Source organism: Xyrauchen texanus, chromosome 39 (assembly GCF_025860055.1).
Source record: "Xyrauchen texanus isolate HMW12.3.18 chromosome 39, RBS_HiC_50CHRs, whole genome shotgun sequence".
Taxonomy (NCBI): Eukaryota; Metazoa; Chordata; class Actinopteri; order Cypriniformes; family Catostomidae; genus Xyrauchen; species Xyrauchen texanus.
Genome location: NC_068314.1, coordinates 17,807,648 through 17,951,826, shown reverse-complemented (window position 1 = coordinate 17,951,826; position 144,179 = coordinate 17,807,648). Strand labels below are relative to the sequence as shown.

Sequence of the window (144,179 nt, the reverse complement as noted above, 5' to 3'; positions counted from 1 at the left end):
TTCCTTTCACCAAGGATGCATTAAATTTATCATAAATACTGCCAAAAATTCAGATAATTGCAAATTATTATTACATCCATCCATCCATCTTCAACCGCTTATCCGAAGTCGGGTCGCGGGGGCAGCTGCTCCAGCAGGGGGCCCCAAACTTCCCTATCCCGAGCCACATTAACCAGCTCTGACTGGGGGACCCCGAGGCGTTCCCAGGCCAGTTTGGAGATGTAATCTCTCCACCTAATCCTGGGTCTTCCCCGAGGCCTCCTCCCAGCTGGACGTGCCTGAAACACCTCCCTAGGGAGGCAGCCAGGGGGCATCCTTACCAGATGCCCAAACCACCTCAACTGACTCCTTTCGACGCAAAGGAGCAGCGGCTCTACTCCGAGCTCCTCACGGATAACTGAGCTCCTCACCCTATCTCTAAGGGAGAAGCCCGCCACCCTTCTGAGGAAGCCCATTTCGGCCGCTTGTACTCGCGACCTAGTTCTTTCCGTCATGACCCAGCCTTCATGACCATAGGTGAGGGTAGGAACAAAAATTGACCGGTAGATCGAAAGCTTTGCCTTTCGGCTCAGCTCTCTTTTCATGACAACAGTGCGATAGAGCGAGTGCAATACCGCCCCCGCTGCCCGATTCTCTGGCCAACCTCCCGCTCCATTGTCCCCTCACTCGTGAACAAGACCCTGAGGTACTTGAACTCCTTCACTTGGGGCAATACCTCCTTCCCTACCTGGAGTACGCACTCCATCGGTTTCCTGCTGAGAACCATGGCCTCAGATTTAGAGGTGCTAATCCTCATCCCAGCTGCTTCACACTCTCGACTGCCAAGCGATCCAGTGAGAGCTGAAGGTCACGGACCGATGATGACATGAAGACAACATCATCTGCAAAAAGCAGCGATGAGATCCCCAGCCCACCGAACCGCACACCTTCCCCACCCCGACTACGCCTCGATATCCTGTCCATGAATATCACAAACAGGATTGGTTACAAAGCGCAGCCTTAGCGGAGACCAACCCCCACATGGAATGAACTCGACTTTGTGCCGAGGACCCGGACACAGCTCTCGCTTTGGACGTACAGGGATTGGATCGCCCTAAGAAGGGACCCCCCCACCCCGTACTCCCGCAGCACCTCCCACAGTCTCTCCCGGGGGACCCGGTCATACGCCTTCTCCAGATCCACAAAACACATGTAGATGGGCATACTCCCAGGCCCCCTTCAGGATCCTTGCGAGAGTAAAGATCTGGTCCGTTGTTCCACGGCCAGGACGAAAACCGCATTGTTCCTCTTCAATCCGAGGTTCGACAATCGGCCGAACCCTCCTCTCCAGCACCTTGGAGTAAACTTTACCAGGGAGGCTGAGAAGTGTGATACCCCTGAAGTTGGCACACACTCTCTGATCCCCCTTTTTGAAGAGGGGAACCACCACCCCGTTCTGCCACTCCTTAGGCACTGTCCCAGATTTCCACGCAATGTTGAAAAGGCACCCCCTCCACATCCAAAGCTTTCAGCATTTCTGGTCGGATCTCATCAATCCCCGGGGCTTTGCCACTGTGGAGTTGTTTGACTACCTCAGTGACCTCCCCCAGGGAAATAGAATCTGATCCCCCATCAGCCTCCAGCTCTGCCTCTAGCATAGAGGGCGTGTTGGGATTTAGGAGTTCTTCAAAGTGTTCCTTCCACCGCCCAATAACCTCCTCGGTTTGCTGTATACAGCTTGGATGGTTCCCCGTTTCCCCCTCCTAAGGTGGCGGACGGTTTTCCAGAAGCACTTTGGTGCGGACCAAAAGTCCTTCTCCATGGCTTCTCCGAACTTTTCCCACACCCACTGCTTTGCCTCCCTCACGGCCGAGGGCGCAGCTCTTCGGGCCTATCGGTACCTTGCAACTGCCTCCGGAGACCTCCGGGACAACAAATCCCGGAAGGCCTCTTTCTTCAGTCGGACAGCTTCCCTGACCACCAGTGTCCACCACGGTGTTCGAGGGTTACCACCCCTTGAGGCACCTAAAACCTTTAGGCCGCAGCTCTCCACCGTGGCTTCGGCAATGGAAGCTTTGAACATTGCCCACTCCGGTTCAATGTCCCCAACCTCCGCAGGGATGCCTGAAAAGCTCCGACACCGGAGGTGTGAGTTGAAGATCTCACGGACAGGGACCTCCTCCAAACGTTCCCAGTTCACCCGCACTACTCGCTTGGACTTCCCAGGTCTGTCCAGAGTCTTTCCCCACCCCCTGACCCAACTCACCACCAGATGGTGATCGGTTGACAGCTCTGCCCCTCTCTTCACCCGAGTGTCCAAAACATATGGCCTCAGATCCGACGACACGATTACAAAATCGATCATCGACCTTCGGCCTAGGGTGCTCTGGTACCACGTACACTTATGAGAATCCTTATGTTCGAACATGGTGTTTGTTATAGATAATCCATGAATAGCACAGAAATCTAATAACAAACATCCACTTGAGTTCAGATCGGGGAGGCCGTTCCTCCCAATCACGCCTTTCCAGGTGTCCCTGTCATTTCCCACGTGTGCGTTGAAGTCACCCAGCATCACTATGGAGTCCCCTACTGGGGCCCTATTCAGGACTCCATTCAGGGTCTCCAAGAAGGCTGAATACTCTGAACTGCGGTTAGGTGCATATGCACAGACAACAGTCAGAGTTTTCCCCTCCACAACCCGTAGGCGTAGGGAGGCTACCCTCTTGTCCACCGGGGTAAACTCCAACGTAGTGGCGCTCAGCCGGGGGCTCGTGAGTATCCCCACACACGCCCGTCGCCTCACACCCTGGGAAACTCCAGAGAAGAATAGAGTCCATCCCCTATCCAGTAGTACGGATCCAGAGCCAAAACTGTGCGTTGATGTAAGCCCCACCAGATCCAACTGGTAACGCTCCACCTCCCTCACCAGTTCCGGCTCCTTCCCCCCCCCCCAGTGAGGTGACATTCCACGTCCCCAGAGCTAGCCTTTGCTGCCCAGGTCTGGTCCGTCGAACCCCACGGCCTTCACTGCCACCATTCCTTGTAACATTCTAAATGTCCAGATTGTCTCTAAACTACATAATGTGGATTGTGACAGAAACACATTCCTATTTCAGGTTTATTCTAATTCACATATGTCCAAGTATTTTGGCTATTAAGTTAAAATACTGTACAAAACTAATATAATGCAATATCATAGAGGATGAAATGTATCCTCTATGATATTGCAGCAATGTATCCTCTATGATATTGCAGCAATTATCCAGATATGGAATGAGATTTTTAAGCAAACTGTTATCAACTCCTTCATGTCACGATTGCAGAGAATGACAGAGGTTCAGGACCCAAGTGCAGAGTTGCAAAATGGAATTTATAAAAAAAAAAACACAAACTACCCTGTAGGGGGAAAAAAAAGGTAATCCGGGCTGGGTCACTCTTACTATTCGGTGCCATTTCAGCTTGGTAAATTAAAAAAATTTCAACTTCCATGATTTAATCATTTTATCTTAAGAAGGGCTTGTTACACTACAAGAAAAATATATTGGTCCAGCTCAGGATATTATTCTTTAATAATTTTGACCAAATGTCCACCCTCTTACAGGACATTCACATCTCAATAAGTGTTTTGAATGCACAGTCATTGTAATATTTACATTTTCTAAGAGCTAAAATTTCCCTCACTTTACCCTGCAAATGTATTTAACAAAGTGTTCATAAACATGCATTATCTTGAAAAACGTTGTTGTATTTTAAGGCACGGTGTAATTTCAATAAATTTCTTTTGGAATAAAAAGATTATTTCAATGGAATTTTGGCCCTTCTTTAAATTATTTCATTTTGCCATTTAATACTCTACAAGTGACCACAAAGATATGAATAACATTTGTTGAATTTATTTTGTTAACATCAAAAAAAAAACAAAAAACACAGAGGTAACAGGGTGGACAAAGGGGAAATGGTGTGGACAGGACATAACAGGGTGGACATCACACCACTGAACAACAATATATGTCATGAAAGAAAATCAATGCCAAACAAAGCGATGCAATGCATTCTTACACTAAACGAAACCTGAGTGTACATCACGAGGCAAACACCACATGATGCACGCAACCGGTGACAAAAACAAGACAGGACACCTGTGTATGTTGGGAACTCCATGCCTAAACCAAGCAACCGACCGACCGAACACCTAACCGAACGTCTTGTGCTTTGAGCGTCTTACAGGGCAGGTGACCCACGCGACGACCTGGCGTGACATCAGTGTCTTGAAATTAGCTTGTTTTTAACTAGGTAAGGAGCCAAGCTGTTGTTTAAAGACTATAAATGGACAATACACGTACTAGATGTAGATATTTTATACCTAAAAATATACTCAACAATTTTTCCTGAATCCTGTTGTATTTCCCACAACAATCATTCAGAGGAAGGTGTTGATAGGCTAATCCAAGACATTATGAGGGATGAACTGATAGCTAAAGAAAAGCTACCACCTGTCACTCATGACTTTCTCTGATCATTTTGAAAGAAACTTGCCACATAACACATTCCATGACAGAAGGATCTTAAGTTCTATTTTCATTTTTCATTGCAACGTGTGTTTGTGAGTGTATGTGTGCTTGTGAATTAAAGATAAGTCTTAATTAATTTTCTTTCTTTTTTTATATTTTATTATTCATACATAGTTCGGCGAGTAAAGATGCTGACTACCACCCCTGGTGTCACGAGTTCAAATCTAGGGCATGCTGAGTGACTCCAGCCAGGTCTCCTAAGCAACCAAATTGGCCCGGTTGCTAGGGAGGGTAGTCACGTGGGGCAGGCATATTAGATGATTCACAAAAACATGTCTTAAGACTGGTATATTTATCTTTTGCTTTAGTGTGTCAGTAGGAAATATCAATTTGATTTTAACATCTTTAGCACATAGAATTGAATAGAAGAACAATACACCATACTATAAATTTGGGATTAGAGAATGAAGCAATCAAGACAACCTAAATACATAGAAGAACTGTGTCAAGTTGTTCATTAATCTTGGAACAGCCTACTTGCCAATACTGTTGAAAAACTTTGTGCAAGTGTACCTAGGAGAATTTGTGTGGTTTTAAAGGCAAAGGATGGTCACACCAAATATTGATTTAGCTTTTTTACATTTACTGCACTTTGTATGAATTTAATTGATAAATAAAAGCTATGTATTACATCATTTTTGAAAATACCACACTTTACAGCATTTTCTAGCAATGCCTAAAATGTACACAGTACTGTGTATTAAACTTTTCATAAACAGTTTAAAGCAGTTCAGAAACTTTTCAGGATTTATACCAAAGCGAATACATTGACACCATCTTCTGGACAATAAAGGCTCTACATTATACAATTGTACAATAATGTAATTCTTAATTACATTATATCAAACTTACAAGGTAAAATTGTAATATCCCTGCTAACACACGACGTACCAGTTACGTAATTTATTCATACTTTTTGGTAATTTCATGATTGTGGAGCGGGGCGTGGTTATTTGTGTGTCACTGAGGCGGTAAGTGCCATCACCTGGTGATTAATGATGCGTAACACTTGTGTGTTGTTACATTGACGATTGAGATGGATTTGATTTCTTGTGCTCCAACGTACTTCTCTGTCTGCTCGTATGAATGTAACACATCAGAAGAAAGTGTTTCACCACTGTTCAAATGAACTTTGGATCACATCACTTATATGTATAAATGTTGGACAACATAAACTCCTAAATATCGAACTACCCAGTCTAACAAACAGTCTACAGATTTTCAGCTTCACAGCAGGACATTTACTCTTCAGCTACAGAGAATGCCAGTGAGGGAGAGACAGTTTCAGTCACACAGACCTGACATTCTGTGAAGCTAAACGCTGCAAAGCTGCTGAACGTCGATATTTATGAGTTTATGTTGTCCCTTATGACTAAAGTTAAAGAAGATACATTGTTGTGAAGCTGAAGAGTAAATGTCCTGCTGTGAAGCTGAAAATCTGTAGACTGTTTGTTAGACTGGGTAGTTCGATATTTAGGAGTTTATGTTGTCCAACATTTATACATATAAATTATGTGATCCAAAGTTCATTTGAACAGTGGTGAAACACTTTCTTATGATGTGTTACATTCATACAAGCAGACAGAGAAGTACTTTTGAAGTAAGTTTGGAGCAGAAGAAATAGAAATAAACCTTGTGTAAATTGTCAGCGTTACATTAAGCTAAAATGCTATTTCTAGCCATTTTACATGCACATGTTACCGGGCACAATCATATTTGAAAATCAAGAAAATTCATGTTGGAACATATATATTTTTTCTAGTAAGACTTTTGATATTAGGGCAAAAATCCTATTCTTGATCATTTTTTGTATTGTTTTCCTGTAAAAATATCTCGTCTCATTAAGCTCGTCTGGGACTTGTTGGATCGGAGGGCTAGGGCTAGGGCCATTCCCCCCAGAAATGTCTGGGAACTTGCAAGTGCCTCGGTGGAAGAATGGGATAACATCTCACAGCAAGAACTGGCAAATCTGGTGCAGTCCATGAGTCCAGTACTTAATGCAGCTGGTGGCCACACCAGATACTGACTGTTACTTTTAATTTGGATATATGCTCTGTCATTCACGTGGGTGTTTGAGCCAGGATGTCCAGAGTGCTCGTTGCCGTGGTTTACTCATTCAGACCTCTTAAGCTTAGATGATAAAAACGTCCCGCCAGGACTTAATTTATGAGCAAATTAGCCATCAAAACAGTCCCATGGTTTGTTAATAAAGAAGCTGCAGCTGCAGTATTACACTTTTTATATAACTTCATTATCTACACATAAATTGCTAAATCAGCCACTATCAAACGTGGACTAGTTGGAGGATACAATTGAAGCATACAAAGTTAAATGAAGGTAAGAAAAACACAAACGTGTTTTGTGTATTTATATCCAGATGTTCCCAGATGTTCTATAAAGATGACGTAGATTGTCTTATTAAGAATGGCATTCCTAATTTCTTTCATTTATGAGCAAATATGGACATTATAACTGAAATATACCCAAATCATTTGGAATTTAATCAAGAGCGTGTGAATCATATCTGAATTTAATCATGATAATGTGATTCATCGTGTATATAGAATCTTAACATATGTATGGTGATGCGTGTCGTATCGTGAGGTGCCTGGCTAAACACAACCCTAATAAAGAGACTGAATGTATAAAGAATGATGGATTGATAGGCATCAATTTGAGATATATAATGATCAATACGAATACTGGTGTCTGTGCAAATAACAATAATCAACAATATATTCATTTGGAATGTTTTGTATGGAATGTGAACATTGTACAGTAGGCAGATCCTGCAATTTGAAAATCTTGAAAGGAATTAATATATGGATTCAGATGGGAAAAAAATTATTTGTATTTTACCCTGCAATTCGTTCACCCAACGCCTATGTATATAGCCTATAGACAGAGATGTGATGCCATGTACAGTATTCAATGATATGCTTAGAATATGAAAACATGAGAGGCAGTGAAAATGCATGTTAGATCTAGTGTACACAACACCCCTGTCTCTATTGATGATATCCATATATCAGATTTCTGTATGATATCCAAAACCAGTAAACATCAACAGCTTGCTCTATTAACTCACTCTCCTACCAGCCCAAAAGTAAGCAGGAGGAATACCGCAGTAGGTAGGACATGAAGTGATGGTGAGCAGAGTTTATTGAATAATCTTAATTGCATCTTTCTCAATGCTCAGTTTGACTTTGACTAGCATTAATTCAACAAGTGTTACTATACCATGCAAAGTCAATGGACAAATACTTCTTCACAACATTATCCCATGACATTGAAGACCTTGAAATTGAAAATCTTTATCTCTAACTTGTAAGACAATATAGCACACAAAATAAAATTAAAGAATGACAAATAACAATATGAAAAATGATTAAAAAAAATATATATAAAAGTGGTGTGAATAATAAAATAATATGAAATAAATTGAAAGAAATTAATTAATACTTTGTTTGTATCTAGGTATGCACAGTATGTTTGCTCTAAGTAACACACTCTCTCTCACACACACACACACACACACACAGACACACACACACACACACACACAGGTTGCCTTTGAAAAATTAAAACAGAACTTTAGATCCTTGTCATGGAATGTGGTAAGTTTCTTTCAAAATTATCAGAGAATTTCATGATAGACAGTTCATCACTCAGAATGACTTAGAATAGCCTACAACACATTTCTCTGAATGCTTATTGAGGCAAGTACAGCAGAATGCAGGAAAAATGGTTGAGTAATGTTTTAAGTATATCTCCATCTAGTGCCTGTATTTTCCATTTATAGTCTTTAAACAACAGCTTGGTAGTGATAGGTAGTTCATGAATGATTTGTTAATTTTGAACATATCATTTATGTGACTCAGAAAAACTAGTAGTCTCAGAGAGTGATTCGTTCATTTTGTGTTGGCCGCGCATGCACATTGCCCTGTTCGTTTGTTACGTGAAAACCGCATAGGCGCTGTACAGGAAACAGAAATTATTAGTTCACCTTTCAACTCTTTTGGTCCGAGTCGTTCGTTGTTTTGTCACGTGACAGCCGTATATGCTCTGCATTGATGTGAGAAATAGGCCTCAGATGGAACAATGTGACCTTGATGACTGCTTATCTGCTTTGTATGTTTTTGGCACTGTCTTGATCACAATATTTACTTGGCATTACTGTTAAAAGGGCCAGTCCTGTGGATGAAGTGTGGCTTATTCCATTAACAGTCATTAGGAGATTTGTTGCCACATTCACTCTTCGTGAAAGGAATGAACATTGTTGGAATCAGAAAATAAGAATGTCTCCATCAGCAACAACAAGAATGTCTCCATTTGAAATACTAATGGGTAGTCCTTTCCCGACGCTTGGGTTAAAGGCAGCGCATGGTCTTTGTCAACAGGTGATTTGGAGGTGGTAGTAACTGATAACATGGATTCCCTTGTTAAAACTTTGAATGGCATAAATGGTGATGTTTCTCTTTCTCTCCCTATGCCTACAGGAAAGCTGACTCACCCATTTGTTCCAAATCAGCAGGTCCTAGTGAAGTGTCTGAAACCAATGAAGCTTGGTGAGCCCAATTGTCTGGTTTCAACAACGGTTCTGGCGGTAACAAGGACAGGGGTACTGACAGATCTGCTACCACAGTGGATACACGCAAGCCACGTGAGGCCTGCACCTGGGGAGAGCTTGAGTATTTCGAAAGTGAAAGGTGGAAGTACTGGAGGAGCTGAAAATGCAGTGCCAGTGCCTAACCGAGAACTAGAGAATTAGAAGGGATGAAGAATGAAGTTCTTTATTATGTCGCTCTGTCTTACGACAGTATCCGAAGCCTGTATAACTTGCAGTAATGAGACATGGATAGATGATGGTGAGGTACCACATATGCTACCAATTTGTGTTGGAAACTAGCTAACTTCACAGCCAAAAATACAGGAAAGAAGAGTAGTTGTTATGTATGTACCCATATGCCGCATAGTGCATCTACACCAACGGTAAAGGTAACCCCAATAAAAGAACAGGAGCTGGTGTGCTTACTAGGAGTTGCAACACACCCGGGGACAAGTGTTGATCCAGAGAAAGCTTAGCTTGCCATTCAGGATGCCAGATCCAGTAGTAGGGGGTAAATGTGACCCTTATGGCCCATACCTGGCCATTCCACAACAAGTAGTAAAAATGATAGAATGGCCGACGCTGTCTGAAAAACCCATATACCCAATTTGTATATCAGGAGGGTATGGTAATAGGTCAATGGGATACTCACCAAAAAGTAAGGTGCATCCGAACCTACACATATTGCACAACATGGAACAAAACCAGGTGCTGGGCATGTCACAAGGATAAATCTTGTGCTTCAAAAATTGATCTAGCAAGAGCCTGCCAGTGGAATAAAATTGGAATAGAGAATGGGACTAGATGTAACCCCATAAAACCTACTTAATAAGGAACACGAGTGATAGGAGACAGATATTGTGGTCATAATTTGTCCACTGCTCTGCCGGAATTATGGACAGGTAGAATTAAGTGACCACAACATGGTTATCCGAGCTATTGAGAAAACAACAAACAGAAGAAGGAGAAATAGTCTAAATAGACCCAATAACACATTGAGAGAACACCGCTTATGGACAGGAACAGAGAAATTCTTTGGAGCACTGTTCCCATAAGTGGGTGTTGCAGTAATACAGCAAGAAGTTGAAATGACTAGAATTGATATCATTAATAAATTCGACAAAAACAATGATTGAAACTGTACGCCAAGAACTAAAAGCCTAAGATTAAGAGCGTTACAAAATAGACTGGTCCTTGACCAGTTAACAGCTGCCAGTGGAGGAGTATGTGTTATCTTGGGAATGAGTTGCTGTACTTTCCATCCAGAAAACAATGAAGATGGACATCCCATAGAAATGGGCCTAAAAAAACATGACGAAGATAGCAGCAGACTTGACAGCAAGAGAAATTGTAGATGAAGTCAATGACTTCTTGACATGGTTAAATGGTTGGGATTTTTTATGTTTTAATACCAATAGGGGTATTTTACTTGTTATAGCATTACTGGTTTGTTGTGTGATTCCATGTGCTAAGGCATTGGTCAATAGGAATATTGATAACGCTGAATTCTAATTATGCTCTGATAAACCTTGAAGATGCTGATAGAGATGGGTTTTGGACACATTGGGTTACATATGATGGTAATGAGTAAAAGATAGAATGTAAGGTAAACAAGATTTGATTTTTAAATAGCCATCTGAGGAACTTGACTCATCGATACAAAAGTGGGCAATGTGAGAAATAGGCCTCAGATGGAACAACTGATGCTTGCTTATATGCTTTGTATGTTTTCGGCACTGTCTTGTTCACAAAATTTACTTTGCAAGAATGTACTTATGTAAGCAAGAGGAAACAACCCCATATATGGAGGATTGAGAATGTTCATGGTAAAGGATTTAACCAGCCTTGTGTGACAAGAACCATTTAATCCCATGCTTGTTTTAATAAATCGAAGAACAGCTTGTGACGTGTATTTCTTCCCAGCTGGGTGGATTTATTTCTTGATCGAAGAGTGACTGTGAGGAAGACATAAAAGAGCATCAGAATCATATTAAACTAACAATTGCTCACACAGGAAACAAAAACGATTAGTTCACCTCCTATTAATCAAACAACATTAACAAGGAAACAAGAAAACCCCTCACTATTTTTGGCCGAATAACTTGAGTAGCTTTAAAAGTATAAATAAGTAGAATAAAACAGTGACATTTTTAATAATAATATTTTTACCTCTACCTCCTCTATGCAGGACATGACGTGCCAAGTGATCCTGCTTATTTATATATTTTTTGCATTACTTGCATTGTTTGAACATGTTTTATGCACAACAATTACGCTCTGTAGGCATTAAGGGAAATTTAGACTGACAATTTATAATGATTTTAATGTAATTGTTTCATACATTACGATTTAAAATTGTGATTAGTGTATTGAAAATAACTTTTTAATCTTTTCATTTCTGTTATCATGTCTCCCTTTCATTTTTAAGATTAATGTAGTGTTTATCATAGATAAGTGATGTATTTTAAAAGTTGGCATACAGTGTTCATTATAATAGGGCATAGGTTTTGCAACTCAGTACTCAATATTACTACTCATGAGTACTTTAAATGAGCTACTCTTTTACTCTTACTTGAATAGTTTTTAGGACAGCTACTTTTACTCTACTCGCACTACATTTTTAAACAGGACTTCTACTTGAGTATGATTTTTCAATACTCTTTCCACCCCTGCTGTTGACGCTGTTGAATAGCACTTCCAGCACATGTACGATTAGCACTGGTGCCCCCCCAGGGATGTGTGCTCTCCCCACTACTCTTCTCCCTGTATACCAATGACTGCACCATCAATCTTGACATCTGCAATCTCCTTGGCAATCATGATTTTGAGGTTGATTACACTTCCTAGCACCATAGCCCTTCTATCAAGGGGAGACTACTAGGTTAGCAAAGCGATGCATAACACGGCAGTCCCATAAGCACGTTCTATGGGCAGTATATTGGCGTGGAGATTTTTGAAAAACAGTGTGTATTTACCGTTTTGTGTATTGGACTAGTTTTCTTTTATTGTATGTGCCTTTTGGCATGCAATATTCTTTCTTTAGAAAAAGAGGGATGAGTCTAAATAATTTTCTGTGTTAATCAACATAATGCCACAAATGTCAATAGAACTTGTATTAAACTGGAAGCCCTCTATGGGCTGAAATATGTGCCACCAGAAACTGAATTTGAACCATTTATATTTGAATTTGAATGGCTAAACTTGAATAATTGCATTGAAAAACTGAATTTGAATCACATAATTTGAAATTGTATTGTTTAATTAAAATTGAATTTATTCAAAAACTGAATCTGAATTGTATCATTTGAAATTGAATTTATTCGTTTGGAACTGAAGTCCAATAAAATTTGATCCTCACTTAAAATTAAACTCTCTATATATCTTCACATTCACTTCTCACAATTCAGATTCAGTTCTCAAATTCAATTTCAAGTTACTGAGACAGACATCCGGGTAGTTGGAGGATGAAGGAAGAGCAATCGAGCGCAGATCGATAGATAGTGTTCATTGGCGCACAGGACTCCTCTTGGGCCAATCAGCACCAATGTTTTGGAGCACAGTACGTTACCCGCCATGAAACAAAGAAGAAGTGCTTGCCTGACTTGCGTGACCACCACCACCATGGATTCGGCTGGGACAAATACGGTAATGAATTTTTTTTTTACGATCTAACGATCTTTTGTTTAACTGTTGTTAATGTTATAGCTATTTTTTAGAAACAGGGAAATTAAATCTTTCTCCCGACGTTGCAAACAGTAGCTATAATCCCACGCTTTTATGGTAGCCTACTAGCTCTTGTAACAACATTTTTGCCTGGTGTTTATTATTTCTAAGCGTTTGCCTCTTCCTCCGGTGAAAATGTTGTTGCAAACGTAGCTAGTGTTAGCGCCGCCAAGTAGACTGGTCATGTCTTCAGTGTGATTTTTTTCCCGATAACTTCTCCTCGTCGTTGTCATTGTCAGAGTAACGTTACTGAGAGGGAGAGAGAGAGAGTAGTAAGCGTGTAAGTTATGTGTCGCTGTGTTTGGCAGGTGCTAGCATAATGTAAGGCCATAAACTTCAGGGCAATTACACCATAGCACTAGCCCTATTCATTTGAATTGAATGCATAAGTTAGTTAATTCCGTTTGACTAGAACACAAAAATAGCACATTTACACTTCGAAAGAAAGCGATACAGCTTCCTGCACAACAGAGCAGTGCAAGTGGCTGATGCCATCACATGTAAAAAGGTAAGGTGACACTGTATTTTTTGGACACTGTAACTGTAGGCTAAATTATGATGTTAAATTAATGTTTATATTGTGCCCCTTTGGTTACTTAATCAGGCAGATTGCTTGTCTTCATCTAGCCTACATTTCATCTTCTTTTAGGGATTTTCATTATATTCCATCATACCTAATGTTGGGGTTTTATTAAATTATTTCTATTCTATATTCTGCCTTAACATGTGTAGCTTGTGACAATGTGGTCAGTCACAATTTCCCTGTTGGACAAAGAGAAGCTAAGACAGCAAAGACCCACATAAACACAGTTTGGCATCTCAATCCTGTGATGATAGCCTTACCTGTTTTGCTCACAGCCATAGGATAAACGCCAGATTTATACTGCATATAGATATGTTATGGTTATGGACCACAGAAATGTGGACTTAATGATCTTCTTTGTGTTAACTTATTTTCAGATTCCTGCTGCTCCAGTAGCTCTGATCGACTTCTCTGCTAAAGCCAAAAAAAAAAAGCTTGACCGTTCTATTGATGGCAGGACAACTGAAAACCAGGTTGGGAAATCACTTTCATGCCCAAGAGTGAAGAGAGGGTCAGAAACATATGCTAGTTTTTTGAGACTTTAAGCAAAAACTGTCCAAGGAGTGCAGCACTGATGGCTAGGGAGCCTTACTACAAAGAATTCATCCCCAAATCTAGTATGCTTCCTAAAACTGTTCTTGAATACAGAACACCAGAGACTCTGCAGCTACCCCCCAAAGAGCTTGGAGAGCTATGCCAGGTATTCCAGCTAGAAGAGCTCATCATGTCCCAGGTCCAGGCTGTAGAAAGGGCAACTCGAAGTCAGAGTGCAAGCAGGATTTGGTTTAGGCAAAGAGCTGGACGCATAACTGCTTCCAAGCTGAAACAAGCTATTAAGACCAACCCCCAGCAACCATCCAAGAGCTTGATCAAGGCCATTTGCTACCCAGAAGCATATAGGTTCACCACAGCCGCTACAAGGTATTTAGGGTTTGAATTAGGGTAAGGCAGAGGTAAGGCCTCGTGTAAACAGTGTTTATGTCCAGAAAAGAAACACTGACAACAGAGGGTATAATTTGGATAAAAAGAAGCTTGTCTATTAAGTAAATGTATCTTACTGGTGGAATATTAAATGAAATGTATAGTAACACATTGCTTTGGTGCACGTTAGTTATTAGTTATAGGGTTATAAGACTATGGTTATGCAGGAGTAGAACTAAGTATAGGGGTTAGGGAAATGGCATTTAAATCACTGAACTGGCTCTACACATCCAATACTAAGTAATCATTTCCTTTTCATGTTTTGCATGTGTACTGTGTACAGTTATGGATGCAAACATGAAGCACAAGCCAGAGGAGTCTATGAGAAGCTGATGGGTCGGGAGCATGCAGGCTTCTCCTGTATGGACAGTGGTCTCTGGCTGAACCCCAAGTGGCCATACATGGGGTCCTCCCTGATGGGATTGTTGGTTGTGACTGTCACGGAACTGGCATCTGCAAGATTAAGGTAATATTACAGTCTCTGTTGTAGTAAAGTCCCTAAATCTCGAGACTGAGTCGTGTCTCAAGTCCTAAACTGAGCAAAAAGGCAGAAAATATATTTGTTAATCTATTGTTCACGTGTCCTTCTCTCTGTGATTTTAGTGTCCACACTCTCACCAAGATGAAGCCAATCTGCGCTTGTGTGCTGGGGAAAAGGGCTTCTGCCTCATCAATGATGGGGATAATGTCATGCTGGACCGGACTCATGACTACTACTACCAAGTTCAGGGACAGCTTCACATTGTAGACGCTGAGTACTGTGATTTTGTTGTGTGGAACCACAATGACATTTTTGTTGAAAGGATTTTGCCCGATCTTGAACTTTAGGATGATGTTAGGCTTTTTAGAAACGGTATACTTCCAGAAATACTGGGACAGCAAGTTACAAACTCACATGTGTAATGTAATGAAAGGATCCAGGCACTCTTGAAAGTGGGCTGTGTGATATTGCTGTTATATCAATACGGTTGTATGAGACAAGATTACATTTTGACTATTGTTATGAGTGTGGTCTTTGTGAGTTCTGGCTGTTGTATAATTTAAATGAAAAGATTAAATGCCATTGAGAAGACAGAATTATACATGGTGGTTTATTTACAAGATTAGATTTTTCAACAATTGTTATAATAACAAGAACATGGTGTGCAATAACAGATTAGAATCCATTTCATTACATATAATACATATAGCCAGTACAATTGGACTAGTGGATAAAAGTATTACACTTGTTGAAAACATATTAACAGACTGATATGTGTCGGGGCTCAGGTACTACTACTCCATGTCCTCTTACTTATCATCATCAGAGCCAAGAAGCAGGGATCAGGTATTGGACACTACGTGTGTGAGGGCTCAGGTACTGGACTGACTGATTATTATCCCTCTCCTCCTCCTTACTCCAATGGGACAATAGACTCCGAAAGATTAGACAAGCGCTAGGGCAACCTAAAAAGCCCCAATCAAGTCCATATTAGACTACCGGTAACTTAATAAGCATTACTAAGTAAATGAGCATTTAATGACAACCTAATGCTATATAAACACAGACACAAAAAACACGTTGGCTAGCTAACATACCTCCGACGAAGTGGTCGCTGCAGACACGGGCATTAACATACTCTGCTCCTCCCGACCGCAGACGTACGTTAAAAATCAACTTTTTACGGCGTTGTTCTGTGAGCTTTTTACATTTCTCACCTTTATGAGTGACAATCTTCGGTACTCTATAAAAACCCTTTCCCTTTTCTCGATTAGAACGATTGGAGCAGCCGTAAACTACACAAAACATTGGCATTTTGCCAGACGGCAGATCCTCAGCTATTTCACTTCCTGCCCTCCATCTGAATTGCGCGCTCTCGCGATGCAGCAGCGTGACGTCACGTGAAATCAACCTATGAACGCTATCTATCGATCTGCGCTCGATTGCTCTTCCTTCATCCTCCAACTACCCGGATGTCTGTCTCAGTAACTTGAAATTGAATTTGAGAACTGAACCTGAATTGTGAGAAGTGAATGTGAAGATATATAGAGAGTTTAATTTTCAGTGAGGATCAAATTTTATTGGACTTCAGTTCCAAACGAATAAATTCAATTTCAAATGATACAATTCAGATTCAGTTTTTGAATAAATTCAATTTTAATTAAACAATGCAATTTCAAATTATGTGATTCAAATTCAGTTTTTCAATGCAATTATTCAAGTTTAGCCATTCAAATTCAAATATAAATGGTTCAAATTCAGTTTCTGGTGGCACATATTTCAGCCCATAGCCCTCCTTGTAAGAATAAATGTCAATGAATTAATGTAAAGTCTCATAGCAGTGCTTGTTTTTATGGTTATGTCTGCACTGAGTGCTGTTCTCACTTAATTCTCAAAAGTTTAAATGAAACAGCCAAAGTTTGTTGTAGATTTGCAAACTGTTCTATTGTCTTCATTTTTCACATTTTGGTCCCATGATTGATACAACAAAGTGCCCAAAAATTTGTTTTCATCTCCACTCATAATGTGATACCCATCTCTGTTCAGTGTATGTTTTGGAAGTAGCTCTTGACCGGCCACCATAATTCATTGTTATACTTTCCTCTGCTTTGCCAGTGCGGGACGTGCCAGTTCTATGCTCAGAGGTACAGATTCTCCTCGTCAAGAATGTTAAAGAGAGCACACAGACAGGTGAAGAACAGAAAGGCTTCTACAGATGTTATCTTTTGATCACCAAAAAGAGCAGTGGGTTGTGGCCTATACTGGACCTGAGACTTTTGAATTGAACACTTAAGTGGTCTTTGTTGATGATGGTGATTCAGAGACAGATATTGTCTCATGTCCGCCCTCTGGACTTGTTTATATCAATTGAACTGAAAGATGCATACTTTCATGTGCAGATTACCCCTCATCACAGGCCATTCTTGAGATTGGCCTGCGAGGGGACTGCATACCAGTTCAAAGCCCTACCCTTTGGGTTGTCCCTGTCTCCACACACATTCATTAAATGAAAGCTGATCAGCATTTGTGTATTGAATTACCTCAATAATTGGCTGTTGCGAACTTAATTAGAGGCACAGGCATTCAAGCACAGGGATCTGATGCTCACTGATTTGGAGCAGGTGGGACTGAGGGTCAACTGGAAAAAAAAAGTCTGTTGGTGCCCAGTTAGAAAATGTCCTTCCTATGAATGAATCTTGACTCGGTAGCCATGTCGGGTCATTTGAGAAATGGCCCAAAAGATACTGCTTTCCCCATGGGAAATTCCTTTGAGCACAGATCTGCTCTCGCAGGCTCGGTGCACAATCTGATTTCCTCAGCCAGAGCTATGGAGACTGCATGTCTGGCCCCTGAACAGGGCTTGTCTGAACCAATAGGGTTGTCGTAACCGGTGTTAAACACTATTCTACAGGCCAGGGCCCCCTCAACAAGGCGACTTAATACTTTTAAGTGATGACTCTTTGCTGATTGGTGTCCCTACCTTGGTGAAGACCCAAATTATTGCCTTGTGTAGACAATACTCTCCTTTTTACATGAGCGTTTGGATGCAGGACTAACTCCATCCACTCCCACAGTGGCTAAACATGACTTGATTTAGGGCTTGTCATTAGGCAAACACCCTCTGGTCAGTGGATTCTTGCATGCTGTGAGATGTCTGAGACCTTCTTGCCCTGCTAATGTCCCGGTGTGGGACTTAGCGCTGGTATTAGAAGCGCTTATGGCTCACCCGTTTGATCCACTAGAGGCGGTAGGCTTATACATACTCTCACTGAAGACTGTATTGCAATTTTGGGATAAGTTAATCGTGTTGGGGACCTTCAGGCCCTTTCAGTCAGTAAATCCTACAGTTTGGACCAGGCTTGTCAAAGGCCATTTTCAAGCCCAAAAATGATTGTGCCCAAAGTACTGGTGACCCTCTTTAGGGTTTAGGTTGTTACCCTGCAAGCATTCTCTCCTCCTCACTTAAAGTGTGATGAGGCTGAGGCTGCATATGCTCTGCCCTTTGAGGGCATTGATTATGTACACTGACTGGAGGAGTCAACTCAGTGTAGTAGAACAGCTATCTGTTTGTTTTGGAGGCTATTCAAAGGGTTTCGTAGTCTTCAATCATAGACTTTCCCACTGGTTCGTGGATGCCATTGCACTTGCGTATAATTTGCAAGGCACATAGTGTCTCATGGGCATAAAATCTCAGGAGTATGGCCTCCTCCTAGGTATGGGCAAAGGGCATGTCACTAGAAGACATGTAGAGGTATGTCTGGCTGCAGGTTGGGCTTCCCCTAAAACTTTTTCCAGGTTTTACAACTTGCATGTATCTTCCCTCTCCTTCCACATATTCACAGAGGAAGAGGGTTGATCACTGCCTTCCCGCTAACCAGGAAAATGGGTTAAGTCATTTGCCCACATCACGACATGGCTAATGTCTCTGTCTTGCCATTGGTTTATTGTTCCTACTTTCCTTCCTATTACTCAATATGAAGGGGTGGCTACAGCAATGCTTTTGACTACCATTTAAATGCTAGTTGCATATCAGTGCTAAGGCGTTATGGTTTATGGCACCAATATCGTCACCTTTGCCGTTGCGTCAAAGTTACCTTCATGAAAGGGAACGTCACGGTTACTCCCATAACCTTGATTTTTTTGCTTTTATGGGAAGAGAGATACACTCTTATTACCTTCAGTCAGAAAATCCTGATGGTGTGGTGCTGGGCTCTGATGTATTTGCCAACAACCCCCCCCCCCACCCTTTCTTATAGTATTTAGTTTAATATTGAAGTAAGCGCTTACAAGTTTTGAACTATTATAAGTATCCAAATTACTTTGCTGCTGAGTTATACTGGCCATTTTATTTGACCCTTCCATCTTAAATAAAATTATGTTATGTACAAATATAACATGTGTTCATGTTTTGCTCTGAACTTTATTTGATATGTCTGTAAGCAGGGCAGTAGCTAGTGGGGTGAAATGTAGTAACGATTCTAAACTTTATTTTTTTAATAGGAAAGGGGCCCTGAGCAAAATACTGTCAGGGGGTCCAGAATTTCTTGCTACGGCCCTGTATGTAAGTAACTTCTATCGCAATCCTTTCTGAATGATGCACAACCTTTGGTTGTTGAGGGTGTATTCTCTTGTTTGTAGCTTAAATGCCATGTTGATATAAAAACAATACTGAAGTTTCATGATATTAATTGATTTTTGTATTTTTGTTCTCTAGGTCTGGACAGGCAAAGAACTGGAGAGCGTTCTTTAAGTCATTTGGACATCTGGCAAGCTTAATATTGAAGTTTTTGGATGGACTTTTATGCGTGTAGTCATAATTTACCTTTGAGTAACGTTTATGTGATATTTAAGTTATCATTGTGTAATAAATGCTCTGTTTGCAAAAAGGCTTCAATCGTTAAATTATTTTTTAACTTAGAAGTTAAAATAGAAGTTAGTTACTCTAACTCTGTAAGCTAAAACTGTATGGACATTGCAATTTAATATACAACATACAAACAATTACCATAATTCATTTGACTGTACAGCTAATATACTATATTTTAATTGTTCTAGGATGGGCATTTAAACCTGGAAATAAATAAATTGTTCCATGTCTAGTTCATGCTGTCATGCTAAAGCAGATACTACAAAATTCTGGAATTTATATACATGTTTCATTTCAATTTATCACTGAAATCATTATTCTGATAATATTTGTAATTTAATATTTTGTATTAAATTTAAAAAATGCAACAAAGAAGCATTTTCACTAGTGGTTTTCTGACATTTGGTCCCTAATGTAGATTCCACAACATTTGCTAAAACGGATCCTGTAACAGTATGTCTTTTTGAATCTTCATAACATTCATGTAAACCTTGACCCAATGCATCCTTTCATTGTCTGTCTCGTGTTCTGACACTTTTGGCTCCTGGCATGAAATGTCTGTTTGTGTGTGTGGCATCTTGATAATGGCTCTTTGATTGACAGTGAGGAGTGTGAGGAGGCTTACAGTGAGCTGCTGTGCCTGTATGAGACCAGAAAACTCATTCTCACGCACACGCACACGCGTTGTGTTTCCATGTTTTATGGGGACTTTCCATAAACACAATTGTTTTTATACTCTACAAACTATATATACTATCCCCTACCCCTAAACCTCACAGAAAACCTTCTGCATTTTTACATTTTCAAAAAACACAATTTAGTATGATTTATAAGCCGTTTTCCTCATGGGGACCGACAAAATGTCCCCACATGGTCAAAAATTTCAGGTTTTACAATCCTTATGGGGACATTTGGTCCCTACAAAGTGATAAATACACACACACACACACACACACACACACACACACACACACACAAATTCAGTACTTCTCTTTTACAGAGGCATTAAGTAGAAACCTCAGTCTGACCTCTCAAAGTTAACTGGTGAGAAGAACTTGGACAAGGGAGAGCCATCCTGCTGTACACTAGAGGGCATTACTAAGCGCAGACTAAACAGGTAGTTGCATCAAACATATCCTTCAACACAGTTTTCTTAACCAGGTGCAACAGGTTTCCACTGACAAATAATCTGTCTATTTACACTAAAATGCTGTGGGACACAATTGCAGCCAATCAGAACATAAACCTATGCAATGTTTATTATATGTGTTTAGTGCCTTGGGATTTAGGATATATAAGATTCCACTGTGGATGGGGCTACCCAGCACTGCACTTCAAAAATAGAAACTGCATGTAAGCAGTTTGCATTAGCATCAAGCTGAAGAAATTATTTTAAAATTCAATATTATTTTATGGTTCAAATTTAAAAAAAGTAAATTGCAGCTTCAGACTTACATTCCAAATTTCTGATAGATTTCTATATTCTAACTGTCATTCCTCCTCCAATATTAGCTGGAAAAGCATGCACAGATGCAAACATTGAAAATCTATTGGACAAAGTATATCTTCCAGGCACTTCTGGTATTCAATTTTCAGCATACTATGATATAGGCAGGGTTTGGAGGGTTACTTTTGAAATGCATTCCACTACAGATTACAGAATACATGCTGTAAAATGTAATTTGTAACATATCCATTAAATTACTCAAGGTCAGTAATGTATTCTAAATACTTTGGATTACTTCTTCAGCACTGGTAGATTTTTTCACTTGGTTTGACTATTAAAACTCTGCGAGTTCAGTAAGACAAAAAAAAATACATGTTAAAAAAAGTTATCTGAAAAACCTAAATGTCTTATGCAGTGTTGTTTCTAAAACAAGATACATCTAATTGATCTTTTTTGAAGGATTTTTAAATATGTTTACAGGAAAACAATACAAAAATATTATCAAGAATACAATTTTTGCCCTAATATCAAAGGTCTTACTAGAAAAAAAGAAAATACGATCCAACGTGAATTTTCTTGATGAATAAATATGATTGTGCCTGGTAACAAGTGCATGTAAAATGGCTAGAAATAGCATTTTAGCTTAATGTAACGCTGACAATTTACACAAGGTTTATTTCTATTTCTTGTGCTCCAAACTTACTTCAAAAGTACTTCTCTGTCTGCTCATATGAATGTAACACTTCATAAGAAAGTGTTTCACTGCTGTTCAAATGAACTTTGGATCGCATCATTTATATGTATAAATGTTTTTAATCTGAAAGGACTAAATTAAAAAGTGAATAAAAAGTAATCTCTTCAGTAATCAAAATACTTTTTGAATGTAACTGTATTCTAATTACCAATTATTTAAATTGTAACTGTAGTGGAATACAGTTACTTACATATTGTATTTTAAATACGTAATCCCGTTACATGTATTCCGTTACTCCCCAACACTGGATATAGGACACACTATTTGTCATACATACAAGTTTTTTTTTTTTGGTAACATAAACTTAAATTCCTTTCAAAACATAACAAAACAAATAGTATTTTTGAAAAATATGTTTAAAATTGAAGTACATTCGCATCACATATAAAAGCTGCTTTATTTTCATGGTGCTGGACGCACATTCATTAGTGCTGCCATGTTGAGATTGTACAAACAGACGAATAATAATAGTTTATCTCAATAATGGCATCACCATGGAGACTTTTTGCTTTTACATGATGCTGAATCTACACCGCTAGATGTCTGAGTGCAACATTACGGTTAGATAATATGCTAATTTGGATGCAGGTCTAGTCAGACGGGTATACAAGGCTGTATCCCAATTCAAATTCTGCCCATCCTATAGAATGCAAGATTAGAAATTGTGCATCCCAAATCACAGACTGCAATAATCCCAATTTAATTCTACTAAACACTAAATGTGATGGTGCATACAAAAGTACATACTTTTGAGTTAGACAGTACATTGAAAAATATGTTAATTTAAAAATTTGGTAATGTCTAAAACAACAGGTTTTATTCAACAACAAAAAAACAAAACAAAACTAATTTTAAGGGTTAGGTCAGCTCCTTAGAGTAACAATTGCAGGTTACGAATTTATACAGTAAGTATAAGGAGATATTATAGTACCACAACATGACATTATGGTGTTAAAAAAACAGACTCCATACTGTGCATTTTCATCTAGATAAATTCATAACCTTAAAATTCTTTGTTACTTTTAGATGAACTGCTGTGACAGCTTCTGCCTCACATTCCACACCATTCCCCATATTTCTTAAACAGAAAGACCTGAAAAAGAAACATCATAAAACCCGTCTACTTCCAAAGCACAAGGGAATATTAGCCCAAAAAACATGCATAGATACATATTTCGAAAATCCACCAGAAATGGATGCAATCTGTAACAAAAATTGGAATGCCGCCTAAATCTGAGTGCAAGTATCCTGACAAACCTTTGATCCAATTTTCAGTGGCAAATTAGATTAATTACGATGGCTTAACGTGTCATAACCTTCCCAAATTATTTAGTCCAATTATTTACTTGTGATAATAAAACAGACGTCATCTAGGATTTGAAAAGCCTCTCTCTGTCTCTCTCTCTCTTTATTCTCTAGCTTACTCCAGTTTGAGGACAAGGCAGGTGTTATTCTGCAGAGGATCTCTCAGCTGAAGCAGGACAGGGCGTCTCTGTGTATCCCACAGCAGGGCGAGACAGGTGAGGGTAAGATCAGTCCTGACACTGGCATGCTTGCAGGAGTCAGAGGTCGTGGTGGTTCACTTACCACAAACAGCTCTACTGTATGAGCTGGTGACAGTCAGGGTGGGCTAACATGACAGACTCACCTTAAAATTCAGAACCAATTTTAAACTTGTGGTACAGTAGATTTATCATATATAAATTACACTCACAGATGTAAATGACTTGAATAAATGAACTCCATTACTATACTTAAGAACCGTTTGGGGGAATTTACTTTTCTCGTGTACCACTGAAGCTGAACACTTTCATTAATTTACATTTCAAAAGAATATTTTTTACCCCTTAATCCTTATTTCATTTAGACCATCAAAGTGCACATTTCACTGGTCATTATGAAATAATTATATCCTTTTACTGAGTTAACAAGTCAAATCACCATTCATTTTCACTGTCATTCTTTTCCAGACAGAATTTTACATTTTTGGATGAACTATCCTTTTAAAAACTAATAAATGTGGACATTTTTAAAACTGTCCTCAAATATGTTTTTGGCTAGATGCTTTGACACATTATACACACTTTAAGTATAAATTCTGTCATTTCTACACCATTGATTTTACTATACAGTAGACTGTAGTTTATCATGCATCAAGATCTCATATCACACAGGAGGAGATGTCAGACTTGTGTGGGAACCTCAGACTCCTGGAGAAAGAGAGGCGGTACCTGGAGTTGGTGCTGATGGTCCAGAGTGCTCAGGATTCAGCTGGAACCCTAATCTTGGAGAGTCGGTGAGAAGAAGTGGGTGAGAGGATAGCCGCCCAGCAGGTACTCATTTCAGTTTAGCTTCTCTCTGTCTGATTTACTTGACGGCACGAGCTATGACATAGTCAATAACAATTTAATAGTTTGCCGATCTAAATGTCTTGACCATTTCTTCCATAAAGTATCTACGTCAATATGTAACACATTTTCATAATGCCAGCCTAAGGGCCACTTTGTTCCGCCCTCAAACAATCTTAGTTATAGTCGAGGCCAGGATGAGTTGGGTTAGTGTTTTCGCCATGTCAAGAAGATGCTGTTTTCTTCACTGCAGCTGTAGGCCTCTGCTAATCTGCTAGCTAATGTTATTGTGTTGTAATATTTTTGCTAATCAGCTGCGGGCCCACGTTACCTACAATTGTGTAGAATTATGCAGATTGTTTGTCGTTCTTACTATCATGAGTAGTGATCAAATGTGGAGATGGATTTATTTTTACAAACGGTCATTTTAAGTCTGCAATCCACAGTTGTGCTCGGCTAACTTGCTATGTAATGTTATTGTTTTGGTAAGGGTTTACTATTCAACTGTGGGCTGGCTTTTACCTAAAACTGTGTAACAAAATGGTCGATATCAAGAGTCATATTTAATTATATAATTACAAACTGTAATGTTTCGGTCACTATCGGTTGTCCATGGCTTACTTGCTCACTAACTCTCTAATACACATGATAATGTCCAACTGAGGGTAAGCCTCTGTTCTCTGTTCACATCTCGGGAGAAAAAAGTTCGGCTACACCCATTCCAGCAAAAGATGACTAACTTAGATGCACTACATGTCTTTTACTTGAATTTTTGTCAGGTTCACAATAATCAACAGTGTACTTGTAAGAAAGCTGCAAAATTAAAACTTACTACTGTGTAATGTCCTGCTCAAGTCATGCGTTCGAAGGTGGTTCGGCTCGATCAGCTTTTTCTTCCAAACATTAATTATTTAATTCATTTTCGTACTCGGGCTAGAGCTTGTATGGCAAAAACCAATGGCACTGTTACCATAGTTACAGTAGTGTTTACAGTTTCTCACAAAGACTCAGGAGCTGAAACTCGCTTATGGTAAGGGGCGTTACATTTCCGACACAAGCTCTGCACGGTTGACCAATTACAGAGGACTAGGCCAGCTGACCAATCAGAGCAGACTAGGCTTTACAGAAAGGGGGGCTTTAAAGTGACAGGAGGTAAATCAGAGTGTTTGAGCCAGAGGAAGAACAGAGGGGAAAGAAATGTACAGTATGAGAAAAATTATTCATTATCCATTCATACAGAAATGCTATTGGTTAAGCTTATGTAGAATAAAACAGCTTTTTCTGGGCCTATTATGTCTCGAGTCTTCATCATGTGTGAGTGTACTTGATATTAAGTATATTTTCCAAAAGCACTATTTCTTTCTGTAGTTGTAAAACATTGTTTTGGTGAAAAATTACTTGGTGCTCTTTTGAGTAAATGCTTTTTTGTTCAAACATTATGTTTTTCTAAATAATACTGTAAGTAAAAATAATTGGAATACAAAGAGTTTCAAAGTTCTACTTTTTATTGATGCAATTCAGAAGCTACTGTGAACTGGTAGATCACGTATAAAACTAGGTTACAACACAAACATTAGGTGCGTGCACAGAATGCCCCCCACACACCCAAAACTGCTCTAATTCTATGATCAAAGCAGCTGCATAATCATTTTCATTTAAAAGTATTTAAGAGTGGAAGAAAAACTGAGATCACAGAAAATGGGTCAGTGTGTGCTGGAGGTCGTGCGTCGTTCCCAGCACGGACCATATTCTTATGAAGATCTGGCCACTCCATTGCTCTCACAGTAGAAACGGGGGGAAGGGAGGAACGCACAATAGAGCGAGAGGTCAGTGGAGCCTGACTCACACATTTGTCTTCGCTTTTCACTGATCCACGTCTTTCATTGCTGCCCAGGCCAGCTGACTGCAGCTGTTTCAAAGGTTGAGTGTCACACCACCGAGGTTAAAGGATTTGCTCTCTTTTTCAGGAGCGGGTGAATAAAAGGGGTCAGGGGGTCACGTTAAACACAGACTCTATCCTGAACACCCCTGCTGGGACAGATCCGAGTTTTAGTGATCAGTGTGGATAAAGATAATGATTACGTCTCCAATCATCAATAGCTCTCCTGAATAAACCGGCACATAGATCTTGTTTATTTTGACAAATCTTTCTGAACAGTTTGATACTCTTTTTCTGAAAGAATCATTCTTGTCTTTCCCCAATCAAAAATAAATGACAGATTATTGCTAAGCATTACTATTATTATTGCTCATACTTAGGTCAAACCCTAAGGGCTCTATTTTTGTGACCATGCTAGGATATGAATATAACACATTACGCACAACGATACTGCGTGACGTCTTATGTCATTTCTGTGAGAGTGCTAATTCTAAGCAGAATATTTATGCACAAGCAGCCATGGGTGTGAGTGTTTGCACTATATGTAGGTGTATGCACACAAACTGTGTGTGTATTGTTTATTAATGAATTGGCACAATGTGCAATTATCTAGCTTCCTGTGAAAAAGGTAATTCCACTAAGATGTTTTAAAAGCATGTCTAACTCAGCACAAAATCAGTTTGTGCAGTTGCAGTTGAAGATTCCACCAGCAGGTGGTAATAAAATGTCCAAACTCTGACGATCACTGTTATAGCCATTTTATGAATCAAAACTTTATTAGATAGGTTGTGGATTGTTTTATATATATATATATATTTGTATTTTTTTATTTTTATTTATTTTATTTTTTTTGCGTTTGGTGTAATTTTATTTTAGAAATATTTGTGGTTTATTTTATTTTATTAAATGTTTTATGCAAAATTGACCATTAGAACTGAAGTGCTTGCAAAAATTCACAGCCTAACCTGAAAGGCTGATACAATCACTGTTAATACTTGGCATGATTTGTGTGTCAATTCATCAAAATTGTTAATAATACTTACATTCTCTATAATTGAATAGTCTACATACTGACGAGAAATGTAAGTGCAGCGTAGTTCTAGCGGGAAGACTAGCAGATGTACATCATCGCACCATTATCTAGGTAACTCCTAGCCAATCACATGCAAGCCATTGCTTATAAGTCTGATCACTTTGCTGTTTCAGTGTGCTAACACAGCAACCTCCACCACCCCACCACCAGTTGAGTCCTGTCCTGCATGGGGGCAGGCTCCTTGCCTCTGCCTCCCATCTCCGGCAGGAAATGACGGTTCCGAGTACAACAACTTCGGACCGCCAGACAGGGCGTACGCCAAAGAGAGACATTACTTTTCTGTTTTATATTCATGAAATAAATGTCATCTTATATTTCACTCAAGTCAGTGATTCTTCCTGATAGAACTACTTTTTCAATGTGCATAAAAGGAGTGTTTCCCTGTCATAGAAATATGACAGACAATCAACAAGAACACAGTTAATGAACAAAATAATATAAGTCCATATAATTTATTTGTCACGAACCCCGCTCCCTCGCTCCGCCCCCTCGAGCTTCCACGCTCGTTCCGCCCCCTCGAGCTCCCACGCTCGTTCCGCCCCCTCGAGCTCGCACGCGCTTTTTGCTCGCTCGAGCCCTCATGCCCACTTTGCTCCTACTCGCTCACATGCTCGTAGGCAATTTCCCTTCCTCGAGTTTCTCACGCGTTTCCAATCCCCCAGAACATTATGACCACCTGCACTCGCGTCATCTGCACTCCTGCACATTAGTTTCACCTGCACTCGTCTCATCACCTGTCATGGTTTACACCTGCACTCGCCCCTATATATATCACTACACTTTCGTCTCACGGTTGTTGGTTATTGTATTTAGTTTCCCGTGTCTTTGCCCCCCGCTAGTCTCGTCTAGTTCTGAAACTCCTCTCGTTTACCCCTTAGCTTGCCAGCTCCCCTTGTTCCCCTGTCTTTTGCTCCCTCTAGTCCCGTCTCGCTGATCCTGTTTACCCCGGCTTTGACCCTCGCTCCCCTCTACTACTCTCCCGGATTTTCCCCCTTTACTCTCTCCGATTCCCCGGCTTCGACCTCTCGCTCCCCTTGACTACTCTTCACTGGATTTGCCCCTTGATTGTACTTTTGCCTGCCTGCAATAAAACGCAGTTTGACTTACATTGTGACTGTCTCTTCTTGTGCAGGTTACAGAATAACCAACCGTTACCGAAGACAGTCACAATGCCCCGCGCTGAGGATTCGCGCAGCTCACTAGAGCGGAGGTGCACGTCACATTCGGCGCGAGGAGCTACAGTTTGGAGGCAGGACCGAGCGCTCGCGGCCCAGGGGCAGCAGGTATGTTCTTTGTCTGATTTGTCACCCTGTTTCACCTGTGTCTGCCCCTGAGCCCGTTGATGCTTTCCACGCATCCGCGAGCGTCGTATGCTCTCCATCCCCGGAGAGGTTTTATGGCTCATCGGACGCGAACCAAGGGTTTTCCGTGCAAGGCAGTGGTTATGTAACTCATAACCCCATCCTTGACATTATGGAGCCAGCGGCCCAACTCTTGGGTTTGCGCCAGGGGAGCCAACCCTTGGAGGCTTATATTATGGATTTTTGTGCCCTGGCATACCAGGTGAATTTTGATGAGGTGGCTCTGAAAGACATTTTTCAATTTGGACTGAATGAGCCAGCCTCATCATTCATGCCTGGTGGTCGCTGCTCTCTCAACCTGGCTCAGTTTATTGACCTCGCCCTACTGTACGCTGGTTCCTCGTTTACTGTGGGGGAGGCAGAAACTGAACCAGTGTTCCATACCACGGCCCCCGTCTTGAAGCCTGTCACGGCCCCCGTCCCGAAGCCTGTCGCGGCCCTAGTCCCGAAGCCTGTCGCGGCCCTAGCCCCGAAGCCTTACACGACCCTAGCCCTGAAGCCTGACACGGCCCTAGCCCCGAAGCCTTACACGGCCCTAGTCCTGAAGCCTGACACGGCCCCAGTCCCGAAGCCTGACACGGCCCTAGCCCCGAAGCCTGACACGGCCCCAGTCCCGAGGCCTGTCACGGCCCCAGTCCCGAAGCCTGTCACAGCCCCAGTCTCGAAGCCTGGCATGGCCAGCGAGTCAACGCCCATGCCTGCCACGGCCAGAGAGTCAGCGCCCATGCCCGCCACGGCCAACGAGCCAGCGCCCATGCCCGCCACGGCCAATGAGCCAGCGCCCATGCCCGCCACGGTCGGCGAGCCAGCGCCTGTAGCCTCGACCGTCCCCATGGCCACGTTCCCTGTTGGCCGAGGATGCAAGAGAAGGAAGAGGGCCCCTTCTCCCCAGTCTCGTCTTGTGCTCAAGACCGCAGAGGTTCCCTCAGAGTCTTCCACAGCTCTACCGACCTCTGCTCCGCCCTCAGAGTCTTCCACGGCTCTGCCGGGTTCTGCTCCGCCCCCAGAGTCTTCCACGGCTCTGCCGGGTTCTGCTCCGCCCCCAGAGTCTTCCACGGCTCTGCCGGGTTCTGCTCCGCCCCCAGAGTCTTCCACGGCTCTGCCAGCATCTGCTCGCCCCTCAGAGCCCTCGCGGCCTCCGCCTCTCGAGTCTCCCAAGGCTCCTCCTCCCAAGCCTCCCAGGGCTCCTCTCAAGCCTCCCAGGGCTCCTCCTCTCGAGCCTCCCAGAGCGCCGCCTCTCAGGGCTTCTCCTCCCGAGCCTTCCAAGGCTCCTCCCAAGCCTCCCAGGGCTCCTCTTCTCGAGCCTTCCAAGGCTCCTCCTCTCAAGCCTCCCAGGGCTCCCCCTCCCGAGCCTCTCAGGGCTTCTCCTCTCGAGTCTTTCAGGGCTCCCCCTCCCAAGCCTCTCAGGGCTCTACCCCCCTCGGGGACCTCCCACGGCGCCACCTCCATTGGCTCCACCTCCTGAGCCTTCCAGGCCTTCCCCCCTAAAGCCTCCGTCGGCTCCACCTCCAGAGCCTTTCAGGCCTTCGCCCCCAAAGCCTCCTTCGGCTCCACCTCCAGAGCCTTCCAGAACCCCACCTCCAGAGCCGCCTACAGTGCCGCCTCTGACGGCACCGCCTTTCACGGCTCAGCCCGGACTTCCTGACCCTCTCCCTGTCCTGTGGCCTCTTCCCTGGCCTCCGGACCCTATTCCTGTCCGGTGGTCACCTTCCAGACCCCCGGACCCAGTCCCTGTCCTCCAGTCGCCTTCCAGACCCCCTGACCCTGTCTCTGCCCTATGGCTGCCCCCTAGATCTCCCGACCACCCGCCTGTCCGCTATGTTCCCCCAGACCTTGCCTTGATACTGCCCATTGACCCCATGGACTGTCTCATTTCCCTCTGTGCCCCTTGGACTGCCCTCAATTTTGTTTGTGTGTTTTGTGGGTTGTCTGTTCAGGGTTTTTTGTTTGTTGGGTTCGTCCAGCACCACTTCCTCGCAACCGAGCGCGGCCGTCAGGAGCCGTCCGTTTTAGAGGGGGGAGTACTGTCACGAACCCCGCTACCTCGCTCCGCCCCCTCGAGCTTCCACGCTTGTTCCGCCCCCTCGAGCTCCCACGCTCGTTCCGCCCCCTCGAGCTCGCACGCTCTTTTTGCTCGCTCGAGCCCTCATGCCCACTTTGCTCCTACTCGCTCACATGCTCGTAGGCAATCTCCCTTCCTCGAGTTTCTCACGCGTTTCCAATCCCCCAGAACATTATGACCACCTGCACTCGCGTCATCTGCACTCCTGCACATTAGTTTCACCTGCACTCGTTTCATCACCTGTCATGGTTTACACCTGCACTCGCCCCTATATATATCACTACCCTTTCGTCTCACGGTTGTTGGTTATTGTATTTAGTTTCCCGTGTCTTTGCCCCCCGCTAGTCTCGTCTAGTTCTGAAACTCCTCTCGTTTACCCCTTAGCTTGCCAGCTCCCCTTGTTCCCCTGTCTTTTGCTCCCTCTAGTCCCGTCTCGCTGATCCTGTTTACCCCGGCTTTGACCCTCGCTCCCCTCTACTACTCTCCCGGATTTGCCCCCTTTACTCTCTCCGATTCCCCGGCTTTGACCTCTCGCTCCCCTTGACTACTCTTCACTGGATTTGCCCCTTGATTGTACTTTTGCCTGCCTGCAATAAAACGCAGTTTGACTTACAATGTGACTGTCTCTTCTTGTGCGGGTTACATTATTGCATACAGCCCATTTACACTTTCAACTTCTTATGAATGAGCAATCTTTGTTTATATCGCTGGTGCTTGACAGGGAATGGATTATATAATAGGACGCAGAGGAATAACCGGAGAAGAACCTCAGAATTAAATTGCACTTGACCCAGCCCATTAGCGCTTTGAGTGCAAAATTGTGCCAATCCCACTTCCGCCTATAGTGCATGCTTGTGTGAAAATACTAAAACTTCATGGCCATGCCCATGACTTTGCATGTATGACATATTGCATAGCGCTACTCTTAGCACTTGCACTCTTAAAATAGGGCCCCAAATATTCAAATTTGGCATGCCCTCCACCATCTGTACTACAGCTTGTTGCGTTGAGGTGTGCTATAACTTTTCTTAGTGAAATTTTCATCTGTTTGAGTATAAAATGGCTTGGAATCCACGACCTAGAACAACATCACAGAAATGTGTTTAAAACCACCCAAAAATCTGTCAAAATCATTGCGTCTTTGTCGGAGGCGAGTGGATATAGTGACACCTGGGATGGAGAGGTGTGGCTGTAAATGGGGTGGCCAATGGTGTGGCCAGGCTTCTGTCCAGGGGGGCTAAAGTTAGGGATGCTCAGATCCCTGGGAAAAAACTCACAAAATCAGGAGCTGTCAATCATAGCATGGGTTATGCTTCTAAAGCACACATGCACACACAGTGGGTTCTGACCCACGGGGTTAAGGTCAGCTCATTTAATTCAAACATCATGTCACATTTAAATACGCAACCCCCCGAAAAGTGTGAATGGATCGTGGCTGACCGATGCTCTTTTTTTTCTCACAGACGTCAATATACTCTATTTCTGTCTTCCTCTCTTGTTTCCTCTGTAAACCCCCCCCCCACCTTCACTCTTAACCTCTCACGCTTAGTACTTAGTAAAAAAACATGCTGCTATTCAGATATAAAAAGAATTTTGACCCTAATGAAACATAACCAACTCTGTCGCACACATTTAAAAGAATCATAAAGGGATAGTTGCCCACAATGACAAATTCTGTCAACATTTACTCATCTTCTTGTCATTCCAAACCTTCAATATATTACTTTCTTTAAAATGGAGAATGCAGAATGTCCAAACTATTCTGTTCCAATTAAATTTGATAGTGATTTACTGTCAAACTCCAAAATGAAAAGAAGAAAAAAGAAAAAAAAACACCACAAAACTATCAAAAAAGTAGTGCATATGACGTTTTAAGTTTTACATCATAAGTGCTTACGCATCTCGTGTCTGATTGCGATAGCGCCTTGCATGGCAGCTCTGCCGCCATTTGTGTATGAATGTGTGTGTGAATGGGTGAATGAGACAGTGTAAAGCGCTTTGGTAACCTCTAAGGTTAAAAAAGGCACTATATAAGTGCAGACCATTTACCATTTAAAATAATCTCAAGTGCAAAGAGATATAGTCCCATCAGCTATTCATAATATCAGCTATTCGTCATTCAAATGTATTACACACTCTCCAATATCACTGTCTTTACTACAATGTAAATTAAAAAATATTTAAAAAATGCTTATTATTGTATTTACTGTTATTATCCACATTATTTTCATGTTTAATTAAATGTATAGTATCCCCATCATTACTGAATCTTCATTCTTTGTGTTTTTAGTTTTACTATAGATCTACTACTGTATATTTGAACAGACTATTTTCTTTTCTTTTATATACTTTTAATTTTCCATATATATTCTACCTATGATATATAATGATGTAATAACCACACCTGTATTCATGTCATGTAATCCTTTACCTGTATTCATGTACCTACAGTACCTACACTTACTGTATGTATTCATTGTATTCATTCATATTATCAATGTACTCGATAATACTCAAGATGTATGCTGTAATATTAAGTAATTACGTAATTTTCTTTGTATGATATTGTATGAGAATTTGTGTAATCTCTATGATCTCCAGAGACCTCAGAGTCAGGGCGAGAGTCTTTAGTTTCTGGATTTATGCTTTGTTGTCTAAACTTTGTGCAATTGAGACAGACACAGGTTGTCTTGATTTCTTTTCTTTTCTTGCTGAGATCAGTAATTTACTATACTTAGCTAGCACAAATATGCAAGTGGGGCTGTTTTGGACCTTTAGACTTAACCACAATTTTCGCACCTCAATAGGTCAGAGTGACCAAATTTGACATCATAAGTTACCTTACAATTTATTTATTTCTTTAAGCTAGAACTGTCATCATACAGAACTTCCCTTAAGGAAGTGCTTTTTGCGTGCACACACATTAAAAATAAACCTAGACAAAGTTCTCAGGGGCAGACTTATCTCTTTGCTGCCAGCTCTCGTTCCACATCTACTGTGATCTCAGGTTCACTTCTCTATTTCCTGACTTCATCTATTAGACAAGACCAGTATTAGTTTTAGTTTAAGATTCAGTTGTTCGGGTATAACCATATGTACATATTTACTAAATTGATTTAACATTTATTCTTGCATTTATTCAATGTATTCATTTATTTGTATTTATTCAATTTATTTGAGTTTCACAAATTAAAGTTTAGTTATTCATTATACTATTGATTGTGTCCAAATCAATTTGTCTGCTAAATCATTTTGCATCATACTATTTTAACCTTACCAGAGTTTAATTGCATTGTTAGCTGAGGCTGAAAAATACATAAATAAATATAAAACAATAAAGGGCCTTCCACTTAACTCATATAAGCGAGTGTCATGTCTTAAATGCAGCCTACTATATGCAATCGTTTTGTGTATTTATTATATTGCTTACTTACTGCATGTTCAGTTATTATGCACTACAATACAAGTAATTGCACTTCAACTTTTTTTGTCATTTTTACAAATTACACAAGTACTCAAAAGTACTTGAGTCATTTTGGGCTGCAAAAATCATCAAACATGCCGCAAAATCCTAATGGGACTGAGCTATGAGAAAGTTATGTGGAGAAAAAGATTTTTGTTGAATAATGTCTTAAATTTTGTTCTGTTCCTTACACAGTGTCATTGTATATCTTCAGAAGACTCAGAGTTTAGTGCGAGTCATATAGAATATAGTACTTTTAGGACACTTTTATTGTGCTGTTTTTATAATATTTTTTTTTAAATAATGATGCCTTTTTGGATTTTGGTAGAATTAATCACCTTACACTTTTGTTTGGAATGGGTGTGGAACGAAATGAGTAAGTTCAATTTATGACAGAGTGTATCTCTTTTTTTTTATGAATTCACTATTCCTTTAAATAACACGGATAATGGATAACATGGGATGCTTTGGAGTCTCTGTGCGCAGTCCTGACCCAAAAAACAACAATCCTCTCTCTCTCTCTCTCTCTCTCTCTCTCTCTCTCTCTCTCTCTCTCTCTCTCTCTCTCTCTCTCTCTCTCTCTCTCTCTCTCTCTCTCTCTCTCACACACACGCTGGCCTTATGTAAAACCCCAACTCTTTTCCAATGATTGACGGATTAACGGAGTAAGAATCTTAAAGGTGAAAGCAGGCAGCATGGGGCTTGTGAAGGGAGCAGGCTTGTAATCTCTTTACATAATAAGATGTCTTCATTGAGCGTATTAGAGCCCCATGGATAACCCCAGGTGACCTTATTTTATGTTTGCCTCTCTCTCTCTCTCTCTCTCTCTCTCTCTTTCTCTGGCCCTTGTTTTCCCGTTTGCAAAACTGATGTGTTGTATTTTAAGTGGGAGGTAAGTACTTTCGATAGTTGACATGAAATTCTTCAGGAAGTTGACTTGTCCTGCAGTGTCACATCTAAATCCATCTAAGACTGCATGGAAATATTTAAATCATTTATCACACCTAAAGGCCCATTTAAAAAGAACTAGTGAAGCAAAAAGTTTTTTTTTAATATAGTGGGAAAACATAATGAAAACTCTTGTACATTCATGTAAATATATAACATAATTTATATATTAAAAACATTTTCAGGGTCACGCATCAACTACACATTTACCTGTTCAAATCACTAGGGCTACAGTTAGATATTAATATTGCAACAGCAAAATTATGGAGTCATATTCTGTAAAATTCAAATAAATATTTTTGCATTTAATTTATTCAATTAGCAGATGCTCTCATGCAAAGTGACCTACACATTTATCTAATACAATTTATGATAAATAAACTAACAATATTAGCAGTGGCACAATACAACATTTCAAGTTTACACCAGAATACAAAATCTGTGTAGAAGTAGAGAATTTATTTTATTTTATTATAATTATTTTATTTTAGTTTTATTTTAAATGGTGATAGGAATTACCTTGGATTGGTTAAGTGCATGTGGAAGATGTTTAGCTGATATTTGGAATTTATAAGAACATATTCAAGAATTATTTTAACAAGTCCACCTTTGTTAAGAGGTACACTTGACTAAATGTTTAGTTGGCGTGCGACATCTTTAAAAATCTCGTAATCAATACAGAGGTCAACTCATTTGAATAACAATTGCTCAAGTGTGACTTTCCCACCAAATGAGGGCAGTTTGCTGTGTTTTTCTCAGGCTAGAGGATGTTGATTTCTGGCTCTGCCGTGCTCCGCTATGGCCACAGCAGATGTTTGTGTACGGCCTGCTGCGTTGTGCTGGTCAGTGTCTGATGCTCAATCTCTTTGTGAAGGTCAAAGGTCCCACAACGTCAGGAGACAGACAACTCATATGGGTCAGAGAGCACAACAATGCTAATGGAACTGAGTTTGGTGCACGCTGCTCAAGCAAATGATTTTACACCAATGAAATGGTTAAAGTTTAAGCCCACCACATTCTTTATCACCTGAACCAATGCAGACACCAAATGGCTAAAGCCACCAAATACTTTTTACTGAAAATGAAAAAACAACAACATTTATCATATTTAAAATTCTTAAATATGGAGTCTATTAGGAAAAAATGCCAAAACAGAAAAATTTGTTGCAGATAACAAAATTAAAAGAATGAAAATCTTTAAAGGAGTAAAACAGTTCATGTCTCTCATATGTCTCTGCTGTCTCTTTCCTCTTACACAATAAAAACTTTCCAATAATATTTGGTAAGTAGACATGTACAGTCAAGCGACATTATTACAAATTCAGGTTTACAATGACTTTTTTTTTATAGGTTACAAACTGGTAATTAAATGTGTATTATGATATAATATGGTGGTGATGGTGTAGTGGGCTAAAGCACATAACTGTTAATCAGAAGGTCGCTGGTTCGATCCCCACAACCGCCACCATTGTGTCCTTGAGCAAGGCACTTAACTCCAGGTTGCACCGGGGGGATTGTCCCTATAATAAGTGCACTGTAAGTCGCTTTGGATAAAAGCATCTGCCAAATGCATAAATGTAAATATTAATATAAATGTATTTTATGAGGACTGTGGCAGGGTGGAGGGCAGGGCCGGGTTGTGATGCTACACACCCGGCCCGAAATCAGGCTAATTAGCATACGAGAGGGATAAAGGCCAACCGAAGATGGCAGTGCGACAGAGAGAGATTTACGGACAGCTGTCCGACACTTTGTGTGTTTGTCTTTTTGGTTACGTTTCTTATTAAACTATTATTTATATCATCATCAAAAACGTGGCGAGGAATTCAGTCCGTCAGGGGCCGGAGGTCTGCCTCTGATCCACCTGGCGAGGTGCGGCTGTCGTCCTTTAGTGTGTGTAGGAGTGGCCGAAGACCAAGCTATGGCGTATCAGAGAACCGCGAGTAAGTGTTTTTCTCTCTCTCTCTCTCTCTCTCCCTCTCAGTCTTGACCTTTCCCTCTCTTTTTTAAATGTTTTGTTAATTTGGCACGATCGCCGTTATGGCATGTAGGTGCCCAATTTTTTTTGTTTCCCTCCCCTTGTCTCCTCCCTCATCCAGGTAGACGGGAATGACCTGCCGGCAGACTGGGCGGAAGGCACGTCTCTCCCCAGGGAAGGGGGGATGTACGTCATGCTGGGGGCTACCCGGCCTGAGAGAACAAGGGAGGAATGTGGTGGGGCCAGGTCGTGATGCTACACACCCGGCCCCTAATCAGGCTAATTAGCCTTCGAGAGGGATGAAGGCTGACCGAAGATGGCAGTGCGACAGAGAGAGAGAGATTTACGGGCAGCTGTCCAACACCTGTGTGTGTTTGTCTTTTTGTTTAAGTTTCTTATTAAACTATTATTTATATCCACCTTTCCATTAATCTCTTTACAAGGACATTTCTAGGGTCCCCATAATTCAAATTGCATAAAAAACATGCTAAATGATGTTTTAATGAACATGTTAAAATGCAGAACATTTTTTTTGGAGGGTTAGGTTTAGGGGATAAAATATATCCCTGTACAGTATAAAAATCATTATGTCTATGGAGCGTCCTCATAAGGATAGCCTTAATTCAATGTAATTGTGTGAAAAGTGTAACCAGTCCAGTACATTCTTCAAAATATTTCCTTTTGTGTTCCATGGAATAAAGAAACTCAAAGATTTGAAAAAACATAATGGTAATTAAACAATGACAGATTTTAAATTTTTTTGTAAACTAAACTAGACCTTTCTTAGATGCATGCTATGTGGACCTATGGTCATCCCTTGAGGGGTTAACCGTGTGTGGTAACGCATTCCTGGTTGTTTGTGTTGAGCGACTACAGCCCACTCACTGCTCTTTGACTCTGTTACCCTTATAAGGCAGGCACCATGGCAACCAGAGGGCTTGAATAGCAGTGTCAAATCCCTAAACACACAGACACACGCTTGCTCACTCTCCACCAGTCAGAGAGAGAGTGTGAGAGAGAGAGAGAGAGAGAGAGAGAGAGAGAGAGAGAGAGGAACAGAGCCGGGCTTGTTGGCAAGTCACAGACGCTCTCAGGTCAGCTGTATCTCCTGACCGTCGGGTCTCATGATTTACTGATGAATGGAGAAAGGCAGGGGATTTGAAGTAGTGGACATCTAAAAGACCTTCAGGTCCATTCCTGGAAATGCTGAAGCCCCAGAGACCACACAGCTGGACAAACCAGCACTGAAGAATCAAGGTACGGAAGGACTTACTGAGATGTCCGTAAACATGCACTATTGGTGCTTCCTGCTTTACTGCTACTTTACCTAAGTGGAAATGTCAAGGTGTGAATATGTGTTGTTTACAACAAAAAAGAGGGAGAGAAACCAAGGAACTTCCTTTGAACTTTGATCCTTGAGTAGAAGGGTGGGGGCTGAGCTCTGTTTATCATTACCCAGTTTGTTCTCTGTGTATTTGGCTTTGTGGTTGTCTTCTGTTCAGAAAGCAGGGCTTTACTAGCAGTTTAAATGCAGTTTCTTTGGACTTCAACATATCTGCTTCAACATAAATTGTTGAGATCTCTCGCATGAACATTTTAGTGCTCATAGGTCACTCAGGGGACAAATATTAACTTTGTTTCAGATGTTTCTCTTAAATATCCTTAGGGGAAATGAAGACAAACAAATGAAACTATTTTGTTGAAACAATACTTTAAGAGTACAGTTGCAGAGCTCATGTTCATATTGAGATGTTTTGAGTTTTGATATCTTTGCAAATCTAGGCATTTCATTTTGTATATCTTGGGATCCTGAAAAACATGGTCACGATATATTACATTGTTGTTGTTTTTTTAATTTTTTTATACCTTTTCTCCCAATTTGGAATGCCCAATTCCGACTACTTAGTAGGCCTCATGGTGGCGCGGTTACCTCAATCAAGTCTCAGCTGCCTCCGCTTCTGAGACCATCAATCCATGCATTTTTTCACGTGGCTTGTTGTGCATGACACTGCGGAGACTCTGCATGTGGAGGCTCATGCTACTCTCCACGATCCACGCACAACTTACCACGCGCACCATTGAGAGTGAGAACCACTAATTGTAACCACAAGGAAATTACCCCATGTGACTCTACCCTCCCTAGCAACCGGGTAAATTTGGTTGCTGAAGAGACCGGGCTGGAGTCACAATATGTAACATTGTTGAGATCTCTACTGAAAGCCTAGAGGAGACACATATGAGATTACTGGATTCTTTGTCTAAGGAGAAAACTCATGAGAAGCAGGAGATGTAAACAAACATCTCCCTTTGCAGCCTATTTAATCTCATTGCTGTGTAGTAGAAACATATAAGGCATTAAAGTTAGACAATTGTTAACATATAGCATTAAAATAAATGTAGGTAGCATGACTCTCAACATCTACAATGTTGGGATATCTTCTGAAACTCAAAAGGAGACAAATGTGGAATTAACACATGGAGACTTTTTCCCAAGAGAAAATTCAAGAACTGCAGTAAAACTCTTGCACTCCATTTAATCTCATTGATGTCTAGGAGAAACAATCTTAAAGAGATTTTAAAGTGATCCAATTTAGGATTTAATAAAATGAAAACAAGTTAACAAGAAATACATTGGCAGTCTGAGTCTAATCGGTTTGATCTCTAATACCACCAACTTTTCTAAACTGATCCAGTTTGCACTTTAACACAACAGTGTGTTTCTCCACACAGAAAGAACTGGTTTGACTTGTTGCTTTCCCGCTGTAATGTCACATTTTCTAATGCCTGCATGACAGGGAGTTTTTAATCCATGTCTCGATGTTGTGCAGCATGTGGAGTTGCACATCTTTCCCCAAGTCTGGGTGTATTTATGTGTCATTTATTGTTTCCTCTGAAATGTGCAAGATGGGTGAATTACTTAATGCTGAACTCTGAACTTATTGCATTAAAGCGATCTTGAGATCTTTGGATGGTTTTTTTTGAATAAGAAGACAATCAAAAAGGGAAGAAAAATAAAAGGGAGGAGCACTTGGCTTCCTGAAGGGTTTTTAATATGACATTTGTCGGAAAACCACATCAATGTTGAAAGCCTTCCAGGCCTTCAGAGTACTGTTAAACTTGTTTGTCCTTGTTCGGCTTACTGTCTGCAGCTTAAACTGATTCACTCTGGGGTGGCTCTGAATTCTCTTCGCGGGAAGGTTTCTCACACAGCTCTTGCCGGTGTACACAGTGATGGCTATGGTGAGTGGGGGATGGGCCAACCCCAACGGCAGCACTAATGGACTCAGTGAGAAAGGTTACCTGCGGGGGGAGGAGGATGGCAGCTCGCCCCGGGCAGGGAACAGTGACGTGGAAGGTGGCGAGGAGGACAAGGCCTGTGTGGTTGACTGTGTTGTGTGTGGGGACAAATCTAGTGGGAAACACTATGGCGTTTTCACCTGCGAGGGGTGTAAGAGTTTCTTTAAAAGGAGCATCAGGCGTAATCTTAACTACACATGCAGGTGAGAAAACACACATTACACGAATCACTCCGTTATCAATTGTTTGCCGAACAGTAAGTCCTGCCCCTAAATCATATCATTAGCTAAGCAAGAAGAACATGTTGGACCACTCAAACAAACAGCAAGTTTTTATATCCACAATCACTAAGAATGTATTGCGGCCAGGAAAAGTGGCAGTTATTTACACATGTCTGCGCCAGTTTAACACATGATTCACTAAAAGATCAGGCAACTTGCTAAATCTGTGCTAAATGCAATATGCACGCACAATTCCAATCTTGTGGGCTGCTTCTAGGTGCTATATGACGAAGGATGCATCAGGCTACTGTGGTCTGACACACTCTGGTGGAACTGAACAGCATAAATCCACTACCTGTAGCATTGCTTTAACATGCCTAATTTACATAGAAAGGAGGCATGTTTGCATGGAATGTCATTGGCTTCATTTAAATACTCTAGATGCAGTGCTATTGTGCAATTGATGGAGGGTGATTAGTGAAAAATTTTTGTTTTTTGCTCTAAAATACAATGTGCAAAAGTACCGCAACCGTTTAGTGAATTTGCCCTATGGTGTTTACACTTCCAGAAGAGAACACATTTACTTTTGCACAGTGAAGATGTTGGTGGATGTACCGCTAAAATTATTTCCTCATCCATTCAGTTTACGTAGCACTGCCCACATAGATGTCTCAGCAATTTCCTATTGGTCAACACGTCAAATTTCACCAAATTTGTTTAGGGAAATTTCTTTACCAATGCCATTCCTGATTGCATGGAAATTCAGGTGAAATTCCTGATCGCGTGAAGTTGACTGCATTTTGCTCGTGTAATTTCTCCTTGCAAAGGTAAATGTGACTGAGCCTTTAAATAACCTCTTATCAGATACAGCACAGCAAAGGAATTTGGATGAACTTTCCATGAACTCTGTTAAACTTTTACTGACATTCAAATTAGAATGTATTTCACATAGTGAACATTTACATACTCTTGAGTCATAACCTATAATAGAGGAGATAACAGCAATATTAATCAATCCGATGTTCTTATAAATTACAAAAATATTTTATCATTATTCATTGCACTCATCAGTAATTTTTCCTCATTAAAAACGTATACTTATGAAATGTATTGTAATTTCGAAACATATGTATAAAATCATGACCACTCCCATGAGCTAAAGACTCCACTCATATCGGCAACCTTATAAAAGCTCTTTTATCCTACATTTAGAGGGTTCCCTCATGGGGCCGCCATGTTAGGATCACATTACCAGCAGAATATTAGTCGCTTAATCACTTAAAAGTAACCACTCTGCTATTGGACACTTTCAGTCATGAATTAAATGAATCATGGTTGACAATGAATGGTGAATTTCTACTATGGCATCAGTAACTGAAAACAATTGAATGATGCTGCATCCATGCCCCTAGGTGTCAGCGTAAGTCCAAGACGATATGCAAAAACATTACTGAGTGCACTTTTAAACTTTATAACACTGTGTCCACAAGGCGTGGCACAATAAAGTGACCTGCAATAAAAGCTTGTCACCACTGTGATCTCTTCTATGCAAATCTAACTTCTTTGTTTTCTTCTTGACCAGTCATGACAAGCAACAGAACATTTTGTCAGTCGCTTGGTTTTTCTGTAACTGTATATTAGACATCAGATATGATCTGACTGGTTCTGATTGTATTGTATTACAATGCATTTTAACTTACAGTGCTGACAGAAAAATTAAGACAGAAACATTTATAACACAAGTACACAGATATGAATGGCCAACACATTGCAAGCACATGATCCTATTGAACATACTTAAAGGGACAGTTCACCCAAAAATGAAAATTCTCTTATCATTTACTCACCCTCAAGCCATCCCAGATGTGTATGACTTTCTTTGTTCACAACAAAACACAAAGATTTTTAGAAGAATATTTCAACTCTGTAGTTTCTTACAATACAAGTAAATGGAGACCTTGGTTGGTTATGTAAGTGGAGATTAAGAGTTAAAAAATTGTCTGGTCTGCACTTACATAGCACTTTTTTAACCTTAAGAGGTTACCAAAGCGCTTTACACTGTGTCCCAATCACCCATTCACACACACATTCATACTCATGCTAGGCACTAGCCTGCCATTGGAAGCAACTTGGGGTTCAGTGTCTTGCCCAAGGACACTTCGGCATGACGAGTCATGTAGGCCAGGAATTGGCAACCCTGCGATTGGCAGCCGATCCGCTCTACCACCTGAGCCACAGCCGCCCATCAAATGGACTTGCTTTTTGATATGTTTCTCACCCACACCTATTATATGTCTTCTAAAGATAGGGATTTAACCACTAGAGTCTTATGGACTACTTCTGTTTCCTTTATGTGATTTTTGGAGCTTCAAATGTCTGATAATCATTCACTTGCATTGTATGGACCTACAAAGCTGAAATATTTTTCTAAATATCTCATTTATGTATCTCAAAATAACACACATCTGGGATGGCATGAGGGTGAGTAAGTGATGAAAGAATTTTCATTTTTGGGTGAACTATCCCTTCAATGTAAATTTTTGAACATTAAGTTGTATGACAGTTGAGCACATTTGGCTGTTGTTCACAGCCTTATTTAACCAAGTCAGGCCACTATGACTTGATTGTTTGATTAACTAATCAAACATCCTGTGTGCTGATAGAAATATCAAACATATCCATATTAATAGCAATGTGCATTTTCTTTTCCACTTCCATAAAGATATCTCAGCCAATACCGCTGATGTTGCACAAATGCACAAGGCTGTTAGAAATTTAGCATATTGTTTGTGTAATTGGCCTCTTACAGCAAATCTAACATTAGCCCTGCTACCTTGGGAACTTTAGGAATGAATGAACCGAATTATGCTCTTTTTGTTTGTGTCAAGGTTATGTGACTGATAATTTACCTGATTAATGTTGGAGAGCACTTAATGCATGACAGCTCACGAAGGACAGTCCTCACATAGAAATGAATTCATTGAGGATGATTCGTTCAGGTTTACTTATAGGATTCTAAAATGCAACAGAAATATTTTTATGATTAAACAACAGGGATGTTTCTTTTAGTGCATTAGTTCAGTTATTGTTGGAGTAACTGATGTCTTTTCAGCACAGTTATTAAATGACAACTCATCTCATACGTCACAATTTGTTTAACCATTTATTGCTTACTTTTGTTCACACAAATAGGTCAATTAATTTAAGTCATTATCTCAACAACCAATGTATTAAGTTTTACATATGTGATGCTCCAGTTCTACCCGCTCCATAAGGAACTCGAATCGGCATCTCTGCCATGAGACGGGTGCACTTACAAGGAGGCTAAAGGCTCCAGCCTCTAGCATTAGTCGCTAGTGCACATCTTGAGGTCAGGATAGTGAGGTTTAAACACATTGCACAGCTATCTATCAGTTGGCTCCCGTTACACATAGGTTTTATATATATATATATATATATATATATATATATATATATATATATATATATACACACACACTTGTCAGTTTACCAATGCAGTTTTGTTCTAGTTTTAGCAATTTTGAAGAATGCAGGTATGGAGCTTCATTGATAGCACTTTACAATAAGGTTCCAATTGTTAACATTAGTTAACAGCACTTGTTAACGTGAACAATAAAAACAATAAACAAAACTCTTACAGCAATTATTAATCTTGGTTAATGTTAATTTCAGCACATACTAATAAATGTTTAAAATAAAATGTTGTATTTGTTAACATTAGTTTATGCACTGTGAACCGACATGAACTAACAATTAACCATTGTATTTTTATTAACAATAAGTAAGATTTATAAATTAGGCAAAAAATATATAATTCATAGTTAGTTCATGATATCTTATGCAAAAGTGCTAGCTCACCAAAAAAAAAAAATGAAGTCTCTCATCATTTACTCTCAGACCATCTCAGGTCAATGGAAAACACTGATATAGTTCATAAGAACACCATTCATTGATTAAGAATGGTGCTTGTGTCTTTGATTAGTGGAAATTGAGTGACTAAATACCAGCATTTTTTGCAGTTTCTTACTCATTTGCATGGAATTTCTGTCTAAAGCACAATTACAAGATTATTACTGCCATTTATTTGTCAGAAGATGGATTTACTTCTACATGAATCATTTAGCAGATGCTTTTAAGTGAATTTAAATTAAAAGTCAATTAACATTATAGAACTTATGCCATTCATCATGCAAAATCCAACAATATCCACAGAATTACATTGACAAGTTCTAATTGTATCTGGAGTAGTACAGAAGTTAAAGCAGAAGAAAGAAACTGAAGGGAGATCGTTAATGGACATGTCCGTCATATGTGTAAGGGGATCAATGGAAAGGAGGAGGCGAGAACCGACTTGATAATATAAATAATAGTTTTAATGATAAACTTAAAACAAACACACACATGAAGGACATGTCCGTTAGCGATCTCTCTCTCCCGCACAATCCTCTGCAGTTGACCTTTATCCCTCTCTGAAGGCTTGATTAGCCTAATACAGGACCGGGTGTGTATGATCACGACCCTGCCCTCCGCCCTGCCACAGCTACCTATCAGGATGTGCTACCAATATAGCATTTAAATATGAGATGCACAAGGTCCTGGATTCTATTCAAAAATTCTATGAATAGAATCCACATGAGGTCAGTAAAAGAAGCTGTTTTAACCACTCAATGATGATTGAAAATATATAATATTTTCAATATTTAATGTAACGGTGGCAGCCCCTGTACTAAATTTAAATAACAATTTGGGTGCCAGACAGGTTTAGGCCTGTCAAAAATGGATATCTTGCCCCAGATAGCTCTAAAAGCCACCAATTACATGAAGTAAAACAATAAAAAAGTGTAACAAAGCATAATTGTATTTCAATAACAAATAAAACAGTAAACAAAAAGGCAAGGAGTCAAAGATTCAAACAAAATACCAGCAATAATACAATACATAAAACCCAACAGAACACATAATATAAATACAACCCCACAATAATTATTAAAGTGTGGCTGTGTGTGAAAATGTATGAGAGAGAGTTAAGGCAGGAGTTTGTGGATGGTGCACGCTTGTTTACGGAGAGTTTTGCATGTACCTGTTTGGTGACGGTGGGCAATGCTGCAGGACACAGAGCGAGAGTCCAACACAAGGGACTAAAGGCAAGTCAGAAGAAATCAAGGTATTTCCTGGCACTTCCACTATAGACCTTTATTTCACCGTCACACTATGAACGTGGAGCTCTTCGGCAGTTGCAGGTCCTACGAACCCATGCCACTCCACTCTCACTGAAGTGCTAACAACGGCTATGAAGAGAATCCAGGCCTCACTCTCTGGTGATAAGCACTGTTAGATTTCACCCCTCGTGGTTTCGGCCTTTCTTCTCCGATCGCATCCCTATTCCACATCACAGTACACAAAACAAACTTTCTCCTTCCTCAGCTTGGCACACCTTAACTTCCCATTAAACCAGTCTCATAATCTCTCTTTTTCTTTTTGGGCCTCAACAACCATCTTCCAGTTTACATTTATAGTTGCCTTATTGTTGTCACCTGGCACACTAACAAGCAGCCATTTTAGTTTGTGGTGGTGGTGGATCCTTAAAGGGGCAGTGTGATGTTCTGTTCTGCCACAAGTGGCCTAGATAGTGTGTAAGTTGTCATGTTTACCATTCCTCATTCTAGGACTAATGCTAATGCTAACGCTTAACGCTAGCACTTTATACATGGCTATAATAAATTGAAATGCTTATTATCCATCTTTATACTGAATTAGATATCTTTTATATTATATTATTATCAGGTTATCAGATAACTAAACTCTCTTCACAGATCAAACCGTGAGTGTCAGATCGACCAGCACCATCGTAACCAGTGTCAGTACTGTCGTCTGAAGAAGTGCTTCAGGGTCGGTATGAGGAAAGAAGGTCAGCGCAACAACAGGACTCATTTTCTAAATTCCATTGTCAACAGATCAATAGATTTACTAGAAAAATATAATAAAAAAATATCTGAAACCAGTAGTAGAATAAGAATCAGCAGAAATCTGTGTTTATATTAAACAATACATGCATAATGGGATACAAAAGTCTGAGGGGCAGATTCATCAAAGAGTCAGTTGCACCACTTTTGCACGTGGCATTTCAGAGTCTTATTCACTAACCACCTGCAATCAATTTTAGAAGGCACAATCAGCACTTTTCTTTTTTCTTTATTTACTACAAATTTATCAGCATAACACTTTAAGAGAAACATTAACATTTATAGCATGTGACTCTTAATATCTGGTATGTTCCCCTTTTGCTTTTATGTGACTTTCTTAGTATTTGGCATAGGTTCCACATTTGCTTTTATGCAATCAAAGTGAAGTGAGCTGTCTCGTGAAGATTTGGGAAAGTTTATTCAATAGATATAAAGTGAAATCTAAATTTGGGATCGATGTTAACATGGCCAGTGACACAAACTTCCTTATCTGATAGTGATCTAAAAATAGAGCAGAATCTTAATAGCGTTTTATATTGTACATTATAATGTTTTCAGTGTGGACTTAGACTTTTGAACCCCAGTGTTTTAATATAATATAATATAATATAATACAATATTTGTGTCAATACATTGATGTTTTCTCTTTCTCTGTTGTCTCCAGCAGTTCAACGTGGACGTATCCCTCCCTCCAATGCTGGCATCAGTCCTGCCTCCATGGTTGGAGCAGTTGGGGAGGGTGTTGGAGCTCCAGGCATAAGTGCTGATTTCTATAATGGTCAGCCTGTTTCTGAACTGATCTCTCAGCTCCTAAGAGCAGACCCCTACCCCAGTAGTCGCTATGGGGCCCAGTGTGGGCAGCAGTTCCAAGGGGCCAACAGCTCCGTCATGGGCATCGACAACATCTGTGAGCTTGCAGCCCGCCTGCTCTTCAGTACTATAGAGTGGGCCAGGAACATTCCGTACTTCCCTGACTTGCCTGTGTCGGAGCAGGTGGCCCTACTGAGACTCAGCTGGAGCGAACTGTTCATCCTGAATGCAGCTCAGTCTGCTCTGCCCCTCCATACCGCCCCCCTGTTAGCAGCTGCTGGCTTTCACTCCTCCCCCATGGCTGCTGATCGCGTTGTGTCCTTCATGGACCAGGTGCGGATGTTCCAGGACCAGGTGGACAAACTGACAAGACTGCAGGTGGATTCTGCCGAATACAGCTGTCTGAAAGCCATCGCCCTCTTCTCACCGGGTGAGTGATGAACCCTGCGTATGATGAAAATATATTCAAAAGTACAATCCTGTTGAATTCTCTCCAAATGATTATTTTGTCAAGATTATTAGTGGTGTTTGCTAAGGCAGGCATCACTTTAACTATTGCTCATAGTTAAGATTAGAGATGTACTCAAAATGATTTCCTCAGGGTGAAGGTTCCCCATGTCACTGGAGCCGATGTGATATCAGGATGTGCTACCAGTGTAGCATTTAAATATGAGATGCACAAGGTTCTGTCAATAGGCTATATGCAAGAAATTATATGAATATAATCCACATGAGATCAGTAAAAGAAGCTGTTTTAACCACTCATTGATTGAAAATATTATATATTTAGTGGCCTAGATAGTGTGTAAGTTGTCATGTTTACCATTCCTCATTCTTGGACTAATGCTAATGCTAGCACTCTATACATGGCTATAATATGCACTGATAAACATCTGAATGAATGATGACATTTACTGTATACCCTTTTTTTAAAGAAAGTCATTGATACTTCTGCAAAGATATCACTTTTCTACGTGATCAGATATAAGCATTTTCACCAGGCGGATGACAAAAAGGGTGAACGAAATTCCATTGATTTATATTGAAAGACCCAAGCCATATCTATCAACCAGAATATGATTGGGGGAGGGCTTTTTTGACTAAGCAACAACCCAGCAGCCACTCAGAACACCCTAACTGATTAGCAATGGACTAAAAACAACTCAGAACACCATATCAACTGCATGGCAACACCCTGGCAACCACCAACAACACCTTCAGTAAATGCAAAATTCTAGTATTTTTATTATTTAAGCAATGTTACAGCTCGATAATGCAGAAGTTTTCACAATTCAGTGCTCTTATAAAATTATAAGCTGCACAATTTTGACTTTAAACCCTAAAACAATTGGCCCCATTCACTTCCATTGTAAGTGCCTTAAGCCGGCACCACGGGAACCAATTTTTCCAATGATTTTCAGGTGGGAGCTTCATTAACATAAACGACGGCCAGGCGAAGGAAGACAAACCACACATTAGCATCTCTCAGGAGGAGAGAAACTTGACTGTTGGGACTCCCTGCTGGGTTTAATAGCTTCAAAAACTGAAAAGACACATCAAAATAGTTAGAAAAAATAATTCTGTAGCAATGGCGGGCTCTTGTATTCTACTCAAGTGACCAATGAGTTTCTTCTTTTACTTAAGAACTGACCAGATGTTTTCTGAACGTTTTCAATCATCTCAAACGTTGATTGTATTCCATAATGATCCTGTCACCAAGCTTTGTTCCTGCCCCCCCCCCCCACACTATGACATCAGAAAGAGTAGCCAGAAACAGTCTGTTTCTTTTTTTCATCTTAATGTATTTACTCACTGAAAACTACATTACATATGGCTATGGATGTTCTATGGCAAACCTTGAAGGGATAAATTCACAATCACGCACTAGGTAGGCACAAGGTAAAAATACTTCATGAATCACACACCTGGCTCGTTTGAAGCATTTGTTTCAGAACCTGGTGCGTTTTCTACCTTTGTTCGGTTTGTATAGGCGTATATGAACACTGACATCGCACTCGGATCTGCACCAAAACTATCAGTCAGAGACCACCAGGACATAAAAGAAATCTGTATATCAGCTCGTCACTGTAATTCATCATCTAAATGTGAAAATTGCCTTTTAGCAGCTATATCAGATATAGGTCAATCTTCACAATCACTTCTCTCTTTTGGAGTGGCAGAACAGACATAGATAAAAATGTGGCTTCACACTTTCAGTGTGTATGTGTGTTTGTGTGCGGAAGGAGAGAGAGAGAGCACCGTGACCATGAGACAGGTACTTTTCAATCCAGTAATAATTAAAAAGCAACTAATGATGGATAAAAATAACCATAATGGAAATTTTACAGTTTTACAATGGTCCATTTTAAAATATGACCTTGTGAGAGCAAACCGAACCATGCAGCAATTGCAACATTCTAACTATTTCTGGAGTGGTTAAAGCACAGGGCTGTTAATCAGAAGGTCAGAGGTTCTAACCCCACGGCCACCACCATTGTGTCCTTGAGCAAGGCACTTAACTCCAGGTTGTTCCAGGGGGATTGTCCCTGTCATAATTGCACTGTAAGTCGCTTTGGATAAAAGCGTCTGCCAAATGCATAAATGTAAATGTAAAAATTTCCATTCCTTTTTCAAAACAAGTCAAGCAAACTACAGGTCTAAAAATGCCCTTACCCACTTACAATTGTTTATGCTCCCGCAGAACTCCTGTTGCTGAATATCTGAAGAGAGCAAGATCTCAGGAAAACAGTCTGCATATGTGACACCCTTGGTCAAAATCTCTCGGTTTTACTGAGACCTTGATTTTTGATGGTCAAAAGTCGGAATTTTTTGTGGTAATCAACATTATGCCACAATTGATGTTGATTTGAGCTTATCTTTTTTGAACCTGGAATATTTCTTAAATAAGCATGTAAAGACTTTACACAGCAGCTTTCTTTTGTTGGGATAGAGTCTGTGACAGGTTGGAAGGCGGAGCCGGGTCGTGATTTTACATACCCGGTCCCTTATCAGGTTAATTAAGCCTCCGAGAGGGATATAGGTTGACTGCGGAAGGTGGTGCGATGAGAGAGAGAGAGATTGTTTACGCTCAGTTGACCGGCATGTGTGTTTGTGTCTTTTGTTTAAGTTTTCCATATCCATATTGTCAAGCCGCTTCTCGCCTCCTTTCTCATATATTCCTTTACAGGGTCATAAATGGCTAAAGCAAAAAACAGTCAACACCGGAAGATTTTTGCCTATTACCCTGATTTTGTGTTGCATGTAAAAACGTTACTGGGAAAGATCACCCAAAAATGAAAATTCTGTAATTATTTACCCACCCTCATGGTATACCTGGTGTGTATGACTTTCTTCAGCAGAACACATTTGAAGAAATATAGAAAAATATCTCAGTTCAAGGTCCTTAAAATGCAAGTGAATAGAGATTTCTCTTTTGAAGCTCCAAAAATCACAGACAGCATAAACGTCAGCGTTTAACATTTAACTTCAGCGGTTAAATAAATGTCTTCTAAAGTGATACAATCACTTTTGGTGTAAAAATATCAATATTTAAGTACTTTTTAACTATAATCCAACATCAAGGGTAAACTGCACAAGAGGGTGGAGTCCAAATGGTCTCTCTTGTGACGCACTTTGTTCGTTTTTTGTTATTTTCATGTTATAATCCAGTGAGATTCGATATACCCAAAAGGTAAATAGCTACATATTTGCTCTTTGAGGTAAACATGGCAAAGAAGTCAAACTCCTCAGACTCTGGAGACATTAAAAGACACTTACGTGCTCAAGATGAAACCTCTACCGACGTGCCTTCCAAATCGAGTCCCCGGTCTGCAGGCCTGTCAGAAGATATTCAGCTTCAACTGTCCAACATCTCGATAATGCTGAAGAAGGTTTTTGCTGACATGGAGGGTCTCGCTGTAATACGTCGATCTATTATGGCGATGGAGTTGGTCACAAGAGTGACAGATGTTGAGAAACGGATCGATTATCTGGAGCCATCAGAAAGGGAATTAACCACTAATCAGCCCTAGACTTGGAATTCATTTGGGAAAAACTGGATGATCTCGAAAATAGGAATCAAAGGAACAATATATGGATTGTTGGAATTCCTGAGCATGTAGAGGGCAGAGATATGGTGAAATTCCTGGACGAGCTCTTCCCGAGTTTGCTCGACATAACAGGCTATAAACTGGAAAGAGTTCCGGCTCTGAGATCTGCTGAGCGAGACAGGCCCCGCTCAATTCTGGCTAAATTTCTGTTATCATCTGATAAAGATCTTGTGTTACGTGAGGCGAGGAGCAAAGGAAAGGTTTCTTGGAAGAATCTCAATATATTCTTGTTCCCGGATTTTGTGAATTCGACAAGAGAGAAATGCGATCAGTTCAAGGAATATAAGAAACACTTACATCAACGGAAGATCGCTTTTGCATTGATGTTTCCAACCAAAATAAGACTAGAGACAAAGGATGGCAGCAAAGTACTTTTATGCCCCAAAAAGGCACTGGCCTTTAATGGAATCTATGCCTGAGTAAACCAATAGGCATTTCTTATGTGAGTGGACTGATTCATTGTTCAGTGTCTCGACTGTCTAAGGAAGCTGGGCGCCACTTTTTGTTTCTTTTTGCGTTTGCTCTGCCTAGTGCCTGGAGTTTATTTTGTGGCATGACACTTCTCCTTCAAGAAACTTTTGCATTGGCGGAAGATCACATTTACACTGAAGTTCACTGTCAGATTGAGAATGGACACTATGGATGACTGCAAAATATCTACAGTACATGCTCACACAAAGGATGTCTTTTATAAAGATGATGGACTGAGTAAGAAATGGTGTATTTTTTTATTTTTTTTTTATGCAGCCTCCGAGTGAATTTGACTCTTGATCATCCGAGGAACTGGGTTACCCATTTTGTTTCTTTTTGTGCTGTTCTGCCTAGCGGCTGGAGCTTGTTTTGTTGAATAATAATGCTTCGGTACAGTTGTGGAAGAATCTGTTTGTTCTTTCTGCTTATGCCTCCTGTTGGCTGGAGTTTGTTTTTGTGTAGTATTTTTAAGGGACATTAGAACAATTACATCATCTGCTGCACTCATAACAGCCAGCTCACTGAACAATTGTTTTTCTATCCGAGGAAACTGAACGGCTTTATATCAGCTGGAATTTGTTTTGTGGAGGAACACACCTTCAATACATTTCTGTGAATGAATGTTCTTTGTGTTTATTTTGTATGTAGTATGTAGTATTTTCTATTTTGCAATTTTGCCTCACAAAATTTGTGCAGAAGCACCAGACTTGATAGCTTCACAGGATGTATAAAAATCTTGGTCTTGTCAGTGAAATCTTCTGGGGTTAAAATTTTTACCTCGGCCATTGATATTAATAAGGCTTTTTAATAATTCTATATTTACATTTACATTTATGCATTTGGCAGATGCTTTTATCCAAAGCGACTTACAGTGCACTTATTACAGGGACAATGCCCCCGGTGCAACCTGGAGTTAAGTGCCTTGCTCAAGGACACAATGGTGGTGGCCGTGGGGATCGAACCAGCGACCTTCCGATTAACAGTTATGTGCTTTAGCCCACTACCACCACTCAAAATTCACTCAAAATATTGATCTTTATAGTTCCATGTCTTCATCTACTGATGAAGATATTAGAAACTTTGTTGAACCATTAGAACTCCCTAAACTGACGACTGCGCAAAATAATGATCTTGATTCTGAGATAACCTTGGAGGAGCTTGACGAGGTAATTAAGTCCTTACCTACAGGCAAGGCTCCCGGGCCAGACGGCTTTGCCTATGAATTTATTAGGTCTTATGTTACAGAATTGTCTCCACATTTGTTAGAAGTTTATACAGAATCATTAAAGCATGGAAAGCTTCCCCCAACCATGACACAAGCCCGGATCAGTTTGATTCTTAAAAATGACGAAGATCCAAATGAGTGTAAAAGTTACCATCCAATTTCCCTGATCCAGCTAGATGTAAACGTTTTGGCCAAAAATCTGGCTAACCGATGAAGTAAAGTTATGACATCTCTTATACATATAGATCAGGTGGGGTTTATTCGGAGCTGCAGCTCGTCTGATAACATCAAGCGTCTAATCAATCTCACGTGGTCAGTGGCGAATGATCAGACTCTGGTCGCTGCCATCTCACTTAACACCGAAAAGGCGTTTGATAGAATGGGATTATCTTTTCAAGATTTTGGAAATATACAGGTTCGGAAATTATTTTATTGGATGGACTAATTACTTTATAGACACTTTGTAGCGGCAGTACAGACAAATGGATTCATTTTAGCTTATTTTATTCTGGATAGGGGCACCCGGCAGGGTTGCCCTCTTTCCCCATTATGGTTCTGTCTTGCCCTGGAACCATTAGCAGCCGCGATAAGAAAGGAAGATGATTTTCCAGGGGTGATGGCGGGAGGTATGGCACATAAGCTTTTGCTTTACGCAGATTATATTTTAGTATTTAAATGTTGCCTCAAACATATGGCTGAACAATAAATTACAGATTAATAAATCCCCTTTCTGTTGGTCAGATTGGATTGTGAGGGGGGTTACTACACTCGGTGACCTATTTGAGAGTGGAGTACTGTGATCTTTTGATAATTTGGTTCATCATTTTAAGATTCCTAGATCCCAGTTCCCTTTATGTATTTACAGTTGCTCCACTTGCTCTGTACTATATTTGGAAGTAGTGTACACCCCCCTAAAGCAGCAGATACTCTGGAAATGGTGATTACTGCTTTTTGGAAAGGTCATGAAGCATCAGTGTATTACTCTCTGTTGGTTCAGAGTCTGGGGGATATCAGCTTTGTCTTCTCTCAAGAGATTATGGGAGAAGGATTTATATTTGGTATTGGAGGAATCAGTGTGGGCTAGGATCCTAAAAAGCATCAAGTTTGCATCTATAGATGTAAGCGTCTATCTGATGCAATTTAAGATTTTGCATCTGTTCTACTGGACCCCCTCTAGATTGTATAGGTTGGGTCTTAAAGACACACCCATCTGCTGGTGGTGCCAATCAGAAGACGGGGACACAATACATGTATTTTGGGGATGTGTAAAGATCCAAGAATTATGGTTGAGGGTTCAGAACTTTATGAGTCAGGTGTTGAACACTGAACTTTTATTTAGCCCCAGACTCTGTATCCTGGGAGATGGGATGACTCTGGACATTGGGGACAGTTATTTAAAAGTTGGGTCCTAACCGGAGTCATGATTGTTAAAAAAAAAATCATCCTCAGGGAATGGAAGTCAGCTGGGGCACCCTCATTTAGGGAATGGTGTGGGGAGATGGGCGAGGTGGCTGCTTTTGATTAAATTTTTTTATGTGGTGTTTGTATGTTTTATTTTTGGAATCAATAAAATTGTTAATAACGAAAACAAAAAACAGATCTAACCAAAACCAACCAAGCTACTGTACAGCATTCCTCCTCACTTGTAAACAGCGCTGCTTTACCAGCTTTGATGCACGTACGTCAGTTCTCACGTGTTTCAAATGCCATCGTGATCGCTCCTGACCAGAGCATGATTTAGAGCTAAAAAAGAACTTTGATAATTATATTTTCGAACCAAAAGCAATCGTGACGATTTAGAAGACATTAATTTAACCGCTGGTGTCGTACGGATGAAATTTATGCTGGCTGTCTGTGATTTTGAGAGCTTCAAAAGAGAAATCTCCATTCACTTGCATTTTAAGGACCTACTGAGCTGAGATATTTTTCTTCAAATGTGTTCTGGTGAAGAACGAAATTCATACACACCTGGGATATCATGAGTGTGAGTAAATGATGAGAGAATTGAATTTTTGGGTGAACTATCCATTTAACTGACACTTTTACCAGCTGATCCAATGTGTTATGCACATGCCTGCTTCTGTTTTGACGTCAAAAAGCAGAACTAGATTTTCATGTGTTGTCAGCATATTCATGCAAAATGTTTATTGTAGATTTATGCCTACAGTCTTAAACAGTAGTAGTAGTTGGAATGCAGTATATAATGTTCAGTATTCAGTAAGTAGTGAGCTAGTTATTAATTTCAAACTTAGCATTGCTTTTTTGAAGCCTGTCTTTTTAAAAGAGGAAAAATCTATCTCAATCATCTATTGCATTTGCTGTAATGATTATCTTTTCCAGCTATGTTGAAAACTCAATTGTATTTCTTGCAGATGCGTGTGGGCTGTCAGACCCGGCACACATTGAGAGCCTGCAGGAGAAAGCTCAGGTGGCCCTCACGGAGTATGAGCGCATGCAGTACCCGGGTCAGCCTCAGCGCTTCGGCCGACTCCTGCTCCGACTGCCCGCCCTGAGAGCTGTGCCTGCTAACCTCATCTCTCAGCTCTTCTTTATGCGGCTGGTTGGCAAGACGCCCATTGAGACGCTTATCCGAGACATGCAGCTCTCAGGAAGCTCCATCAGCTGGCCATATGTGCCCGGGCAGTAGATGAACAATCAGAGGACTGGTTCTTATGTCCCATCTCAGGCCTTTTCACATGATTCCATAACACATGTGTCAATAGATGTTGGTCTTGTGTTTTGGTACTTATTGATCATGTGTGTATATATATTGCTTAACTAAAAAGTTGATGCACGTCCCTATGCAGTTTATTTAAGCCACCCTGATACAGGATACCTCGAGTTTCAATAATTACTTAAGGACTCATGCAGAAGTTTGATGGCATATGTGGAACACTTTTGACATGAGGGATGATATACTAAAGACTGATTATTAAGGTGTAAGCAGGAATATCTCAGTGTGCTAATATGATACACTCAACCAAAGCTTTTAAGATGAGTTAATGAAACCTTCTTATTGAGAGAGCATAGTGAACTATTTTAAAAGTAGTGTAGATGTACATTAATAATTTTTTTATAAAGGAATGTAATTTTTAGTCCAAAACGTTGGGATATACCATATACTTGAAAGATCAATGGTGAACTGTATATGGCTATGTTCGGAATGGAATACTAGCATATTACTTATTGCGTACTGCACAGAATATATTGTTTTTCAAAGTGTGTGAAACTATACATGATGCAACCTTAATTTTTTCAGCCAGTTGTATGCTACATTGTTGTAACTTGACCTACAGTATGTAACGTGTTTAATTCTGCAGGTGGAGTCAAGTTATAATATATATATTTTTTAAAAACAGTTTTTCTGCAGTTTATAGGCTATTGAGGCTGCTATACTGGTTAATTCACACTGGAGATGGTAGGTCAGGTCGAGTGCATTGCATTGTGTAGATGCAAACATCAAAGGTAATCCAGGTAATATGTGCATTCTGTGCAAAGTATACATTATATATATTGCACATATAGTGCAAGTAGTATGGTATCATACTGTTCTGAACATAGCCCTTGTTTTGGATTGTGTTGTTTAAAGGGATAGTTCACCCAAGAATAAAAATTCTCTTATCATTTACTATCCCTCAGGCCATCCCAGATGTGTATGACTTTTTCTTCTGCAGAACATAAAAAAAAATTTCAGAAGAATATCTGCACTCTGTAGGTCCATACAATGCAAGTGAATGGTGACCAGAACTTTGAAGCTCCAAAAAGCACATAAAGGCAGCAAAAGTAATCCATACTAATCCAGTGGTTTAAACCATGCCTTCTAAAGTGATATAATAGATGTGGGTGAGAGATCAATATTTAAGTCTTTTTTTTACAATAAAAATCCACTTTCACCTCCACATTCTTCTTTTGTTTTTTGGGGATTTGCATTCTTCGTGCAGAGTGCACCCTCTTTTACTGGGGGAAACGAATGGTAGAGCGTTTCACATTACTGATTGTGGAAAGTATAAAATATTTTTGCATATTAAAATGAAAATTCAATGATAAAAAGGATTTTGTGTATGACTTTGTGGAGAAAAAAACCTTGCATTACAGTCAAATATACAAACTGCAAACAAGAGAAAAGTATTGTTCTAACTTTTCATAAGGATTCCCTAATAACTGTACTTCCATGATTCCCAAGTGCCCAAAGCTGTAGGCATATCTGTGCACTGTATTTTCTCAGTCACAGTATACTGCATGTTTGACAACAAGGGAGTAGATTTGGCTTGAATATTGGGGGGGCTTGCAGTGTGAAGCATCTACATGGGGTAATTGTTTTACTTGTTTTGATAAGAAACAAGTAAAAGTAAATCCCCCCTGGAAACTACGCACCTGTTTGATAAGAACTCACACTTTCAAATTACCAAGGTATTTATAAACACAGTATTAATCTGTTTAATTGTTTAATAAAATATATTTTTGAATCCGTTTAATTTTATTCTGTTTTAATTTGCATTATGGTCAATGACAAAATAAGAAAATGAAAAATGAAATCTTGATTAAAACATGCATCTGAACCATTAGTGTTATGAGGTATATTTTTTTGTGTGCATCCACCGCTTTCCTCACTACAGATGTAAGACGAGCTGTATACAAAATCTTAGATGGTACAGAATAAACAGTGCAAAAGGCAAGTGCCACTTACCCCACACACAACCGTTCTGCATGCATGATTATCATAGTAGAAGAAAGTCTTTAATAGGGGTCAAGCCCTGAAGGTCGAAAGACCCCTATTGTTTTTGTTAGTTTTCTTATTATTATTTTTCTTCTTCTTCTGCTCTTGAGTCTATGGTATCCCATAGAACCGCTTGCGGGAAAGTTATGAAATTTGGCACACAGATAGAGGACAGTCTGATCTGTTATCACTCCAAATTTGGCATCTCTTCCTCAAACCCTCTAGCGCCACCAACTGCCCAAATTTTGTTAAAATGTTAATACATTTTTAACTGTGAGTCCTAGAAACTGAATTATTTTCCTCTGATTCCTTGGCTCAAGGCGATTTGATTGCACCCTATGGCATAATTAAATTTTTCTGCCATTTAGAATTTTCTGAAAAACCTACTGTTTCTAACTCGTCCTAGGCCGTTTGTCTGATTTGCATGAAAATTGGCCTTTGCTATTTGCTCGGTACCATGCTCTGAAGGGACTCAAAAATTTTGGGACATCAAAAATTATATGCTATTTCTAAAAATGCCAATAGTTATTGACTCCTTTTGCCTACTGTCATGAGACTGGTCTTGATAGATTCCATGGTTCATGCCGAGAACAATGATACCAATAATTTCATGATTGAGCAAACTTCACGTCCGCCATTTTTAAATGTTTTGAAAACATACTTTTTCGAACTCCTCCAAGACTGTTTGTCCGGTTAGCATGAAAATTGGCTTGCATAATCTAGAGGCACTCACAACAAAAAGCTATTCACAGAATTTTGATAAATCAAACCGTTTTCGAATGGCACTTCAACGAATTCGATGAAGAGCACGCCAAAATGGACATCTCCGTAACACTTTCACGTATTCATACCAAATATATTATTTGTCATAGGCACCATGACTCGAGGGTGCATGCTCAGTTTCGGAACATTGTCACGAGATATGAAAAAAGCCAATTATGTCATGATTGAGCAAACTTCCTGTCCGCCATTTTTAATTGTTTTGAAAACCTACTTTTTCAAACTCCTCCTAGACTGTTTGTCCTATTTGCATGAAAATTGGCACGCATCATCTTGACAGAGGTGGGGGACTCTAGTCTGACTCTAGTCGCAAATGTAAGGACTTGTGACTTGCTTGACTACATGAAGAAAATGACTTGACTTGACTTTGACTTGAGAACCAGTGACTCGAGACTTGATTTGACTTGAACTGAATGACTCGACAATGACTTGAATGTTTTTTATCATTATTATTTTCAATAACTTATAATAAGTAGCCTAATGAAATGTGTTTAAAGTCCGCCAGCACCAATGATCTGCATCTGCGCAGTTAACGCTGCACTCACAACGCGCCAAAACGACAGATGATTGTAGAGTTCCCAAAATAATCTCCTTTGGATATAAAGATTTTGAATTGGACCATGTGAATAAAAAAAGTATGAAAATATGCAACGCAAAAATATCGGATACAACCAACACAACCTTGAATTTCATCAGACATTTCAAAAACCACAAGGAAAGTTAAATACATCATTTTGTTATCATTTCATTATACAGAAATAGTAATATGTAAAATTACTGTTCAAATGTTTGAGGTTGTCAGTAAATTAAAATGATTCACGATTAATCTCATGTTTTGTAGTGCGACAAGTTTGAAATTACCTGACAATTACCCTCTAAATGTGTGTGCGCCTTTTCTAAACCTTCTCAACAGTCAACAGTATATCATAACTATTTGATGGCAATATAAAAACATAACAGGCAGATCTGCAGTAACACTTTATTTAAAACGTGACAAGTATAAAATATATACAGTATATACTCATGACGAAATCCACGTGCTTTCATAGTGATTATGACTTCTGATGACTTTAACTAAATCCCTTGAATGCAATACTTTTATGACTGTTTTATATAAATGTATCTTTGAAGGGAACTGTCTGTCTTCAGAAAAGTTTCCTTTTCATTTCACGCAAAATTGAACTTAAGGTTGTAACTCCACAACGCTGGGATTGGGACATCGCCATTAGATCCCGAGGTTACCTGCAGCGTTTTGGCACACTGCCCCCTACTGGTCAGGAGCTAGACAACTTGCTGTATTGGCTTAAATAACTCTTGAACATTTTCCTGCATGATAACCATCATGCCCAGATACTGCCCGAGCAGTTTCAGAACAGTGCCACATACTGGACCAAAATTCTTATAAGTAGCTATTTTTAAAATAAATGTTTTTTTTATGATTGAAAGTTTACTTTTTCTAATTCCTTATACACCGTTGACCGGACTCTGATAGTGACAGTCAATGGTCACATTGCGTCCTCTGCTGGTAGGTGGTGCTGGTGCTTATCTAAATGTCAGTAAAATCACAGTGATCTTCTGTTAATTCGCACATATGTCCGTAAATGTGCCACCTTACCGTTGAAAAATTCTAAGTTGATATAATTGATTAAACGAATGAACAAATAGGCTGAATAATACGAATGTAGTGTAACAGAGACAGGGTGTGTTGCGCTGCCCAGCCCAAACATGACACCCTCACAAATGGGAGGACCTATTACACAATCACATAGTCGGTTACCTCTGAGGAGTGGGGAACAAAGCCTAGCCTGGACAAGGAATAAAACACTAACATTTGGTCCTGAAAATGTCCTATATACCCGGTCAGCCTATCACAGCTGTTGTGGTGAGTTTGTATCAGTCTCACAAAGTTTGTTAGCATGCGAAGCTCCACTAAAACGAGTTCAAGCAGCTTTGTGTTCAGTGTCACTTTTAACGCGGACAGTTTATATTTTTTCTAGTTTGAGTTACACATTGTCAATGTTTTTTTTTAAAGTTAAGCACAATTAATACTTTCAATACTAATTTATGAGATGACAGAACGGTTTCAATACGTTTGTCTGAGTTGAAGCTAACAATTGATGTAATGAAAGAGTTAGCACGCTAGGCTAACGTTAGCCTTGTTATTTTTCAGATATATTTATCAGTTCGTTTTTTGAGTGATATATAATTGATATGTGACACAGTATAGAGCAACCGAATGGTTAATAAACAAAATAGAGTACCAGATAAGTTGGTGTGTATATATAGGAACTATTAAAGCTTATCAGCAATTACTCTTCAGAGTTCAAACAATGTTATTTTGGGTGCAAAATAATGGCTAATGATGAATTTAATTGGGGTATGACTCCATATTATACTGTATTTAAACGAATCTAATGTCATTAAGGTGTGATTATAAGCAGGCGTGGCTTATGCGTGTTCTGCACAGGTAGAGCTGCCATATATGGTAATAAATAGCTGTGCCATAGGCTGTTTCGACTCCAGTAAGCTGCCTACCTAGACAATTTGTTTTGGCATGATGCCTAGCTATCTAGGTCTGTCTAGGTAGGGAGCTCATGAAGTTTTGAGATGGTGTACCTGCCTGACTGACATAGGAGATATAAGCTGCCTTTCCTCTGTATTACAGCAACGAATTGAAATTCAAAAACTACGGGATGGTGATAACTTAATATTAGGATTCAGCATTGGAGGGGGAATTGACCAAGATCCAAGCCAGAATCCATTCTCTGAAGACAAGTCAGACAAGGTAAACCCTTTAGATTTTCCCTCTTCATTCAATAGCATGAAAGATCTTGTTTAGTGAACTTTGTTTAAATTTAGAGCCAGACATTTTGCTGTTAATTATCACAACAAGCGGGGCATAACCTGCTGCTGAGGTCAGTGTCTTTTAGAGATGACCCTTCTAACTTTTATTTATGTCTCAGGGAATCTATGTCACACGTGTGTCTAAAGGTGGACCTGCAGAGGTGGCTGGTCTCAGAATGGGAGACCAAATCATGCAGGTGAGAGATTTATATATGTTGTTAAATGGTATAAAGTGTGATTGCTTGTAGTGATGGAGATTTGCGTCCAGGTTGTAAAACAAAGCAATTGATTGATTGAGCGTCCACTAGAAAGTGTTGTAACATCATAGTTTTGTTTTTTATTCTGCATTCTTGCTTCCAGTAATGTACTGGGTTCAATACATCTCCACAGCTCTGTATACAACATCTGTGATATTATTTCAACTCATCCCTCAGTTTCTAAAAACAAACAAAAATGAGTAACAGTAACACAATTCCAATGGAAGTCTGTGATTAAAATACACCTGTTTTGGAAGTACAGTCACAAGACTTCAGACATTATGTATGTTAACATGAGACTAGTGTGATAAAATCACTTAACAATCTATAGTCATACTGTACTGTAGATATCCAGCCTGTCAACTCCTGTCCTACAGCTGCTGTTAAACCTGGTAGCATTAGCATGTTGCATTGCAAGGAAACCAAAAAGTGATGCAACCCTCAAGTACCGTTTACATGGAGCAAACTCCACCATCAGGAATTGTGTTGGTAACACATAACCTTATTCATCCCCCAAGAACCATGCCTGACAACATTGAATTATGAAAAATAGAGAGATTGTTTTTAGGGTGTATTTTGGTACAAAAAAAACTTTATGACTGATACATAGTTGTATGCATACATTGTTGGATCTGTGTAATTTTGAACATCTTATTGAACCTTCTGTTCTTCAATATAATTGCACAATTTGTGGACTTTTTAGGCGGTCCTAAAAGGCAGTCCTTGATTTTAAATGAGAACACCCTTCGCAAATACCCACATATTTGCTCACCTTTATGCTGTCTCAAACTCATATGACCTATTTTCTTCTGCGGGACACAAACAAAGATATTTTGATGTATATATGAAGTCTATTTATCCATACAATGCAAGTCAATGGGGTCCTACATTTTCAAGATCCAAAAAGGCATGAAATCAGCAAAAATGTAATCCATATAATTCCAGTGGTTTAATCCATGTCTTTAGTGATGCAATCGGTTTTAGGTGAGAAACAGACCAAAATGTATCTCCTTTGTCACAAAAGATCTCGCACATGCGTCAAGCACTATGAAGCGTAATTGAGCTCCAAATCATGATTGTGCCAAGCAGACTGCAGATAGAAAGATTTATAGTGACAAAGGCCTTCCATTTTGTCCTGTTTCACATATCTCCATCAAAATATCTATGTTTGCATTCCACAGAAGAAAGAAAATCACGTGAGTTTGAAACGGCATATGAGTTCATAAGGGATCATTTTAGAGTGAACTTATATTTTAACATATCATGACTATGTCAAAAATTACATGGATTAATTATTCATTGACACAAGATGTCTTTGTATGTACATATAGATAATTGTATAATACCCGTTGGGTGATGTCAATGTTGATGACAGGTAAATGGCTGGGACATGACCATGGTGACACATGATCAGGCACGAAAAAGACTCACCAAGAAGAATGAAGACGTGGTCAGACTTCTCGTCACTAGAAAATCCCTGGAGGAAGTAGTTAGACAGTCCATGATGCAGCACTAATGTCGATCTAAAACACACTAATTGGAGCTCATTGCATGTTATTATTGGTTAATCACATGTTCAAAGCATGTTTTTAAACTAATTATAAACAACCAGCCTCCCTCAGCCAAAGAGTGATGCCAAGAAACCAGTCATTGTAGATTTACAAGGACTTCTTCATTAATCACCTGTGTTAAAGATCATTTTAATGTATTGAACTGACTAATGAATGAAAACACTTTAATAAGACAATGTAAAGATTGTTTTTTGCATTCCATAATTTGCAAAATTATTTTCATCTATGGTGTTTTAAGCATTGCTTTATAAACTGCAATTTAATTTAGTGACACTATATGCCAAATAAGAATACTTTTGAGCTATACAATATATAGCCTACTCCTTGGTGTACTGTAGACTGCGTAAACTTCATATCATTTAATTTACAGATCTCAATGGCTACAGTGAGAAATCTGTGTTCACCATATTTATAATTACCTATGTGTCAGTTCACTAACACCTAAACCAACATGTACACCTGTGTAACTGTTAAAAGTGTGATTAACAATATTAAGTAAAGCAGGAAACCTTATGACTGATATACACAGCTGTTCTTATATGACCACTAATTTTGCTATTTTGTGGGAATTTTTTTAGTAACTCTTCATTTTAAAATTGTTTGTTTTGTGTAAACAACATTAGCCTAATGATGCTAGCAAAACATTGCATGATCATCAGAATTTGAAAGATAAGTAGTCTCATCTGTATTTGGCTCCTGTATAAAACTGAAATTTTGTATTCAGATTTTTTTTACGATACAAACTTTTTTGGCATTTGATTGTATTATGGATTTTTTTAACGAATAAAGAATCTTCTACCACTTGATTTGTGAGTTTTAGTAGTAATAGTAGAGGTAAAAACTGCTTACTGTCTCAGGTCTGATGTCTCACTAAGCTTAAAGTAGTGAGATGACATTTCAAAGCATTAAATCTATGACCTTTTGCCTTTAGGTCAGGCAGTTTTGGACTAAGATCTTTAAAGGAATGTTCCGGTTTCAATACAAGTTAACCTCAATTGACAGCATTTGTGGCATAATGTTGATCACCACAAAGATTTATTTAGACTCGTCCCTCTTTATATATATATATATATATATATATATCTGGGTTACTGTGAAGCATTTACATTAGAAGTGAATGAGGCCAATTTTTGAACATTAAAATACACACTGTTTCAAAAGTATAGCCATAAGACAAATGATGTGTGTAAACATGATTTAGTGTGATAAAATAACTTACTAACTTTTTCTGTGTAAAATGTAAACTATCCAAAAATTGGCCCCCTTCACTTCCATTGTTTCTCACTGTAACCTCAATTATTGCATTTTTTTAAAGAAAAGGAGGAATGAGTCAATCTTATTTTTGTGGTAATCAACAATATGCCACAAATGCTTCCATTGAGCTTAACTTGTACTGAGCCTGGAACATTCCTTTAATGCTATCAGTCAAAGGTGAGCATACAAGCAAGTGGCTTCTAAAATGACAAAGTGCTCTAAAAGCTGCGTTCAAGTTTTTCTTAGTAAGGCAGCACTAGCTGCCCAGTCCCATAATTCTCAACTGCATAATTTGGGGGAAGTGGGAAGGGATAGAAAAAGCATTCTAATGAATTGGGCCTCTGTTAGTCCACTGTCATTTCCTCTACACTGATGAGATGAGAGCGTTAAACATTTGGGCATTTTAACATTAACAAATGACATTAAATTAATTGATTAATTAAACAGCAGAGAAGTTAAGCATTTTGGCAAAGGTAGAATAGTGTTGGGTTAAGCAGAACCAAGGTTGTGTTTTGGAGTGCATATGCATTCCTCAATTGCATTTAAATGCAGAAGGCGGCAGGATGTTTAAGCAAGCAATCTGAATGAGTAAAACTCTGTTTATACGTAGAGTTATTTTGTTACTTTCTTTGAGTTTAACATGTAATGTATAATCATTTATCTCTGTGTGTGTTTGTATAAAATAAAAGACGAGAATTACTTTACAATTTTTGCAGCAAGTCTGAGCTAACGGTTGATCCTCTTTTTATTGTTATGCATCTAAACAGCATCAAACTGAAGATAAAATATCAGTCACATTCCAAATATATACATGAATAAAACAATTGACCACAAATATTCTAAGGCCAGTACAAGTATTTACTATCAGGTTAGGATTTTAGTTTTTGAACAGAGTGAATGCATGACATGGTATTTGTCACAGCTAAGCAGATCATTTATGAAGTGAACACTTAGTGTATTTTACAGTAAGTATACCTTTTATAATTCCATCAATTGCAGTCTAATTCACTTATAGTTCATTGTGTTTCATGCCTGTTTCTCAGCAGCTGAAAGTGTAATGACAGTAGCTAAATGTAAAACATGTATGCAACATGCCACCCACACTCTGGCAGGCCATTGTGTTTCCATAGTGATGCAATCTGTTACTGACACCTTTCAAAAATGTGAAATGTGCTCTTTTATGTTAAAGCAATGTTTGTGCCATGTTTTTATGTTAAAGCCATTTTTGAATAAACCCCTGAAAACTGATATGCACACACATTTCACAAAAACACAATTGTTTTACATAGTTCTGTTATTTGCTGCTTCTCTCTGAAATCAACAGGCTTTTCTCTTTTAAAGGAATATTCCGGGTTCAATACAAGTTGAGCTCAATCAACAGCGTTTGTGGCATAATATTGATTACCACAAAAATGAATTTTGACTTGCCCCTTCTTTTCTTAAAAAAAAAAAAAAAAATGCTAAAATCTTGTTTCCAGTGAGGCACTTACAATAGAAGTGAATGGGGGCCAATTTTTGAATGTTAAAATACTCACTATTTCAAAAGTATAGCCACAAGACATAAACAATATAAATGTTTTAACATGATTTTAGTGTGATAAAATCACTTACTAACCGTTTCTGTGTAAAATTATTTTTACACCAATTTTACAGCATTGTTGCCATGACGATGTAATGTCAACAATCCCTAAACCCCAAAAATGACTGTAAAATTACAGTTTAAACAACTTAGCTCAAATAATGCATGAGTTTTAACAGAAGAATTAATTTGATTTTATAAAATTAAAAGCTTCACATTTCTGCCTTTTTAAACCTTCCAAAAATTGGTTGCATTCAATTAGTAAGTTTCTCAGCGTAACCCAGATTTTTGCTTTTTATGTTTGGTAATCAACATTATGCCACAAATGCTGTCGATTGAGCTTAAAGGGATAGTTCACTCAAAAATGAAAATTCTCTCATGATTTACTGTCCCTCCTGGCATCCCAGATATGTATGACTTTCTTTCTTCTGCAGAATATATTAAGATTTTTAAAAGAACATCTCTTCTCTGTAGGTCCTTACAATGCAAGTGAACCGGCTCCAAAATTCACACAAAGGGAGCATAAAAGTAATCCATATGACTCCTTAAATCCATGTGTTCTGGTATGACATGATAGGTGTGAGTGAGAAACAGATCAATATTTAAATATTTTTTATTTTTGTATAAATTCTCCTCCCTGTCCAGTAGAGGGCGATATGCACTTAGAATGTGAATCACCAAAAACAGAAGAAGGAGAAAGTGAAGGGAAAAGGACTAATTGATCTGTTTCTCACCCAGACCTATCGTATTGCTTCAGAAGAAATGGATTTATTGTCGTCTGGGGTACTTTTATGTTGCCCTTATGTGGATTTTGGAGCTTCAAAATTTTGGCACCCATTCACTTGCACTAAATGGACCTACAGAGCAGAGATAATCTTCTAAAAATCTTTTGTGTTATATTATATAATTATTACGTTGTTATGTGATGTTATGTTATGTTATATTATATAATCTATTTTCTTGTTAATTTTGTGTAAAATAGTAAAAATGCCTTTAATTGTCCACTAGGGGAACTGGAGGCATTAAAATGGCTGGTATACCACACACAGCAATGTTTTTCAATAAACACGTCCAACTTCTTGTAAATCATATTGTGTTGCTGTGCTTTGATTCAAAAGTAAATTGCTATCAGTTAAAAAATAAAATAAAATACATATCCTCATCTCATCGTGCATGTGAATTGTTCTTTGTTCTCACAATGATAACATGAATGTTGATATTCCTGAACAAATCTTGTTCCACATCATCATGAAAATCCATGAACTTAAAAACACAATGCATGGCCAAAGTTAAACCTTTAACCCCTGCATGGATTTACAGGTTCCTTAGAGATTCCAAGGGGAAAATTGCAATGAAAGAGTGAGAGGACTTTATACAGTACAACAGGCCTAAGACACTGTGTAGGTGGGCGAGTGGGTGGATCGGAGTAGAAAGTCATTATCCCCACATACTACAGAGCAAAAAGCTGGACCCCTAGTGCAAGCAGGCGCGTTGTCATGGCAATGAGATACGCAGGACGTTTGACTCTTGCAGTCTGGTGCAACAAAGCATGCACCATGCATGCCATTTTATTCATTATTTAAAGAAGATTATATAATATATTGGCTGTATAACATATATACATGCATATTTACATATCACATATAATAACTTCTAATACTGTTATTGAACAGGAATTAATGTATCAGTGTAAACGCAGAACGGGAGTTGTCGCTGCATCCACTCAGATTTAAACGCCTCCCCCAGTGATGAGACTTTATTCATGTGTTGAATCTTTGCGCTGTCGGACGTTAGGTCGCTTTTTCTTTAGGCCTACACAGGAATCATCCCTAATCTCTAACCTTTATATCCCACGCAAAAATCCGGCTCAAGTCGTTTCACGGGGGTTTTAATTTCTTTCTTTTATTTCGTCGTGAGCGCATATTTCGCGGAATCTCCGGCCATAACGATCCAGTCGCTCCGCAGCTGCGCGCACTGTTACCAAAACGCACAGGAGGGATTCACTACAACAACAGCTTTTACGAGTGAGTCTTATATTGTTGTTTTAAAAAAATGCAATCTCTCTCTCTCTCTCCTATACCTATACTCATTTTAATTTTACTCTGATTTTAAAACTTTTCATTCTATTATAATATTCATCTGTACCCTGATTAAGACATCAAATGGACAGTCACGTGGGCTTAATGTTAACCCACTACCTTAAAAGCTATAGTTAGAAAGCAACTTGATCAAATAAAAATATAATGTCATTTCTCCCAGTTTTTTCTCATGAGTGTGTGATGTTCAGGTGAGATCAGGTGCTGCTCTTTTTTGGGGATTTATTGACTTTTGGAGAGTGGAAAGAATGGGGGCGAGATTATGGTCTGTGTCAGCTTTGTAGTTTTCACCTGGGGTGTTAGTAGATGTTAGAGTATTTACGCTGCTTTGAGATCAGTCATGGGTTCGTCAAATAGGGATCAATGGAGGGGAGACTGGCCCTAGATCAGCCGGCAAGGACATTAGTGTTGCCCGGTATGTGGTCACCTGTTGGTGAGAGAAGGTATGAAGGTCAGGCCAGATGACAAACCGTTTCAAGTGTGTTTGGCATACGAGTTGAGCTTTACCTGCGACCAGATACGCAATCAGTGCAGGAGTGAAGAGTCCCACAGTCCTCCAATAAAAGAGACCAACCTTAGCGTTGTGTAAGCATGAGTGGTGAGTGAACTGAGACCTATAAGAAGGCTTTATTTAAACAATGTAAGTTATGTGCATAAAGATGTGGAATAGCTCTGTGGTAACGAGTTTATTTATTCAGAACAAAATAAGCCTGCACTGTGTTGTATGTGTATGTTATTCTTCATGGTACACATAAGTGTGTGTGTGTGTTTTTTAGATGTTTTCTGACATTGCAAAATGAGGAATATTAAGAGCATTTTTAGTGTTCTGCATACCTAACTTTTACTGGCCAGTTAATGATTTATGGTATATTTTTCATGGAATATTGGTAATGCATTTAATGCATTAATGCATTTTTGGCAGTATATCCAATAAAATATGCATTAGCCTATTATGCTAAATTAATTTTGAGATTTTCTGAAAAGTGAGTAGTGCTTGCTAGCATGTTAGTGTTTAGTTGACAGGATGTTGCTATGCAGTTGCTAAGGCATACTGTGTGGTTGGATGCCAGGCAAAATGTATACGTTTCTAAATTATAATTTAGAACAATTATATTACACCTGACCTTGTGTTCTCCAGTCAGCTGTGGTGTGTGAGCCCATGCTCTCAGCAAGGACACCACACTCACAGCTGTCTCCAGAACAGGCATGAGCTTACACACTTTTAATTCCATCCTGTTGTGCATCTGAAACAGAATTTACAATGACCGTCAGTGGACAGCTTATCTGAAAGTCACGTGATATTTGTTTGTTGTCTTAAGGATAAGCATCTCATTATGACACTTATTTTGCATTTAGAGTTTTCATAATAAATTAGAGTATGTCATAAAATTAGCTTGTTCTACTTTTGCCAGCATGTCATTAAAGGAGTTACACACTTATGATGCCGAAACAAAAGTGTATGTAACTAACAGGTCATCCATGCCCCCTACAGGAACAGTCCTGTATACTCTTAAAGGGATAGTTCACCCCAATAATTCAATTCTCTCATTATTTACTCATCCTCATGATCCTAGGTATGTATGACTTTTTTTCTTCACCAGAACACATTTGAAGAATTATAGAAAAATATCTTAGCTCAGTAGGTCCTTAAAATGCAAGTGAATGGTAATTTCTCATTTTAAGCTCCAAAAATTACAGACAGTCAGCATAAACGTCATTGATACAACTCCAGCGGCTAAGTTAATGTCTTCTAATACTTCTAAATAATTTTTGGTGTGAAAAAGATAAATATTTTAGTACTTAACTATAATCCAATGTGAGGGTAAGCTGCAGTAGAGGGTGGAGTCCAAGCGGTCTCTGTTGTGATGTATTTGTGTTGCCATGATACCGACGTAATCTCATGTTCTCCACTCATACATCCAGGATATGCACACAAATGCACCATTATGAGTAAAGAAACAAATAAATACAGATCTAAACCAAAATTAACCAAGCTACTGTGCAGCGTTCCTCCTTCTCCCTTGAGTAAATAATGAGAGAATTTAAATTTTTGGGTGAACTGTTCCTTTAATGCACAGTCAAATTAAGATTGACAGGATATAGTACAGAACTAACAAATAAATTAAGCTGTGTGGTGTTTTAAGAATTGGCTGGACTATACTAGCACTGCATTCTGCACACTTAATATTGGCTACTATTTGAAAAAATAGCATGAGAAACAGAATACATAATGCTGTGATGAACGTTTTAATTACTTGTAGAATGCTACCTTGTTGTCACGTGCTCAGTTGGATGTATAATTAAGCAAGTTTCTATTTTTATAATCTAAAAAAATAATAAAAGTACCAAGACAACCCAGAAATATAATGTTCTCAAAGCCACAAGTCTAAAGAAGTTACGTTTCAAATTTGAAGATGATCTAACAAAAAATTAGGTTCCAGCAAGCTTTTTTCTCTGTAAAATCGCTGTAAGGCTCTGCCTTTCAAGATGACTTTTATTATATTTATAGACGGTAAATTATATATTAAATGTAAGCAGAGTGACGTCACTACCGTGTGTGGGCGGTTGTGTATCAACAGGTTAAATAAAAAAATATTTAGCATTCGTAATCCAATTTTGCCTCAAACCAGAAACTTGTTCCTACATATAGTATCCTGCATGTTATTAAATATTAATATGATTAAAATAGCCAATACTACATTTATTCACATTTAAACTAGCCTAAAACTAGAGCTTCCACTCAAACTAGCAGCCTGAGGCCATGTCCAAACTAATACATTTTCAATTGAAAAGGTATTGATTTTGATATGTTTATGCCTCTCATTCCCACTGGAACAACAGTTTTCTCCACCTCTATAATTTTGAAAATGCTTTCTAATACTGCAAACTTTGGAAAGCGATTATGTTAGAAAACGGATTAGTGTGGATGTGACCTAAGAGATGTACAATCTGTTATTTTATAGAAGAATATGAAGGAAAATGTATTGTTGTGGAGAAGTCTAAGTAAAGAACAGTATACTGTATAAATGGACATACTGTATGATCAGTTACATAAGTGTCATCCACACAAATGGACATCATTTAAACATCTTATTAATTGTTAATTATTTTAACCTTTTGACAAAATATACTAATATATATATATTTTTTTATCTTAAAGATCCAAAAAATCTATATATATATTTTTAGTCCCTGAGGTACACATACACATGGTTGGGAATCACTGATATAATGCACATATTGGCAAATGTATTAGGTCATCTTGGTATTCCATGCATACAGAAAATTAACATACCTGTACTATGCAAAGTAAACTGCAGAAATAGCATGGCTATGTTTGTATGCTATCACCCTCACTTATAGTTTACAACCGGGGAGTGGTGGGTAGCAGTTAATAACAAGGGCCGGTACCTGAAACGCTGTGTGTTCAAACCCTGCAATGGCCGATAGTTCTGCTAACATTCTCCATTTTCTGCCTCAGTTTCCCATGAAACCCTGCTGGATCATGTATTAGAGCTGATTATGATTGAGAAGCCTCCTAACAGCACCAGCCTGATTCTGAGTGAAGACTCTGAGAAGCCACAGCGTGCTGAGGAGGGGCTCCATCGTCTCTGCAGAGCTCTACAGAAGCAGATGTCAGGAGGCAGGCAAAAGATGGGGGGCATCACGCGAGACAGTGTCAAGACCTTCCTTCGGAAAAACACATTTGTAATCTTCACTGTGGCTGCAGTGGCTTTAGGTAAAGCAATTTACCAGCCAGGAGGAATACACACAGTTGTAATGAGAAAGTTGTTTTAATGATCATGACAGAAGTAGGGAAGGTTATGGGAAGTTTAAAAACCAAACATGCCAATAAACTAGAAAACTAAATTTGCACTTTTAAATAATTGTATATCTTATTTATAATATAATACTGTCTAACATAATTTTATTTGTGCATTTGTAGCCATCTATTGATGTTGTTGTCCAAAAGCTTTACTGTATATTGGTTGTGGAAAACGTCCTTTTTGGATATATCTAGCACAGACAATGTTAGGGGATTTTATTACACTAGTCTCATGTTAACTTCGTTTGACTGCATTGTTCAGGGGTGCTGCTTGGTTTTGCTCTCAGGCCTCATAACCTGTCCATCAGGGAGGTGAAGTATTTTTCTTTCCCTGGAGAGCTGCTCATGAGAATGCTTCAGATGCTTGTTCTACCACTCATCGTCTCCAGTCTTGTCACAGGTATAAGCACCATAAAGGAGTAATTCACAAAAATAAAAATTCAGTTACCATTTATATTTACAACATAATTTGCTCATGTTCCTACTGGTATGATTGCCTTTTATCCAAGCAACTCATAAGGAAATGTTTTGAAGAATGTTCTTGCAGCTCTTTTCCATACAGTGTAAGCATATAGTGACTAGGGGCTGTCAAGCTCCAAAAACTGAAAAAGCACCATATATTTATATAAAAGTATTGGAATACAGCAAATTAGTTTTATAGACTAATTGTATGGTGCCTGTATGGTTCCATACAGTCTCTGGTTATTGGAACTTGCTTTCATTGTATGGAAAATAGCAGCCCAGGCATTCTTCAAAAAAGTCTTCTTTGTAAATGATGATAAGAATTTTAATTTCTGGGTTAACTATTGCTTTAAAGGGATTGTTCACCTAAACATTTTAATTCTCTCATCATTTACTCCCTCATACCACCCCAGATGTGTCTGACTTTCTTTCATCTGCTGAACAAAAGCATAGGTTTTTAGAAGAATTTTTCAGCTCTGTAGGTCCATACAATGGAAGTGCATGGGTGCCAAAATTCGGATAATCCAAATAAGGGCAAATACTCCACATTACTGGTCTTTAAATCCATATCTTCTGAAGCGATATGATAGATGTGGGTGACAAACATCAATATTTAAGTCCTTTTTTACTACAAATTCGTCTCCTTGCTCAGTCAATCTCTACCTTAGTTTCACAATCTTCTTCTTGTGTTGTTGTTTCACATTATTCATGCATATTGCCCCCTACTGGGCAGGGAGGATAATTTATGATTAAAAAGAAAAAAAAAGAAACCACACACCTATCATGTCTGAACACATGGATTTAACCACTGGAGTCATATGGATTTCTTTTATGCTCCCTTAATGTGGATTTTAGAGCTTCAGCATTTTGGCACCCACCCATTCAAATGCATTGTGATGACCTACAGAGCTGAGATATTCTTCTAAAAAACGTAATTTGTGTTATGCAGAAGAAAGAAGTCAATTGCATCCGGGATGCCTGAATGGTGAGTAAATCATGAGAAAATTTTCATTTTTGGGTGAACTATCTCTTTAACTTCAATAAGAATGTCCAATCATAGACGTTTGCTCTAGGTGCAAGACTTTACTGCTTGTCTTTGCAGGAATCTCATCCTTAGACAGCAAGGCATCTGGGAAGATGGGAATTCGGGCCATCATCTACTACATGGTGACAACGTTTATAGCTGTTTTCATCGGTATTGTCATGGTGATTCTTATCAGGCCAGGGAAAGGGAGCAGGGACAGTCTGATGGCCTCTAGTGGCAGCATTGAGGCAGTGCAGGCTGCTGATGCCTTTCTGGACCTGATAAGGTGGGGGGAAAGTTTAGATCCCTTTCGATTCAGTTCACTCAACATTGCTGCAAGCACTATGGGAAGTATCCTTCTACACGACCTTGTTGAAACCCTTATACAATCGTGTCTAAGCCCCGCCCCTGTAGGCACTCAGTCGGCCTATATAAGCAGCTCAAAGTCACCATTTCTTCAGAATTTACTTCCTTCAAGACTAAGAACTTCGTCTTTGTCTTGGAACCCTTTCTGCTTTGTTGCTGATATACACTTACAGTGGACAGAACTTATCAGCAAGATGTGAACAGGATGACTTGTTGCCTGTGCTCAGCGCCTGCATTTAGAGGCTTTCCGCTCCCCTGTGTGTTCCGGTGAAGAGTTCTCCACATTGCCGTGGAAGACGCTCTCGGTGAACGGGTTCAGACGCTCGCCATTGATCAACACTGAATCGAAAGGGAACGTCTCCGGTTACACATGTAACCTCGGTACGCTGAGATGAAAGGAATGATATATTACGAAAGCTGGCAACACTAATAATTCAGAGTTTCATAATACGAGTGACTTACTCTTTGTCAAAATTCTGAAGAAATGGTGACTGAGTGCCTGCTTATATAGGCAGACTGCGAGCCTACAGGGGCGGGGCTTAGACAGCATTGCCAATCAGAGGACTGGTGTTATTGTATAAGGGTTTCAACAAAGTTGTGTAGAAGGCAATGTCTCGTTCCCTTCATCTCAGGGCACTGAGGTTACATGTGTAACCTGAGACGTTTGCTCGTACAATCAGTATTTATATTTGAGATGTTTTGGGGTCTGACTTTTCTCATTGTTCTTACAGAAATATGTTTCCACCAAATTTAGTTGAGGCCTGTTTCAAACAGGTTTGTATATCCTATCCAACAGCCAGATTTATCTAAATAATGCACCACAATCTCTCATCAAGGATAAGTAACAGAAATAACCATTCATCCATCTTTTCTTTCAGTATAAAACACTATACAAGAAGACTGTACTGATCGAAAATGTCAGCATTGTGGTCAATGTGTCAGACAGCATCAACTCTACAGATATTGGCCAGGTGTCTAACTTCAGCACAATCTTGCAGACCGTCCAGGAGACACTGGAAGAGGTTGTACCAGTTTCAGGTTCTTCTAATGGGGTGAATGCCCTGGGGCTGGTGGTCTTTTCCATGTGCTTTGGTTTAGTGATTGGAAACATGAAACAGCAGGGCCAGGCTCTGCGGGACTTCTTTGACTGTCTGAATGAGGCCATAATGCGCTTGGTGGCTATTATTATCTGGTTAGTGTTTGATTATGTTATTCTGATAATAACCCTCCTGATGTTTAAAAAATCCCAAATACAGATGCACAAATTCCTGACTTTCAATGATGCTAAGCTTATGTTCAAATATAAAATCAATACATTAAATGCTCTATGTTAAAATTCACTGTTGTCCCAATGCCTCAAATTTCATTATGGCAGCATCTTTTCTGTAAAATATCTTCCTCTTGTCACATCTCTACCTTGTTGGGCAGGTATGCTCCGGTGGGCATCCTCTTCCTGATTGCAGGGAAGATTGTGGAGATGAAGGATCTTGCGCAGGTGGGAGGACAGTTAGGGATGTACACGGTGTCTGTTATTGTCGGGTTGCTCATCCACGGCCTGTTTGTTCTACCTCTGCTCTTCTTTGTGGTGACCAAGAAGAATCCGTACACCTTCATTGCTGGGCTGCTGCAGGCTCTGATCACTGCTTTCGGCACCTCATCCAGGTAACCACAGTGGGTGCAGTACAGAGCCCCCAGTGGACACTCACCATAACAACTTTAAGATTACTTTACTTTTATGTTATGGAAAACTGTTTCTTATCAAAGCAAAAAAAAAAATTGTGTATAGTTTGCTGGTATGACAGTTAACTGAGCAGGTTACTCATTAAACAAAGAGGACAGTTGGCACAAGAATATTGAATGTATATAATGTGCTATTTGCTAGCTAATGCTAGCGCCACACTAGACGATTTTTCCAGTGATTTTCAGTTGTGAGCTTCCGAGATCGTCCGTCGGGACTCCCCACTGATTTAAAAAAAAAAAGTTTCCCCTTTTCTCCCAGTTTGGAATGCACAATACCTAATGTGCTTTTAAGTCTTGGCCACGTAGTGATTCGCCTCAATCTGGGTGGTGGAGGACGAATCCCAGCTGCCTCTGCGTCTGAGATTATCAACCCGCGCATCTTATCACGTGAGCGCGTTGCCACAGAGACAACTTGAGGCTTCATGCCATCCACGGTGGCATCCACACTCAACTCACCACGTGCCCCACCGATAACGAACCACATTATTGCGACCACGAGGAGGTTACTCCATGTGACTCTACCCTCCCTAGCAACCGGTCCAATTTGGTTGCTTAGGAGACCTGGCTGGAGTCACTCAGCATGCCCTGGGATTCAAACTAATGAACTAGCGAAATCCAGGGGTGATAGTCAGCGTCCACTGAGTTACCCACTCGCCACTGATTTAATGGTTCCAGCAATGGAAAAAAAAAAGTTATCCAACACGACAGAAACAAATATTCTGTTGCAGTGGTGTTCTATTCAAGTGACCAATGAGCTTCTTCTTTTACTATGACATACACGTACTATGGCAAGCCTCGAGGGGATAAATACACAATTTCACACTTTCACAAGGTAAAGTTATTCCTTGAATCGCATCCTAAATCACTCTATTACAATTGTTTATGCGGTACTCCTGTTGTTATTTCGGTGAGCTACATGTGACAGGGAATCAGAGAGAGAGAGAGAGTTGTGGTGAGTCGGTATGTTTGTTACCCCACCACCATTCTTAATCGGCATGTGTGTCATACCTTCGACCAAAGAGAGCAAGATCTCAGAAAAACAGTCTGCAAGTGTGACACCCTTGGCAAAAATCGAGCAGTTTTGTGTCTGCTAGTGTGTCACCGGCATAAGGCTGTTACATTTTTGCACTGATCTTCAACCCCATAACATAAAACGACTCGGTTACTAACGTAACCTCGGTTCCCTGAGAGGAGGGAACGAGTATTGCGTAAGTAGCTTACGCTATGGGAAAACTCAGTTTCTCGAGAAATATTGAAGTCTTTATGTAAAACGCATTGCAGCTGCACAGCAGACAGCAATGAGCGAGGCAGCTCGGTCATTGGCTGTGCTGCAGCAACTTGCTCGAACCAATGACGGGGCGACTCTGAATGCGCGACCAATGGGCGCGCGCTTCGCGGTCGCGCGCTCAGAGCCCGCCAAGATAGGCGTGGCTTAGGGCTATATATTAGGCGCCCCTTCATGAGAGTTCTTTAGGTTCAATCGACTGAAGCGAACTGACCAAGCACTAGCACGGCAGCTTACGCAATACTCGTTCCCTCCTCTCAGGGAACCAAGGTTAAGTTAGTAACCGAGTCGTTCCCTATCGAGAGGTCTCTCCTATTGCGTAAGTAGCTTATGCTATGGGAACACCATGTAAAACGCCGTGCATGCTGACTTCGCTCTATAAAGCCGGAGGCAGATGCCTGAGCCTTAAAGCAAAGTGATTATTCCACGAGCCGGCCAACAGCGAGCTACATAATGGGATAGTATAGAGCGCCCTTCCAAGGTGGTCCATGGTGGGGCACTCATAGTACAAAGACAAGCACATATCTTATGTACTGAGTTTTCTATGTACTGATATGCATAAAAAATCCTTTAAGTCGGTCAGAGACGGACCTTGTAAGGGAGTAGATAATGCTCAGCGTATACATACTCCAGTCCATTCTACAGTCAGGCTGATAGAATGTTGGAATGCAATGAGGGGACCTGTAGGTTATAAAACCTGATAAATGTCGAAGGCGAGGCCCAGCCCGTCGCCGCACAAATATCTTCAATGGGTATCCCACTCGACCAAGCCCACGAGGAGGCCATGCTCCTCGTAGAGTGAGCTCTGACGCCTAAGGGGCAATGAAGGCCCTTGGCTTCATAAGCTAGCGCTATAGCATCCACTATCCAGCGCGATATTCTTTGCTTTGAGACTGCGAGACCTTTAGTGCGGCCGCCAAAGCATACAAATTATTGTTCCGTCTGTCTGAACAGGGCAGAACGTTCCAAATATACTCTGAGCGCCCTGACCGGGCAGAGTAAATTAGCGTTGCTTTTGTCTGCTGGGGACGATAGCGCTGCCAGAGATATCACCTGTGCTCTGAAGGGTGCGGAGAGCACTTTAGGAATATACCCGTGCTTTGGCCTAAGGACAACTCTGCAGTCGTTAGCTCCAAATTCCAGGCAAGCAGTGCTTGATGACAGCGCGTGCAGGTCGCCCACTCTCTTGACTGAGGCGAGCGCCAGCAAGAACACAGTTTTGAGTGAGAGCTGTTTAAGGTGCACGGTTCGGAGAGGTTCGAACGGGGCACTCTTGAGTGCGTCCAGGACCGTGGCCAGGTCCCAGATCGGCACCGAGGGGGGGCGAGGAGGGTTCATCCTCCTAGCACCTCTTAGGAAACGAATGATTAGGTCGTTTTTCCCTAATGAACGTCCTTTATCAGGATTGTGTGACGCCGCTATGGCAGCCACATAGACTTTGAGCGTGGAGGGTGTGCGGCCCGCCTCCAGCAGCTCTTGCAAAAAGGCGAGTACACTTGGTATCTCGCACGATTTGGAGTTCAAGCTCTTGGTATCACACCAGTCACTGAACACTTTCCACTTTTGGGCAAGCGCCTCGTAGAGGGTGCTCGCGCCTCAGTGATGGTTCTCAAAACTCCACTGGGGAGGTTCTCGGGAACCCGTTGAGGGGCCATGCATGGAGGGCCCACAGATCGGGGCGGGGATGAAGAATCATCCCGTTGGCCTGCCTGAGGAGGTCTAGCCTCAACGGAATCGGCCATGGGGCAGATTGCATCATCTGCATCAGTTCTGGAAACCACGTTTGGTTGTTTCAGAGTGGGGCTACCAGGAGCACTGCACATCTCACTTCCCTGATCCGACTGATGACCTGAGGTAGCATCGTGATCGGGGGAAAAGCATACAAGGGGCGGCTCGGCCAGACTTGGGCGAGCGCGTCCGTGCTCTTTGAGAAGAAAAGGGGGATTGCGCGTTTTCCCTGGAGGCGAAGAGGTTGACCTCTGCCTCGCCAAAGTTTTGCCATAACCACTGAACCGTCAGGGGGTGGAGAGACCATTCTCCTGGGAGAACCTTGTCTCTGGACAGCATGTCTGCTCCCTGGTTCAGGGCGCCTGGCACATGCGCTGCTCTCAGCGAGCCCAGGTGGTGTTGTGACCATAAGATGAGCTCCCTGGCCATAGAGTGCAGGGAGCTCGACTTGAGTCCACCCTGGCGATTTATATACGAAACTACCATCATGTTGTCCGTTCGGACCAGGACGTGTTCTTTTTTTCAGGTACGGAAGCAGGGCTCTGAGAGCCAAGGCAACCGCTTTCATTTCCAGACAGTTTATATGTAGGCGCTTTTCCGTGTTTGACCAAAAGCCGGATACAGGCCTGCCCTCGTAAAGGGCCCCCCATCCTATTTTGGAGGCATCTGTCGTGATCATTTTCTCCGCGTATTTACGCCCAGAGTCACGCCGGTTTGATACCAGTTGACGGCTTTCCAGGGCGTCAGGGCTTTTATACAGCCGTGATTCGCTCTGATCAAAAAGCGGCCCGAGCGCCACGCGTGAGTGGGGACACGGCTCTTGAGCCAGCGCTGGAGAGGACGCATGTGCAACAATCCTAGCTGGAGTACCGCTGATGCCGAGGCCATGAGACCGAGCATTCTTTGAAATCGTTTGACGGGGGCGTGTGCGCCCGTTCTGAATGATGTTGCAAGGCGTCGAATAGAGAGCGCGCTCTGATGAGAGGCGTGCTGTCATCTGCACTGAGTCTAGCACTATTCCCAGAAAAGAGATATTCTGGCTGGGGGATAGCACGCTCTTTGCAAAATTGATTCTCAGACCCAGGCATTCTAGATGGCTGATAATCCAAGATCTGTGCGTCGTTAACTGACCCTCTGATTGTGCTATGATTAGACAGTCGTCGAGGTAATTCAGTATTCGCACTCCCCGCTGTCTCAGGGGGGAAAGTGCCGCGTCCATACATTTCGTGAATGTACGGGGGGCCAATGATAGGCCGAATGGTAGTACTGTGTACTGGTATGACTGTCCCTTGAAAGCAAATCTCAGAAAAGGCCTGTGATGAGGCGCTATCGGAATGTGAAAGTAAGCGTCTTTCAAATCCACTGATAGAAACCAATCCCCGGGGCGAACTTGCGTGAGGATATGTTTGGTTGTTAACATTCTGAACGAGCGAATCATTAAAGCTTTGTTCAGATGTCTGAGATCTAGGATGGGGCGGAGGCCACCGTCCTTTTTCGGGACGAGAAAATAGCGGCTGTAAAAACCCGCCTGGCTCATAGAGGGAGGAACAGTTTCTATAGCGCCCTTCTCTATCAGTTTGAGCACCTCGGTGCGTAGAACGTGACACATCTTTCCTCACTTTTGTCTCGACCACCGCTGAAAAGCGGGGTGGTCTGCGAGCGAATTGAAGTGAGTAACCGTGTTTTATTATGTTCAAAACCCATTTCGGCATGTCGGGGATTTTTTCCCAGGCTTTTGCTCGCACAGATATGGGCTGAATGCTGGCTGGGGGCATGTCGCTGTGACGTATGGGCCCCACCGGCAAATTGCCTTGTGCTAACACTGAGTTTACAGCTCTCAGAGGCGCAGCTGAGCTGCCGTATTGAGTGCCGAGTGCAGAGGTGCGTGTGAGAGTACAGGCACGCGCGCTATCTCGAAATGCTTGCAGCATGAGTTGGAGAAATGCTTGAAACTGTATGAACAGAGTTTTCGGGTGGGGGTGCATACATCGTAATAGGCACGCGCGCCACATTCATAAAGCTTCCCGCTTTTAGCGGGGCGTCTCTTGGCTCGCGCATCGCATCTGTGATGTTTGCGGCATGAGACAGAGAACTGTTTGAAACTGTATGGGCAGCACTTATGGGTGGGGGTGCATATACTGTAGTAGGCACTCGCACCACTTTCATAAAATCTTCCGCTCGCGGCGGGGATTTTTTTGGCTATGCATACAGTGTTTGTGTGTAGGGGTGCATGCAGGACAGCAGGCACACGCGCTACCTTTATAGTATTTCCCGCTTTTACTGGGGAAGTGTTTATAACTGTGGGAACAGTGCTTGTGTGTAGTGGTGCATACATGACAATAGGCACACGATCTACATTTATTGGACGTCCAGCCTGAGCTGGGGAAATATTTGGCACTGTTTGGACAGTATTGGTATGTGGGAATGCGCACTTTAGTGTGGACATGTGAACCCTTAGTGACACAGGCAGAAAATGACTCTTTTCGTGATTTCTGTGTGTCGCCGTTAAAACGGCGTTTGATTGCAGGTGAGCGAGTTCTGTGACTGGCCCATTGACTGCTGTACAGACATTTCCAACCGCCTGTAAGGGGACTGGGTAATGTTTTTCATGTTTTAGAGAGAGTGGTCCGACCTTTGCGAGACACGTACTCTCTCTTTTTCTTCCTATTGCTAGGAAGACTTACGAGGCTCCGGGTTCAGCACGATCTTGGGCCGAGGACCTCGTTGCTCAGGCGGCTTTCTTCGGCCAGCGGAACGCGAGCGGCGTCGAGCGTCCGTTTCAGGTCTGCTCTTCGGCTTTTGGGAGAAGGGAGGGGCCGCCCTGGCTCGCTGCTGCTGCTGAGGCGGTCTCTGGTGAGACGAGCTGGAGCGCTTGGGCAGGAAGTGACGCATAGCTTGCAAATCCTTCCGGGCCTCAGTGAAGCGTTTAGCGAATTCTTTTACCGCTGATCCGAACAGGCCGCTTGGAGGAATGGCGCCTTATCTGCGTCCTTCATCTCCGTTAGCGTCAGCCACAGATGGCGCTCAAGGACAGTCAAATTAGCCATGGCCCGGCCGATGGATTGGGCGGTGGCCTTCGTGGCTCGCAGGGCTACGTCAGTGGTGCTGCGCAGGTCCTTGAAAGCTTCAGGTTCAGGTCCAGACTCGTCCATGGTGCGGAGAAGTTTGGCCTGGTAAATTGTAAAACCACCATTGAATGAAGCGCTGATGCAGCTTGGCCGGCGGCGGCGTATGTGCGACCGGCGAGAGCTGAGGTGGATCTGCAGGGCTTCGAGGGATGAGAAGCTTTGGCTTTCCATCCGGCGGTGGAGGGTGGGCACAGATGGTTGGCCACAGCCTCCTCGAGGGGCGGAGTTCCCTCGTAGCCTCTTTCTCTTGCGCCGTCCACTGAGGAGAGCGAGGAAGAAAAAGAAGGCTTCAGGCGAGCAGAGTGCGGGGCTTTCCACGACTTTGTGAGTTCGTCGTGCACTTCGGGGAAGAAAGGAGAGGGTCTCTGTCGAGGGGCCTGCCGGCGCCCCTGCAGGAACCACTCGTCCAGCCGGCTGCGGGCAGGTTCTTCCGGAGAAGACCAGTCGAGCCCGAGGTCTTCTACGGCTTTGGACAGGATGCGGACGATCTCAGAGTCCATGCTGGTGCCCGTGCTCGTGTCCGCTGATGTCGATGGCACGGGGTCGAAACTCGAGCCCGGCCAGTCGTCGGATGCAGCATCAATAGAGAGGCTGTCATCCATTTCATCGTCGTCCCCTGATGCGCCGAACGAGACGAGACCCACCGCTCTGCTGGAGGGGTGCTGGTCCGTCTTCATAAAATGGACTGGCGGCGGGGAGATCTCAGGCAGCGGTGAAGTACGCGGGGACTGGGCTGGCGTGACGTCACCGAAGTCTACGTGCTCTGGCAGCCTCTGTGAGCGGCGCTTTTTCTTGCGCGGCTCGAACGGAGGGGGCGGCAGCACGGTGGAAGCAGGCTCGATTGCGGCGAAAGCGGCAAAGCGAGCGCGCAGCTCGGCGAGGCCCAGGGAGTCACATTCGGGGCATCCGCCCTGAATGAGAGCAGCTTCTGCGTGGTCCGGTCCCAGGCAGCGAGTGCAAATGATGTGACGATCCCCATCAGGAAGAGGGCCTCTACACGAGGCGCAGGCTGAAGGCATTTGCAACAACGCCTTGAAAAAATTGCTCTTTTACTAATCAAAAGCGTCGCAGGGGCGAGCGCTTGCAGTAAAGGATACAGCATTGCGCGCCGGATGGCGTAGCAGAAGGCTTCGAAGGCGGCTGAAGATGCCGGCGTCCTCTTAGCGGTCCTGCTGTAGGCTTTTCGACGGCGGGCGAAAGACTCCAACAATCCGGAGAATCCAGCGAAGAGAAGGTCTTTGCTGAAGGAGATTAAATCTTAAGAACTCTCATGAAGGGGCGCCTAATATATAGCCCATTGGTCGCGCGTTCAGAGTCACCCCGTCATTGGTTCGAGCAAGTTGCTGCAGCACAGCCAATGACCAAGCTGCCTCGCTCATTGCTGTCTGCTGTGCAGCTGCAATGCGTTTTACATAAAGACTTCAATATTTCTCGAGAAACGGAGTTTTCCCATAGCGTAAGCTACTTACGCAATAGGAGAGACCTCTCGATAGGGAACCCCAAAAGAGAAGGATTACCCTTTTCATATTGGGAATTGTTTGACCAATTTTCTGAATATTGGGAAGAACCAAGGTACTACAGGTCAATAAACATTTCCTAAAACATTTTGTTTCCAATAATGATGTGCAGCACCCCTGGAGCAATTTGTAGTCTAGTATGGAGCCCTTTGAAGGACAGGGCAGGAATTAGTTTTAGGAATAAAGTACTTTTGCATGTCCTTTTGCAATAGATTACTGTCCTTTGCAATTGTTATGTATTCCCTTGCAATACAGTTATCATGGTTTAACTATAGTAATAATGTAATAACCATGTTTTTTGTTGCAAATCATGGCATTACTATAGTAATTCTATAGTAACCATGATTGTAGTTACAATGTGACAGAAACCATGGTTTAACTATGGTAATTCTGTAGGCTTTTGTAACCAAAGTCTTTGGTTGAAATCATGGTTTTACTACAGTAATATTGTAGTAATCATAACTGTAGTAGTATTCAACAGTTTATTATTGGCAAAAAACATCCTTTTATCATAATAATATTGTAACAACCATGAAAAGTAACCATGTTTTTTTTTTTTTTTTTTTTTTGACAGAAACCATGTTTTTAATACAGTATATTGTATTCTTATAGTAACCATGGTTAATCTTGTGCTTACTATGGTTTTACTACAAATATTTGTGTTAAAAACATGGTAACCACAAAATTATGATTTTTATTTCAATAGTTTTTGTTTTCCTGTATTATTTGTATGGTTTCACCACAAATATCATGATTAAAGTATGGCTACTGTAGTAAAACCTTGGTAAATGTATATTGAGGGGCCACAAAACTATTGTGAGCGCATGCAAAGCCCTGTCCATTCTCAATGGCATAGAAAAATTTGAACAGCTTCAGATCTTTTCCACCAACTCTACTCTGTGTTTCTACAGCACTGTATTGCTTTGACTCACTCAAGTATTTCGCTCCTCAGTTCTGCTACCCTGCCCATCACCTTTCGTTGTCTCGAGGAAAACAACCACGTGGACAAAAGAGTGACGCGATTTGTGCTGCCAGTCGGAGCTACAATTAACATGGATGGAACAGCTCTGTACGAGGCAGTGGCAGCCATTTTTATTGCCCAAGTCAATGACATGGACCTAAACTTTGGGCAAATCCTCACCATCAGGTTGGTTATGATAAACGCAAGTAGGGTAAGATGGGGGTTTCCCCCCATCTTCCACTACAATACAAGTATTAATCTCTTAGGACATTTTCTCAAAAAATGTTCAAAACATTATTTCACACTTATCCCCTTGTTATAAATCATATCCCAATGGGCAGAGTTGGGTAGGTAACTTGAAATGTGGTCTGGTACTCATTACAAATTACACAAAAATTTTATTCAGTTACACAATCTTTTAGATTACAGTTTTTAAGAATCAAATCTAAATAAATTTAGATTTATTAATTCATGTTTTGATGAAAATGTAATTTTAAGTGTATTCATTTTTACGTGTATTACATAATGTGGATTACATATATTCCATTACTACCCTACACTGCCAATGGGCTATTTTGCATTAAACTCAGTGTTTAACCAAGTTTTTCACTCTAGCATCACGGCGACTGCAGCCAGCATTGGAGCAGCAGGCATCCCTCAGGCTGGGCTTGTTACCATGGTGATAGTATTGACATCGGTGGGACTGCCCACAGAGGACATTACACTGATCATTGCAGTTGACTGGTTCCTGTGAGTCTCTCTCAAATGTCACGTTGAAGCATGCAGCTCCAGTAGAGAGTACTCTCTCAAAGGTTATTGATACATAATGCAGTCTGCTATCTGAAGCTCTCTTGGCACTGTTAACACATTGTGCTTCCATAATACCAACCTTTGAATAAAAAACATAGAATACTCCTTGAGTTGCTGGCTCAAGGTTGTGTGCCATAACTTTTTTCAAACAGATTATGTGAAACATTATTCTGCCACACTTGTACTGTATATTTTCAACCTTTGCAAAAGAATATTGCTCTTTAAGGCTTCATTTGTAGTCGATATTTGTAATAAGTGGTGCTGGCTAAGGCAAGCATCACTATTATAAGTGCTCATACTTAAAGGTATAGTTCACCCAAAATTTAAAATTCTCTCATCATTTACTCACCCTCATGCCATCCCAGATGTGTATAATGTTCTTTCTTCTGCTGAACACAAATTAAGATTTTTAGAAAGATATCTCAGCTCTGTAGGTCCATACAATGCAAGTGAATGGTGACAAAAATTTGGAAGGTCAAATAAGCATATAATATATTAATATTTAAGTACTTTTTTACTATATATTCTCCTTCCTGTCCAGTCGGTGACGATATGCACAAAGAATGTGAATCACCAAAAACAAAAGTAGAAGAATATGGAAGTAAATGTGGACATTTATAGTAAAAAAGGACTTAAATATTGATCCGTTTCTCACCCACACCTGTGATATTACCTCTGAAGACAAGGATGTAACCATGGAGTCTTATGGATTACTTTTATGCTGCCTTAATGTGCTTTTTTGAGTTTCAAAGTTCTGACCAGCATTCACATGCATTGAATGGACCAACAGAGCTGAAATATTTTTCTAAAAAGCTTAATTTATGTTCAGCAGAAGAAAGAAAGTCATACACATCTGGGATGGCATAAGGGTGAGTAAATAGTATTATTGAGTTTACAGAATTTTCATTTTTGGGTGACCTTTTCCTTTAAGGAACTAAAGTATTAACTGCAGCACATAAGTTGTAACACATCATGTGTGCTGCAGACATGAACGATATCAAAATTTCTCAACTTGCCGAAGAAAGATTTTACCTTTCTAGGTGATTTTCACCTGCTAGACAATAAAGCAGGCAAAAATCCCACTTACATTGAAAGGAGGGACCTGAACAATATCTAGGGACCAGAATATCATAGACTTGGAGGTAGGCTCTTTTGGCTTGAGCCAGTTAAGCAACCCTCAGCAACCACATAGCGACATGCTAAAGAAACGTGGACAATGGACAACCTTGCTTGAAAAATATATTGTATATGCCAATCCAAGAAGAAGATTTAGCTGAATAATATTGCATTTTATGACATTTTTGCTGGATATGTGGAATCATTGTGATTTTGTTTGATTTTATCTGTGTAATTCTTCAGGGACCGAATTAGGACCACCACCAATGTTTTGGGAGATTCGTTTGGCGCTGGAATTGTTGAGCATCTTTCACGTCAGGAACTTCAGAATCAAGATGTAGAAATAATCAACTCTGTTATCGAGGAGAATGAAAAGCAGTACCAGCTGATCTGTCAGGATAATGATTCTTTCAATCTCCGCAGCAGTGAAACCACAATGTAACAGCCATGGTATTAAACAAACCTGGTAATATAGTGTACATTAACCACTGTTCAATAGAACATAAAAAAATCTAAATGTGCTCAATAGAATGTTGCAAAGAGAATAGACATGCAAATGAGTAAAAATCCATAATTTACAGTGCCAGTGCCTAACCTTTTGTAGAGCTGTTACTTTGAGTCTTTTCTCTTAGGAAAAAGTTAATTTTAATGTAAGCAAGTTTAAGCTGATAACACTTTTACATCGGAAATAATGTTATGTGGTTTGTTGATTTTATTAAATATTTTATTTGATAAGTATTACAATAAAAATATTCAAAGCAAATGTGTCTTATAACCACTTCATAATATCTTATAGATGTTTAAAAGAATACTTACTGTAGTTTTTATAACTTTATTTAAAGCCGACAAAGACCATTTGTAAATTATTATGACCACATTATGAATCCTTTTGGATGTTTACAAGAATTTCCATTTGTCATTTGATTAAAAATGGTAAAAGACCACTCATAAGTTGTAGGAAGATATTGTGCTGGTTTTGATCTTAAATAAACAATGACAAATTATAAAACTTATAATATAACTATGAGAAAATAATGCATTATAACTTAAAATAAAAGTGGATAAAACGTGGTGTTGGTTGTGTGCTATAATGCAGTATACTCTTACTAGAGTATTATATCATATTAGAACTGTTGTTACAATTATTTAATTACAATTATTTAATTATTTAAAGATAAACAAGTTTAAAGAGTGTTTTGAAATTCATTTTATTACCAGCATAATTAATTACACAATGTCGTTCTGATGTTTGACCTCTTAACTCAAACACGCAAAACCAAACTCATTGATGACATCACATGTCCACAAAGGGGACCTTTTTCCAGTTCAGATTATGTTCTGGTTTTTGTTTGCCGTCATCAACGTGTTTTAATTATTTAACTTAAGATGTAAAGATGTCACTTTTTTAGATGTTTATTTGATGTTGAATTATATTCTTTGACCTTTGCTTTTACCTTCACTGTACTGTGCTTTTACTTTTTAAGTACTTTTTAAGTATGCTAAAGTATAATTCCTCCCCTAAAAATAGCATTTAGTGAAATGATTTGCTCTGGTTGGTTCTTGATAATACATAATGTATCAGCAGGATGAAATGTAGAATGGCGTCAGTAAAGACAGTTTTAATAGCTAGAAGTTTGTGAAGTGATTCATTTTTTAATGAAGAATCAGTTTAATTTTGTGATGGAATCTAGAAATGATTACACTGGTTATCTGGTTCTGCTTCGCCAGCCAATTTGTGTAAAGCTACATTGTTTGTTGTGTTATTGTTCATAAGACTAATCTATCAGCCAGCTATGTTTGTGCTGCCCATCTAGCCAGTGTGCCTGGGTAAAGCACCCGACCCCAGTCTTTGACTGTCCCAAACCAGTAAAGTCTCCTGTCAGTGCTGGTATAAATTGACGATATTCTAGAAAGTGTATAAAACACATGGAGATTGTTACTTTTAAATGAAAACTATGTGGAAATTCCATTATACTATTTACTATTTAAAAGCATTTATGTTAGATTTTAGTTGCATTGTACTTATTGATTTTTCTTTAAGGTATTGTGAGCATATTTTTTGGCTCAAGTAACTTGGTATTTTAAAGTCTGGAAAGTGTAAAGATGAATAAATGTCTCAGGAATTAAACTTATTTTCCAATGTTTCTTTTGTCCAAACAAACCACAACTTACAACTCACAGTACACTATCATTGAGCAACAACATATCACAAAAAACTGCTTTCTCTAGTGATGAGTAATGGTATAAGAATAACTCAGTTATTTTGACCACCAGTCTGAATATTGAGAGACATGCTGTCATGACATGGGAAATGTGTTTTCTATAAGTTCACCAGTATCCTTGGAATGAAAAATACTGTAAAATTCATTTATAGATAAATCGAATCACACTTCACTTGCCAATGAAGTGTAATTCAATCTCATCTATTCTATTGGAAATTCTTCTGCTAAGTGTCATGCACTGAGAGATGAGGGGAGAGTCTTTAACTGTTGCAATAAAAACAAGAGAATTTGGAAAAAAATTATGTATTTTTATATATCAAAATCAGTTTTGGTTTAACATACACAAGAATCTGTAATTGCACTATAAATGGGCTGAGAACAGTCATACCAGCTTACTTAACTCTATAGAAGAGCTTGCATGAGTTATAGAGACTATACATAGCTGCAGCGATTATAAACAACCTTTAACAAGTCTCAGAGAATACTTTGGCATATAGATTAACAGTCATTTGAGAGGACATCTAAATAACACAATATATCTGGATAACATACTGTTTGGTAGTGAATGTTATGAGTCTACGTACATTTTCTTATACATATAAGAAAACAGTGACACACACAAGAAGGCTGGAGTTTCATCGATCAACTTTCCTCTCTCACCTTTCACTTGGTCTAAAAGGGGGGGGGAGAAGAGTGGGATAACTTCAGTGTATGCAGAAATGAACAAAACTTAAGGTCTAAAGATCTTTAGAGTGTTGACTGATAAAAATAAAAAGTGTAATACCAAAAGAGAGTGCAACGGCCTCTGGCCACTTGTTTTAGGTACCTAGCTTTCTTACGTTTTCCCCATTCATTTTCTCTACATGAATTTAAAGTAATGGTAACACTTTATAATAAGTTACATTTGTTAGCATTAGTTAATGACATTAGTTAACAAATTAACAATATATTTAACACAAACTACAATGAACATTAGTTAATGCACTATGAACTATGATTAACTAACATTGAAAATGTTTCTTTTTCTTAAATAACATTAACAAAGATTAACAAATGCTGTCAAACATACTGTATATTGTTCATTGTTAGTTCATGATAACTAATGTATTAACTAATGTTAACAAATGGAACCTTATTGTAGTGTTACACACATAATATTTTAATAAACAAATCGAAGCCTGGAACCAAACCATCAAGCCCTAAAATGAATTACAACATTTTATTTGAAACAACCAAATTTGTATTTGAAAATGTATTAAAGTAATTTAATTTATTAGGGAGCTAAAGGGGTCATGAAATGAAAAATCAAGTTTTCCTTGATATTTAGACAGAGTATAAGAGGTAACTGTACTATTAAAACTTAACATACTGTAAATTTCAGAACTCAAAACTTCCTCCCCAGCCTAAAAAGAGCATTTACAATTCTCACCAGTTTGAAAAGTCTTGTTTTGTAAACTGTGTGTTAGTGACGTCACGAGACATGGCTCAGTTGTATTTACATGCCCCATATATAACATGCTTCATCACACCCTTGGCCCCGCCCATTGCTGTTCAGTTCGTATTGTAAACAGAGGGGTAGAGAGACAGGCCTAGTGTGACCAACTATTTTTGAACACCGAAAGGGGACCCATCAAGTTTTTTTGTGCATATAACATGCATTGGATAGACGTCTTTGACCATTGTCATGTTTATGGCTCCACTTTTAAAGGACGCGGTGTCAAGTTACAACTCAGAAAAGGAGACTCTGTCCGGCTCCATTCAGTTGCTCTGCATCTTGTTGTTTTTGTGCCCATCTGCGCTATTTTTGATTGTTGGTGTATGAAAACAAGCACTAGCTGGATGTCTGTGACTGTTTGGATGTGTTTCTGGCGATCTGCGCCTCCGTGCACCTATGTATGTGCGTCATGTTTCATCATGCTATGAACGGTGTATGTGTGGATTGCTTGTGAAACAGTCATAATATGATTCAAGCTTTGCAAAGGAACTGTTATTGAATAATGGGGCAGTTAAAAATTCCTGGACTTTACAGCAAAATCACGAGTAAACAGTTTCATACATAATATTTCAATATGTCATGACTGTTTGATAGGTGCTGATGTGCTTGAGTAAAATATTTGGATGCAATGTGTTGAATGTGCATTGTGTGTAAACCCTGAAATGTAGTTTTATAATGTTGTGGAGAGCTTGTCTATTCTCTTCCAATTGAGTTTCAAATATGGCTGAATTTGAGGGGCTGCACGATGTTAGCCAATCAGAAAACTGGCCGTTTACATTGAAGTTTAAAGGAGATGCTGAGGCCAAAACCGAGTAGTTCAAAAGAGATGCTGAGGCTCAAACGAGCATTTCAGTCAGAGGATCATTTATTACTAAACTATGACAGTGCAAAAAAACTTAACTGACATTATCAGTGGACTTAAGGGAAGATAATAAAATGATTAAAAAAATTCTCAAACCATGAAGCTTTGCAAATGACGTAATCAGATTCAACAGTGTAATATAAAATTGCACTGTTGACAACTAGTCATTGATTGTTAGTATAAAATAGAATATACTTAATATTGAAATATACACAATAATGTGTAAACAATGTGGTTTATAATTGTAGTGATACAGACTTGATTACATCATTCAAAATGCTTTTTGGTAGTGGGCAGTCACTTCTGAGCTTTTTTTCCATGTTTGCATTTTCATGTTAACTTCAATAATTGGTGGATATCCCTTCAGATTTTAGAGTAGTGTAGTACTTCACTGGGAAATTTGGCAAAAACACTTAAAAGAAGAAAAAAAGTGATAACTGACTTGTGGCTTCTACAGGAGCATATACCATCACTTAATATCTGAGCTCATGGTACTGTATGTCTGTCTTGAAAGGTTCATACATTATCGCTATAAAATATATTTCTCCATAGAGAAAATGAATGGGACTTCTGTTGAGCACTATTAAAAAGGCATAATTCAAATCGTATTTACCTTGTTCATCTTTTGGGAATTAACAACAGCGACCTGTCAAAGAGAAAATAAAACTTCAAGACATCCAAGTCTGGACCACAGGGTCAAAAAGTTTATTAGGACACCAAAACAACATCCATGAATATGTGGGTATCTTACCTCCGACATCACAGGCAGATTCATATGTGGAGGTTGCCACAAGTCTTTGACTCGCTGCCTTTGGGTCAGTTTCCGAAGTAGCCTCTTAACCTTCCTGTCTCTTGGATCGGCACACTTCACCACATTTTTGGTGTACAATCTGCCATGATTCAAACAGGCAAGAACATCAGTGCCAAACTCCCTTCAAAAACTCATTGTTTTTACATTCAGCAAATACCAGATCTTTTAATTGCTGTGCTTCAAGTCAGTGCAGGCCAAATTAGTCTCAGTGAATAAACAGTTTGGGCATTGTCAACACAGACTTCTTTTGCTCTACTTGCCTGACAATTACCACTCTCAGTAATACAAATATGACCTGCTTAGGCAGCAATGTCTGTGAGCTTTTACAGGGTATCTTTTGTCTGTGATTGCTTTTAGGATGCCTGGAATACTTGCATGATGGCTCTTATGCTGCAGTCTGGCCCCTCCTTCTGCACCTCAAACCTCAGGACATCTTTGGTCCGGACTTTGCCATGAGAGTATTGCATGCAACACTGGACATCTCGCTGCATTTGCACACCCTTCCCTGTTGGGAAAAGATCACAATCCAGCACCAGAATTCAACACAGATTCTCACTTGGCCCCCAAATCCTGTTAAAACCTCTAAGTTAAGCATCGCAACTTATGAAATTATACATTTGGTTTGCAAGTTCAACAGTTTGCGGAGGCAATCAGGTACCATAATCAGATTTTCTTCTTTTTATCCTATTTAGGAATTTCAATGTTGTAGTTACTTCGTAGAGTCTCCCATCTAGCTGTAAAATACCTCTATCCTCAAACATACATGAAAACTCCAGCATGCAAGCTTCTAAACCAGTCTGGCTATCATAGGATTTTCTCCATCCTTCCCACTGAGATCTTGATCCTGCCGCCTCATTCTAACATCATAATCAGACGTAGGGGAGAGTTTCATCTTACCTTCCAGGCAGCAGAAGAGCAAGGCAGAAAGGACGAGGATGGAGACCGTTTGCAGGAACATGGTGGAACCTCAGAGGGATTTTATCCTCTGTGCTGCCTGCGGTCCTCTTGTGCTGTTTTTATTTCTCTCCTCTCTCCCTCCCTTCCCCTATACAGTTCACTTTCTTTTTCTCTCTCACACTAACACACCCACATTCTCCCTAGCTCCCACCCTTGTGTGCTGTTTTCACAGTCGTAGCATCTCCCCTCTCTGTTGAGAAACGCAGAAGTCTCCCCAATTAGCACATCAAGATATGCAACTGATGGTGCGATGCATGGCACGATTACTGCAGTTTAGTGAACATCACTGTGGTATGCAAGCAAATTTACAACTGCAATAAATTAATAATACTAATACAATTAATCCATGGAAAATTTCTGCAAATATTTAAAAAATGACAACTAACAACAGTAGTCTTAAATGAAATATGGGCCTGAAGTTGAAAGGCAACACCTTACATTACAAAATTTTGGGGAAACTTGTGATTTATATTTCAGTGCAAAAATGTTGGAATGGGATTAAATGCAGTCCTGAGGTCTGTTATGCAAAGGGAGGAGTGTGAGAAAAATATTTGAACCAACGCACATCAGGAATCAATATGGGTACTTATGTGCAGACATTTAGAGCCCATCCTAATGTCAAGTTCTTGAGTCATGTGGAGGGACTGTTGGGACTTTTAAGGTTTTGGCATACCTGAGATCATTAGATCGAAAATATGCCATCTGCATGTCCCAGGGCGTGTGTGAAAGGCATGCAAAGGTTCAGCTGCGAAAACATACCCTCCCATGACCTCACCATGTGCACAAGCCAGTGGTATTTCCAGCATATTTCTTTGGCTCTTTGGCACCGCACAGCATGCCGAACAAAACTTGCCAACTGCTGTTCAAAGAAACAGCCGTTCATTTTGTGAATGAAGAACAGCTTCATGGGCTATTGTCAATTATACATTATTTACAAAATTACAAATTATTTACAAAAACGTACAAACACGTCAAGAGGCTTGATTGGGGTTTGTTTTTTTGCTTAAGAGCTCCTAGATTATTAGCACTACATGGAGACATGTATGCAGATATTCACTAGAATTGAATTGGCCAAGAGGTTTAAGATCTGAGCTCATAACTGAACGATTTCAACCATTTATGGGGCAATCCAGAACTACCATGACTGTACCCTTGAGCAAGGCACTTAACCCTGGCTGTCTTTAACGGATTGTCCCTGTAACATTGTGGCATTCTATGGAACATGAAATTGGTGGAAACAAATCCAACTGGCACTGCTTGTGTTGCCAGCATAGTGCTTGGCAGAAGCTGGGTGGTTACTTACAGACCAAAGTCAAAAGAGCCCAATGCAAGACAGAGTGGTATTTGGGTCCCTGTAGATATGGCTTGGGTCTCTCTTAGCTCTCCTCAACAAGCTGCATGATTTGGTGCAGGAAAAGTTGTGCCCCAAAGTTGAATAATTAGGGGTTCCCTAATCATAAATATAAGCAGGATACAAAAGCCCATCCATGCAAAGGAATTTTCAGCATGACATATTAGAGTTATTTATCGTGATCTTAAATTGCCCATGCAATGACTGACATACTTGCTTGGCTTAATCTAGAATTAATGAATTTTATGTCCAGGATCAGGACATAAAACCAAAATAACGAACACTAAATATTGGCTTAAATTTTTTGGCAATGCTTTTATTTCTGCTGGCTCGACAGCATCTCTCATACTGAGAGACCACCAGGACTGTCCATTCAGAGAAGACTGATTTCCCTGGGGACACACTTTAGTTAAATCTCAGGAAAGACAAAAGCTATGCTGTTATGGAATTTATGCTGAATTCTTTGTGGCCTGTTGATTCACAGAAATCCATGGATAGTATTGCATGTTATATTTTGTCTTTATGTCCCCAGCCTGAAGACAAAGTCCTCAATATTTAGTAGTAAACAGTGAGGAAATGCCTACTTCCATGGACGAAGACCGGTAGACAGGTTTTCATCAGCTCAGCGGTAAACAAAAATTGTGTTTAAAAGACCCCAAGTTTGCCAGGTTCCTGGATTCGGCTCTCTCACACATATTCAGTAAACTAGATCTAGCAGAACTGTATAATTTTACTTTGTTTTCTGTATTGAAATAATCAGTACTTGTTACTTTTAAATGAACAGATATTCTACATAAAGTCTACACGCTTTTCTGTAGAATCATTCACACAAGACTGGGTTGCTATTATTTTAATAGGTTTCTTTTTCCACAAAGACTATTATAATATGATGGGTATTAGATTTACCCAATGGCATGTTAAACAAACTTTATTAGTCACTTTACAAGTCAGTCAGATGGTGTCTTTATGTCTAGATGAGTGGTTCTTAGTCAAAATAAGCTACAAATATGCAGATGGTAAAAAGTTTGGCTCAGCAAGACAAATGAAAATATAATTGAGGAAAGTATACAAGAGCCTCACTTTATTTAAACATTACACAGTTATATGAATCTTATAATATTGAAAAAATACAATTGGCACTTTGCAACTATAACAACCACACAACTTCCAAACAGACTAACATCACAATGAAACCAACATGTGTGTCTGTTTGTTGTTTTCCACAAGCAGACTGATGAGGAAAATAATGGACCTTCAGAACTTGCTGACAGTCTTTATCGGAGCTTGTCTGTTCAATCCAGAGTACCTATATGAGAGTGACAAAGAGCAAACAAGCAGATACATTTAAAGCTGAAGTGTTTAATTTCTGTACAATCAGTACCAAATAATAATAATGTTTTCAAAAAGGCTTTCCTTAAAGGGTTATTTCACCAAAAAATGAAAATGACCTTAAGCATCCCATTTCCTTCTTCAGTAGAACCAAATTGAAGATTTTTACATGAAGATTTCAGCTCAGTTTCTCCATAAAATGTTAATAAACGGATGCCATCAGGCTAGTGGCTGTTTGATGGTCCAATAGGCATATCGATAGGTTTGTGTAAAAAATAAAATCAATAATTAAAACGTAAAAAAATAAATCGCTTCCTGTCAGAAGGCGATGCATCGGTAATGTAAGCGCAATGGCATGTTCATGCTAAAGCGTTCGCTTTGTACACAACAGAGGAACAAACATCACGCAGGAGTTAGTTCATTTCAAACAGCACCCAAGCGCTGACTGGAAGCAACAATTTAAAGTTCAAAATGTTAATGATCTATTTGTTTCTTACACCAACCTATCGGTTTTCTACAGAGGACATTAATTGATCGATTGGAGTTGTATGGATAACTTTTATGCTGCCTAAATATGTCAAACAGCCAGCAGTCGGATGGCACCTGTTTACTTGAATTATATGGACAAAAAAAGCAGAAATCTGCTCATAAAAATCTTCACTTTGGTCCTGCTGAAGAAGGAAAGTCATACACATCTGGGATTGCTTAAAAGGTAATTAAATCATGAGAGAACTTCCTTTTTGGGTGAACTAACCCTTTAACATGCCCTGTCTGACATTGGCTGCTACACACAGACAGTCCTGCCCCAATGTCACACTATTGGTGAAGACAATGTTGCTTTGTTGGGATGCTCAGGATGCCAAAATAAACAAAGCAATGTTTTGAAAACAACACAGATCCAAATTGTTTAGACATTTTAGGGAAATCTACAAATGGTTTACTAAAAGTCGTCGGATAGGTCACCCAAAAATGAAAATTCTATAATAATTTACTTACTTACATTAATGCTGTTCCAAATCATTAAAATGTTCTTCCATTAAACCATTGGTTCTCAAAGTGTGGGGGCACGCCCAAGAGGTATTGTAAGGGGGGCACGGACACTGCCCCATTCTCAAATCTAGTTCACTTTTTCACACAATTAACAAAAAGTGACAAGAGCCAGTGGATGCTATTTCTTTTCCTCTGCCTTTTCTCCTGCCTTGTTTAAGCTTTCGCCTGTCATCTCACCACGTCCTGCACACGCAGCTCTCAACAGCCCAATGAGTGCATGTGTTGTCAGGTTTATATACACAAAGACATTCTCATTCATGGCATTTTCAGCTAAAAATGTGAATTAACACATACATTTCTGTCTGTTCTTCACACAACACTCTTATATGGCTTTGAAAGGATTGAAATATAAGGCATGAGTGTTATGGACAACTTTTATAGTGCTTTTGGAGCTTTGACGGCCAAAATCACAATCCTCTCATTCTCAATCTTGTGTTTCACCGATGAAAGTCATACAGGTTGAACGAAGAGGGTCAATAAATGATCGCAGAAATTTTAATTGTTAGGTGAGCTAATATAAATTAATATTGCTCCTAAACAGGACCCGATTAAACATATAGGCCACGCAACAGTCATTTTTAAATGGTCTTAAATCCTTTTTTCTTTTTTTTTGTGGTTATGCTTTTCAGTATCATTCATCAAGTGCAAATTATCGTCCAAAGTTCCGGACCGCTCCCTAAACAGTTCATAGACGACGCTGTCATGTGGTACTGATTACTTTTCTCAGCGAAGGCCAAGATGGGCCATTAACAGTCATTATTTTTTACAAAAAATGCTTTTATTTATCCTGCTGAGGCGGATTTCCATTCACAGGTTTGAATCTTTGCCGATATCAGTTTTTATTTATTCTTTTTTTTTATGTTTTAGGCTTAATTATGGTGATATATATATTTATGTAACACAGAAACTATAAACAAAATAACAGAACAATGTATTCATAGTGACAGTTTTCATTGTTTAAAAAAAAAAAAGACAAAAAAATGTCCCTGTGACATGAGGATGAACGAAAATTCAGTTAATCTTTTTGATTGAGTAATGGAGTTGTGTGCAAAAGTTTCTCGTTTCAAAGGGGGCCGTGACCAAAAATTGTAGAACCACTGCATTAAACAGAACAGATTTTAAGTAGAATGACAGCCTCACTTTTGAGTTTTATAGTATGGAAAAAGGTTGCTGACAATGCCGAACATCTTCTTTAATGTTCCACAGATGAAACAATGTCATGCGAATTTGGAATAACATGAGTGTGACTAAATGATGAAAGAATTTGCATTTATGGGGTAAACTATCCCTATAAGTTGGGAAAGGATAAAGTACTGTATTTAACTTGGAAAAATGAGAACAAAATAAAATTCCCATTGGATGTTAGATGGATGTTTGCTATTCTATGAAGGATAATTTCTGGGCATGTTTTTACCAACTGTTAGTCTTGGTGCAGTTTGCTTCCAGAGAGAAAATACTTTCTGGGAAATATGATGTCTGAGCTTGTAAATGTCCTGTTGGTTGTATTCAAAATTAAATATATTTGATGAAGTAACAAAATATAAAGTAAAGGTCAGGGTGTTCATATAAAATGACACTATGGCAGGAGTCAAGATGAGGTTAGAATAGAAACAAAGGAAAGAAATGAAGGCAATCAGAAAGATCGATAAAACTCCCCCCCTCTCCTTTACACTATTGCCAGAAGGAAATACCATTAAATTATGTCTCGCTTACCTTCCAAAAACGCAAATTCATCTATTGCTTCAATAGCATTGTCTGCCAAAGAGAAAAATAACAAATCATTACTGCATCAATTCCACTGATGTTTCTAGTTAAAATTCTATTTGAACTATTTTCGAAATTCACATTTCATCTCACCCAAGTCTTTTCGTTGAAGGGTTTTTCTCTTTCCTTGTTGTGCATAAACAAGAGCATCCTTTGCAATCATTTCTACAAAAAGCTCCTGCGGGCAGAAAATGAATGAATGATGTCTTGTGAACTGAGATATAGTGAAACATTACATCAGGTTCTCCAAAGCATAACTTCTTAAACACTCATATAGAAAATACAGAAATTCACAAATCAAAACATTCTTTAACATAATTATGCATGCAAATATATATATCCTTTAACATTATAAAAAGGACTGGAGTTGAGATATAAATCTATTCATCAGACAGAATGACAATTATAGTTAGATAGACACAGGGCCGTAACCACAATATACATTGAGTGGGACACCCCAATAATCAGATATGGCCAAATTGTCCCCCGCAATTATTGATATTCTTGTTGGTGTTCGGCTGTAGCCCATTATGCACTGCTGTCTAACTGTCATTAAGTTGTTGCAGGAATAACAACGGTTTAAAAAAAGTAGAATTTTTAGCATGCTCAGTAGTCCAACCCCGCTTGTCAGTGCAATTTGTGATAGCCAATCAAATAGAGGAGTCTCTGTTCTCAAGTTGAAGAAGCCAAGCGGGAACCTTGTGGATTATTCCAGCGCCACACATCAGCAAGCAGTTCATTTTAAAGGTGCATTCCATTCCAAATGGCTCATCCCTATCTCCCATTCACTTCAGAGGGTTTACCCTCCAGAGTAAGAGCTTCAGAGAGTTGAAGGATGTAGGGCTCAAAACTAGCAGTCATTTGGACCGCACTTCAGCATCACCCTTTGAAGTGCCCTTCGGAGGCGGATTCATCCCATTTGGAATGCAGGTTAAGAGTGTTAGTGTCATGTAAGATGTATCTAACAAAACATGCAATATTTGACCACTGTATTCTGATTGAAATGTTGTACTGACTGACAGTAATTTATTCTCAATTTGGTAAAATTGAAATTATGTCATGTACAGTAGGCTACATGATTTGTTTGTCATTCATAATCAGGGCTGGACTGGTAATCTGGCATACGGGGCATTTTCCCTGTGGGCCGACGCACGCAATTTAATGAATGTGGCTATCTGGCAAGCTTTTGAAATAGCTTTTTCAACACTCTCACAGCGAAATCGTAAGGAAAACTTTTCTAAATTTGGCTAATTCGTATGATATCGTACGACTTTCACTACAGCCAATGACATCGCTGGACATCGTTTCCATCAAATACGTGACAATTACTTCTGTCATACACAACAGCTTCCTGTCATGGTTACACATTCTACTTGATCGGTTAGGTTTATATATAAGGGATTTGGGTAAGGGCATAATATTAATAAGCATGTCCTTAATGCCTCATGTGCAGAACTCACGCTTACATCTATATTACACATGCAGGCATTTACACGTGATGAAATCGTACAAAATCATATGAAATAGCCAACTCAAGTTTCATGAGATTGGGTTGGCTTTTTAAAAAATTCACTTGACCTTGTCTAAGAAAATGATCCATAAAACACAAATTAGAGCATTATCACACTCCGATTAGAACCAGAGCATACACCTGTGATTTGTGGCTTCAAATTTGTTTTAATTGTGGCAAGGACAATGTAATATATTTTTTAAATACAAATATTAGGTATAATAATTTACAATACATTTTTGATGTACTAAATAATTTCTTTATGTCTTTATGTAAACAGACAGAGAGAGAGAGAAAGACAGATAAAACATCACTTCAGACAAATAGATATGCAACGGCCATTAGTTATTCAGTCAGATAGATAGTTGAAGACTAAATATGAGAGAGAGAGAGAGAGAGAGAGAGAGAGAGAGAGAGAGAGACTACGCAGTGTAGTTGTAACTGAATTCAGCATTTGCGTGTCACCTCACCGTGGCTTTGGCTATTATGAAAACGGACTCCTGACTCGCCAGACTCACATCCGGATCAGCTTTCATCAGGGCCTTAATGCGGGACAGCGGTAACTTGGCGAGTCGGTGCTGTTGCGCGCCCGCTGGGGGCCCAGCCTGAGCATTCCCTCCCTCCTCGTCCGGCTCGGTACCTTTTGGCTCGTCTTCAGCTCCGCTTCGGTCCGGAACAGATTCCACGGGAGCTGCAGGCACGACCGCCGCCATTGACGCAGGCGAGTGCTGCTGTATGCACGGCTCTCTGAGTAGAGTAGCTCGCACTGTAAACCGAAAGCAGCTCGTCAAGTCTTCTCCCGCCAAATATGACCGTAAACACAACCTCGAGTTGGGGGACGGCGGAATAGACGTCACAGTGTGACGTCATATAAGGGACACCAGATTAAAGCGCGGTAGTGACAGAATAAACACGCTGCTGCTTTATTTTAAATGGAAACAGACTACATGCTACTTGAGAGTTGTAGGCGCGAGCGCACACACACACACACACACAGAGAGAGAGAGAGAGAGAGCCTTGAAGTCCTTTATTTATACAATAAAACATATCATTACAACCAATTATGGGTCTAGGCCCTCTCCCCTTACTTCCGTTTTTTTTCCTAGTACACCAAATTGCTAGTTTATTCATACCATACAGAACATTTTAAATAACCACTTTGTGTTTTTATTATCTGAATACTTAGACCATAAATAAACAACTTGTGATGAAAATGACCTATTAGATTCAAACTCCAACATTTTACCAACTCCAAAATATTTCTTAGACGAGAACATTGCATAAATACATTAAAAATAGTCTCAATTTCACCACAGAAAGGGCATCCCTCCCTTACCATATGATCTAGCCTAGATATCTGCCTGTTTGTAGCTAATATCTCATGAACAATTCTCCACTGGAGAGCTCCTACTCATCTCTCAATGGGTCTTTTGTACAGGGACCACCAGCTTCCTTTTGGGAGCCTGACCCCAACACTAAAGTCCATTTACTTTCTTTCAAATCCTTAAGACATTGATAACTGACATTTTTTACTCATATTCTGTAAAGGACCTTCTTGGTTAAAGCACTGAAAAAAACCAACTCTGGAATATTCATTGGCAGCAAATTCCCAGAAACTTCCTCCCAATCATCTTTCTTTAAACAAATAAGCTCCACTGACATGCGGTCTGGGTAGGCAAACTAGGCACTGCCTACCCTGCCAAAATTCAAAAATAAAATGTTTATTAAATAATAAACTTGTATTTGTATTTTTACTTTTTATTCTTGTGATTTATATATGCAATATGTGTGTTATTCCAGTTGTTTAGACGTTATGATGACAAATGTAGCAGTTACGCATAATCAACTAAAAACAAATGGTAGCATAAGCAGTGCTTTTACGGTCCATTCATTGCAGACGACAAGCGGAAAACCCATGTTGCGCATGCGCACTTCGATCCTGTATTCTTTAACATGTACGTCAAAAAGCACAAATCTGCTGTGCCTTTTGACGTAAATATGTTATGCCCGTAATCATCTCCGTTACGTATCAGACATGGACCAATTAAAATCGAGATATTCCTGGACATTTGCGTAGCTAACGTCATTACACCACAGCTAGCGTACATGCCTAATCCCCGCCAAATTCAAAATCAAAATGACAGCACCGGCCGTAATCACGGAATTAAGAAATTTTTCCAGGCTCGATTTTAATTCCAAATATGAGTTAATTGCAAGAGGGAGGTCTACGCCAGCCTTAGATGGACTAGTACAGCAAAAGGGCCCAAAAAGTATCCGATCATTTCAAACTGATTGGTATGTAAGAAAAGATTGGCTATGTGGCTGTGCTAACAATCAGCGGCTGTACTGCTATCCCTGTCTGCTTTTTTTCAACCAGTCAGACTGTTTGGACTTCAGCGGGATATTGCCGATGATATGCCGCGCTTGTGCGTAACGTTCACTGTTTACGTTTGTGTGTGTGTGTGTGTGTGTGTGAGAGAGAGAGAGAGAGAGAGTACACGATAAACATCCTGATTTGTACATTTCTTGATATGCCGCGCTTGTGCGTAACGTTCCCTGTTATTACGTATTATTAGCTTAAACAATAAATCAGGTAATCTGGCTTTCATAACTCAGTGCCTAGCCTCTTTAAGACGTCACCGCACGTCACTGATAAGCTCAGCGAAAGAATATAAGTCTGTTCAGGGTTTAACAGTAGAAGCATTTAGGAAGTCTCTCACAGATACTGGGAGTGCAACCTCTAAGCCTTCTAGCAATCATTGAGCTATATGCACAGACCTGAAGCCCACTCTCTCCGACAATTCTTTTGCTTCTAGCCATCTACACCCTCTTCTAAGATTACATATTCTAGATACTCCAGAAAAACCAGAGCAGATCTGATGGTGCCAGAGCATATAGACTCAGTGAAAAAAAGATAATAAAAAAATAAGGGTTCTTCAAAAGTCCACATATCAGGACTGTCCCACTCTCTAAAGAGAGAAAAAAATTGCCATATTTATAAAATTCCAATGTAGAATGGTGCAAGACCTCCCAGTAATGTTCCTTTCATTTTCATTGCAAACAATTGCCAATACAGGCCCATTCTTCCAGCCTTGCACAGAAGAGCACATGCAACATCCATCCAGACATGATGTTGATGATAAAGGAGGCACTGAGCAGCCAGTAAACGAAAAGCTGCCAAACTAGATCTTATATCAATGAGTCCTTGTTCACCTTCCTGCACAGGCAAACAGAGGACAGATGGCCTTAGCCAGTGCTGTCCTGATAAAAAACACTAATGTCTTTTGAATTACTCCAATCAAATGTATTGGTGGATCAAGAACCATAAATTGATGCCAGAGTTTTGAAGCAATTCAATTGTTTGTAATCAGTGCTCTTGCCCTATTTGACAACTGGGGTATCAACCATTTCCATCTAGACAACTTAGCATGTTCTGTCCCCACAAACCTCTCCCAATTTTTCTTTTTAAAATCATCTCGACCTATATGTATCCATAAAGCCTATTCTGTTCCCCTGCACATTCATAGGAAGTTTAGGCAAAGATTTAGTACCATTATTCATCTTAGATCCATACCATAATGCTGCTGTATTCCCCAGTTAAGTTTAGCTGAAGAAGCCTTTTCATTCACACTTCCAGCTATAACTATACCCTTCAATTTTTTTGCAGGAAACAAAATAATGGTTAAATTGCCAAACTATAAAGTCGTCCTGACATTGGGCAATCTTGCCTAATTCCTTTTCCCATTTTTACTGGGACACTCAACCCACCTCCCACTTTAATAAAACATGAAGCAGCTTGATAAAACATTTTTATCCATTATCCAACATTTCTAAAACCAAAACACTTATGAACATGAAACAGATATTGATGATCAATATGATCAAAAGCTTTCTTTTGATCTAGAGAAAAAAAGGCCAAAATCAACACTGAACACTTCTGAATAGTTTGAAATATCTCTCTTTAAAAACAAGTTGTCATAATAGATCTTTTGGGTATACAGTAAGATTGAAGATCTTCAAACATTAAGTTCTCTAAAAGATTTTTAAGCCTATTACAGTGCACTTATAGTCAGAGTTAAGAACAGCCACAGGCCTCCAGTTTTAACCATACATAAATCTCCTTTATTTGGAATAAGAGAAAGAACAGCTTGCTGCCAGCTTTTCGGGAGTATCTTCAATTTATAACTTCCTTTTAAAACGCTGAGAAAATCTTGTCTAATTACTCCCCAAAAAGCTTTATAAACTCTGCTGGTAGATCATCAATGCCTGGTGCTCTTCTTAAGCAAGGCTGATTTATTGCTCCAGTCACTTCTTCAAGCGAAAGATCGGATTCTAAAGATTGCTCATCTCACTTGTCCAGCAACAAAAGGTCAACAAAAATGTCATTATCATTTGAAAGACAAGACCCAGTGTCCTCTTTTGCAAATAGATTAGAATAAAAATCGACCGCAAGTCTTCTCATCTCTTGAGGGTCTGAGGTAATTGTCCCATCAAATTTCTGAAGACAATGGATAAAATTAGTACATTTCTTCAAGAAAAATATTGTGGGAGCATCCATATCTTACACAGACAAAAATTGTGTTCTTACTAAAGCAGCTATTAACCTTTTCTTGTAGCATTTCACTTGATTCTTGTTTTCAGTAATCAGTTTTTCTTGTAAGCAAGAATCATTTTGATTCACCAAATGATTTTGTATTTCACAAATTTCTTGTTCTAAAACAGATAAAGCATGCTTAAATTCACTTTGTGTGTGCATTAAAAACTGTTGACAAGAATGTTTAATCTGAGCTTTCCCCAATTCCCACCACTGAAGATGATTTTCATTGTCACATTTCTGATCAGTCCAATAGTTCCACAATTTTTAAAATGATCATATAAACCATGATCTTGAAGGAGCTTGGTGTTAAGCCTCCAAAAATAAAAGGTGATGATCTGAAATAGCATTTAATATTTTTTGTGTACTAACTACCCAATAACACATTATTTTCTACAGATCAAATCTGTCTAAGCATGCAGCACTAATCCTGTTCTCTGTCCAAGTACACTGCTCACTCCTTCATTCTTCTCCCTCAAAATATCAATAAGTTCAGACTGTGTTAAACCAGCTTTTAAGGAAACTATATGTATACTAAAATGTATAGTGCAGTTCCAATTCCCTCCTACATTTAAAAAATCATCATGAGCACAAGTGCAAATAAAATCTTTATCTTAGCTCTTTATACCAGGAGATGTCCTTTTTCTACTTCACATTTAAATAAAATATCAATTTTAGTCTTCGATGAGAAAAGTATTGCCACCTTTGCACTTAAATTAGTGCCATTGCTTTGAATGAATCCCCATTCCAATCTTAGGACATCCACAAAAAAATAAATAAAGTGAGAGATTAAACAAAACCAGTGTTGTTAAAAGAAACACAAGTTAGACACCCATGTGCTCTTATTTAGATTTGCCTCTTGTAGTCCGACCTTTAGTCCGAACAGTTTTTGAGCCTTGCTTGATTGCCGTTATATATTTCTTTAACTTAAATCCCTTCTGCTGAAACAGCAATTCAATACTACACTCTCTAAGTATTTTCATCACTGATTCTATACATTTATTCAGATCCGTTAAGTTAAACATTCCTTCCTTTTGTTTCATCTAAGAAAGCATTGATCTGCTCAACTATACAGCTCACCTTCACAGGCCTTACCTACATCACCATCAGTACACGATTCATCATCTCCTATACTACCCACAGTAACCTATGACATTCTGTCCATTTCATCATCACTACTCATCGTCACCATCAATATTCTGATGAAAACATCCAACACCTCTCCCACTAGGCTTTTCATTATCATTAACAACAGGAACATTTTGTATTACATTAGTGTTGATATCGTTCTGAATCATCGCCACATCAGGTTCTTCCACAGAATGGACCATCACTATTTGCGAATTATCCTCCGGCTCTGTATGACTCTCCACAACCACTAACGAGCCTTGATTCTCAGTAACGTGCTCTTTGTGGGGACAGGTAAAACGTTTATGTCCAATGTCTCCACATTCAAAACAACACAAACGTTCCATGATTGCATACACAATATATGTGCTCTCTCCATGAAACACATGAATCAAGCATCTTGTCGGGAGATGTCAAAAACATGTAAACTTGTCTTCTATAAGACATCACATGTTTGAGTGAGGCGTTTTTACATCCAAGCGGAATCGTTTTCACCCCACTCGCAATTTTACAGAATCTAGTCAGCTCTTTTATAATTACATCATTACCAATGAATGGTGGTATATTTGAGATGGTAGCTTTTGTAGATGAGTGTGTTTCCTTGACCCAAATTCCTCTTTCAATCAGTGTCTTTACTAGATTTAAAAATTGTAAGAACACCACAACTGCCTTATTCATTCTAGAGGCAGAATTTATGTTTTCGTGACCAACCTGCTCCACAACTGTGAGGAGCACATCCTCAATTGTCATGCCTAACTCCGGCACGGACTTGAAACCATTTCAGAGGGAGAGAGGCGATGCTCCCCCCAAAGGGGTAGACGCCACAAACACATGTTATATAAAAACCAATAAACAACTATCCTCAAGTCCTCAGCTAAAAAAGACCTTATAAGTGCTCACAGATAAAGAGGAAATGTAGATAAAACAAAACAAAACAAAGAATAAAAAATATATATCTTGAAAAACAGCTCAACAAACACTCTCCCACACACAGATCTCATGCATCACGCTCATTCCCAGCATGGGAGAGAGAGAGGGAGAGAGATTATTTGTAAGAGATTAACTTCATCACAGAGGCAGTCCATGAGTCACCTGACCTGTAGTTTAGAACTTTGTATATTCATCTCTGTTCATGTTAGTAAAAGGAGGATTTGATGAGGGGGTTTATAAACTAATTAGTATCTTGTATCACTGACGAAACACTGAAATCTATTTCCATGCCATGCCCTTCACTTCACTGATCCTTCATCACTGTGCTTCATTTGTTAGCAGACTCAACACAGAGAAACTGCATCTCCACTAGCAAAAACTAGCATGGCAATGCCATGGATTTTAGACTTGTACCATGTTAATACCATTGTATTCTATTAAGTACCATGGAATACCATTTAAATAACACGTTATACAGAAACGGTTATCATTCAGTACCATGGTATAGTGGAGACTGGGCCTATGTCACACTTACTACTTCAGTGAAAGATTCTCAGAGTTAGTTTACTTTTGAAAGTCAATTTCTGTATAGACACACACCTTAAAGCTATGGAACATTTCTGAAATGGCTACCATAATTGCAAAGGAAGAAAGAAAAACAAACGTTGACCCAAAAACAGGGCATGTTGTCACACCATACGGGCTAAGCTGTCACAATGGGATCCTGCTATTTCACAGCCTATTAGGTTTTTAAGCAAAATGTATGCGAAAACAATTTCTTTAAAATGTTAAATTCACCATTGTCCCACCACAGTACTTTTTTGAATGGGACGATTCGGTTTACACAGCATTTCAACAGATTTTGTGGTGTGTCACAGTTTGAATATTATTAGATGCTGCTAATTGGATTAGGTGTTGGTGAAAGGTACAGATTTAAAGACTGTAAAGCGAGAGGCTTTCCGTCTGTTCAGTCAGCACTCATTCATACAGACACCAGCATGAAGGATCCTCAGCTACCAGGTAAAGCTTACTTTACATAGTAAACTAACACCACAGTTCACAAGGGAATCCACACTCTTTTAAACATCAAGGGAATGCAAATATGGGATCTTATACGTGAACTGAGCTTTTTAAATGTTCTTTTTGAAAGTCTAACATTGTTCAGTGATATTGTTATAATACTCTGCATTCACATGTGTGGATTTGGTATCTTTTATGTATAGTAGCGTACCTCTCAGTTTGCAGAGAATACAGTGTACATTTTTAACAACTGACAAAAGATACTGAAAGATTTCTGAAACAAGAGAAATGTATGTGGTTAGCTTGAAGTTAAAGTTCTAGTTGATCAATGTTCCAGTGATCTGTAACAAAGTGTGAAATCTTTCATTTGAATTTGTAATGTTTGCTCTTATGCCAATATTACATACAGACATTGTTTTCTTTTTTCTTTTTTGAAGATCACTTTTCATTTCAAAACAAAGTGAGTACAAGTGAATGTATACGTGAGTACAATAATGCAATATTGCATTTGGTAGAAAACGCTTACGGAATCAGGGAAAGGAAATTGTGTTTGTAGTGTTATAAGTGTCATTTATAACACTAATGTTATGTTATTTGTTATTACTGTGAACTATTTATGTGTTAAACACAGCAATTGCCCTGCAATAAAGAAAAAAAAAAGAAAAAAATTATTCAGTCAGTATGTATTCATTCGAGACTGAGACCATTAACGTTTTTGTTACTGATATTCAAAGAAGTACATTGGGTATCCTGTGATGTATTTTTAGAAGTGTGATGAGTCTGCAACCTGTGATGCATGGTCTTAAAGATGCTTCTAATCCAACCTGCTTAAAGCCTTTGCTATTTAGATTTACAAGACTGATTTTGCCTTCAATCCAAGACACTGTACATTTAGACTAAAATAGTAAGGTTGTACTGTCATGGCTCAGTGTAAGTATAAAAAAAATAAAAAAATAAAATCTAAAACACTGACTACCGCACCGGGAGTCACAAGTTCAAATTCAGGGTGTGCTGAGTGTCTCCAGTCAGGTCTCCTAAGCAACCAATTGGCCTGGTTGCTAGGATGAGTACAGTCATGTTGGGTTAACCTCCACGTGGTCGCTATAATGTGGTTCTCGCTCTAAGTGGGGCAGCACACGCTAGGTCTCCGCGGTAATGCGCTCAACAAGCCACGTGATAAGATGCACAGATTGACTGTCTCAGATGTGGAGGCAACTGAGGTTGGTCCTCCACCACCCTGATTGAGGCAAATCACTACACCACTACAGGGATTAGAGCGCATTGGGAATTGGGCATTCCAAATTGGGGAGAAAATGGGAGAAAATCAAATAAAAATCAATCAAAACAATTTCTCTGCAAAGATAACATTTCTTTTCTGTGATATTCCCAAAGGCTATTCTACACAACCTAAAACTCAGAAATGATTTAATAATGCTGGTGCCAATAGATTAAGGGATATATATGTGTATATACTGTATAGATAAGTGTGTGTATGGGCTATAACATTTTTTTTACATATAAAATTAGACTTTAATTTAAAATAAATTGGTATTGTCAAAGAATTAGTAAGGAATAGACTGAGACTGGGAATTGTGCAGCTAATAAGAAATTCATATTTTCGGATGACACAGAATAGCTGTGTCATACTGTCCTCAATGTTCGATTCTCCAGACTATTACATCATGATCCCTGTACACCCAGTCTTTTCAAGGTTAAGCCCTTGTTAACCTCTCCTTTAGCAAAGAAGGTCAACGACAGGAAGTGTTCTCTGGGCATTGACACAAACATTGCTTATATATTCTTCATATTTAGACCTCACAAATGCATAATAATAGAATTCTGATTGTGATGATGTCGATGGTGATATTTAAGCTTATATTGGCCCCAAAAAGTATCTGGACAATAAAGACACAATTTCAATTTCATGACAATGCATTAGGTAGCACAGTATCAAACCAAATGGATGATGCTAGAAATTTTCTGAGCTATTTTTGACTTTTTGACATGACTTTTAAAACATAACATTGGTGCATTATTGCATCTTCACTTTAAATACTAGAGAACCCCCAAAATATTCAGAAGCACCCTCTGAGATTTTAATCTGGAAATGGGCCTGATTGAAATTATAATTAATTAATCTTGCTTGAGTGTGCAAATACTTTCATGAGTCACTGAATGTGATTGTTTGATACCGTATATTGGTTGGCACATTGGTTACACTTTGGCCTTAATTGAATTACCTCTTAGGAGTTCAGACTTTGGTATAGAGAGATCAGCGCAGCACAATGTGATTACAGTGTGGAGGTGAAGATCTGCCTTTAAATCAAATTAAGTCTTGTAGATCTTGTTGCAGTTAATGACTTTATGGTCAGGGTCAGATTTACTTCATTCGAATTGATGATGGATGACCCTAAAGAATATTCTCCACTTTTATCATAGAGCGTAAATGTTCACAAGGTTTGCATCTGAGGATGTTTTTATCCTCCAATATTATTTTTAGTATAATTCCAACTGGAATTTTCAGCCTCTCTCTCATTTCTCTCATTTCTCATCATTTTTCTTCTTTTTTGTCCCTTCTAAGGTACCAAAACACTAAATGGCTGGACAAAACGACAAGGAACGAAAAAAGAAAAGAATGAGCCAGCGCTCCAACCTGCCCAGACAGAACAACAAACACGGAAAGTGCCAGCATTAACACCTGAACAATGGGCGAAGCAGACTGCCTTTGAGAGGGTAGTCTATGACATGTCCCACAATGACAACGTCATTAATGACATAATGCTGGGTCGCAGGATTGCATTCTATGAACTCAGAGGAGAAATAGGGACTGGAAATTTCTCCCAGGTTAAACTTGCTGTTCACGCATTGACTAAAGGTGAGACAATTCCAACCAGATCTTATTAAATGAAATAGGTTGCACAATTCAGTCAACAATTTAAGTCAGTTAATTAGGTATAAGAAGACATTGAAGTACAGATCAGATCTCACAGAAGAGGCAAATTATGATTTATAATTCATAAAACTTTCCCTTTCTTGGATAGTTCACCACGCTGATCATTTACTCACCTTTATTCCATCCCAGATGTGTATGACTTTCTATCTTCTGCAAATCACAAACCAAGATCTTTAAAAGAATATATCAGCTCTGTTGGTCCTTACAATACCAGTGACCAGAACTTTGAAAGTCCAAATGGGGCATAAAATACATCAGTGATTAAATCCATGTCTTCGGAAGCAATATGATAGGTGTGGGTGATAAACAGATCAATATTTAAGTCTTATTTTTTACTGAAACTACACTCACATTCAGCTTTCTACTGGTTGGGGCTGGTCAAAGGTGGAGATTGATTGTAAAAAAGGACTAAATATTGATCTATTTCTCACCCACACCTATTATATCACTTCAAAAGATTTGTATTTAAACACTGGGGTTATCTGGATTACTTTTATGCTGCCTTTATGTCCTTTTTGGACCTTCTAAGTTCTGGTCACCATTCACTTGCAATGTATGGACCTGAGATATTCTTCTAAAAACATTTGTTTGTGTTCTGCAGAAAATAGAAATCATAGACATCTGGGATGGTAAATGATGAGAGAATATTCATTTTGGGGTGAACTCTCCCTTAAATAAACAACAATGCACAATGTTGCCACAAGGACAAAACACCATCAGGGTAACACACATGACTGTAAAATATTGCAATAAATAGTAACAAAATAAAATGTAGCATAAAATACCATAATGCACATAACTATAATGGAAAATGACAGAAAAAGCATAACTGTTTACATAAAATATGTTCCACACAGGGACTTCAAAGAATTTCCTTTTATTGTTTTTAACTGTAAAATATAAAATAATTTATACGTTTTACTTAAAAACAAAAAACAAACAAACATTACAATATTTTATGTTTATGGTATGGTAACTTACAGTTCATACCATGTTGTTAACATTATTTGAAGTAATTTGGAGCACCATATAAATACCATGGTATATGACTATGGAAATCATTCAATGCTATGGTATATATCAAAGTACCATGATCTAACCATCTGGGTGTCCAAATGTAAAACAGTTTGAGTCTGCATACATTTAAAGTTCTGTGGATTGCTGTGCTACACAGACAGAATTTGCATTACACAGTCCCTGACAGCAGGCGGCACAGTTTAACAGTAGCTGTACATGTCATTGAGGTTAACAGCACCCTCCTCTGTGAACCTGAGTAATAGTTTTAGTGGTGTGGTTGAGATGCCACTAGAAAAACCGCAGAACAGAAAGTTCTCTCATGCATTTTGGAACATTTGTTTTAACCCATGTGCGTCAATAAAAAAATTAGTCAGAGGTCATTTGAGGACAAAAATGTCCACATCAAATGATTTTGATGCATTATTATTTTTTTTGTGCAGTGTCAGATAAAAACAAAAAAACAAAACTCACATTCAGGACCTTAGAGGACAAAAATGTCTGCGTCAAAAAACTGTCATAATTATATATCAGTATTATTTTCCACTTTCACTGATTTTAACCCTGTAAATGGCAGTTTATTTACATAATGCCACTGTTGTTTTTTACACACACACACACACACACACACACACACACACACACACACACACACACACACACACACACACACACACACACACATGTTGTGTTTCCATGTTTTATGGGGACTTTCCATAGACATAATGGTTTTTATACTGTACAAACTTTATATTCTATCCCCTAAACCTAACCCTACCCCTAAACCTAACCCTCACAGAAAACTTTCTGCATTTTTACATTTTCAAAAAACATAATTTAGTATGATTTATAAGCTGTTTTCCTCATGGGGACCGACAAAATGTCCCCACAAGGTCAAAAATTTCGGGTTTTACTATCTTTATGGGGACATTTGGTCCCCACAAAGTGATAAATACACGCTCACACATACACACACACACACACACACACACACACACACACACACACACACACACACACACACACACACACACACACACACACACTTCTCAATACACATACAAAATGGACACTGACATCCATACCAACACACTCACACAATTCTAACTGGATCATTTATTCTATTGGCCTTCAGTGCTCTATAATAGAGCTAACAGAATATATGAAAAAAGCATGTATTTGCTCCATAGGCTAAACATGTTAAAAATGGTGCCATATGGTGCCAAATATTTGAAAATGTAAATATTTTAAGCCAGGGCTCTAGAATGGTCACAGAATTCACGATTTTAAGCTTTAATGGCACTGGGATCAAATATTGCAGTTTTAATGGGTTTCAATGGGGACATTTTTGTCCAGAAGGTCCTGACTGTAACTATCTTGTGTACACAGTGTATTATAGATGTATTATAGGAAATAAGGTTGAATTCCCCCAAAACTACACACCTTTAGCTAAATTTATGCTGTTGGCATTAACACCAAAATTATCGATAAAACAAAAATGAAAAGACAAAAATGTCCTGAAGGTCGCACAAGGGTTAAGCCATTTAATTAGATAAAAGGGCCGCACACCAAGTTTGAATAGCATGTTTTCTTTTTTTTTTTTTTTTGATAACTCATGCTTAATTTCTCTCTACAGAGCGTGTTGCTGTTAAGATACTTAATAAAATGCGTCTCGACAAGAAGTCACAGACTTTATTTGCCTCAGAGATCGCCTGTATGGAAAGACTCTCCCATCCAAACATTGTACGTCTGTATGAGGTGCTTGAGACCAGTAAGCATTTGTACCTTGCTATGGAGTATGGCAGTGGAGGAGATCTGTTCTCACACATCACTACCAGAGGGCGCCTGTCAGACCAGGAAAGCAAGCTCATCTTTGCCCAAATTATCTCAGCTGTCAAACACATGGTGAGAAATATAGGGACTACAGTATACCTCACTGCTGGCATGAAAGCGCTTCTGTTTTATTAATGGTCTTTGCAACAGCGAGCATCATTTTTACTATTCACTATCATTATTACTGATTGTCACATGCAATCACAGGTCTGCTGATATTCAGACCAACAGTACAATTGTGTGTATGATATTAGCTTTGCCTTTGTCCCAAATGATGCACTACACACAGTGTATGGACTTTCATATTATCACCCCAAATCGAAAACTTAAAAGAGTAGTTCATCCAAAAATGAAAATTCTCTCAACATTTACTCACCCTCATGCCATCCCAGATGTGTATGATGTTCTTTCAAAAGCAGAACACGAACGAAGATTTTTGGAAGAATATTTCTGTTCTGTAGGTCAATACACTGCAAGTGAATGGGTGCCAAAATTTTGAAGATCCAAATAGCACATATACCCATCATAAAAGTAATCCATACAACTCAAGTGGATTAATTCATGTCTTCTTGTGTGTACGAAATAGATTCATATTAAAAACTTTTTTTTTCTAGCTTCTGGCCAGCTGTGATATGCTTTTTACTACATGGAAGAGTTTGCCGTTTAACAGCTGACAGAAGTGACGCTTCAAACGCATTCGATGTGTTACTGCTAGTTTAGCATGTTAGCCAACCTCAGTTCAACTCTTGTATCTCAAACTACATACATATTCACACAGCGTGCTGTCTTCACTTAATTTTGGTAGTTGCTACATTCTCCACTATTTACAATTGTTATGTCAGGCCAGCAAGCAACGCAGCCAGGTAACTACGCCCCTTCTGCTATGTACGGCAAGCCATGAGCACCGTGTGCATGAAGTGTCCAACATTACACAAAATATAGCGGAAGTGTACAGTTCTATAAACTGAGTACATAAAAAAGTAAAAGATAAATTAAAAAAGTAAATAATATTGAGTGACTCACATTTCAACGCAAAAACATTGGCCAGTATTTTTTCTTCGCCAATGGAAATCATTTCAAAATAAGGCAAAGCATTAAGCATGTCACCAAGCCAAACACAGACTAAAAGCGGGTCTGGAACTGGGTAGGTGAGGTGCTTTCTATGTCCTGCTCCATTCAGACTGGTGAGAGAATCCAATAAATTATTTTCTGAAACCCTGCAAAAATGGAAACTCTAGCAAAAACCTGCTCCCGGCTGCAGGCAAAACCACATATGTCCACTCGTGAGAGAAAAATGCTCCTCGCTTTGCATCCACTCTGCACTACTTTCACATATGGTCTAGAATGGCGTAAACACAGGCAAACATAGAGCTAAATACAGGGAAGCATCCCAGTGCTGTCATACTGAATTTCAGCACTCTTTGAAGATCTAGGTAGATCTGGGTTTGGTAGATTTTTGCTACTGAATATTGGTCAAGAAGTATTTTTGGATAAGATCATGGTTATCGTTATTATGGTAATTGATTGTCAAATTCTATAAACAATGCAATACATTTTCATTTGAGATGCATCGATGCATCAGTACATTTTTACATTCCTAATGAGAATGATTGGTTATGCAAAGAATGATAAGTGCAAGTGCTATCACAGGCTGAGATCACAGGCACACTAATATTTTTTTGTTTAAAAACGTATTGATTTTTCTATGTTTACACATCCCATCCTCAATAGAACAGCATTTTCCTCCAATGTGGACTTGGCGTTTAGAGTGGAACATGTTCCATCACACAAGTTTGTTTATGGTACAATGTAACCAATAACTGATTCATTTATTTAATTCTGTATTTTCAGCATGAAAACAACATCGTCCATCGTGACTTGAAAGCAGAAAACATATTTTACACCACATGCTACTGTATCAAAGTGGGCGATTTTGGTTTCAGCACTGTTAGTGAATCAACCGAAACTCTGACAACGTTTTGTGGCTCCCCGCCGTATGCAGCACCTGAGCTTTTCAGAGAGAAAAGCTACGTGGGACATTATGTGGACATCTGGGCGCTGGGGGTCTTACTATACTTCATGGTGACTGCCACCATGCCTTTCCATGCCAACAACCTTGGGCGACTGAAACGCTGCATCCTGCAAGGAGCGTACAGTATCCCGACCTACGTCCCTGACCCCTGCCAACTGGCCATCAAAGGCATGCTACGACCTGTACCTGTGGACCGCACCACAGTGTTGCAACTGATGGTCTGCTCTTGGCAAAGGGGCATTGAGTACCCCAAACCATACCCTGCTCTCAACGCAATGCCCAATCATCTTGCTGACCCTGTGAGGAGCCTGTGTTTGGAGGAACAGGAGGTAAAATCAGCACTGGGTGATCTTGGAATCAGTGCCAAACATCTGCAGAACAATACCTGCACAGACTTGCGCAGCCCTATTACAGGAACTTATCGTATTCTGCTGCACCGTATACAGAAGAGGAGATCCGTGGAGGCGGTTGGATATTCTGCCCTCTACCCGGAGGATTTTGATAGCAAGAAATACTGTGCCAGCAATGCAATGGCCAAACATAACCCATCTGCAGTCTGCAATGTGCTATAAAGACTAGTGCAGGGGTTTCCAAACTTATTAAGTCAAGCCCCCCTTTACTAATCAAAAATGTATATCATATTAATATTATTATTATTATTAATAATAATAATAATAATAATAGCAATTTTTTAATAGACTTCTCCTCTACCCTCTTCGCTGCAAATTGTAGCACGATTACGTAGTGGATCTAATCCCACCATTTCAAATGGATCAATACACATGGGTTTTAGTGACGTAATGGATGTTTTAAGGCACATGTGTATTCACATTTGAATGTTTTGTTTTATTACTGTAGCGTACTTAATGATTATTAATACATTATATATTCATATAACACACAAACACACACATTTATATATTAGGGCAGCACAATTAATTAAAAGAATATCGCGGTATGACATTGTGCGATTATTTAATCGCAAAGGGCTACGACGATTGAATTAAATTAATAGATAAATCAAGCTGTTCGGTTCAAAGTCTATGTTTGCTGCTCTGTCCTGTCTGTATTGTGTATAAGCATTATTATAGTATATTCAAGTGCTCAGAGTAACAGATGTGTTCAATTCGGTTATGTGTGCTGAGCACATCATTTTTAAAGCACTCCAGATTCACTTTATTGAACATGACCACTACATGTTAACATACAAATACAAATAATTCACCCCATGGCATTTATGTACAGCAGAGGAGATGTTGAAATGAGGAGCACATTATCGTAAGGAGTATATTGCTTAATTTAGATATTTGTTTACTGTAGGTGAAGATGAAAAACAAGGAAAAGTCCTTTATTAAATCCATGGTTATGACCATTTTTAAAAGCCAAGCTATATTACACAAATCTCTCATTGTATAACTTTTATACTAAGTAATAAAGTACTCAGTGTAATGCAAAAAGAAAAAAAAAACATCCACTATGTCACCAAAATCCACTATGCAGAGGATCAGATCTACTACATCATCATTATGCTACAGTCTGTTGCAAGGACCCTCTCCTCCAATCCCACCCCCCTCGCCTCCCCTGCAGTGCGTGCCTCACACTTTGGGAACCACTGGACTAGTGCAATCTATCGATGGTTAATATGTGGCCCATTCCATAGGTTATTATTACCTATAATGCTGTTTCAAGAAGTAATGAATTTACTTTAATGAAACTGTGCTATTTGCTGACAGATGAAGTTGTATTGCATGGATTTTTATTCTGTTTACAAAGCACATAAATTAGTGGACACAATTTATATTAAACTTACAAATTCATTTAAATGACAGCTCACCAACTGAGAACATTTGTACATACAGTGGGGTTCCAAAAGTCTGAGACCTCTAGTGAATTTTAGACCACTATTTTGCATTATTTTCTTATTTTAGTGTGAAGTGTGTAATTCTTCAAACTTGGTTAAGGCTTTTTTCTCTCCCAAAATCCCTTACACTAACAAAACCCCTCACACTAACTCCTCCTAGAGCTTTCAGGTTATATCCACCAAACTTGGCACAGACATTCAGACCATTTTGGTATATTGTGCTTTTCTAATTGGTCAGACTTACTGTAAAATTTTACACATTGGACGTTCAAAAATTTGAAAGATTCCATTGACTCATTGACGGAATGTTTAAACCGGCCAATAGAATGCTCGTTAATTTAAAATTCAACTTTACATTTTAAAATGTAAACAAACCCACAAAATGCCTCTTCTCTGCAGTCTCTCTCTCTCTCTATCTATCTATATATCTATCTATGTGACAGTATATCTGACCCTCTAGCAAGCTGATGGTTTGTCTTACTGTAATGTCTGTATAACCATCAAATATTAAACTTTCCATATTTAGTTTCAATGTTAAAACGGCTTTCTCCTTTCCCTTTTTAATACACAGAGATCACAATACCTTTTCAATAACATTTCTTTGTTTTCAAAATCCTAAAACATAAAATTTTTATTATTATTTATTTAAAAATGCATCATTGGTCCCCATTGTATTTGTACATTGGCTTTATGTAACATGTAACCTGTATTATACACTTACCTACCATGCATGATTGGTTTTGGTGCATAGAAATCACAGTTTGATTCTAACAGAGAGTGTTTCTGTTTGTACCGAAACATTATTTTGCAGTCGATCTTAAAAGGTCATTCACTTTTGCCAATGAATATTGAATTGTGGCCAATAATTAATGGTTAGGCAAACATCTGATACATTTTTGTATCACTGATTTGTTGAATGTTTGAAAATGTTGTTTGTTTATTAATTCTTGGTTTAGTCTGAGCAACAGTTTTGTGTTGGGCTGAGTGTCAAAAGCATAGTGATATTTATCATGTATTAATAAACAGGCTTTGCATGCTGCATTTCAAAGGCCCTAAAGATTGATGCTTATCTCGCTGCATGTCCTTCATTTGAATCTCTTTGAGTTGATTCATTATTTGATGGACAGAGCTGCCATCTGTCTCCATTAAATTACTTAGTGATTATTCTCTAATCTTGGACAGAGAGTTTACATTGAATGTATGACGCAAAGGATTAATGGCTGATTAGCTGTTAATCCTAATTAGTGCAGAGCTTTAAAAAAAGCTTGTGGTATCAGTGATTACTTCGCATTTTATGAAATGAATCATCTTAATTTTCCTTGACCTCTAAAACAAACCTTAACATGTTGATATCAGGAATGGAAAAGAGCTGCTAAGACACTTGTGTTTTTACAGGCATAATAGTGGTAAGTAGTAGACACATATTCCACTTTATTTTACAGTGACCTTGTTACAGTGTAATTACACAAATAATTACTGATTAACAACATGTTCTTACTATTGTTTTAGAGTAAGGGTTTGGTTTAGGGTTAGTTGCTTGTAATTATGCATAATTGACTATTAGTTCTATAGTCAATATGTAAGATGTGTAATAAGGAACCTGTAAAATAAAGTGTTACCCATTTGCCTTTAACCTTAAAAAAATCTGTGATACATTTCTTATCGTTTAAACTTTCTCTTAGAAATTACATGTCATAGAAGATGTCAAATTACTGTTATCCTCTAAATATTACTGCATTATATGGCACATTAGATATATTTAATGATTAACATCAAAGCAGCGCCACAGATTTATTGTTGAAGCTCATGAACATCTGTACATTTGTACATCATGTGCAATAAATTGTGTTTTGGTCATATGTTTTTTTGTTGTGTGTTGATGTAACATTTGATGGATCATACACAAATCACAGGTGCTGCATGAAAATTTGATAATAGAAGGGGACCATTTGAGGGTGAATGTTATGAAACCTTGAATAACCGGGTCATATTTCACCACAAAAGAAAAAAAAGAAATTGTGTCTTACTTTAAAAAAAAAAAGAAAGAAAGATTTTTTGAAATCCGCTACTGCACATACATGGTGGACACATATATATTACACATGCAGTTGCTGCTTCAATGTTTGACTTATTTTACATTTGACATTGCTATTTGTTGAAGAAACAACATGGAAATGAACTATAGCAAGTACAACACATGATTAGTATGACATGGCTATTACTGTTTTGCTGAGATGTAAGTTGCACGTCTATTTAGACTCAATAAGTGTCTGAGAAAATACATACAGTATATGTAGCTTACAGTGTAGCTCAATTGTGCTTGACAGCCAGTTATTTTTCATAACATTTCAGCGTGGAAGAAATTAATCCTGTGCTATCATACATTGCATATACAAAGCATCAAAATACAGTGGCATGCAAAAGTTTGGGCACCCCTGATAAAAATGTCTGTTGCTGTGAATAGCGAAGCAAGCAAAAGATGGCCTTAATTCCAAAAGGCATAAAGTTAAAGATGGCACATTTCTTTAATAGTTTAAGCAATTTTTTATTTTTTTCCATCTTTTACAGTTTAAAAAAAACAAAAGAGGAAAAGGGCCTGAAGCAAAAATGTGGGCACCCTGCATGGTCAGTATTTATTAACACCCACTTTGGCAAGTATCACAGCTTGTAAATGCTTTTCGTGGCCAGCTAAGAGCCTTTCAATCCTTGTTTGATGGATTGCCGCACATTCTTCCCGGCAAAAGGCTTCTGGTTCTGTGATTCTTGGGCCGTCTTGCATGCACTGCTTTTTTTAGGTCTATCCACAGATTTTCAATGTTTAGGTCAGGGGACTGTGAAGGCCATGGCAAAACCTTCAGCTTGCGCCTCTTGAGATCGTCCATTGTGGATTTTGAGGTGTGTTTAGGATCGTTATACGATAGTAGAAGCCATCCTCGTTTCATCTTCAGCTTTTTTACAGTTGTTTGATTCCAGAAAATGCTGGTATTTAATTTAATCCATTCTTCCTTCTACCATTGAAAGGTTCCCCCATGCCGCTAGCTGCAACACAAGCCCAAAGCATGATCGATCCACCCCTGTGCTTAACAGATGGAGAGGTGGTCTTTTCGTGAAATTCTGCACCCTTTTTTCCCCAAGCATACCTTTGCTCATTGCGGCCAAAAAGTTAGATTTTAAACTGGTCAGCTGGTAAACCCACCAGCCACCCCAAAAGCACTTTTGCGCCCCCCTTCCATTGATCGAGGTCCCCTTCGAGAGGATTGGGATGGACCTCGTCGGGCCATTAGAACGGAGAGCACACATCTCAGCACTTAGTGTTGCAGGGGCACTCTTCAAAATGATCTCCCGGGTGGGGATTCCGAAAGAAATCCTCACCGATCAGGGCACGTATTTTATGTCACGTACACTTCGCAAACTTCATGAATTGTTGGGCATTAAGTCGGTTCGCACTAGCGTGTACCATCCGCAAACAGATGGCCTAGTGGAGCGATTTAATAAAACCCTCAAGAATATGATTCGCAAGTTCGTGCACGAAGATGCTAGAAACTGGGATAAATGGCTCGACCCCCTGTTATTTGCAGTTCGACAGGTCCCGCAAGCCTCCACTGGCTTCTCCCCATTTGAGCTGCTGTATGGGCGGCGCCCGCGCGGAGTGCTTGACGTCATCCGCGAAGCTTGGGAGAAGGGACCTTCTAATATTAAGAATGAAATTCAGTACGTTCTTGATCTTCGAGCAAAACTCCGCACACTGGGGCAATTAACACAGGAGAATTTGCTCCAAATTCAAGAGCGCCGGCTGTATGACAGGGGTACTCAGCAAAGGGAATTTGCACCGTGAGATAAGGTACTCGCATTGCTCCCAACATCGAGCTCTAAATTACTTGCTAAGTGGCAAGGACCCTTTGAGGTCACACGACGAGTAGGGGATCTCAATTATGAGGTTAAACGAACCGATAGAGGGGGCGCGCATCAGATATATCACCTCAACCTCCTGAAATTGTGGAGAGAGGCAGTCCCTGTAATGTTGGCCACGGTAGTTCCGGAGAGGGCGGTCTCGGACCGGAGGTAAACAAAAATCACAATCATAACACCCCGGTCACTTGTGGGGACCACCTCTCACCGTGCCAACTCGCAGAGGTTGCCGAGTTGCAAAAGGAGTTTGCAGATATGTTTTCCCCTCTACCGGGTCAAACGAACATCATACAACACCACATTGAGACCGAGCCGGAAGAATTGGATGCGATGCTTAATATGGGGGTAATAGAGGAATCCCACAGTGATTGGTCCAGCCTGGTTGTTCTTGTTCCCAAGAGTGACGGGTCGGTTCACTTCTGTGTGGATTATAGAAATGTCAACACGGTGTCTAAATTTGACACATACCCGATGCCCCATGTTGATGAGTTGCTCGATCGGTTAGGTACTGCTCGATTTTATTCGATGTTGGATTTAACGAAGGTTTATTGGCAGATCCCCTTGGCACTAATTTCCCGCAAAAAAATTGCCTTCTCCACGCCGTTCGGATTGCACCAATTTGTGACTCTTCCGTTCGGTTTGTTTGGGGCCCAGGCCACGTTTCAACGCCTCATGGATCGGATCCTCAGACCACATTCGACTTACGCTACTGCCTATTTAGATGATATAATCATCTACAGTAATGATTGGCAGAGGCACAAACAACATCTGAGGGCGGTCCTGTGGTCGTTTGCGGCGGGGCTCTCAGCAAACCCCAAGATGTGCGTGACTGGGCGTGTGGAGGTATGGTATCTGGGGTTCCACTTGGGTCATGGCCAGGTGCATCCCCAAATTGACAAGACCGCGGCAAGTTTTCATGGTCTTCCAGACCTCAACTTGACCTCCACCATTTCTGTTAACCACCATTTCTTAATTATATTGCAAACTGAGGAAATGGCTACCTGTATATGCTTTGCTATCTTCTTACAGACTTTCCTGCTTTTTGGGCATCAATTATTTTAATTTTTAGAGTGCTAGGCAGCTGCTTAGAGGATCCCATGGCTGCTGATTGTTGGGACAATGTTTGAGGAGTCAGAGTATTTGTAAAGCTTTGAAATATGCATCACCTGGCCTTTTCAAATGATGATTGTGAACAAGCCATAGCCCTAACAAGTTAATTAAGGTCTGAGACCTTGGTAAAATTATCTGAGAGCTAAAATCCCTTAGGGTGCCCAAACCTTTGCATGGTGCGCCTTTCCTTTTTTCACTCTAAAATAACCCAAAGCAAAAATAATATACTTATCTTGCTTATCAAATGTTGAAAATCATGTTTCATCTTTAACTTAATGCCTTTTGAAGATTTATTAATCTTCTACTCACTTAACTATTCATAGCAACAGAAATCTTACGTTCTATTCTATTATTTTCAACCTGTCTTGAAAATTCTTTAAAAAGGTTAAATTATCTGACCATTTTGTATATCCGTTTGTGATAGATATACATGCCAGGTCACTTAAGATAAGAGGTGGTAATTATATTTGGCAAAACTCACAAAGGTCATGATATGTGCACCCTTACCGCTTTCTCTCTCTCCGGATGAACATTCGACCATGCCCTCGCCACCACAGATGCGCATAGCATTGCAGAGATTTACTGTCCTCAGAACACACAGTTTAATTTCTTACCCACAAGAATATTTCCTTTTTTTTTGCCAAAATATTTTTATTAAGATTTCCTTCATGTAAATACAATCTTGTTAATACAAATTTGTCTGTGCGAACATAATGACTGCATTACATGAATTTAAACCCATCAAAAGGCAAGAATTAAGCAGGAAAAAAAAAAAAAAAAAACTAATACAGTGAACTACTTCTCTCTTCAACATAGGTCATTAAGCATAAAAATAAAAACATAATATAACACAATCTTCTCAAAGTATACATTCTTCCACCTTTATTTAAAGTGAGATTTAAACTTAAGCTTAAATTTAAATTGTGGAACTACAGGCTTGTTTCATAAGTCCAAAGAGTCATCCATCAAATCTAAGTCCTTAATAAAGTCTATGAAAGGTCCTCAAATCCTATCGAATAAATATTGTTTAGATTTCCTAATGTATGTTATTCTCTCTAGAGGGAGGCTGGACATCATCTGCTTTAATCACTGGGTGGCGCTGGGTCTGTTCACATTCTTCCAAGACAAGGCTATACATTTCTTTGCAGACAACAAACTTATATTTATAAAAGTACATTCAGTTTTGCTATAATCATGTTTGTCTGGGTATAAAGCCATTAAAAACAATTTTGGATCCAATACTATCTGTTTAGAGGTAATTTTTTCCCACATGCAATGTATTAGAGTCCCTCTAGAGCCACACTTTATGCATACATCCGGTATATTATTATTATATTTATTTAGTTGTACAGGTGTAATATATACGCGCATGAGCCATTTATATTGTAGCATTCTAAGACGGCTATTTATAGACATGGTATGGGTTTTAACACAAGCCATTTCCCACTCCTGCTCTCCAAGCGATAATGACAGATCCTCATTCCGTGACATAAGTTTATCCCTCGAATTCTCTGCCACAGTGGAGATCAATAGATTACAAAAGTCAGAAATAATGCCTTTTCTCAATTTATTTTTAACCATCAACTTTTTCAGGTATTTAAAATAGTGTTTTTTATCAAGCTTAAATTTGGATTGTAACTCTTCAAAGGACATAAATATATCAGACTCTGATGAATAAAGGTCGTTAATGGTTTTAAGTCCTACAGATGCCCATCGTTTGAAAGTTGCATCTGCCCTTCCTGGTACAAAGAGCTGGTTGCCCCATATTGGGCTAAATTGTGACAAAATGTTTGTTTCTTTGAAAGATTTAATTACATCATGCCAGACTTTAATCATATTTTTTAGTATTGGATTTCTAGTTTGTTTCCGTAGTTTTTTTGCCCTGTCGGAATACATGAACAACGGGAGGGATAATTTTAAATCCTGAGACTCCATTTCGACCCAATGTGGATTGTTTTTGTTTGAAAAGTAAAAGATGATAGTCCTTAACTGTGTTGCCAAATAGTAGAATTTAAAGTTGGGACACCTTAGCCCTCCACCATCGAATGGTAAATAGAGTAAGGAGAGACGAATCTTGGGCCTCCCATTATTCCATATAAAGCCCACAGTAATTTTTTTTAACCATATAAAAAATTCAGGAGGAGGTGGCAGCGGAACGTTTTGAAAAATGTAAAGTAACTTTGGCAGTACATTAATTTTTAGAATATTGACTCTTCCCATTACGGATATAGGCATGGTTGTCCATCTATTAATTGAATCTTTTATTGTTTTCATTAGATTCTCATAGTTAGTTTTAACAACCTGATTCAATACTGGAAAAATCTGGACACCTAAATAGGTAAAATTTTCCACTACTTTAAATTGAGTAATCTCGCGGATAGAATTGGTCCTTTCAGCTATATTTAATAAGAGAATGGAAGATTTAGTATTGTTTACTATATAACCTGAAATTTTCCCAAACTCCTGAATCACTTTCACCACCGCCGGGATTGACGTCTTAAGGTTTGTCAAAAATAAGATGACATCATCCGCAAACAAAGAGATTCTGTGCTCCGTGGTTCCCACCGTAATTCCCAAAATTTGTGGATGGATGCGAATGGCTGTTGCAAAAGGCTCTATTGCTAACGTAAATAGCAAGGCAGAGAGTGGACATCCCTGCCTGCAACCCTTTTTAATTTTAATTGTCTCTGAATATAACTTGTTTGACATGATTTCCGCAGTCGGGTTATTATAGAGTATTTTGACCCATTTAATAAAGTTAGTTCCACATCCAAACCTTTCCAGAACATGAAGAAGATAGGGCCATTCGACCCTGTCGAAGGCCTTTTCTGCGTCCAACGATAGGAGCGCAGTATCTTGGGTATTTTCCTTAGACCAAATAACATTCAAAACCCTTCTTACATTATGACAACCTTGTCTTCCAATTATAAACCCATTCTGATCCTTATTTATTATGTCCGGCAGGATTTTTTGAAGCCGTATTGCTAAAAGTTTACAAATGATCTTGAGATCAGAATTTAGTAAACTAATAGGTCTTAAGTTTTCACATTTATCAGGGGGTTTACCAGGCTTTGGCAGCAAAGTAATTAGGGCATGATTTATGGAAGATGGAAGTTCGCCTTTTTCGAATGCTTCTGTAAACATATCTAATAGCGGTATTAGCAATTTATCTTTAAATTTTTTATAGAGATCAATGATAATACCATCTGGTCCTGCTTGCTTACCAGAATTCATTCCATCGATTGCCCGTGATATTTCTACTTTATTTATTCCTATATTTAAATTAACCCTCGAATCATCTGAAATAACTGGAATATTTAGCGCATTCAAAAAAAATTTAAGTCGTTACCATCATAGTTTTCTTGGGAATCATATAACTTCTGATAGTATTCTTTAATTGCATTATTAATATTTCTAGGATCTGTGAGCGTTTTTTCCTGTGTTCTAATAGATGTAATTGGTGTTGTTGATTCCAGTTGTTTAATTTGCCAAGCTAATAATTTTCCTGCTTTATCTCCTTGTTCATAAAATGACTGTCTTAATCTTAAAAGACTAGACGCAGCCCTAAAACTAGATTGTTTATCATATTCAGCTCTTAGTAACAGCAATTCTTTTTTCAAATCTGTGTCGTTTGTTTTATAAACCCTTTCCTGAATGGTCCTGATTTTAGTTTCTAATTCCAACCTATCCCTTCTATCTTTCTTAGATTTGTTGCCCATGTAGCTAATAATATGCCCCCTAAGAACCGCTTTAAAAGCATCCCATCTCACGCACGCTGACGTTTGATTTGTATTTATTTGAAAAAATTCTTCAATCTGTTGTCCAATATACTTAACAAACTCTTCATCCATCAGCCATTTATGCTGAAAGCGCCATCTAGGTGGGTCACATGTAAGTTTGTCGTCTCTATATATTAGCCAACAAGGTGCATGATCTGAGATTACTATGCTGTCGTATAAACAATCTTGAATTTTGGATAGCAGTTCTGATAAAATTAAAAAATAATCTATTCTAGAGTACGTCTGAAATGTTGCTGAATAGCATGAATAGACTTTGGTTTGTTGGTGCAATTCCCTAAAGATATCCAGCAATCTAAAATATTTTATAAAGCGTTGTAAAGTCATCCTGCAGTTGTTATGTGATTGGTCTGTTCCTTCAGATCTATCTATGCCTGGGTAAAGGGTACAATTAAAATCCCCTGCAATCACATAGCGCCCTGGTAATGCTGAAAGTAAAAGGAATAAATCTTGATAAAACCCTGAGTCATCTAGATTAGGACCATATACATTAACCAAATTTAAATTCTCTAATAATAAAGATCCCTGAACTATTAAATATCTGCCCCTCTTATCTTTAATAACATTATTTACATGAAATGGAACGGAATCATGGATCAGAGTCATAACTCCTCTTGCTCTAGATGTGAATGCTGCTGTAAATACACTACTCCGCCACCTCCTCCTAACCCTTGTCTCTCCCTCTTCCTCCACAAGGTGTGTCTCCTGCAGAAATATTATCTTAGAGTCCACATCTTTTAATTTAGTCATAACTTGTTTAAACTTTTTAACACGTCGTAGGCCCCTGCAGTTCCACGTAACAAACTTCAGGTTCAGTGTTTGCGACATTTGAGATATATCAAAACTGTAATATCAGGAAATAAGTATTTACCTCATAAGATAGGATTTTTTCATGGAGAAGCGTAACCAACACGGATATGAGAACATATATCCAACAACATGATCACAAACTACCCCTCCTTACCTCCCCGTATGTATATCCCTCCCTCGACAGTACGTCTCCCGCTATCGCATGCAACCACTCCACACACAGTGAGGAGCAGCTTAACCACTCTTCTCTAGCCAAACCAGAACCCTTACTACTGATGCTGTTCGCTATTATTAACACTCAATTAATCAATCTCGTTTCACTATAAGTTTACACACTTTGCGCTCTTTTTATAACGCACATTAAGTGCGCCTCCATATCCAATCACCATGCCCTTGTGGAAAAATAAATAAAAATAAAATAAAACTGAACGCATCAGACTTTGAGTTATTTCAATATCAAAAATCTAAACATAGACAGGTGCTTTCAACATAGCGTACCTGCAGGTTACTCACTGATAGAAAATTAAAGAAAAAGTGTGATTTAGTCCAAAGCTGGCAGTGAATCATCCTCTTCTGCTGCCTTCTGAACTTTCTTCACAAACTCTCATGCCATCGCTACTGTTGTAAAGGAATGAGTCTGACCCTCATAAGTCACCAATAGTTTGGCCGGATGGGCCACTCCGTGTCGCAGTCCCAGTTTGCGCAACTCCGCTCGAACCGAATCAAACTGCTTCCGTAGTTGGTGTAGTCCAGCTGCTGTATCCGGATACATCCGTACCTGTTGATTTTGGAACCGAATGTCATTTTTTGCTCGTGCTGCTGCAAAAATCACTTGTCTATCCCTATAGTTGAGGAATCTCATTATGAGAGTGCTAGGTGGTGTGTTGCTGTTCCTCTTAGGTCCAATTCGGTGCGCTCGTTCTATGACAACTGCCCCTGTGCCGAGCATCCCCGGTAACCACCTCTCTAAAAACACACATGGGTCCTGTCCTTCAGCTCCCTCCGGCAGATTGACCAGTCTTAGATTGTTTCGTCTAGATCTTGTCTCGAGGTCCATAACTTTGTCTTCCAATACTTTCTCATTGGACTCCAGTGTGTTCACTTTAGCACGTAGAATCTCTATCACGTCTTCTGCATCAGAGATGCGGGTTTCCGTTTGTGATACTCGCCGGTTACAGTCATTTATCTCTTTCTCAGACCATCAATGGACTCCACCACTTTGTCGAATCTAGAGGAAAAATCCATTTTCATGAAGTTGACAGTGGCCAGTATTTCGTCCAACTTGCTGTTCTGGGCTTTCTGTTTATCTTCTCCGCAAGACGAAGCCATTAGAGCAGAGTTAGCATTAGAGCAAGGACCCGGACTAATATTAGCATTAGCCTTCTGCGTTTCACCACGAAGATGGTATTCCGTCAACTTGGGTTGTTTTGCATTTTCGCTTGCGTCTTGGCCAGCTTTTGCTGTTTTAGGCATTATTATGTCCACACGAGTGTATTAGCGCGCCACTTTGTTGTAAAAGAGAGGGTTTTAAAGAAATTTTGACAAGAACAGCAGAGCGGTACAAAACACGTCCTTTCACGTGGCCGCCATAACCGGAAGTCCAGAATATTTCCTTTTACCACAATTTCACAACACTTGTGCTCTTCCTGTGTTCTACTAGATTGTGCTTGCAGTATTCATGGTGTTTCCAGTTTGATTGTCAGTTTGAAGGAGGTATAGATTTGGCAATAGCCTACTCTATTCCAGACTTACTCAAAAAAGTAAACCACTATTTCTAAAAGTAATTAAGTATCTAATTACTTTTCTAAAATTGTAATCATATTACACTGTAAAAAGTGATCTCTCATAATTTACTCACCCTCATGCCATCCCAGATGTGTATGATTTTCTTTCATCTGCTGAGCACAAACTAATATTTTAGAAGAATACCTCAGCTCTTTAGGTCCATACGATGCTAGTGAATGGGTGCCAAAATTTTGAATCTCCAAAATCCACATAAGGGCAACATAAAAGTACACCAGACAACTATGGTGTTTAAATCGATATCTTCTGAAGTGATAAGATGGGTGTGGGTGAGAAGCAGATCAATATTTAAGTCCTTTTTCCTTCACTTTCATTTTCTCCTATTTTTGGTGATTCACTTTCTTCGTGCATATCGCCTCCTACTCTGCAGGGAGGAGAATTTATGACAAAAAAATGGCTTAAATATTTATCTGTTTCTCACCCACACCTATTATTGTGAAGAGGCAGGCAAATAATGAGTCTAAGTGCAGCTTTAATTGAAACAAAAGATGAACAAAGTAACTGAGAATATAAAAAAAAATATCAGACAGACTGCCAGGAGACCAGAGCAAATCAGGCGGACGGCCAGGAGACCAAGGGGACCAGAACAGATCAGGTGGGCACCCAGGAGACCAGAACATATCAGGCGGGCAGCCAGGATACCAAGGGAACCAGAGCCGATCAGGGGGACGGCCATGAGACCAAGGGGACAAAAGCAGATCCGGGGGACGGCCAGGAGACCAAGGGGACCAGAGCAGATCCGGGGGACGGCCAGGAGACCAAGGGGACCAGAGCAGATCCGGGGATGGCCAGGAGACCAAGGGGATGACCTCAAGGTGGGTACTGAATCAGGAGACCTGGGAGGTAGCCATAAGACAGGGATAGGTGACCTGGGAGGTGGCCGTAGGACAGGGACAGGCGACCTGGGAGGTGGCCGTAGAACAGGGACAGGCGACCTGGGAGGTGGCCGTAGTACAGTGACTGGGTCAGGAGGCCCGGGAGGCAGCCACAGGGCCGAGAGAGGGTCAGGAGGCTTGGGAGGTGGCCGTAAGACAGGGACTGGGTCAGGAGGCCATGAAGGTGGCCACAGGACAGGGACTAGTTCAGTAGCCCTGGGAGGCTCTGGGGGCAGAGCCGTGGGAAGCAGAGCTGTGGAAGACCCTGAGGGTGGAGCTGTGGAGGGCAGAGCCATGGTAGGCTCTGAGGGCGGAGCAGTGGAAGGCAGAGCCATGGAAGGCAGAGCCGTGGAAGAGAGTACAGGCAGAAACTGGGGAACACAAGCCTTTTCTCTTTTCCTCCTCCTCCAGATGGCCAAAGTTGGCAATGCTGGCTCTGGGACGGACGAGGCTGGCAACGCTGGCTCTGGGACAGACGAGGCTTCCAGCTCGTTGGCAGTGGCAGGCATGGGCGCTGGCTTGTTGGCCGTGGCAGTGAGCTTGTACCATTCATGAGCAATGAGGCCGATCTGGTACAGGGACTTCAAGTGGGCATCAGCAAATCCAGTGCATCTGGCAATGGTGATGAACAGACGAGAGTATTCAATTATAGAGAGGTTCACTCGGCTCATCCGGATAATACCGCTGCAAGATCCATCTTCGGTCAGTTTTTCTGTGAAGATGAGGAACTAAGTGCATCTTTAATGCAAACAAAAGATGAACAAAGTAACTCAGGATATAACAAAAAGCAAGAAACCAGGCGCAGAACATGACAATACATTCAAAAACTGACAAAGGAAACAGGGAAAACAAGGGCTTAAATACACAAGGGAAACAAGGAACACCTGGGGAAACAATCAGGGAAGGAGAAACAATCAGGGAGAATCAATCAAGGAATAAAACTACAAGGACTACAAAACTAACACAGGAAACAGGAAAGTAAACAAGAATTTCAATGTAAAAGCACAAAGATATCAGGGAATATGTGACAATTATATCACTTCTGAACATTTGGTTTAAACACTGGAGTCTTATGAATTACTTTTATGCTCCCTTTATGTGGATTTTGGAGCTTCAATATTTTGGACCCAACCACTTCCAATGTATGGACCTTCAAATCTGATATATTCTTCTAAAAATCACCATATGTGTTCTGCAAAAGAAAAAAGTAAATTATGAGAGAATTAAAAATGTTTGTGTGAACTATTTTTTTAATTTACTTTTAAGTTAAAAAGTAATGCGATGACAGTAAGTAAATACAATGTAATCACATTACATCCAACAATGGAAAGATCACACAGATATATTATTTTCAATGTACTAAGTAAGTCTGAAACACAAGGAATAAGTAGGGAGTGCAATCAGAGGGAAGCAGGTGGAATGGGCAAGTAAATTATTGCCATGATAAGCGACTCCCCGAGAACAATCAGCTTTCCCATGGAAACTCTGATCACGCATGCAGGGTCCACCTGTGAGACACGACAGTGACACGAGGGAGAGAGAAAAACAGACAACAGTATGAGCCATCACAAATGTTGGAACTGTGACACAGACCACTAAGGATGCAAAATATACCACCAGTGTGTGCTTTACTTGTTGGTGAAGTGTTTTTCAGTGGAACTCCCTTCTGTGCATACAAAATAATTTATAAGTGCAACGGCCAAAGTTTGCTTGTTCTAATGTAACACAGATCAGACTTACAAAACAAAAAAATGCTTCAGTGTATTTGAGCAGTAAGCGATCCAATTGTTTTCTTAATAACAGATAGGTTAAAAGCATATAAAATAGTCCATGTAACAGTCCGAAACTATTAAAAAATCATTTCCGAGCACAGCGTTTTTCTCATGGCTGCAGTCCAACACGATGTTCTTTATTGTTTAAGTCAGTCGTGAAGGAGGAGACAAAGTACAAGTTTGCAGTTGTTGGTGAAATTGGCTCACACGGATGACATATTGTTCTGAAAACTTGCAGCTGTACTGAATTAGAGTGTGAGAGAGGCACTTTCTAACCTGAGTCCCAGCGCTTGTAATTTAGTAACAAGCACTGCTTGGCCACAGAATTAATCCATAATGAACAAAAGTATACAAACTCCATCAGGCCTACAGGATTAGATCACCCAAAAAGAACCCAATAAATGCCAAATGACTTTCTTTCTTCCGTGAAACACAAAAGGGGATATTTTAAAGTTTGTGCTGCTCTTTTCCACAAAATAAATAAATAAATAAAATAAAAATAAAACAGTGACCAGGTGATTTCAAGCTCAAAAAAGCTTTTGGAGGTTTTCAAAACTTTTCGAGCCATACCAAAACAAACCAACACAATCTCAAAATAAATAATATATCACAGACTCTTAAACAGGCAGGGGCACACATTCAACATGGCTATAACATTACTTATCAGTAAAACAGGGTAGGCCATATGCAAGTTTAAAATACACAAGACATGGTTTCCATATATATATATATCTCACTGAAATTGGTTTATGTACCATTACATAAATAGATACAAATTAGAGGTTGACCGATATAGGATTGTACTCAGTGCTTGAAATAGGCGGGTACTCACTTCTCTAATTTTGTTAACAGAGAAACGGAAGTTTTTCTTGCATACCACCACTTTTAAGAGTCTCCTGGTACGATGTAATGCTTTTATGTAATGTAAGTCAGTTATTTGATTCATAGCATGGAACTTTTAACTTTAAAGGCACTTTAACTTTGAAATACACCAGGGAATTATTTTGATGGACGAAGCTGAGCTACAATAACACTATGTACAATCATACTGGGAATATTACCACTGTCTTTTATCCAACGCAGAAGTCAAGTGGTTTTTATTGTTGTTCAACCATATACAGTTAGTACAGTACACAGCGAAACGAGACAACGTTCCTCCAGGACCATGGTGCTACATAAAAACAACATAGGACAAACACAGAACCACATGAGACTACACAGACTAAATACAATTTCTACATAAAGTGCACGGGACAGTACAATAAATCACTAAAAAGAACAGGACAATAGGCACAGTAAGAGCCAGTGCAGCGCCGACCAGTACACATTTGTAATCTGTGTAGTCCAAAAAGATGACACTTTCTAAAAATGCCAAATGTAAACATAACATACTATGAAATAGAGTTCTATAGACATAGCAGTTATTGAGGTAGCAGCCAGGTATAAATTGACAATGAATTCAAGTGCAAACCTGGACATGTACAAAGTTGGATGGTGTACAGGTGTGTGTGTCCAGTCTCTGAGTATTGAGGAGTCTGATGGCTTGGGGGAAGAAGCTGTTACACAGTCTGGCCGTGAGGGCCCGAATGCTTCGGTACCTCTTGCCAGACGGGAGGAGGGTAAAGAGTTTGTGTGAGGGGTGTGTGGGGTCATCCACAACGCTGGTTGCTTTGCGGATGCAGCATTTAGAAGTAAGCACACTAGCTGCATTTCCGGCTGGGCTTATAAACTATCACACAACCACAGGATGTACAGCAGAACTATCTGCCAGTGTCGGATTATATTCTAACATCTATTTGAGCAGTAAGCGATCCAATTGTTATCTTAATAACAGATAGGTTAAAACTAAAGCATACAAAATAGTCCATGTAACAGTCTGAAACTATTAAAAAACAATTTTCGGAGACAAGACAGTGACACGAGGGAGAGAGAAAAACAGACAACAGTATGAGCCATCACAAATGTCGGAACTGTGACACAGACCACTAAGGATGCAAAATATACCACCAGTGTGTGCTTTACTTGCTGGTGGAGTGTTTTTCAGTGGAACTCCCTTCTGTGCATACAAAAGAATTTATAAGTGCAACGGCCAAAGTTTGCTTGTTCTAATGTAACACAGATCAGACTTACAAAACAAAAAAATGCTTCAGTTTATTTGAGCAGTAAGCGATCCAATTGTTATCTTAATAACAGATAGGTTAAAAGCATATAAAATAGTCCATGTAACAGTCCGAAACTATTAAAAAAATCATTTTCGAGCACAGAGTTTTTCTCATGGCTGCAGTCCAACACGATGTTCTTCATTGTTTAAGTCAGTCGTGAAGGAGGAGACAAAGTACAAGTTTGCAGTTGTTGGTGAAATTGGCTCACACTGATGACATATTGTTCTGAAAACTTGCAGCTGTACTGAATTAGAGGTTGACTGCGGAGGATTGTGCGGGAGAGAGAGAGATAGTTTACGGACATGTCCGTCATGTGTGTTTGTGTCTTCAGTTTCCCGCACAATCCTCCACAGTCAGCCTTTATCCCTCTCGGAGGTTTGATTAGCCTGATAAAGGACCGGGTGTGTATGATCACGACACGGCCCCGCCCTCCACATAAGTGTTGGACTAAAGTTAGCTAATATGCTAAAGCTAGCCTCAACATATGATAAAGTCTTACAGGTTTAAAAGTACATGATGAGGGTGAGTCAATGATGAGTGAATTTTCATTCTTGGGTGAACTACTTCTTTTTAAAGACCAAATCTACATAATTTAAAATGAGGGTTGCCACCCTTCCCGTAAAATAAGGGATCATCCAGTTTTTTATGATGTGATGCGTCCCGTATCGAATCAATACAGGATGCGATTTGTCCTGAAATTAAGTTTGATGGCGGTCAGATGGCGCCATGTTGAAATTGTTCCAGATTGCTAAATTAACATTGATATAAATTGAAATATCTGCCAATGGTGGGTAAGGGACCATCTGAAAAGTCCATACATACAAACCTAACAAAATTTATACATAAATAAGTAAAGAAAAATAATAAAAAAAAATTATACTATTTTTTTTAAGTCATGGGTCAGGAAAGTTTTCAATTTATCATACAAGAAAGGATATACTATTTGAAAGGATATACTATTTTTATTAATAATGCATACTAACTCTTAATGCATTTATTGCTAATCCCCTCTACCCATTAAAGTGTCCCTTATTTTAAAACTTAAAAAGTGGCAACTCTATTTGTAATTGTCACACAGTGATACGGGCAGGCATGGACTGACTTTAAATCACCATTGAAGCAGACCTCCAATGCTTGAAACACATATTTAGATATTTTCTCATCAAGTAAAATTAAGCCCACACAGCAAGATTAAATGGATGTGATGACAGGTTTGAATACAGAGCTTTCGTCACAGCTATTTGGCATGAATTGGAATAGAAACACAATTTAGTAACTCATCTTCCATCAGCAAGTTTAGGCATCTCATGTCACACCTCAAGGTGAAAACTGGCATGATGTGAAAGATGCAAAGATAAGAATCCCCTCAATCAATTGCGAAAAATTCAAGCAAGAACAAACTCGTGCTCAATGGCATGGAACCAAATGGGAAAAAATTAACAGATGTGAGGCCCTGAGAGGGGGCAACTGTGCTTTGAGATGAGATGAGATTACACAGTTGAGCTTATTTTCGAAAACATTAAGCAATTAATATATTTTATTATCTGTGTATATCTGTTAAGATCTGCAGTGTTTAGTTTTTTGGGTCGACCTAACCAAAAAAAATATATATTCATTAGGGGATGGATTTTGGATGCTCATTAAGTGCCGTGAAAATCGAAGTGAAATTAACACCCGAAAGATGAAACAAATCACACAAATAAAGATTCAATAACAATTAGTGTTCAATTACAGCACTTTATTATAGTAAAACAGATTCATTAAAAGTTTATGTACAGCACTATTACCCACACATACACACTTTTATGTATGTAGGTTATGCGGTTCACAGGTTATAGTTGAATGAAAAGTAAAAAAAGGGAAAATATAATAAAAGAGAACATGTGCCCATCCATGGTGGGACATGGAGACATCTACAATAGAAATTCACAGTTCAAACATTTGCATTGTTCTTATACACTGAACAGAGGACAAGCGACCATATAATACAGTTCATTATGAACCTCTACATAAAGGTAATCATAGACTGATGTAGAAATGATGAATCAGCTGGATTGATAGTGGAATAAGCTACATATCACTGTTACAGTTCTGTTTGCTGTTGTACACTACCGTTCTTTTGCATTAAAAATAGAACAGTTCAGTCTGTATTGGCTTGATCCTTTAGCTCCGCACAAACTAGATTAGGGTCAATGACAAAGCTGTCTCTGAAATGCACTCCCTACATAGTTTTTTTATCATCTATTTTCTTTGCCAGCTGTTTTACCCAGGGTTGTCTAGGATCAGCACAGAGTGTCTTTGATCTCTTTAGCTTGAATCTGAATGGAAAAACATTGAGAGGAAAAAAGTTTACAGCAATGTTATGTGTGCCATGATTGCATGAAGTAATAATAATAACAAGACTACTAAAACATTATGCTTTATTTTGTAATTATGGCAGAACAGCATAAGACGAAATTGGGAATGTCAATTCCAGCTTACCAAACAATTGCATTAACAGTATGTGTTTTAATATAATGTTTGATTTATATTAAGAAATACTGACACAATAGCAGGGATGTTACATCCTCCATCTGTTTCCTGCACTCTGTAACTCACAATATGTTTTCTAACGGACTTCTTCACTCCTGTAACGTACTTTAAACAGCAGTTTTCATAGGAACCTGAGGAAAAAAAAATCAAAATATCATCTGATTATTTATTTAGGGTGTCTAACTGTCTGTCTATCTCAGTATTGTTGTGCCGTATGGTCATTTGGTGTATCAAATCCACGTCATGCATGCTGCATCAGTCATTTATCTCTTATGACATAACTCATCAAACACTTTAACAGGCTTTACAGTGTAATCTTTTTGACCTGATAATAAAGACCTGAGATGTTATAGAATTTGATCAGTGATGACCTCAGCTGTGAAATGTTTATGTCGATGCTTTAATATTACCACTTTTTTTTTTATTATTTTAGATATAAAAATAATTATATTTCAATGCGATGAAAGGGGTTCCCACTTAAGAAACAAAATCTTACCTTGTGCCACGCTTGGATACATGAAAGACAACAGCAGGAGAAAGAACAGAATTTGAAACTTCATGGCTGGATGTCGTGCTTCCATTTAACCTGTATTAAAAGAGTATGAAATATTTAGCATGAGCAGTTTTAATTTCATTATATGCATTAACTTGTATTCCACTAAATAAAAGAACAGGTGGCTATGTTGACTGTGCTGAATAGCGGCATGACTGCTGGTCTGATCTTTACCTCAGTTGTGCTCAGAAGAATAATGTTTTTCTTGACAGTGAAAGCTGTTCTTTTCCCTTCCTCTGTTCTGTTAACACTTTTTATAGTGACAAAACCTGAGACTTCACCACGCCCCCCTCACGTTTCACCTAGATTTTAGAATTTATCACTCGACGATGCTAAAATGAAAGTGATCCTTTTAATGGATGTACGGTTATCATTTGACACATAGCATCTAAGAGTTCCCGCACTACAAACATAAACAGGATGCTTGCAGTAGCATATCTAATAGTTAAAACCACTACATTTGGTCATCTGGGACATGTTTTAGCATGGGGGATAGAATCAGTGAGTCTGGAGTCTTTTACAGCCCCCCACTGTTCACCCCTGATTGACTGCCTTTATTGCACAATTCAAAATCCTTGCCAGATTCTCTTCCCCTCTAAGCATTTGCTTCAGTACTTTTTAGGCTCTGTGTGCCAATATAAACAGAAAGAAATAAAATCATTGTGCAATAAAGTTCTCTATTAGTTCTTCATTCATCATTCTTTTGCAATGTCCAGTGGTGCATGTTATCTGTTTGTGATAAGAAATCTCTTTTTCTCTTATGGATGCCTCAGAATAGATGAAGATTCAGAATTTAAAACTCAATCGCACAAACATCAAACTGATCTGTTACAGTATACAGTGGCTGTGAAACATTTTTGGACACACGTATTAGCCACACTTAGAAATTAGGGGTGTAAAAACATATTGTATCGGATTGTATCGACTGATGACAATGCTTAAAGTTTCATGTCAATTACTTAAAGAATAAGTACATATATAAATATACAAATATAAATATATAAGTGTATATAATATATATAAGTGTAGAACTTTGCAAATATTTTGCAGATTAATTGCTCATATTTTTACTCTATGTGAGTTTGTTGCATCTTTATATCTGCAATGTTTTAAATCCTTCCCATTTATGCATTTGACAGACATTTACATTTATGCATTTGGCAGACATTTACATTTATGCATTTGGCAGATGCTTTTATCCAAAGTGACTTACAGAGCACTTATTACAGGGACAATACCCCCGGAGCAACCTGGAGTTAAGTGCCTTGCTCAAGGACACAATGGTGGTGGCTGTGGGGTTCGAACCAGTGTCCTTCTGATTACCAGATTACCAGTTATGTGCTTAGACCACTACACCACCACCACTCCCCAGATAATTCTTGAGAAAAAGTGAAAAGGCCAGTGCTTTAACAAGCACTGTTTCAGCTATTCTTTAAACAAAGTAAACCTCAAAGACTCAAATAGCCACAAAGTAATATTTTTCATGAGTTAGGCCTATTGTTTGCATGTTTATTAGGTGTGAACATTATTACTTCAGCTCCATGTCAATTTGAGATGTTCTGTGGGAAATGTCAGTCTAACATGTTCAAGGAATAAGTCTGATGAATAAATAAATATTTTTCACTTAAGTCATTTTAGAGCATGCTTGTTTTGAGTTGATCACGGTGCGTACAGACGTCACAACATCAAAGGCGCATTTTGATACAACTTGAATGGAATAGTTTTTAATGCTACCAAAATGTCATAAAAAGGGTTTGTTTCATGAATCAAACTACTACTATAAAACAAAAATGTAGAATATTTTTAGAAACTAAGAAATTTTTTCTGTGTACATAATCGATTTAGAACATTGCTCGTAGCCACAGATCCAGAGTCAGCTTTTCTCATCCCATTCTCCCAGTTAGGCAGCTGTAACACAGAGCAGTTCGGTTACTTAAGTCAGTGAATTGAGCGATTATTTTACCCTGTGTATCATGTCGTAGCAAGTGCAAGACTACTCTTATAATCCCTCTGCCTAAATGCATTTATTGATTTTTTAATGCAGTGAGTATTAACACATGAATCAACCGCATTTCACTCAACTGAATGTTGACCTCATATTACTCTAAAACACGAAATGCACATATGCATTAGCGAGTTGATTGACTGTCTGTATCTAAAAGATGATTGGCTCTTTTACCTGCAAGGCGGGACTTCCTTTCTACATCCATTGACAGTTGAGTGCTAGAGCTTCTTGCCTGGGTGTTCCAATTTCTCCCATTAATTTAAATACAAGGGACTCGTCTTGCTAACATATAGTCTCTGGCCTCACAATCTAGAACTGCAATACCAATCATGCAAAAATACAAAAGCAACGCACTACTTTATTTAAAAAGTAACTTAGATATTATGGTCTAAAATAAAAGGAAATATTCCGTTACTTTACTCGTTACTCGAAAAAGCAATCTGATTACATAATGTGCGTTACTTTTATTGCATTACCCCCAACCACGCTCATAAGTTATGAGTCATAACTATCAAAAAACAGTTTATTCAAACAATCGACAATGTAAAAAACCCACAATTGCTTTTGACTTGAGAATATAAACAGCTTTGAGAACAACACTTGCGCACAAATACTGAGTCAGTAATAACGGCGGTAAAGTTGACATGCAAAATGAAACAGGGGGAAGAGTGCAAAAACCATTACGTGTGCTGATCGATTTTTGCTTAAGCAGCTAAATAATATTGGATTATGTACAGTACCTATTTGGTAAAACTGAGGTCAGGTTCCTCACAATTTTTTTTTTTTTTTTTTTACCACTAAATAACATTGAAAGGAGTTTTTTTTCCTTGCTACAGTCTCTTCAGCTTGTTCACAGGGGGCTTTCAAACAACAATGCATGATTTACTATAAAGCTGCTTTGAAACTTTGTGTACTGTGAAAAGTGCTATACAAATGATTTTCTCAAGAAAAACATGACAATTTTGAGTTCATAGTTTTTCTCAACTATGAAACTAAATAAATACAGTGCTGTTGTTTAAGTTACTTAGAGCTCTGCTTTTTGTTGCCAATGTCAGACACTTTTGTGGCATTTATGATTTAAAATAAATTTATGTTGAATCCTTGAAGAAGTTTGAGCGAAACATTTGTGGGTGCTCATATTGTATTGTTTCGTGAGGCTATGCATCATATCGTATCGTGAAATTTGTGTATTGTTACATGCCTATTAGAAATCTATGAATAACTTTGTATTATATAACCTTATGTGTCTAAAAGTGGCCAAATAATTTTTGGTGGACACTATACACAGTTAAAGTCTATTAATATACTGCCACTATGCCAAATTCCCAGAAATTGCTCTTTGTAACCTTAAGAGCTGGGTTGTTATTGTTTTCACCAACCCTGCAGAATCTAAACTGCAGAATTTTGGCTTTGTCGCAAAAGGGAGGTGTAGATGTCTTTGCTTTTGTCATTGATGACAGGCAGATAACAACCAGTGATCTTCTCTCTCATCATGCCCAGCCAGGCATGCCTTACTTTTTAACAATTAGACTGGCAACAATTCATACAGCGCCAACAGCTCCATTATGCTGTATGTACTGGAATTTCATATTTACATATTCTCCTGCACCCAGACATCTGGCCAGGCCATGGTGATCTTATCCTTGGATTGGTGCAGCTCAATTGTCATATGACCTTTCAACCTGGAATTTTGCAACTAGACACTGTTTTGCTTGCCACACAATCTAGTCCATCCCCTTATATCTTCTGGGTCGTGTTGGAGTGATTACTTTACCAGGTACCGACTTGAAAGGCTTGAAGGCAACAAAGGGGTTGTTAGGTTTCATTGAAGAATCCAAGGAACCACTAGCTATGTAAAACTAAGTGAATTTGTTGCAGGGACTTGATGCAGGATTTTGCCCTCAAACTAAATTTATAGAGGACATTTCAGCCTCAGGAAGTAACACTTGATGTTTCCCAGAAACACTGATGGTTGGAATGTTGAATAGTCCCATATGGACCACTTCTGAATTTGTTTGCTCAAACAAGCTGGTCTTTTGTAACTTTTTTGTTGTTGTCTCTCAGGTTATTAAATATGATTTATTACATACTAGTGATTTCTCTTTAATTACTAACTTTATTCTCCTGCTTTACTCACAGTTTATAAATGTAACCAAAATAGTCTTTCCTGTTTTTTTTTATGTATTTATTTATAACAAAACGTTTTGTAACATTTATTTGTAATTATGTTCATGTTTTTAGTATTAACTCAACTTGTTCAATTGTTCTGAACTTATCACTAGCTATTCTTAACAATTCACTTCATAGGAGATATGTTGAAATATAGTTATGTGTATTGGTTTACGCTCTCATATCTTAACTGTGATGGACCTTCATTGGCCTCAATATGCTTTTTGCATAGAGGATTCTTTAAGAATGAAATATTATATTACCGTAGGCCCATATTATTAATGCTATGTTGTACAGTATTTACCAATAGCTGGACTTTTCAATTCAGTGACAAAGAGTCTAAATGTCTAGCTATATAGCTAAAAATAAAAGTCTTCATCAAGTGTTAAAAAGTGAAAGAAGAGCAATTACAGGATTGTTTTTGTGTGCAGTTGCAGTCCCACAATATTGAAAATATTTTAGGTTTGAGTTCAACTGTGCCTTGCCTTACCAATCGGCGAGATTTGCCGTTGCAGTCAAGGGAGGATTTGAAAAGACAGCCGTCAAGCCGGCAGACAGATCTCAAAGTGAAATCGGAAACATTAGGTTGACTTTTCTTTAGCTAAAATCGGTCTGTTCTTACTGAAATGTGAAACACTGCCCCCAGTGGCTAAAGTGGGTTGGCGTGTTGGCTTAGCACGTATCAGAGCCATATAGAGAGAGAGTTGCGACAACGGAAGTTCTTAATGCTTGATCGTCACGTGATTCACGTAGACTTCAGATAGTTCCAGGAAGTGCTTTTGCGGTCATTTCAAACTGTTATAGTAGAGTGACAGAACTGCGATTTCTGGTAATTAGTAGTCAATAAATGCATTTATTTTATATATTTATGTAACACACCGACATATGTATGTAGCATGAGTATGTTGTTACAGCGATGTTGTTTTTTAAAGATCAAATCAGCTAATATTTGAGGATTAGTGTTCGCTTACCGTTATTTGCCTCAACTTATTTCAGGGTTTCTGTTGCCTTTTAATGTTACCTCATGTTCATTGTTTTCACTAATCTCATGGTAACTAATGTCTTATTTATGACTTTTCAGATAGTACAGAGACAGGCTGGTGACAGGTGATTTCCAGCTCGCACCGCACAATGGGTCAATTAACTATTAACTATTAGCAGCAGTTACGTAAATGTAAAATTTAGTGAAATGAAGCTTATTGTTTACAATTCTTACAATTCTATATATAGTAATATAATTATTTATGTATTATAAATATGATATATCTAATGTATAATTCTTACAATACTTATTCATATACACAATATATTCAGCTTTAAAACAACTTAAGCATACTGTATATAAACTGCCGTTCAAAAGTAATGAGGCTGAAAATTCAGCTTGGCATCACAGGAGTAAATTACATTTTAAAATACATTAAAATAGAAAACAGTTATTTTAAATTGTAATAATATATTACAATATTACTTTTTTTTGTATTTGTATTCAAATAAATGCAATACAGCAATTCATGAATACATTTCTAATAAATTAAATAGCATGCCAAGCATTTTGTATGTGTCCTTTCTTTCATGTTGTCGTTGCATAGTCTTCACCATGGTTTGCTGTGCTGCATGGGGATGCTCCAATCAGCTCAGAGAAAGGTGTGCTGAATGTATGGCTTCCCCACTGACATGGAGAGGAGAAAAAAAATGGTTGGCTCAAGTCAGCAGGAGCAATCTAAATATAAATACAAATTACAACAACAAAAAAATGTGTGAGGTATTTGCAAAGATTTTACAATTAATAGGGTGTTCGTTACTAACTTTATCCAGCTCCAATCCTTGCCTAATCTGTTAGTTATCTGATAACATCCCTTATCTCCTAATTTAATGAGTAATACTCAACTATAAGGTTTTAATTTACAAGTTATTTTTATTTAGATGTACTGATAATATACAGAATAAGATAATATTATTCTTTAAACGTCTCACCTTTTAAAAGTGTGTCGCAAACGGTTTGTTCTGCTTCATCTCTACGGCGCGGCATGTGTTTGCTGCTACTTCCGGGAACTATTGAGAGGCTCCACGAGCCGCCATTGCTGTAAAAAAACGTTCCATTGGAGTCAATGGAGTTGTCGCAACTCTCTCTCTATATGGCTCTGGCACGTATATGCTACAATTTACAGAGAGTAGTGTTCCTACTGTTCTACTGTAAAAATTTAGCTGAACTGAAAGTGTCAGAATAAACTTCGTCATTGTTGTCTTCTGGGGTCAGTCCACTCTGTGTCCATCTTGGGAATGCTACCGGGCAGCTATTTTCTATGGATACAAGTGGTATAAAAGTACAGTTCCTACATACTAGAATAGGGAAAGACCAAAATGGTTGGTCAAGATTATGATCAAAAAGATATTTTATATCTGCAGTTAAATCTGTCATCAATGTTATCATTATTTGTGCTTCTTTAGCTCAGATCATGGAGAAAAACAAACACTTTTTCAGGCTTTTCCAGCTAATGTGCATGCACATTCTCAAGTTGTTTACAATGTCTACATCTAAAAATTTAATTAGCTCGTTTACCTGTAAGGTGGAACTTATTTTTCTACATCCGCCATATTGTGTGTTCCAATTCTTCCCATTAAATGTAATACCAGTGCTCTGTGTCTTGATAAATAGAGATAAAAAAAATTTTCAGTATTAATATCAGCACTATTGCAGCCAAAAAAAAATTATATTTGATTTACAAGACCATTGAAAACTGTATGCCACCCTGAAAATATATCCAGACCCACTGTGGCCATGCCACTTAAAAAGTTGATCCTGATGTCACACAAAACACTAAAACTGAAAAGTTGTTGTTTTTTCAGTCGAAAACAAAATTAGTTATTAAGCCGAATGTCCAGATCATGCTATTTTCCATACATGCCTGTGGTTGTTGTCAAGCTCCAAAAAGTACAAGAGAACAGTGATGGGGAAGCTACTTTCAAACTGTAACTTCCCAAAGCTCTTAATTCAAAGTTTAAGCTACACTGCAAGCTATCCACAATAGGGCCTAAATACATTGAAGCTTTTTCTTTAAAAATAAATATCATCATATGAAAAGATAAACAACATTATGTGAATAATGAGTGGAACAGCAGCATTTAACTAAATATCCAGCAACAAACAACAAGTACAGAAAATGATGCTGAGAGAATTCTGCGTGAAACTCAAATGGATACATGAGTCATCCAAACATATCAGAATTCCCCAAATGTTCACATTCCAGGATATTTTGTGGACAGGTATCATCATTACACCGACACGAATAATATCAAGCGAAGTAGTTAGTTTTAAGTTCGACATTCGTTGATATTCGGTTTCTCTTATCCGCGTTCTCCTCAGGCGACAATCTTACAAAGATGTCATTAGCACACTTGGTTTAAAGGGTGTATAACTATACTATATGGGCATAAAACATTGGACTAAGAACAGTCAACGCTTAGTGTGGATGCAAAATTGTGCCTTAAAATGCTCCGACGCACATTGACTGCCTAGCGAACGTAAGGGACCGTCTGAAAACTCCACCCACTACGCTAAAACATAGGAGGTGTCCACTCGTTCATTTAATTGATGTGCAAATTATACAGGGGAAAAAATCGCTAAAATGATCTTGTCTCATTCTTAAGGTTGTAGTAA

At 39.3% G+C, this 144,179-nt stretch overlaps 7 protein-coding genes and 1 long non-coding RNA gene across 10 annotated transcripts; 5 read left to right on the top strand and 3 right to left on the bottom strand.

The window, feature by feature from the left end:
* Nucleotides 1-12,390: 12,390 nt before the first annotated feature.
* On the top strand, nt 12,391-14,863 carry LOC127632907 (uncharacterized). Its single transcript, XR_007969150.1, has 3 exons — nt 12,391-12,807; nt 13,846-13,941; nt 14,733-14,863. It is a non-coding gene; the product is annotated as an uncharacterized LOC127632907 (long non-coding RNA).
* Nucleotides 14,864-38,143: 23,280 nt separating this feature from the next.
* On the top strand, nt 38,144-57,785 carry LOC127632730 (nuclear receptor subfamily 2 group F member 6-like). Of its 2 annotated transcripts, none has more exons than XM_052111474.1 (5): nt 38,144-38,387; nt 40,280-40,630; nt 46,483-46,577; nt 47,300-47,872; nt 55,620-57,785. In XM_052111474.1, the coding sequence occupies exons 2-5, from the start codon at nt 40,362-40,364 to the stop codon at nt 55,892-55,894; spliced, it is 1,212 nt and encodes a 403-aa protein (XP_051967434.1). In that variant the 5' UTR covers nt 38,144-38,387; nt 40,280-40,361; the 3' UTR covers nt 55,895-57,785. The 2 variants fall into 2 exon arrangements, with proteins under 2 accessions (XP_051967434.1, XP_051967433.1); XM_052111473.1 differs by having other exon boundaries at nt 38,147-38,387; nt 47,297-47,872; nt 55,620-57,784.
* A 2,701-nt stretch (nt 57,786-60,486) lies between these two features.
* On the top strand, nt 60,487-64,243 carry LOC127632793 (tax1-binding protein 3). The gene is made up of 4 exons (XM_052111566.1): nt 60,487-60,626; nt 61,410-61,529; nt 61,708-61,785; nt 63,221-64,243. The coding sequence occupies exons 1-4, from the start codon at nt 60,588-60,590 to the stop codon at nt 63,359-63,361; spliced, it is 378 nt and encodes a 125-aa protein (XP_051967526.1). The 5' UTR covers nt 60,487-60,587; the 3' UTR covers nt 63,362-64,243.
* Nucleotides 64,244-68,028: 3,785 nt separating this feature from the next.
* LOC127632792 (excitatory amino acid transporter 1-like) lies at nt 68,029-88,403 on the top strand. Of its 2 annotated transcripts, XM_052111564.1 has the most exons (10): nt 68,029-68,273; nt 71,827-72,084; nt 72,434-72,571; nt 73,736-73,943; nt 74,755-74,797; nt 74,902-75,215; nt 75,452-75,685; nt 84,374-84,568; nt 84,998-85,132; nt 86,552-88,403. In XM_052111564.1, exons 2-10 carry the CDS (start codon nt 71,868-71,870, stop codon nt 86,748-86,750), a joined length of 1,683 nt encoding a protein of 560 aa, XP_051967524.1. In that variant the 5' UTR covers nt 68,029-68,273; nt 71,827-71,867; the 3' UTR covers nt 86,751-88,403. The 2 variants fall into 2 exon arrangements, with proteins under 2 accessions (XP_051967524.1, XP_051967525.1); XM_052111565.1 differs by lacking the exon at nt 68,029-68,273 and having other exon boundaries at nt 72,024-72,084; nt 72,459-72,571.
* Nucleotides 88,404-88,838: 435 nt separating this feature from the next.
* Nucleotides 88,839-92,744, bottom strand: LOC127632997 (C-C motif chemokine 17-like). The gene is made up of 5 exons (XM_052111852.1): nt 92,596-92,744; nt 92,074-92,203; nt 91,639-91,777; nt 91,501-91,533; nt 88,839-89,202 (listed from the first exon to the last, which is right to left on the bottom strand). Exons 1-5 carry the CDS (start codon nt 92,654-92,656, stop codon nt 89,194-89,196), a joined length of 372 nt encoding a protein of 123 aa, XP_051967812.1. The 5' UTR covers nt 92,657-92,744; the 3' UTR covers nt 88,839-89,193.
* Nucleotides 92,745-94,847: 2,103 nt separating this feature from the next.
* On the bottom strand, nt 94,848-100,603 carry LOC127632857 (DNA polymerase epsilon subunit 4-like). Its single transcript, XM_052111667.1, has 4 exons — nt 100,130-100,603; nt 98,243-98,327; nt 98,099-98,140; nt 94,848-95,312 (listed from the first exon to the last, which is right to left on the bottom strand). Exons 1-4 carry the CDS (start codon nt 100,370-100,372, stop codon nt 95,299-95,301), a joined length of 384 nt encoding a protein of 127 aa, XP_051967627.1. The 5' UTR covers nt 100,373-100,603; the 3' UTR covers nt 94,848-95,298.
* Nucleotides 100,604-107,287: 6,684 nt separating this feature from the next.
* On the top strand, nt 107,288-118,872 carry LOC127632913 (serine/threonine-protein kinase NIM1-like). The gene is made up of 4 exons (XM_052111747.1): nt 107,288-107,331; nt 109,913-110,206; nt 112,935-113,203; nt 114,983-118,872. Exons 1-4 carry the CDS (start codon nt 107,310-107,312, stop codon nt 115,733-115,735), a joined length of 1,338 nt encoding a protein of 445 aa, XP_051967707.1. The 5' UTR covers nt 107,288-107,309; the 3' UTR covers nt 115,736-118,872.
* Nucleotides 118,873-134,983: 16,111 nt separating this feature from the next.
* On the bottom strand, nt 134,984-136,666 carry LOC127632864 (C-C motif chemokine 21-like). Its single transcript, XM_052111680.1, has 4 exons — nt 136,522-136,666; nt 136,291-136,380; nt 135,808-135,925; nt 134,984-135,580 (listed from the first exon to the last, which is right to left on the bottom strand). Exons 2-4 carry the CDS (start codon nt 136,373-136,375, stop codon nt 135,484-135,486), a joined length of 300 nt encoding a protein of 99 aa, XP_051967640.1. The 5' UTR covers nt 136,376-136,380; nt 136,522-136,666; the 3' UTR covers nt 134,984-135,483.
* Nucleotides 136,667-144,179: the final 7,513 nt, after the last annotated feature.

Bases quoted from the DNA above. Each gene is read 5' to 3' on its own strand.
- LOC127632730 (XM_052111473.1), top strand. From the start codon at position 40,362: ATGGCTATGGTGAGTGGGGGATGGGCCAACCCCAACGGCAGCACTAAT. The intron at 40,631-46,482 runs GTGAGAAAACAC...CTCTCTTCACAG, and splicing joins AATCTTAACTACACATGCAG to ATCAAACCGTGAGTGTCAGA. The intron at 46,578-47,296 runs GTCAGCGCAACA...TGTTGTCTCCAG, and splicing joins GGTCGGTATGAGGAAAGAAG to CAGTTCAACGTGGACGTATC.
- LOC127632793 (XM_052111566.1), top strand. From the start codon at position 60,588: ATGTCCTATATACCCGGTCAGCCTATCACAGCTGTTGTG. The intron at 60,627-61,409 runs GTGAGTTTGTAT...TCTGTATTACAG, and splicing joins AGCCTATCACAGCTGTTGTG to CAACGAATTGAAATTCAAAA. The intron at 61,786-63,220 runs GTGAGAGATTTA...TGTTGATGACAG, and splicing joins TGGGAGACCAAATCATGCAG to GTAAATGGCTGGGACATGAC.
- LOC127632792 (XM_052111564.1), top strand. From the start codon at position 71,868: ATGATTGAGAAGCCTCCTAACAGCACCAGCCTGATTCTGAGTGAAGAC. The intron at 72,572-73,735 runs GTATAAGCACCA...TTGTCTTTGCAG, and splicing joins CGTCTCCAGTCTTGTCACAG to GAATCTCATCCTTAGACAGC. The intron at 75,686-84,373 runs GTAACCACAGTG...TTCGCTCCTCAG, and splicing joins GCTTTCGGCACCTCATCCAG to TTCTGCTACCCTGCCCATCA.
- LOC127632997 (XM_052111852.1), bottom strand. From the start codon at position 92,656: ATGTTCCTGCAAACGGTCTCCATCCTCGTCCTTTCTGCCTTGCTCTTC. The intron at 92,204-92,595 runs GTAAGATGAAAC...TTTTCCCAACAG, and splicing joins GCTCTTCTGCTGCCTGGAAG to GGAAGGGTGTGCAAATGCAG. The intron at 91,778-92,073 runs GCAAGTATTCCA...GAATCATGGCAG, and splicing joins TGCAGCATAAGAGCCATCAT to ATTGTACACCAAAAATGTGG.
- LOC127632857 (XM_052111667.1), bottom strand. From the start codon at position 100,372: ATGGCGGCGGTCGTGCCTGCAGCTCCCGTGGAATCTGTTCCGGACCGA. The intron at 98,328-100,129 runs GTGAGGTGACAC...TTCTGCCCGCAG, and splicing joins TCATAATAGCCAAAGCCACG to GAGCTTTTTGTAGAAATGAT. The intron at 98,141-98,242 runs GTGAGATGAAAT...TCTCTTTGGCAG, and splicing joins CCTTCAACGAAAAGACTTGG to ACAATGCTATTGAAGCAATA.
- LOC127632913 (XM_052111747.1), top strand. From the start codon at position 107,310: ATGAAGGATCCTCAGCTACCAG. The intron at 107,332-109,912 runs GTAAAGCTTACT...GTCCCTTCTAAG, and splicing joins GAAGGATCCTCAGCTACCAG to GTACCAAAACACTAAATGGC. The intron at 110,207-112,934 runs GTGAGACAATTC...TTCTCTCTACAG, and splicing joins TGTTCACGCATTGACTAAAG to AGCGTGTTGCTGTTAAGATA.
- LOC127632864 (XM_052111680.1), bottom strand. From the start codon at position 136,375: ATGGAAGCACGACATCCAGCCATGAAGTTTCAAATTCTGTTCTTTCTC. The intron at 135,926-136,290 runs GTAAGATTTTGT...TTTTTTCCTCAG, and splicing joins GTATCCAAGCGTGGCACAAG to GTTCCTATGAAAACTGCTGT. The intron at 135,581-135,807 runs GTCAGTATTTCT...TTTTCCATTCAG, and splicing joins TGTAACATCCCTGCTATTGT to ATTCAAGCTAAAGAGATCAA.